This window comes from Ptychodera flava, chromosome 5 (genome assembly GCF_041260155.1).
Source record: "Ptychodera flava strain L36383 chromosome 5, AS_Pfla_20210202, whole genome shotgun sequence".
Taxonomy (NCBI): Eukaryota; Metazoa; Hemichordata; class Enteropneusta; family Ptychoderidae; genus Ptychodera; species Ptychodera flava.
The window spans coordinates 32,299,045-32,430,880 of record NC_091932.1 but is presented as its reverse complement, the minus strand read 5'-3'; the positions used below and the strand labels follow the sequence as shown (position 1 = coordinate 32,430,880).

At 39.4% G+C, this 131,836-nt stretch overlaps 3 protein-coding genes across 3 annotated transcripts; 2 read left to right on the top strand and 1 right to left on the bottom strand.

The window, feature by feature from the left end:
• Nucleotides 1-20,788: 20,788 nt before the first annotated feature.
• Nucleotides 20,789-25,635, bottom strand: LOC139133524 (transcription factor Sox-17-alpha-B-like). Its single transcript, XM_070700178.1, has 2 exons — nt 25,040-25,635; nt 20,789-23,735 (listed from the first exon to the last, which is right to left on the bottom strand). Exons 1-2 carry the CDS (start codon nt 25,404-25,406, stop codon nt 22,471-22,473), a joined length of 1,632 nt encoding a protein of 543 aa, XP_070556279.1. The 5' UTR covers nt 25,407-25,635; the 3' UTR covers nt 20,789-22,470.
• A 16,953-nt stretch (nt 25,636-42,588) lies between these two features.
• LOC139133527 (large ribosomal subunit protein uL13m-like) lies at nt 42,589-58,226 on the top strand. The gene is made up of 7 exons (XM_070700180.1): nt 42,589-42,748; nt 45,416-45,539; nt 52,399-52,492; nt 55,069-55,129; nt 56,173-56,259; nt 57,079-57,200; nt 57,906-58,226. Exons 1-7 carry the CDS (start codon nt 42,728-42,730, stop codon nt 57,928-57,930), a joined length of 534 nt encoding a protein of 177 aa, XP_070556281.1. The 5' UTR covers nt 42,589-42,727; the 3' UTR covers nt 57,931-58,226.
• A 3,280-nt stretch (nt 58,227-61,506) lies between these two features.
• LOC139133525 (leucine-rich repeat and death domain-containing protein 1-like) lies at nt 61,507-75,699 on the top strand. The gene is made up of 2 exons (XM_070700179.1): nt 61,507-63,364; nt 73,487-75,699. Exon 1 carries the CDS (start codon nt 62,516-62,518, stop codon nt 63,344-63,346), a length of 831 nt encoding a protein of 276 aa, XP_070556280.1. The 5' UTR covers nt 61,507-62,515; the 3' UTR covers nt 63,347-63,364; nt 73,487-75,699.
• The last annotated feature ends 56,137 nt before the right edge of the window (nt 75,700-131,836 follow it).

The following is a 131,836-nucleotide window of genomic DNA, read 5'->3' as shown; positions in this document are numbered from 1 at the left end:
GATAACGCCATGCAGGCACCAATTGAAATCTTTATCAACGGTTTGAATGACTTAGCCGTCGTATCTGTGGTCAACACTGTGGTCTGACTTTGCGGCCAACAAATACCGTGGCAAGTAAAGTTTGGGCATAACATCATCTTCAAGATCTCAAACTTCATAAGTGTGTAGGGACCAGGAGATTAGTTGGAGATAAGGTCTACATCTCTGTCTGTCTTTGTCTGCCTGTCTGTCTGTCTGTCTGTCTGTCAGTCTCACTCACTCACCCACCCTCTCTCTCTCCCTCCCTCCCCTCTCCCTCCCTCCCCTCTCTCTCCCTCCCTCTCTCTCTCTGTCCTCTTCGCCCTCTCTCTCCTCCAATCTCTGGTACCGTGAGGTGTTTTTTTCATGGCGTTCTTCCTTAATAGCGAAGTTTAGAGCGTCAAGGTCACACCATGTATTCTTTCAATCTTCCCCTTAGCGTCCTTTCCATCAGCTATTACCTTTTGACAAAGAGCTTTGATATTTGATCTCCCTGTTTTTGCGACGCGAATAACAGGATTTTCATAGGAATGGCTTCATTTTCCATCTTCTTCAAAGAATCATCGGGCTGTCTCAAAGCCTGGTAATCCGGGGTGGCTTAAGCGGCCCTTAACCCAAACTTGAACCCACATTAACTTGTTATCTCTGCCTGGCAGCCTCTTCAAGGGAGGCCAATCCGAGGTGAAGGCCCTGAAAGGTAATACCACATGCCGAGAGCCCCCTTCGCTGTGTGATACTGAACATCTATGGCCTAAAGTTTCTGCGACTGCGCAGTGCAAACTTGATCGGTTTCAAGGGAAACAGGCAACGTCGTTGCAATGAGGTACCTTCTTTGTGGAAGAGAGTTACTCATGTTGATGGTAACAGCGACATTAGGTTTTTGTGTTTAAAGTATTTTATTTGCTGGATGATCGACTTATCAAAAAATGGCTTTAAATGGACCAGTAAACTATTTGCATGCATAATGAATGAATTCGCATGAATAATTGGCTTGGGGCAGTGGAAGGAAGGAAGAATGCGCCCTATGGACACAAAGTTGGACACTTAATTTGTTTTTAATACTTTTCTGGCCTAATACTAGTGTGTATACATTGGAAGCTTGTGGCGTACATGAAGTTTCAACCGTCTTGATTTTTTGAAATTTGAATATTAAATTTCCGCAACAGAGTTACGAACTCAAATTCAATTGTTGAACTTAAGCGTTTTGAATGTCATTTATTGTTTAATTTTAGGTTTCTCTAGTTCGAGTTGCCAAAATTTGTTCGATTACTCCCGATTTCCATTCTTGATTTTGAAAGAGAAAAATCAAGTTTCCTTAAGAAAATGTTGACAAAGAGTTTTAACTTTTCATTTCCGAGGCTCTAACTACAATTATCAAACATTTAACAAAAAAGGCCTGTCTTTATTGATATATCACAAAAGAATCCCAGGTGTCCCCCTCCGTTCGGGGAATCAGAACATCATGCTTCAGGTGTGTCAGGTTAGCATGTACTTTGGGAGAAAACTGGATACAGGGTCTTCGGATATCTGAATATTCAAATCGATTACCCGCTATAGGTTCAAAGAATGTAACAATTTACTCTTTCATTCACTCCGGTCACAGCCGGTTTGCAACAGAGCTACCTTTAGAAGACGATATTGCGAGTTGTACAGGAACGACACATGTACTAGTAGAATAGAGAAAAATAAGGAAAGACAAAAAAATAATAATAAATTGTGCTGTTCCGATAACATGGTTTTGAAAATAGGGTAGGTAGGTCTGCAAGAATTTTTTTTCCAAAATGTTTTTATTTATAAATATGCATTTTTCAGGGGTTCAGGGCGGTCAGACACTGGCCACAACATTTCCAGAAAAATGTATCATACATATAAAAGGAAAAAAAACCATAAAAGACATTCTCGTTCAAGCAAAAATCAAATGCCAAGTAACGAACGCGTGATTTTATGGTTTGTTTTTTTACTTCCGTGTTCACGTAGCTCTAAAAAGTTTAGTGTCGGCAGGTAAAAATAGGGTAGGTCAGGTTATCGGAACAGCACAATTTTTATTCGGCCTAAATACAAGCAGGAAATGGCCTGGAATCACCTCTTCAGACACTTTAAGATCGACGTTCAACGTTCACAACTGTCACAAGAATTAGTCGATATACGGTGTGTTTACAAGGTTGACCTCCGTTGATGATTGAACTCTTAGTCTTACAATGTATAATGATACCTGACTGCAATACAAACCAATTTAGAATGCCCCAAGTCGCGTTGTGTTGTAACTTTAAGATTTCTAACGTCACCAAATTTTGATGATCTGGTTGGAAATAAGCTTGGCAAGGAGAATAAAATGGAAAGGGGAGATTATTCATAGAGGTACAGGCCAAAGTACTTTTTCTCTGGATGCAATCGTAAAACGAGGTACAGTGCAGATTACAGTGTACGTTCGTTTCAAAATAAAGCATCGCGTGGCTGCACTAAATTGGCGCCTGTCGACAAAACGTTTAACAAGACCCGTCTGTTTCCCGCCTATTTCTATGTCTGTAGCTGGCGGTCAGTCCTCTTGATATGAAATCTATAGGGTATTTATGACACCATTGGTGATAATAAAGTATCGTTTACATAATTCTTTTGTAAGCGTAGTTTCCTTAAATCTTATAAAAAAATCAGACTAATTTATTATTTGCATGATAGATTTAAGTCACATGCATAATGGTAAGGCTTGTAACATCGGCTGTCGTGTAAAGAAACACATTGACGACTCATCGTCTTTTAAGGGGACAAATTTTTTCGTATCTTATCCATATTAGATGACTTGGGGAGATTTACCCCCTAGCTTGTGCCTATTTCGAATGGGAGTATAGGGCCAATATTTTAGCATCGAGCCAAAAGTCATCATCGTAAACTGACGCCCCTTTTACGGCAACAGCTCTGCGTTACCTGATTTTTGCATATAGCGGAAAATCATGCTGTGGCTCGCGAGAACGGCCAAAAGTTTGACAGATAACCACGTGGCTTGTAGGGTGCGTTTGAGCTTCCACTTGTTGAATGCTGTTCATCATATCTGGACTCTCCTCTTCAAAACGGGGTTTTAATCTTTAACGACAAACACGGGACACACACCAAATTCTGATTTCAATCACGTGAATTTAATTAAACCGCTAATTAGAGGCCGATTGAACCCGCGCGCTTTAGAAAAACCACCTGTTATTTTCGACTGAAATTGACTGATAATTTTGATTAATAACCCAGATAACAGAGTGATTCAGCCATCTTAAATGTGATCAAAAATGTTTATTTGTTTGTTTATCGGTAGATCACCTGTCATGATAGCGATTCGTCCACCTGATTGACAGGTGAGTTTATTGAATTAGTGTCTTATCTGCCGAGATGAGGTGTCATGGAGTGGGCTGCGTGTCGTTGAAGTGTCGTCATTATCGCTGAGTATGGACCGTTACCTCACGCTGTCAGTCCTTTGCTTTACGAAGACACAGCAAACACGCTTCCCAAAAGGAGAATAAATCCGCAACACGTGTGACTGTTTCAAAGTCACGTACGCTAATCTTCAGGTCAATAATGAACCAGGTCAACATGCTGTCGATAATAATTACCACTGGGGGGAGGGGGGGGGCTACTAAGCTTCATCTTGTCAACCTGCGATACTTTGCATTTGTCCACAGCGTACTCGTGCTTCTGAAAGTTATGATTTTCTCTCTTACATGGACTTGTTCTCGCTTCTACCTCCATGTTACAACTTGCATAATCCAAATTTAATCGAACTCGCATTCGGTTGCCGCTAAGACTAAGTAGGCCGCATGGAACCTTCCGTCCAATTTACAATGCTCCCGTGATGGTTGTTGAAACTTTTGACACCACAACGTGAAAATGCAGGTGAAGAACAAAGGCGTTTGCATTTTTGATCAGAGTTATTTTTTCCGTTGAAGTCGGTCAGAGGAGAACACAAGGCTGTTGCCAACGATACCGGTAATCAGAGAAACTACCGCAAGATTTCCTTTCCTCGTCAGGTTCGCACTCACGACCACGCGAGATAATTTGTATTCCGAAGCACAGGTATTGGATAATGCGTCGAACCAATAGTTCAAAACACGGCTAATTGTCATGGGCGAAGCAAGCGACAAAATGTCAACAGCGCATGTGAAAAGGAACTGACTCCCCGAACACAGCAATGCTTGCAAGGCAAACACTTGGCTTAGGGCTTTTTGTCAGGTTATGTACAAGTGGTCTGACAGGAGAGTTCGTAAACACGCCGCTGGGGATTATTGGGTCAACAGCATTGTGTACGCAACCCATGGAAAAGCAAATTAGCCCTCAGCTAAGCTTGTACGACACGAGAGTAACCACCTCCCCTTGTGAATAAGACACGTGTCAGATAATTACGCCTCGAAAAAACAACTGAGGCGTTGATTATGAAACATTCTCACGAACCTTATATCCAGTTGAGTAAACACTTTTTCATTCCCAGGGGGGAGACATTTACATAATGTTAATCGCTTGACGAATTAACTAAAACGGTTGAGCTATTTCGTCAGAGGCGCCGAGGTTAGACACGAAAGCGTCGCGCACTGCGCATCATACGGCCCAGTGATTATGACACTGAAAAGATAATTAAACGACATAACACTAACAGTCAGAATTTTTAGTCCATAACGTGTTCACTTATCCCACTCTATAATACTTCCCCTGTAGCGACCCTGAGCGCTAATTATCGGCAACATCACTTTCAAATGTTTGCGTTCCACTAAGGGACGCTTTCTGGTGAAGGCGCAACAGGAATTAGTTTGTTGGTTCAACAAACTGACTAAACACGTAAACGAGTGTTAATACACAAACAACATCGTCACCAATTTCAGTGTTGGATACAAATACGAATTCTTGATATTTTGTCTCAAAACCTTATTCACAACTTGAAATTTAAGGGAAAATAACTGCAACGTTTATATTTCAATGATTTTTTTTAGTTTATGAAGTGGATATTTTTTCTTATTTCTCGTCCGAAAGTGCCTCGAAATGCAAATTATCAGGGTTGCTTGTCAACACAATGCATTCTGTACATGTGCATTATAATTGACGTTGACAAATGAATTCTGAGCCAGACTAAAATCCAGCCGTCAACAATAACTCGAGTTGAATCATACTGGGCGTCGACATGGTTATAAGAACAAGAAATCGTATTCTATAGACACAGGGAAAATACTGATAAGACAGTTACAGATGATAGAGCCGCCATCCAAGAATGTAATCAATCTTGAACTTCAATCCCCAAAATATGGACACTTTTGAAAAATAACATAAAACTATGCGGCACTGTCGGGAAGTCGCTATACTAGATCTCGCGAGATCTGATTGCCCATTTTTTGTCGTTCCTCCAGCAATTGCAATCCACTGATACTAATCATACTGATTGGTATGTAACTGAGTCAAGTGCCAGTGTAGACTTGGTTCAAGTCGGTGATTTAAAAAAAATAAAATTATTTACAATAGTTTCTTTTGTTTCTCTCCTATTTCGTACAAACCTATTCGGACTTTGGTAGCCAAGGCCAGGTTTTCCCATTGAATGCGTTACCTTTGAGTCTGCGCACTACAGTGAGTTAGTTTCTGCCAGATTGTGATTCCGGGTGAAACTCCCCGGTATAGCGTTCACCCCAAATCATCGCGTTCGCTCCACTCACGCACACGTTTCACATGAAAGCAAAATACAAATCAATGCGTTCACTCCACTCAAACATTCACAAATCACAGACTTGAACCAAGTCTAGTGCCAGTGGAGAAACGGCCTGTTGCAGCGTGCCCTTCCTGCCTCCCTCCCACCCTGCCTCCCTGCCTCCCCCCTCTCTCTCTCTCTCTCTCTCTCTCTCTCTCTCGTATATTCTTAACGTGGTATTTTTTCTGCATAGTGTGCAAAAGATAGCAATTACGTCAACGAAGTGTATTGTATATGTGGGCCGATTTGAGTTTACCAAAATTACGTACAGGAAAACATGAACGGCGATTGCGTGGCTGTTAATTTTGGACACAAAAGCGTCTTAACCGTGATGAAACTCAAGGATTATCAAATGTTATCGGATTCATTCAAAACTCTTCAAATTATGGTGAAAGGGGCGATGACGTCAATTTTCGCATCAAAACTACCAAAACACTGTGAAACACCTGTTCACAATCTCCATTTAGCGATACTGATTCCTTCCTCTAAAACCATTTGAATGGATGTTTTGATTATATTTATTAATGTTTGAGCATGCCTCAACAAATATTTTTCTATGTGGGCTGGCTAAATTAATTTGCATTCGCTCTCCAAACAAGTTTCATGGTTGAAAAATCAATAGTTTCATTTATCACTCTATGGTATACCAGCTGCAGTGAAACTGCCTTCAGTCAAACAGAAGTTTGTCAGAAAAAAATGATATTGTAAGTTTGCATATAATACCATTTTGCAAGAAACTTTCTTGTGAAATTGCCCTATCTTCACAATATTTCATGCGATTGTAACGAGATTTCCGCTGCTATTTCTATCATACAAAGAAACAGCAAATGCGCACTGCCTTTGCGCAGAGTTCTGCAGTCGGACAGGTTGTGGGTCCGAAACTTGGATTTTCGATATTTGGATTGTCAAGAAGGTGTGGGTGAAACGAAAGTAGCGGCAGGAAAGAAAAATAAGGAAGTAGGATGGACGCGAGGAAACGACAGTTACTAAAACCCCACGGGAACTATACGGTTGTCCACAGGCGCCGTGAATCAGTACACGTCGAATTCTGTCCAGCGGAAACGGTCCATTTGCGCAGTGAAAGTACGCTATAAAATTAAAACATCCGGATGCACAATGTACCAGCATAAATTTTGCAAAGCGTGTTGACTCAATCAAACCCGTCTATAACGATGACTCATTCGAAAAATCACTAATAAAAACATGTTTGTCCGCAGGCAGTAGAGAATCCCATTGTCTCTGGTCTATTGATGCCACGGAGAAGTTTTCGCAAATCAACCTGCCAGCATACTAGGCAAAAAGTGTGGTAGATCAAGTAGCTTTGAACAAGGTAATTTTGTTTAAAAAAGTTACTTTCGACGCGCGAACGACTGTCACTTTCAGCGTCACCTGGGCGGACAGCGCGAGCTGGTCGTTCTATTCGTTCAAAACGAGGTCACACGTAGGTGTGTGTGACTCACAGACAACCTGTCCCGCAAACATTAAAGATACGTAATGTTTCTATGAATGGAGCTTGTGCCTTCTTGAATTGTCGCTTATTTCAAAATGCAAATAATTTTTTTTCATTCAGGTGCATATGCGGTAGGCCTACATAAATGACTTCACCTTTGGGCGTTCACGGTTTACGCCTCAGACACTAGACAGCCTTTGTTCAGTTACAGTAATTCAACGACTGAAAAAAGACACTTTCTAGCATTTAGTCATACTGGAATGACATGAATCATACTCTTTCTTTCGAGCTTCACTCCTTGAACGTCTCGTTGGTTCGAAGTTTCCGGTAGTAGACTTCATTTTATCCGACAGTTTGGATTTATCCAAAGGCAACTGACAGGTTCGTCATCTAATGCCCGCGAAAGGTAAATCCTGCGCATGCGCACAGAGGACTGCATGGGCCAATTGCATGGGCCACTGGGCGAAATACGGTACGGACAAGTGCATGCACGCGGAACAATATAGCCTAGGTTTTGGAAGCCTTTAGTGCAGTGGTATATATCAAACTTGTAATAAAGTTCATGGTCATAGCTTGAGGGAGTATTTTGGTTTCTTCAGTTTCCATTGACTGTTTTTATTGATTTTTAGGCCTTGGTCACATCTCGCCATACACATCTTCTTTTTTTGGTCAAGTTTCTAGTCACGCACGGATCCTGCCCGCCGGCAATGATCCTGACAGGCCACCGCCTGGCAATATTACGACACATCAGGCCGAAATGATGCAAAATCACGTGAATTTGGTTCGCTGCTCGAGTCCTCGAAATACCACATCGCTGTTGTTGTGACAGAGCGAAGTGACAGAACACGGCACACCATTCTTCTGGCGCCAACGCTTAATGTAAGGGAAAAGGTTCTCTCCGTGAGTTTTTGCCTGAGGTATACTCCGTTGTCAAACGACAGTGCAGTACATGTGCGACATTAATTGCGCCATTTTAGAGGCGTAAAATGTTTCGTGAGTTTGCATGCGACTGTAACTTTCCACTCTGATTATGATTCACCGTTACATTCGTAACATGGTTTTTCTGGAGCGGGATGCAACCCCCTGACCCACCTTACCACGTATCGACATTACAGATAACCGTACAAAAATGTACGATTTCCAAAGAGAGAGAAAAATATCACAACGATACGTATTGCGATTGCTATTTTCGTTAGAAGAAGCAAAAGTGACAATTTTTTCGTATTATCTCGTTATCTGAACACCAAGTCTAAGAGCATCGCACACACAGAGTGCTGGGCCTAAACAAATTGTACGTCTCATTAGGAAGAGAATCTGCCATTTGAAAAGAAAGCGAAATCCTCAAGCCTTCTCACAGTGGGTTTCCGCAAGTTGTCGCGTAACTGGAACCAAAAATCTTTCCAGACCAGCTTCTCAATAGAAAAGACATCTCCGGCCCACAGGCCCTTGGAGTATTTCGTGTACCATGTGTCACATTGGGCATTGAAAGCGCCTGTGCTCTGGTCCGACACTCGGCTACAAAAGAATGAAGACCATTCAATCACGTTCGACATTTTAAAAAGTTGAATTTTGAAATGATGAGAAGTAATGATGAACGGTGTTTAAAATTTCCCATAGCGTCGGAACATAATTGTAAAATAATCATCGGTCGATGGACTAAATTACCGATGTTCGTTTATACGCATAGTTTCTCAATAAAAGTCTCGTTTAGTTGAAATCATGTTTGTTCGAAAAATCTTCAATGCGCACAATGCTGAACGCACCCGCAAGCATACCGTCTGAATCGAGCCCGCCGGTACCCCACCGCTCCTTCCTGAAAGACATCCACTGAAGGGATGACAAAGGCTTGTATACGTCACCTAAGAACGACGCCCTTCCCATGTCAAATTGCTATTAAATTAAGTGATTAATATTTCGCTGTAGCGTGAATATTCCCCCAGGAAAGGTTCGGAATTGGTTAGTTCGCATGACGAGTCACGTGACCCCCTTGTCCATTAAATCTGCAGCGTTCCGTACTGAATACTGCAGGTTACACCGACACGCTGACAGACATGATTTACATATATTTACGATTCGGAAAAAAGAGAAATATTTTACAGTCAATTTCCTATATATAGTTTAGAATGCAGTGCATAATATGTATACGCAGTGTATAAACGTCATATACATACACAAGATGTACGATCAGTTTATTACATAGCATTTTCACAACATCCATAACGTTGGCGATTTGGGGAGTACCATATAGCTTTGATACTGGTCATTCGCACCGAAGATGTCTTCATCAAGGTCAAGTAGATGCGTCATAACTTTTTAACAAAGAACGGAACATCAAGGACTCTGACAATGTGTGAAGGAGGTGAATAGATCACGATATTTAAGCTTACTAACATTTTCCTCGGATACATTTTATTGGCAGACACATGTTGAACGAGAGAGAGAGAGAGAGAGAGAGAGAGAGAGAGAGAGAGAGAGAGAGAGAGAGAGAGAGAGAGAGAGAGAGAGAGAGAGAGAGAGAGAGAGAGAGAGAGAGAGAGAGAGAGAGAGGAGACTTGCTGAGCTCATGAGACACGCACAAAAGGGGAAAAAACTTTACTTGAATACTAGGAATAAATTTGTTTAGAAAGGCAACATGAAAACGTGACACTTTGACCGCGAATATTCATTTATTGTCCTTTGGAAAACAACCACAACGACCGCTGGCGAGATAGGAAGCTTAATATTGTTTTTCAATTAGGTGATAATGAAGTGCACAAACGCCAGCAATAATTTCAGGGAAATTTAGACTATTGGCCGGGGGAGGGGGCTTTAGTTGAATGAAACAAAATGAAACGTGTAATTCGCATATTCACTGTATGCAAACAATTTAAATAGCGATGTGGCTCTGTTGTTGTAAACGCTGGGCTGCACGTTTCGTCAAGCTTAAAATGTCTCATTAGTATAACCTCATCTCATTAAAATTCTCATCATCATTAATTTTTCCCCTAATTAATTGTTCGCAGGGATAATAGTAGTGGCATATCTGTATCCGGTCGTACCGTCTCATTACTTCACACTTACTGAATGATGAACAAACAGCAAAGAAATGACCCGTTTCATTAATCTAGGTAATTCGGAATCTGAAATGTCACATGTCACATTGAGGTGTGAAAAGGCCTCTTCCATCTTCTCATTTTTCCATATGATGTAGTTTTGCCGAAAAGTATGATCGAATCTCCAAGCGCCTTTGCCAAGTTTCCCACACCAAATCTATCTCATAACGGTAAAGTAGATATGCTATCGGGGTTTTAAAACCATATAGCGAAGTTCCCGGCCCTCAAGAGGAGTTTCCAACATTTGCACTAGATAAGCGACCGACCGATACTTCAAAAGCACTGCTATAGCCACTGGGCAAGCTATGTTTTTATGATAAATGATTTGGCGGTACTCACAGAAAACATCGTCAGTGGCGACGAGACTGGACTATTGGAGCCAATGACGCTAATTTTATTACTGTCGTGTAGTAGAGCAGAGCATGGTGTCTCCATGGCGGTAAAAAAAGTTCAACCGGAGGATTGAGGGCGGGGGCGGGGGGAGGGGGCGCTTAACAAATGCCGCCACCTTTCATTTCGAGAGATAGCAAGCATGAGACTTCCACGACTTCATGTTTAGTTCTAGAAAGCTGATATTCGGAACTGTTCGTAATAGATGCTATCATTGTTGGTATAAGACGACCTCCAAAGCGCCCCCCTCCCCCCGCCACGTGTGATCATTTTTTTATCCTCGAAGCCTGGTTGTTATAGCGACGGACGAAACATCGCATAATATACCCCTTTACGGCACTGTACATCAAGTCTTCGCTGTCCATGTCACCAAGACTGCACTTGGAGCTTTTGCTTGTTCCTCTCATGCTCTTTTACGATGAACACAATACAACACACTTATTGCAAATCAACTTTTTCTGACACTGTCTCTTGGGATGTAATAATATTCAAATGGTATTAATATCTACCGGATACAAATTGACAAAACGGGCCAGGAAGCAATTGAAAGTTACAGAAAAGCTATTTAAAAATGAAAAAATAAAATTAACTATAACAAATACGATTAACTGCTAATTAATTGAGCGTTCAGTGAAAGTCGTGCATGGAACCGACAATTGGCATTTTGTGAGACAGTCACGGTACGTTCGTTCGTTCACTGAGCTAAAAATGATCGCTGTGACTGCAGTGACATTTTATCTGACTCGGTGAACTAATTTCGTCGCTACAGAAGACGTCCGTCTCGCCTGCCTTTAATAAAAGGGCCGAACACTTTTCGGAGTCTCATCATAAAAAAAGTTATTGTTGTGTATAGGCGTACAGTTTAACCGCGGCCTGCTTCAAGTTTGCAAGACTGCATGATTTCTCCATTGCAAGTGCGCATGCGTGAAGCCATTATCAAAGGTTTGCAGGCGATTCAACCGAACGCCTCTGCAAATGGATCCAACGCACTACACGTATTTGATTTACGGAGCCTGGGAGATGTGATAAGCATATCAAAGTTCAACAACCTCCCCGACACTTCTGAGCTCTCGCAAACCTTACAAACAACTAATGCGAATGCCAAGGTCGGTTTTCCCCTGCTCTTTTCTAGACCTAAATAGAATTCCAACCGTTATCCCGTAGGTTTACCCAAATAACATATTCGTATGGAACTGAATATCAGGCAATCAGTCGCTCGATTTATTTGAACCAGGTGCTGACTGTTAACAAATATTAACAAATATTAGAATTTGATTAGGCTAAAAAAAAAAAAAAAAAAAAAAAAAAAAAAAAAAAAAAAAAAATGTTCAAGTCTTTCTTTAAAAAATGGTGCGGCGACGCGAATTTTTTTTTTTTCATTTTTATTTTGTTCCCTCAAGGGAGGGAGGAGAGGGTCAGTTTTATAGTTTTATCAATATAGTCACATATATACTGTTCATGCAGTCACTGATCATGCCCCCCAAAGAATTTTCTCTTTCTTTTCAGCCATTTTGGTTTGATGTCAGCCGCGGCCGCCGGCCACAAACTGAAAAAAAGGGTGACGCGCTGTTGTTCAAGTGACGCGCTCGCTGACCAGAAACATTTCTTTTCTTTTTTTTTGGCCTTATGCTTCTTGAAGCGTTTTGACTTTGGACATCAGTACATTTCCTGACTTGTACTTCTCCCCGAAGCACCATGTTGAAAATACAATGTATCAGCCTTACCAACACGATTTATTCGGTACAATATGCCAATTTATACTGTTGACGAACGAATTCTAGTCCGGACTTATTACTGCCGTTGCCAACAATAGCACTTGACATTACTGACATACGGATTGTGTTTACAAGGTGGATTTTGACACGGTTTGGGGCGACAGGCGTCAGAACAAGAAACATAATTTTGACGACAGAAAGAACCACAGAAAATACACCAAGAGTTAAACTGGGCCTCGTATCCTAAAAGCCAAGCCAGTGACTTGGCTTGACAGAGCGCTGAGCAATGTTACGAAATCGAAACCGCCCCGTCGTCGCTCAGTGACATTCTGATTGCACCAACGACATGCACGTCAAATTTTGATATCTTCAAGACATTATGTGTGTGAAATTATTTAATATAAATATAGTATGGCCAACGCTAATAATTAATCCCCATCCAAAAATAACGTTAACAGTCAGGTTTATTTGAAACCTCCATCAGCCGTAACTTTTGATGTGTATGATTATAAACATTTTTGTTTTCCGTTTGTCAAACTACGTTTTCTGGTTCTTCTCCCGACATGTCGAAATGCCCTAGCTTTCAACTTAAGGAAAAAACATGTATTGCGAGTAATCTAAAGTATTATCGTTGACAACGGAATTTTATTGGCGACAATATTAGGCGTTGTACCCAGAGCATGCTGTGTTTACAAGGCTTATACCGTGTGTTTACCCGAGGTAGAATAACAAGACAATCTACCAGCTTTCCGGAAATAAAATTTATTAGTATTATCAAACACGACAGCTATTTTACACTTTTGTATTCGAAAGCAACACAAAAAGCTCCTCGTCTGAAGCGTCAAGGATCGAATTAAGACGTTGGAGATTCGGGGGGGGGGGTTGTTTTGAATGCAATTGGAGTCACAATTCGCCCATTTTGAAAATTGAAAAGTCTGGACAGCATGCAGGGCAAAAACTCTTTGTTGTCACTGCAGAAGTGAAATTGAAATGACTGAGGGTGATAAAATTAATTTCGGTCAAACTGATGGATCCCCCGTGTACTGGAGAAGGCCAAACATCCTGCTAAAGGTTAGTGCGAGACACAGGGGCCGAAGATGATGTCAGGCCAATCGTGCGTGCCCTCGCTGACCGAAGAGCCGCAAACATGGTAAAGATATTTGCCTTCAATTATCTAGCTCCGGGTTCCGTGCTTCAAAAGATAAACGCTCGCCAAAGACACGGACGACGAAACGAATTCCCGGTAGCTGAGTCTGAAAGAAAGGCGGTTCATTTTACTTTCATCAATGTGAGGAAAGGACTTTTCATCATGGCTGCTGTACTGGAGGAGGGGGTGGTGGTGAAGAGACGCGTGTCTGATGAAGACCATACGCACCTGGAGGTAGAGTACAGGTGCATAATTTCACAGTAGTGTTCTGGCCCAATACTGAGCGTTTAGTTCTAAAACACTGTAGACAGTTTACACTTAATAACAAGATTATAAAGTTTTTTAGAAGACAGCTTCGGAAGGCTCTTGCATGACATCCTTCAGCTTCCAAGACTTTAAAACAAATCGATCACAGTAAGTGATTGATATCATCAGGAATTCAGTGCTGGCTTGAAGTATGAACACGGTGATGGTGTTTGATCGACGCTGCAGGGGACCCAGAATAATCAGAATACTATGTTGACTTTGAATTCCCGAATCAGTCAATCCTGGTAAACAACTGATAATTTATCACTATTCATGTTGTACGTCCGTTCTTCTCACAGCATGCCCTACTGTTCTTCTCTCTCTCTCTCTCTCTCTCTCTCTCTCTCTCTCTCTCTCTCTCTCTCTCTCTCTCTCTCTATGTGTGTGTGTGTGTGTTATATTTAACACACATGGACATAGACAACAAGCAGACACATACAGATATGATACTGTACTTAACACAGATACATACATATTTTACATACATAATACGTATGTAAATACACACACAATATATATATATATATATATATATATATATATATATATATATATATATATATATATATATGTGTGTGTGTGTGTGTGTATATATATATATATATATATGGGTGTGTGCAAAATTATTATATGACTGTGTTAATGTTCGTATGTGTGTGTTTGTGTAATGTTTAATTTATGCAATGAAAGATTGTAAAAAGAACACTATCCCATAAAAATTGCAAATGATTTACTCTGTTAGAGGGTTGGTTACTTGTTTACAGCTCCCCCGGTGACACGGCGTTTAGATTTATTGATTTATCGATCGATGAATGATAACTTGATTAGTTCTTGTACTTACCTTGTTGAAGCAGAATTTCCGCGAACTTATCAATCATATATAACACAGCGATCATCGAGTAAATTTTGTTGTAAATAGAATATTATTCATAACTTGATAAGAAATAAACTCAATTTGAATTGCAAGAGTGACATTACGAAGGTTAAATATGCATTGAGACGTGAAGGCAGCAAGTTACTTGACACAGTCCAAACGAGGCATGTTTTTGGTAACGCGGCTACCGACAAGCCTTCAATTTCGCAAAAAAAAACCCGACCTTGCCATAGAAAGTTAACACAATGGATTAAAAAATACACTTCTGCATTCTCCGCATGTACATTGAACACATGCCATGAGAAGAGAGTTCGCAATCCAGTTTTCACGCGATCAACATGAACTGAATCCGTGATATTTTGACCGTCGACCCGTCATCACTACTATAGCGATAACAAGCTATAAGTTTGGTTCCGGGACACTTTAGCCTCTACCGATACACCTAAGTCACGCATATCGTCGATTCTACCGATCCACCCATGTTTGAAGAAAAAAAACCCATTATTTCATATTATCACACTGGTGTCCAGCTCGTTACACCCTTGTCAGTGCCCCGCCTCTATCAGCGTTAAGTCAATAACCCTGTATTGCACAAACTGATTGATTAATACCTGCCAAGATTTTAAAGTTGAACGACACGCTTGACATTGAACCTCAACACGCACCTGCGATGGCCGGAACACCCGAGCATCCCCCGATCCGCAGAACCACGACCGCAAGTATCACCAACGTATATTCGCCGTGAAGTTAACCACTCTGTCACCCTACAGCTCCGAAAACTTCTGAAGGGGCAAAGGTTTCACCGGACTTTGATTTGAAACGGCAACCGTACTGCGTGCAGGTAAGACACAACGGACGGGATCAGGTAGTCGAGAAGGCAGTAAATTGCAGTCAACGGACCGTGTCTTCTCGCGGAAGCCGCGACAAAAACAGCGGACCCTCCACGAATATACCAGCTTCAGAGAGTACCGGCCTGAGTAGCCTAACTTCATTTCGGTGTTTATAGGCATGGAAAGTATACAAGAAACAGGTGCAGCTAATCGGTATCAATATATACCGATATAATGTAGTTGCTGATGGATGAAAAGCATGCACGCAGATGCAGACGTGTTGTGTATCGATAATGGTCGCGGGGATGCGGGCGTCGCCAAAGTTTTTAATTGAAATTGAATATTGAAAATATTCTATGGAATCGATAATATTCAGCAGTTCATACACTGTGTCACATATGCACGCCATTATTTATGGCATCAACCCCCCCCCCCCCGTCAAGATAACTGTTTGAAAGGTAGCATGTTTGTTGCGGTTTATAGAATTGCAGTGAACACCCCTACTCACTGACAGCCCTTTAAAAACTCCACGCCGCATGAGGACAAATTCAGGTCGGCGGCACGTCCGGTAAAGTGCTTTCGTTCCCGATCACTTGCGGTTATTTGTATTTTACTTTTGACGGCGCTCTGATTCAGTCTCCCGTCGATTTTGATTATCTCGCTAATGACGGACATCCAACCGCTAGCACTGGATAGCTGTCAAGATATTTGATCGACAAACACTGTTATCAGGTAAAGTGTTACTTATTGTTTACACTGGCAACCGCAATGCAAACATCTTATCGCCCGAGAAATGGGAAAAACAACTCGCCGGCCGGCGGCCAGAAGACAGCAGATGTCAAACTCAACAAACCTCTTGCGCATGTCCTGTAATATTAAACAGACGCCGAAATGCTTAGAGACTGAAAACTCCGAGAAACTTCCCAAACGATAGTATGAAGTTAAGCTTGTCATGGATGGAATGATGTTTTCAACGGCTTTGTCGTTTGCTATAACTCCTTATTAGCGCAGTTACTCCTTAATTTGAAGTGCTTATACACTTAATCGATCATAAAAATGCTCACCATAATACATCTTCGAGTAAATCTGTTTAATTTTGTGAAATCAAATTACGTTCGTACCACATTGGGAGCAACTTATTTGATTTATATAAGCAGGCGAAGGTTAGAAATAAGTTGGTTGGAAATAAAAACGACAAAGGGGTCATCACGGCGTTCGCTTTATATCTCAGTGGCCCCTTCAGTCGCGGATCAAACACTTTTCGCGTGGTTTAGAAGCTTGCAACAACTTGCACAAAATCTGAGGACGCGAAAAAAAGTTCGCAGGGCAGGGGATGCTTGTGTCATCGAGGTCAACACGCACTGCTGGGGGTGAGCATTGATAAATCGTGATCAGCAACCGCAGACAGCACATCGTGTTACGAGCCTTCTGATTGGCCAGGGGCTTCCATGCAAAGGTGGCAACCCTCAGTTACTTAGTTACGGCTGCTAAAAATAGCGCTGCCAACGAACGTATGTGATTAAGTGACTTGATTACCTTTGGCGTACGGGGCAATCCTCGGATACCCGGCACTATCCGAGTAACAAGCGCCTAGATGCTATTTTCTCTGCATTTGGTTTCGTCAAAACATGCGTGTTTCAACACGTACCGCATAAAACGGGCTTTGAAAAAGCTTTGACCCGTGTTTAAATCACTTAAGTTGTCACCAAGCAAAAAGTAAATTTACGGTTAAAACACATGGGTATATTCACTGCGCTGCTTCAAGTGGACAAAGAGTCCTACTCTATGCAACGTAGTGGATGAGCCTTATTATATTCTTTTGTAATATACAAACATACACACAAAGGCCCAACCAAACCCATATATATATATATATATATATATATATATATATATATATATAAACAAATTACTTGAAGTACAAAGTAATTATTTCTCTTACTTCAAGTTTCATATATATATATATATATATATATAATATATATATATATATATATATAATAATATATATATATAAGTATACATATGTCCTTGTGGGAAATAAGGACATTACAGTGCTCGATGCAAAGCAGAGTGTTATAAACGCTAACACAAATTGCTTAAAGTACAAAGTAATGATAAAGTGAAAGGATTCCTACCTCGATACTCTTATATATATATATATATGATTGTGATGTGCAATGCTATTTACTAATAGAATAGTACGTCCCAATCATATATATATATATATATATATATATATATATATATATATATATATATATATATATATATATATATATATAATATATATATATATATATATATAAGAGTATCGAGGTAGGAATCATTTCACTTCTGTATGAGGATTGCAGGATGCATGAAACTTAAGTAACAAATGTCATTACTTTGTACTTGAAGTAATTTTTGTTTATATATATATATATATATATATATATATATATATATATATATATATATATATATATATATATATGGTTTTGGTCATTTTGGCCCGGGGTTACTTGAGAACTATACGTGTATATATATATATATATATATATATATATATATATATATATATATATATATATATATATATATATATATACGTATAGTTCTCCACCGAAAATGGGGTTCGCGTAACGGGGGTAAGTAACCCCGGGCCAAAATGACCGAAACCATAGCAGGCTCAGTGATGTAAGAATGTGTAGAACTCTGCAAATGACTCGTACGATGAGTGTAATTTCAATCTGATGGATGGTTCAGGGTTGCTGACGTCGGCGGACTTTAATTTTGACCCGGGCTTCTGGAAGCTAGCCTAGAGTCGTACTTTTCGGAGCCAATCGAAATATGAAGTCACATGACAGAACGAAACTGCATGGAAATAATTTGATTGAAGTACACGACACAAGCTGAAAATGCTTTGTTATCACGCTGCCACACACTGGACCGTGATTGCAACAGCCCGACCAAACGATCTTTGGCAGTCATACGTATATCCACTCAGTCCGTGCGGATCTCGTATCTCATTGCGGTACAAACTGACCTGTATAGACCTGAGCAAGGAAGGAACGTCACAGGAGATTTGACCAATCCTCAGTACGCGTTACATCACTTCCCTTTATATCCAACCCGCAATGGTTTTTAGGTTAAATTTGATCAATACGTTATCGATTGATTGCATAACCTTGAGTGCAAGATAATCGCTTGCTTCGTGCAGTGCTATTACAAAAGTAAAAACCCCAAGAGATTATTTATGTACATGGCATATCTGCACGTTCGCTTTTTTAAATTTTTAATGAGTGACATACTATTTTAGGGAGCTAGCTTCCTTCAAGAGAACACAAAGTGTCTAAGATGCCGATGCGGGATTTTACTTGTCTAGGACAGCGGTTATACGCTACGCTCCCGCAGAGAATTAGCGGAGGCAGCGTAGTACACCGAAGAGAGATCCTATGATTTTACAATATCAGTTACCTTTTAATTGATTTTAATCACACTTTCTTTCTTCGTGTAAGATATTATTACTTTAATGTTTAATACTTTTGATATTTTTCGTGGTGGGAGTGCGGAATTTTTTCACATACGGCACTTTGAATTTTGGTTTAGTTTTCTTTCATCGAAAGTAGAGCCATCTGTCCGCGCGACAGGGTGTTCCATAAAGACGACGCGGCTACATAGGCGACTGTGTCTTTCAAAAACCGTGTCCATGTCCCAGCAACGTCACCTTGGTAACACTAAATGGCTGTGTTGGTTTTTTTTTTCGGGGAAAATATTGACCGACTCGTTCCTAACTCGCTTTCTGTTAATTAATTAATAACTGAATGTATTGAATACATGCGTGGAATATGCATGCACGCGTATGTGTTTGCGAATCGACTCCCCGTCCACTCAAAATGAGGGCATGGCGTCCGATTCTGCGCAAGTTCATAATTTTCACGGACAAGGGAGAGGGGCGGGTCTGGTTATCCCAAAACTTGCTAATATTTGCCTATCCACTTACATATGTAATTAAGTCCGAGCACCCAAACGTTCCATACCAGGTCCAAACATGGCGGTACAGATGTTGGCACCCCTATGGTCCTACCCACCACGACTCAAATATGAACATGGGGAAATCTGAGCAAAATCTTGTAGCGGTTGCACGTAATGGAATCTGAAAGTTAAGGTAGAATGCGCCGCGCCGACAAATATTCGGACTCTCAAACTCTTACATTTTTTTTCTGATCTACCACTTATGGAGGCTCATTTTAAAGCTCTTGGTGTAAGAAAACTTTTCACCGTCTTAGTTTTTCGAAAATCGAAATTTTTCCTCGTAGAGCTTACACTGGGATGGCGGCCATTTTAAGTTGTATTTCAAATATCGGTAAAATTTGGGTAATTTTTTTCTCCAGTAGGGTTAGTACCAAAATTTGCACGGTGACCCCCGATTTTTTATTCTTGATTTTGAAAGACAGTGGTTGAAATATTCCTCGAGTAAAGTTTGAGTAAAAAGTTTTAAGTCTTTCGCTTTCGAGGCGCATATTACCTTAATATCTCCAAGCTCTACAAGGCAACGTTTTAACAACAAACTCACGTAACTACATTTCCCCTGCGACAACCCTGCTCTTCGCGTGTACTTGTGGATGGCGCTCAAAGTAAGCACTTGTTCAAATGTATGCAGGTTACACATAACAGTTGTCTGTTTAATTGTAGATTTCGAGGGAGATCATTTGTATAGCAACGAACGCGTACGTTGTTTAGCACTCAGGCGTTAGGTTTCGACCGTCGAATTAATAATTATGTGGTTGGATAAACTAAGAGAGGCTGTAGCTCTTAAAAATCGATTTCGATGGTTTTGGGGTCAAAAGAAAAATGCTGAATAATTCATCAGCTGGAGTTCAACCAGCGTTCAACTTATTGCAATTACGACAGTTTGTCGATTCGTCTTTTGTCTTGAAAGTGTTTAGTGTTGAGATCATAAGAAAGTCGTTTGGACCAGTACAGTGGTTTCTTACTTTTCACTATGCCCTGATTTTGGGAAAGGAGGGGGTGGTGGGGGGCAACCGAACTATACCGGCAACGGATCTATTGCGGGATGTCGAACCAGGTTTTGTTCGACTTCCATCAAAATCAACACATTCAAAACACACGTTCTTTCATCTCTTACTCTCACTACTACATACCTTCACACTTTACAGAAAGATGCGTTGCACACAGCGAAATTCGTGATAGCACCCATAAGAGCTTCTCACAATCATGCAAATATTTGGCCAAGTAACAGACACGCTTCACAATGTATTCATTTTTTCAGCGAGAATTAATTTTAATATATGTTCATCTTGCATATAGCGTTCGTCGTGACCAGCACCTTTGTAGCTTGTATAAATTACATTTCCCAACTTATCTTTCCTTGTACATGTATTTTTTCGCTATCTTTCAAACTATTTCAAGTTCCACTTGTACGAAGGTAAAAATATATAAAACAATGGTAAAAATCTCAAAAAAATTGAGACGCTGTAATTACCGAATGAAGGATGGTATGAATCTATACTAAACATACTAAACATATTTTTATTGATGGAATGTGTGACAAAATTTCTTAGACTTTTAAATCAAGTTTGAGAAGCCTCACTCCTGTCACCATGGTAACATGGGATACAATTGGACTGTCTCCACAGGGAAAAAACGGCTTCGTAGCCAAGTAACGCTTTTTTCCATTCTGAAGTGGTTCTCTTCCTCGTTTTCGTTCCCCACAAAAATATACATCACGGAAAGACCATAAACTTTCTTTCCGCGAAAAATATTCTATATTAGGTTGACCTTTAACCCTGCTTGTTTGAGGCACTGACGTCATATGACGCTCACAAGGCAGTTTAAGTTGAATTCTTACAACAGTATGGAAAAGTTTTCGGATGAGACAAGTTCCTCATCTGATCTCCAAGTTAAGATTTTTTCATGGCACTCGGTGAAAATGGATTTGAGTAAGTGACGACAAAGAAAATATTGTCCTAAAACTGCGAAGAAAATGTAGAAATTTAAACTTACGTCTGCTCAAACAAGGAAGGGGTAGAACTCGTCGATAAATATGATTCTTGCGATAGATTCTAAAGGGTTTTAAAAGTACTCCACATCATACGAATCAAAACACTTGAAATTGCAAGTTGCGGTTTCAAGAGAAAAGACTTGACACTGCAAGCTGCGGTTTCAAGACATTCTGAAAAGAAAATCGACTCTTAGTCTAATATTGTACACATCTGAACTGTGCTTTTAAAAACGAGAGACAGAACTAAGTTGTTCACAAAGTACTGTGGGTGAAATTATTGAAGGGATATAACTTGAAAAATACACAGGAAAAAAAACTGTCATGTGCGAAAATCTATGGAATGTAAATTCACTCAGTGTTCTGAAAAAAAAAACGTGAAATAAAAACAATTTGAACGGTAGAATTAAAACTTGATAAAAGCTACAAAATTTAACAATTTTCATCAATTTGGAAAATATGTATCACTTTCTACATAAAATATTATAGAGGTTTCTGTATTGAAATGGTGGTAAATTTCTGGTAAAAATAGTGTACACTGTCAAAAGATGATAAGTTTTTAATGGAGGAGGGATATCTAGATATTCCTCTCATTGATATAACGCTCGACATATGTTCTCGTTCTCTCTCGCGTGAAGTTTCATGAAAAGATCAATTCTTTTCGGCAGCAATTCATCGTGCCCGCAAAAAAAAATCGCGATTTGGCACTCCATGCTTTGCAAAAGAAACTGCGACTTTCAAAATTCGCATCCTCTGTTTTCAAAGTTCGCCTCGTTTCGATCTTGCTCCTGGCTCGACTAATTGCCGGACGGGCACGTCGGGTGAGAATAGGCGACGGTCGTGTGAAGTTGTTCGGAATAAACGAATTGAAATGGACGCGCACCGATTTCTTCAAATCGTAAGTAACCAGTCAGTACTCTTCACCATAAAGTCAAGTTTTTCAATTGTTCATGTAATACATAGAGGCAGTTGCATCCGCAAGAACAGATATGAGGCTGTTTTCAAGATTCTGCGGCTGGGTAGTGTTCAGGTACATATCAAACTCGTCCCTGTCCACATCGCCGAGCAACTCGGCTTCTGTGAACTGCTCGAGGGCCGAGATCACACTTTCGATCGTTGATTGTGACACATTGCCGTAATCAATGTTGTTTTGCGCCAGAATCTGATTGTCCGCCAGATACGAATCCATGTGTTGTTCGTTGAAGGAAAGCGACTGGTTTGCTGTCAGTGGCTCGCTCTTCATCGGGAAGTTCGGCTGAATTGGTGTATTGACAGGTGTCGACGGGGCCGTTGAAAGCGCACTCGATGAGCAGTATCCTTGATCCGCCTCGATTTTGATTTGCTGGCTGAGTTGATCGAGGGCACCAACCGGTGTTGGCGGAGCGCTGTCCGGTGGTGGTGATGGGAAAGGCAGGCTCTGTGACGTCACCTGATGCTGCAGCATGTTGCTGTTATTATTGCTGTTGTTGAAGAGAGAGGTTGTAAGAGGGTGGGGGCTTGTCACCAAGGCACGCAATGTACTGAGATGTTGGGTCCCGACGTTTTGGCTGCTAGCCGGGTGAGTGCTAGCAAACGTCGTCGGGGTCGAATTTTTAAGAAAGTTCGCGTTACCGAAAAGTTGCTGCGATCCTTGGGTAGCTTCTTGGACTTGCGGTTTGTGCGACGATTCCGTGAGCGAGGTGAAACCGTTGTCCTCTACAGTTGACGGAAAGGTGAAAATATTGTCCGATTCCGTCATCATGTCCAAGGGCGACATTACAGGAGTTGGCAAGTTCATAGTCGCCAAGGACTCTGTGTTAAGAGTAAGCCGTGTTTTTTCATTAATTGTTGTGAACTTGTCTGTTGTTTGAAGTCCATTGTCAGAGTTTGTGGCGACGCTGTCCTGGTCCGGAGTCGGCGAAGTGCGCGGCGATACGTCCGGAGTTTGAAGGGAGCTCACATTCGGCGTCGTAGGGGTTGATGCTACGCTGTTGGGAGTGACGGGTGTCGATGTACTGCCAGAATCGTTGCTCGTTGGGTAACCAGCGAGTGCCGGTAGAAATCTTGCGCCTTCCACACGTTTGCATACTCGTTTCGCTTGCTTATTACGGCGTCTAGGTCTGTATTTGTAGTCGGGGTGATCTTGCATGTGCTGGACTCTCAGCCGCTCAGCCTCTTCCACAAATGGTCTCTTCTGCACCAGAGAGAGACTGCGCCAAGCTTTGCCTGTGGAGATAAGAAGTGCCGAAAACTGGAACTGAGTAATTGGGTCGCGATGAGAAAAACAACTTAGCGCCTGCGCAGAAACGTCTTTGTGTGAATATAAAATGAAGGGGAATTTTGCCAGGGTGGAGCCCCATTGATAATAAGTGGCCCATAAAGGAGTTCGTTCGCAATCAACATGTAGAAAGCTAAGCTCTAAAATTAGCGAAATTTGCATTGCCGTGGGCGAAAGCGAGGCGAGAGGTCACGGTCAACGCTGGAGAGGTCACCCCGAAGCCGAAAAACAACCTCTTTGTCAATCTCACAACGGTCCATCCATGGTGAAATAATCAATCAAGGCCCAATTTGCATGAGAAAACCCCGCTTTTGCTAATCAAATCACCAGCGGTCTATACAATACTTGTTTATGCCACTCCGAACGACTCACTAAGCCACAAAGATACACTAGTCCGAAGCCGCAAGTCGGAGTCTTTTGTTCGACCAGCTGATTTTCAGCATTACGTCAACTTTCGTGTGGGCCGTCGAAGTGACTAGTTAGACATTTATTTCGCAATAACCTATCCTGCACATGGTACCAAAGGCCCCTGAAATTTCTTTCCTATCGAATATTAATGTTGAAAACAGCCAAAAGGTCTCGGCCGAACAATTTGGGAAAAATACGGTGGTCAAATATGGTGACTGCGCGCGTGCTCTGTCGCTTTTCTCTGTCACCGCTGCGGGTGCGGGTGACCTTAACAGTACGCGATCGAAAAGACCAGGAGTTGCTAGGGAAGTGAAGCGCAGCGCGCCGCACTGTGTTGAGCTCTGTGAAGGTTTCAAGGCGAATAAAAATAGCCCTGGATCAGCTGTTTACAGAGAAAAGGGTCGGCGTCATGACAGATGCCATTTCAGCGGAGTAGAGTTCGGGTGGGAAAATGAAAATCACGTATACGATCGCTAAACGGGGTGACGAAATCCAAGTGTCAGGGTGGGGATATTTTTTTGGTCACAGGTCTAGTGGCGAATTTTTTGTCAGAGTATATATACGCTGTAGCCGGCTGTGAGACACGTTGACTGAATCAAGATTTCAGTTGACAGTGGCGATACCCACCGCCAGACCTCTGATAGCGCCAAGCAGATCAGCTGTGCGACCCGAACGGCGCCGGTCTGAGAAGCTCTCACGGCGCAGTGATTTTTGTAAGGTACGCCGGGCTAAAAAAATAAACGTACTAAAGCCAGAGATCCCGCAGAATTCAAAATTGCCTGAGTTACGTGGACAAAACGTTTTGTCTCTTCGCTGAAAATAAGTTGGAATTTCTCATACTTACCGAGCATTTTACTCAGATCAGCGTTGTGAAGATCCGGATTTTGGTCAGCCAGTCTCTTACGTTCGTCTTTGGCCCAGACCATGAAAGCGTTCATGGGCCGCCGAATTCGCTGCTCCTTCTTCTGCTTGCCGTTATTGCCCTCGCTTGCAGCCTGTTTCTTTTCCATCCATTTGAAGCCAGCTGATTGTATCAGACCGGCAGCGGTCCCGTTCGTGACAGCGGCGGCCGAGTTAATCAGCGAAGCAGCGGTGACACCAGTCATCGAGAAATTTGGCAAGCTGGTCAGAAATATACTTGGGTTCACCGTTGGAGCGGTTGTAGTTGTCGTCTCAAACGACGTCTGTGGTTCAACCTTTATCGTAGCCATTCTGGATATAAAAATGGGACGGTTTTTTTGTGATCGCTCGCTAATACAGCAGTTCCGACGCCAACTTGCTTTTTGACGCTCAGCTGACTAGCAAGTGAAGCAATCGCCTCGATCAGCTGTTTTTTCCAAAGGCGAACACCGGAAAACGTCACTCACGTAGAGTCGACGAACAGCCAATGAACGCTCGACAGTTGACAAGAGCTCCGCCTCCATGATGTAATTGCTTTTAGCTTTATTCAAATTTTCTCACGTGACACTCAACACAGCAGGCTTATTTTTCCTGCATATTTTGGCTGCCCGTTGCAACGTATGAAGTAGTCCGATGGTCGTTTCGGACCCCAGTAATAAAAAAATAAGAGCCCATCTGTAGGCGTCTTCAAGTGTAGATATTTAGGATATGAGCACATATACCGTTTTAGTGAAAAATAAATACCAGCACATTTTATGTGGGAAAAAATGACGGCATTTGAATAAAAGAGTGAGAATGGTTTTAATTCATAATTGATGGCAAGTGGAAATGAAAGCAAACAGAATCGGGCAGGAACAGTGTTTGTGACAGCCCTTGAAAAGCGAAAACACATGACCGCTTCTTTCTGGCGTGTCAATAACACCATGTTTATGAAAATGCGCATGTCTCAGAGATTTTGGCACCCAGTGCGGTACGGGAAACGTGCCTTTGAAAAGTGGCCTTGGCCAGCAAGCTGCATCGAATCATTTTTTTTTCAACCGTGTTTTTCCCCCTTCCTATTTTTTTTATTCCCCGTTCGATCGCATTCTCCTGCACAAATAAATATAGCCCACACAAAAGAAAGTACACGTCGCGACGTATCATGGCGTCGCATTTGTCATTTATAGTGTTCCGTTTGCCGCAACCGACGCACGTCGAAGATCTCTTTATCCGACTTCAATATGACATCTTTAGGGGGTATTAGGCACGCAACCGATCTTTCGAAGGGTTATCGGGCCTGTCAATCTTTTTTGACCCTTTCGTGGTAATTTACTGCAAGTTGAAGAAAACACTTGGGTGCAAACACGAAAAAGTGGGGCATTGCGTTACGTGCAGGCCTGCGACAAACTTATTACGCGAAACCCCTTTTTCGAAGAGTGTTCACACTGTTCGTTATAAATGTTGCGTGTGTCTCCGTTCTCATTATTGCTGAAATGCTGTGACTGTCAAAGTGGATTCGTTCACTCACGTACGGTGCACAGACTGTTCGATACAAAGGCCTACATATGGGTGACGCAACCCTATCTGTCGTTAATTTTCGACTCAAAAGTACCTACAAAACCAGGTAGATACCGATCGTCCTGCAGCTTTACTGCACACATGTACTGCGTACCCTACGCTTTATGCGTGTGCCAATGTGAAAATGAGCCGTACCGATATAAATTTTCGATGGCCAAAGGGGTGACGTAATGCCCCAGCTGGGAAAGATCGAAAAGTTGTAAACAACTTCCGGAAGTGGTTCTTCCGTGCTTGATCGAGTGGCGGCGCCAGGCATCAAGATATCCCGGGCAGGGCGTGGAGACAAGCGCTCGGGGCTACCCCAGCAGTCGCCAGGCAACGCGTACTGAACCCAGTAGAAGTATAATACGATGAATGTGCGCAGCATAAAGAGGAATTAGCGACCCGCGGAAAGCGATAGCGAATTGATACCCGTTTGAAACTAAAATACACATCGTAGCTAACGATTTAAAACATCAAACCAAGTTGCGCATCGATGTTGATGCATCGGCGAGGCGAGTTTTCCGCCCGTTAAAAAAGTAAGCTGGACCTCGCGTTCGTATTTCGCGCTGAAGCCTGGCACCACAACCTTATACCACTGACCGCTGTTCAGCTCACGTACCGACTAGGCCTACGGGGAACAGACACAGCGCGATGCTTATTGAAACGCCGTTGTGTCTAGTTTAAGTGAGCGAAAAACAAACAAAATCTGTAAGTGGCTCTCACGGGCAGCTAACATGGCTCTCTGAAATATTCGGCACAAAATCCACACCTGCATAGAGCCAAAGAAATGTAGGTCACATCACAGTCGCTTGTGGTTCGATACACGACGGCCGCTGTGTCGTATTGCATTAGAAACTTTTCGAATGCATACCACAAAGCGGCCGTCGTGTATCGAACCACAAGCGAGTGTGGGTCACGTATATCAATTATTGCACCAGCCATTGACGATAACAGACTTCGACATATGCGGGTAAACATATCCAACTCGAAGATAATCAACCATCTCTGCATAAGAGCGACGTAAGTCCATTGCGTCCTTTGGCCTGTCTCCTCTAAGGTACCTAGACCATGAACCTACTATGTGTAGTTCATGCGTGGACCATAGGTCAAGTTTATCTCAATATTTGAATTGTCATAAATTTTATTTCCAGGGAGAGAAATATCAAGCCTTCATTATCTCTTACTTTTGTTCTTTTTTGGTGCTCAACTTTTCAACTCAACCGGGATTGTGTACAATCACAGTCCCTCCACCATGTGGAGGGACCGTGGTACAATGATCAGTTGGATGAAGTGTTTGCATTACGCCTTGCGTTAGATTTGCGAGATCGATACCTGGTATTCAAACTTCGAGGGGGGGGGGGAGGGAGTGTAAATGAACTTGTTTTCCAGAACGATCATACAGACAACAGAAGTGATAGCTGTCTGTCAAAGTAAATATATATCGCACGCATGTTGAAATCTCGCGAGATTCTCGCTTCATTACCATTGCTGCACCGAGGCAAATACCAGTCAGGGGCACCTCAGCTATCAGCGGTAACTTTTTTCTCTTTAATGTGCGCACCTTTCTGCGCAGTAGCAACAGATATGTGAAGCTGAGTAGTGTTGCAAGTTAGCTGTACATATATTTTTTATTCCAATATCGGACCAAATTATTTTTAGAATAGCGAAATTTCGACAATCAGTAATGTTTTTTGATTGAACCGCGCCTACTGAAACCTCGGTGTGTGCAGACAATGGAGGTTTAACCTCCAAAAAGGAAAGTAATCGGTTCAAAATTAATAAAAAAATTAAAATTTGGACCATATTCTCCATTTATAATTCTCAATTTATTGTACAATCTTTGGATCCATCTTTCAACGTCATGCGTGATATGCAGGAACATATATAGCAAGTAAATATTGAAATATAAGCAGATGAGTTTATATTATGTAAACCTAAATTATTGTACTTAAACATTTACATGTAAATGGATTTTAATGTTTTCTTTCGTTTTGTACATTCACCAATTTTGCTGAGTTGATGCTATCGGCTGATACTGTTCACTGTATTGTACACTTACGTCATATATGTTCTCAATGGACTTTCAGTTATAAAATGAGCAAGTTTCGAACTAAATTAATTTTACCGCAGTCGAAGGGATTCACGGCGGGAGAATTCTCCTCCCAGTGCAGAAAGTGGCGCGTCGCACTTCCCATAAACACACACGTCGCGTCCTGCTGTCCTTTTATACCAACATCTGACAGTCAATAAAATCAAAATTCCTTTTCAGCACGTTGCTCCATATTTAGGTCAAACTTTGTCATTCGGAATAATGAAATATTTACTTACGCGTACAGAGCGAGCCGACAAATAATGCCCATGCACTGAATAAAAAAGTATGCCCGACAGTGTCAAAAGGATCGACGCGGTCAAATCAGAGTTCCAAATGTACACAAGGGCAGGGCCATGTATTGGTGACAATGGTGGGAGCTACAGGAAAAAATAGACGGCGGCTAGCTTGTGATCACAAACTCTGAAAATAAAAATTGGGAAAATTTTTATTAGCAGGCAGAGAGAGAGAGAGAGAGAGAGAGAGAGAGAGAGAGAGAGAGAGAGAGAGAGAGAGATTCTATGGTTATACAATACCGGGTCCCAAAGAATAGATTTTAGCGGGCATGAAATGACCATCCTCAATTTATGAAATATTACTCTCCTAACACTCTCTTGACGCGTGATCCTACAAAAATATATTTGTTGATTTGAAATAATAGTAAGCGGTAGTTTATTTCAGGAGCGTATTCCATTACAATCTAACGCCTTCAATTGGCCAGCGAATCGTTTCACAAAAAAGGTCGGCGAACTTCTTCGCCCATGGTTGTCAGTTGCATCCCTGGAATCAACCCGTACAAATCGATTTTCACCGGAAATTAATCTTATCTGGCTTCGGCTACCTTTCCGCTTTTTGGAAAGTGCATGAGGTCGACTGGAGGTCGCGCGTGAGGGACAATGAATGTAGGGAAGGTGCTGATCTTGAAATGTACTCTGAGACCTGGGCTGAATTAAGAAAAATTATCCTTCTCGTATTGTTCATACCCTATCGTAAGTGACGTGAACAAAATGGCTAGATAGAGTGCGAGATTAACATGACACCACGATCTCTCGATTATTACATAAAAAACTGCCATCTCTCTCTCTCTCTCTCTCTCTCTCTCTCTCTCTCTCTCTCATAAACAAACAAACATACAGCATGATGTCGGGCGAACCTTGGCCACTGACGATGACCATAGCGATGACAACCACTAATTACTACGATCATGTTTTCATATTTTCTCCTTCCCCTAGTCAATATGCCATCATAGTTTGCGACCGGGTCAATGTCAATGGCGTAAGTGCACCCGTCGTGCTCAAAGCTAACTTCAAGGCCTTCCTTTTTGTTAGCAGGAAGAAATCAATAAATATACAAAGAAAGGATTTTTTGAATTATATTTATTCTCAATGATGACGATGATGATGGTCAGAAAATACAAAAAACGAACAATAACTTGAAGGCCGTATAGTGCGTCGTTGCTATTGAAAACTCCACATGGTGCTAAGTCGGTCAACGAATACTTCAGCATAGCAGAAAGTGCGTTTCCATTTCATTCATCTCGCTTCGGTTTAATGGAGAGCGTACGTGCACTTAATCGCCAACGTTATTACGTTAGTAAGAAGCTGATATCAATGTTGGTGGTTCAAGCAAAGCGGAGCAGCATATATGTGACCCGTTTGATTATCGTTCCGTTTTCCGATTTTAAGGGCTGATTTTCTTTGTAGCAGAAATAAGATAAGGGTCAGATTGTCTTGATAAAGGTAGCTCAAATTAAATATCTTCCTGTTGTTCATGAACCTCAACACCACGGATTTGACCTTCACTGTGCTTTCCTATGTGTCTCCTTTGATTGGTCAAAAACGAAACAAAAACACTTCACCTTATTTCCATCCATAACCTTATTACATACACCTTATTTTTACCGCGATTGTTAAAGGTCAAACATGCCTCATGGCCTTGACCACTTGCACTTGCAGGTGTAATTCACCATTGGTCACGTGGTTTTGACCACACGCTGCTCGAAGCCGGTAACCATGGCTATAGAGGCAATGCTTCGAAGGTAGACTGGACTTTGATGTTTCAGTTTCGTGGCAGAAAATTCACTTATTATTTGCATTACGGTGTCATAAAAAGCGTCATTTGTTCACGCGACTCCACTTCTTTTAACTATGCTGCGAAGAACGGTTTTATTCACCGCGACTGCGGTGTGTCAAAACTGACTGTGTAAAATTTACATGTATACAGCATCAAATTATTTACTTACGTAACACCAATTTATACCAATATTCAATAACAGCATCATATCATATGATAACACACCACACCACACCACATCAAATCAAATCATATCATATCATATTAAATCATATCATATTATATCATATGATGTAACATCAAATCACATCACACCACGCCACACTACATCACATCACATCACACCATATCATATCATATAATATCATATATCGTATATTATCCATCATATCATATTATATCATATGATGTAACATCACATCTCGTCTCACCATGCCACACCACACCACACCACATGACATAACACCATATCATATCATATCATATCATATTATATCACACCACATCATATCATATCACACGATATCATATCATATATCATATCATGTCATGTCATATCATATCCTGTCATATCATATCTAAGATTCGTATTGTTGAAATCGCATCGTACCATACACTTGCACAGCATTATTCGAATCACAACACATCACATCACATCCATATCATACCGACACAAATGGCTTCATCATGGTCACAGCATATATCGGTGCGACCTGTTGAAGATTGCCCCAATTTCCCTTTGACACAAAGTACATTTCAATTACAAATATTAAAAGCTATCCATCAATGGGTTAATCACTTCATTTTGTCCTTGAAAGTGAAATGAAAAGCTGCACAATAATAAAGGCAGTTTGTCATTCATAAAATGCTGGTCAGAATTTTATATGGCGCTGGGTAATTGATTAATTCGGAATGAAACTGGGTCGACATAATCGAGCGCTTTTCTATTTTCCGATATTTAAATGATGTTTTTGGTTGACATATACAGGTATAATTTCCACTGTTATTGTAATCCGATGGCCCTGTCACCATTTCTTGGTTATTTGAACCTGTAAAGGGCCGCACGCTGCGTCGTACGCCAACCCTGCAGCCCGTTGGTCACTTCCGGAGTCACGTCGTATTCGACTTGAGTGAAGCTATGGCATTCAGGGTCACACTGCATACTGTCAATTTCAATATGTTAAAAGCACACACTTTTGCGGTCAGTGTTTTATTTGGTTGATGAATAAACAGTCACTTGAAGACAAGAAGACGGGAGGAAATACCTGAAAAAAAAATCAACTTTAAAACTGCACAATAGAGATGTTTACCAAAGTCATGTCGATAAACGCAAAAGAAGCCATAATATTTGCTACGCAAATATTAAAATCACGGAAAACGTATATGTTTCAGGTTCCAGTAACTTCAACACAGTTACGGTTGTGTGACACATGCATTAAATGCTCATTAATTCCTGGCACCGATACGAAGCATGTCGAAAATAAAAAGAACAGTCTACATACTGCTTAAAGACAAATATGATTCAAACTCTATGGTAAAATCAATATTTTTCGGTGAAGCGTGCGGTAAAGGCATAATTAGTCCGCTGTACTGGAGCATGATGCTACATAAACTGACAATTACAAGAAACTAAACCAGCTCGTATACAGCCATATACATGTGATTGAGGAAAAATTTGCCGACGAGTAGAGCCGCAAATTATTCGTTATTCATTATTAATTAGTTTTGCCTGTGTTCCAGAAAATTACAATGTAATTTGACTTGCAAACTAGGACGTGTCTCCCATTTGACACCTGGTTCAACAAAAAACAGTTACACCTCACAAAGGGATTAATTTCGGTTTTCCGAAAAAAAAAATCAGACACGCTGAAGACATTTTCTTTCTTACACCAGATTCCTGCGTTACTCAAGGCTATGCATTTCCTAGATTGGATTGCATTGATATTGCCCATGTTCCAACTAATAAGCAATTACAAGAGACGTTTACGTCATTTACTTGGTGTGACGTCACAGAGCGGCCATTCAGTTTTGTGTGTGTTTTGAGATGTAGATCATTGCATTTGCGATTGCTGGCATGTTGTCATGGAAACAGGTTCCTGGAGTAACACGAAAAAAAGCTCTGCACTGATGGCTTTTTCCATAAAAAAAAATTCTAGAAAAAATTGCTTAGTGACATTGGTAGTGTCGCGATGTACCTAATTTGTTTGAGAATGCGTAGTGAAAACAGGCAAGTTGCTGATGATTTAGATGTCTTGATTGCATCGTTTAACGTTGCTTTGATACATATGGATATCCTGTTCTTTCAGATATTGCTCCACGGGGCTCAAACGATCACATAAGGCTGGCGAACTCATGATTTCCCATGATGCAAACGGGTGCCCTGATATCCTGTTACTGAACGGTTACGTGAAATATTTCCCGCGTTTGAGCACGAGGATGATCGTGACCATTTCATTGTGTGCGTAATTCGATTGCTTGTAGCCTGCATAACTAGTATTTAACCCTTTGAGCGCCAAAGTCAACTTTAGTCACCTTCATAAAATATAACAATAATTTTTTCCCCAGATTTTTGCCAAAATTTTAGTAAAAATCCGTAGCCAATAGCATATGATATCCATTTGGTCCAAAACTATCAAGAAAAACACAGAAAAATTCATAAAAATGAGTAAATTTTGCACTAAAATTTTGGTGGGAAAAATTACAGCATTCAAAGGGTTAACCGTGAGCGCATTCATGTTGCTCGTGGGTCTCGGTCGCATTAAATGTTATTTCTCTCCGGGTTCATATGGTGCTTTAATTGATGTTTTCCTCCCCGGTCTCCTCCGCTAATGATTACGGCGAGTTGCCCAGCAACGCTTCCAGCAAAGCCACGTGAGACTAATGCCACCCTCCCCTGTCAAGCCGCGGGGGTATAAACCCTCCCCGCTGAGGCACGTGAGAACGGATGCTGCCTATCTTAATTAACGGAGACACTGAATCACTGATCAACGGAGGCGAGAACGACTACTCTCTCCCTGTGACCACCACCGAGCTGCTTCCACTCCTCGTCCCCTTCGCAAAGCAGCCTCGGAGACAGATATTCGGACTCTCAAATATTTACAAAATTAATACTCTTTTGATCTGCGACTTATTGGGGCTCATTTTGAAGCTCATGCACCGAATAAATAAAGTTTTCTCCTAGCCTATTTGTGTTGAAAATGGATCTTTCCCCAATTGCGTTAACACGGGGATAGCGGCCATTTTGAATTTCAAGTATCGGTAAATACTGGGTAACTTCAAGTTGTCTTTCTGTAACATAATTGTGCACGCGTTGATCCCTAGTTTGCATTGTTGATTTCGGAGGAGAATAGTTTAAAGTTTCCTTACTGAAAGTTTGAGCGAAAGTTTAAGGCTTCAATTTCGACAAGCGTACTACCTTAAGAGGCAATATGAATTTTTGATGGTTACGTGACGCGAAATCAGAACATAAAGATATCAATTTTTCGTAATAAATTCTTACAAGTAACAAATTAATAATTCCTAAAGGCCATGCCCAACAAAACAATCACTTGAATAAGCAGGGACTGCGCTAAAATTTGGATCACATGGAACATGACCCCTCCATGACCTCCATCGCAAGAATAGTCACGGAGCATTCACTAGCTGCGACACTAAGTCTGTGTGCATATTACAAATTTTAAAACAACAGATTAAATTGTAGGACATGAACTTCAACAGATTGTCGCGTATATGATGAGGTGATCGCGAAATTGAAGTAATATACATGTACTTTGGCAGATTGTCGCGTAGCTCGCGGGGTGAACGCGGTGATAGCCAACCAGTAACTTTACTGCGACCGAGAAAGCCAAGCGACTACAGGGGATAGTCTAAGCATTCACCTGTCAGCTCTCCGAAACAAAGCCAACAACAAAACATAATCCAGCACGAAATATACAAAGACCCTTCATTGGGATGCAGATTATGTAAGAATTGTTGAAGAGGGGGCTATGTGAATACCACAGCTAATTACACAGAAATAATTAACAGCTATTTACACGTGGCAAAGTGGGTACCATTCGGTGTTTATTTCAGGTATCATTTATTTCATAATCAGAAATTGATAGAAATGTAATCACGCCGAGGTCATGAGAGCACGGTCAGGTCAAAATGAACACTGCCCTTCGCTTAGAGTACTCAATTGCATCAGTAATTGCGTCACTGTATCATTAACACGTTTTTTAAAAACGTGACAGTAACAGCGCTGTCGTGATGGGCAATCCGTCAACAGGTTTTAAATGGAGGGGACAAAATGAAATTAATGTTAATTAAAATAGTACGGGCCTCGAAACTTATAGGACTTGCTCGAACTTGCCCCAAGCAAACTTTCCAACATTTTCCTTCTAAATCAAGAAAGAAAAACTGAGGTCACCAGTTTAATTTTGGTGCTAGGAAAACAAATTACATAACAATTGCGGACACTTGAAATTCAAAGTGGTAGCCATCCCTGTGTTAACTCCATGGAGGAACAGTTAGATTTTTTAAGTAAAAAAATTAAATGAGCCCCCAAAAGTGGTAGATCAGAAATTAATTGTAAAAGTTTGAGAGTCCGAATATCTGTTCCCAGGGCGCATTCTATTGTAACCTCACCAGTGTAGTTAAAAACGAAAGTATAATTGACAGACCTCGGTTTCTGGGACAGTCAATTTTTCTCCTTATCTGTGCCAACACAGTCTGCGGTGCTCATCTCTGGCCATGACCGTGCATTAGTGTTAAAATGATGATAAAGATATTCAAGTTCATTGATCAAGGCAAGCTTTATTCGGTAGCAGTATAGGCAGCAGATCCTAACGTATATAACACAAATTTCTTAAAGATTACAATCACTCGAAGGTTTCATCCAAACTGTTAAAATATTAGTGTCATTAATTTGTATCGACTGTTCAGACGTCGATGCCATTCTATGAAAATAATAAGATATACCTTCGCATGGCTTTGCGTGGCTTATCTGTCTGAAGCAACAAATGTTCAATCATTCACTGGTACTAATATAGTCGTAAAATTTTGGGACAAATCTATCCTTGAAACGTCGATAATCTGAACACATAAAATTACCAGAAAAAAATCGATATTGGGAACGCAGGTTTGTGTGATATTTTGAAGCCAAACGTTTAAAACACTGCATTCATTTCAGTCCCCATAAGTTGTATGTTTGGATGTGTTTCCCAGTGTCTCCGTCCTGTCTTCTAAACACAGAGCATTGATTGTTCTATTCGTAAAATTGTTTAAAGGGCCAGTAATGCTAACTTTTGATGATTTTTTCATTATTTTTATTTTGTATGTCAATCGCAATTTCTTACTCTACTCCCAAACGAATATGGAAACACGCACTATGTAGCTTGTCAACATAGCCTCTACATGTGTAAAATGCGCTGTTATTGTTTTTGAATTCTAGTCCGGACCAGAATTCACTTGTCAACAATAACAATGCAGTCTTCACTTGTACATGCTGAATTGACAAGCTGAATACTGTGTATGTCAACATGCTTTGGCGAGTAGAACAAGAAATTATGGTTGACATTAAAAACAAAAATAGTGAAAAAAATCATCAAAAGTTAGCATTTCTGGCCCTTTAAAAGTGACCTGCTGTAAAAATGACTGCACAGCCTTTATGTATGTAGCTCCCGACACCATTGATGATAAACGAATTCTAGTCCGGACCGGAACTCATTTATCATTCTGTTGGCAAGGCTCAGACTTTTTATTATATTACAAGACACTCTACACGGAAAAGGGAATATATTTGTTTTCAAGAATAAAAATAATCACGGCAGGCTGAGAAGTGGTAAAAATTTTAGAATTTGAACATGCCCAGCGTTGGCCCCACATCGTACCATCTGCTGTTCGTACCTTGATCGAACTCATAAACGTTGCCACGGAATGTATGTCATGGAAATGATAAATTTAGCTATCCCGCACATTTTACCGATGATGTAAGCGACGCAACTCGTCGCCACGCTCTCACCAACGTGATATTGCGCCATCGCTTATGTTTGACTATCGCCTTTATTTCTCAGTTTTGTGTCGGAATTGTAATGAAAGCTGCAACATCTGTATCTTTTGATAGTATTTTCATTGCTTTGATCCGGAAAACAAATACATGGATAATGGCATTCTCATGATTGTTTGTTCAAGAAAATCAACAAATTTCGCCGCCTCATTCTACTACATGCATTAGGAATATGATACAGTAGAGATACATGCAAACTATCATTCTCGCCATCACAAGGCATTCAGTACAAATACGCAATGTCGTTATTGACGACTGAACTCGTGTCAGGACTGAAATTCAGATACCAAATACATGTAGGGGCCTACACCCAGTGTTTACAGGTTGACAACAATGCATTTCGATATGACATTTTCAGTGCAGCAGAAAAGGAAACCATATATCGTATGAGACAGAACAAAAGTACTGCGAAATATTTAAATCAAAAAGTGTTGTGTGTGTGTGCGTGCGCGCGCGCGTGTGTGTTAAGAGACACGCTCATCATGTCCATTACTTGTACATTAGTCTCGACAAGATATTCCGCGGTTTTGCGGTTAACCCTTTTTGACAGATTCTTTTCTCACTCCCGCCCTGTCAGGGACAGGTACTGTAGAGGGCGCTCCTGAGTGGCCAATAGCGCCATATCAATACTGCCGTGCCGATGAGAACATCTCAAATTCTGCATGGTACTGACTGTCAATACGGGTGGTAAAAATAAAAGAACGTGCTCTACGCTGCACTTTTTTCTGAAATAAGTAGTTTAGTTGTTTACATAAGTTTTTGCGACAAAAGAACGACCTAGATAGAGTATATGTGTTCTTGAAACTTACAAGCGAGACCTATCTTATATAAATAATATTTTGAACATTAAATCGATTAGATACACGGTTTCCCCTTCGACAAGTTGGAACACGCTAATCGAAGGATGTTTGTGCTTTTCGCGTATCGGATCTGACCTTCGGGTCAACACAATATATTTTTGTCTAATCACCAATCGCGGCGAATCATAAACCAGATTGGGATCATGCTTCGGTCAGGACTCATGCTTTGTAGTGATTGATTCATATGCCAAGCGGACTGGGGTTGACTGACCCTACGCTGGTAGTGGTAGGACCTCCCGAGCCTTATCATTTCATCTGCCCGATCAACACGTTCATTGGTTACAGTGCGTGCTGTGTATCCGCTTCGTGAGTGTACATAGTTCATATGTGGAAAAAATTAAAGGACACGGCTTGTGTATACTTCTCATGACATTACGCAGGCTACCATCTGAGGAGAGAACATAAACATTTTGCAGTGTTTTAATCTCTTGAAAGTCACCATTGAGTTGTATTATAGTACTAACTGGTGTAAGGACCGCATTTATCGCCTTGGTGGTGATCGGAGTGACATCTCTGTTGTCAGGAACCTCTCCGTATACGTTGTTTTGGTAAATTTAAACTTAAGTTTTTAGGGTACCATACCAACGCTACGGATCCTAGACAAACATCTTCGTCATGCAAGGGGCAATGGGATTCAGTGTAGCAATTTGGAACGAATTCAAGAGAGAGAGAGAGAGAGAGAGAGAGAGAGAGAGAGAGAGAGAGAGAGAGAGAGAGAGAGAGAGAGAGAGAGATGGGAGGGGAGCTAGGGAGGGATAGACAGATTGGAGAAACTGGAGGCAAGCAGTGTGTTTTGCGCAGGTGTGCAGGTCTGTAAGTGTTTTGCGCAGGTCTGCTCGTAGCCGTGGGAACTTCGGTGCTAACTTCATCACCGAATGATGACTTAAGAACCAGACAGTCCCTTGATCATGGCCGAGGGGAACCCCGTTAGATTAAATGAGCATTCCATTAGCATTTGCATGAGTACCGACTTGGACAAACAGTATTCATGACAGGTCTGTCGGGGTACAATCGACGCAACGCAACACTTACTATAACATATACAGACAAACAACACGGACACACGTATAAACCGACGCCCAGTCGTACCCAGTCGTTTATTAACAGCCACTGGGACAGCAATTACCGGTTTAGACCCGTAGAACACCCGCAGAAAAGGGAGGGAGGGACAATTATACAGGTAGAAAGATACGTGTGACATATCGTGGATAATTAATTAGATCCGAAGTGATTGATTTATGTCAATATATATGTAGTCACGAAATTAGGGCTGCAGCGTACGTGTATCTGATAACGAATTGACACGTCTCCATGGTTTCCACTCGAGCCAAGTGGACGGCGGTCGTTGATCGATTGTGGCCAAAAACGCTCATCTCCGTCAAAGTCAAGCGTTTTGAATGTCAAACCGTGTGTCTCGAGTGTGGGGCGGACACTTGTTATTTTCAACGAGTCGCCTTGAAGTCATTTGGACGTCAAACCATGCGGTGGTTAAAATTGCATCAGAAACCTGCAAGTAATGTTATCTGAATATTTTCTGGTCATTTTGCGTGAATATTACACCACGTCAGTCAATTAGCAAGTGCTTTGCGAACACGCACAGCGCGTTTCTAGAATGTTCAGGTTACAAACTTTCGATGAAATGATTTATTGGATACACTTCAAGGCTCTAGATCTCGAATCAGAATGTCAACGACATCAAGTATTTTTCAAACAGCATTATTTATTAGTCCCTGAAATGTTAATGTGTGTGATTTTAACTGGTTTTTCTTCTGCAAATCGTAAAAGTAAACTGTGAGTGCGTTGTATAAAGGTAATTAAATGGCAGGGCTGGGTGTTGATAACGACGCAAATATTCGTGCGTTGCTGTCCGATACTTCTCTGGCTTTGAATGGGAAAATAACCATTTCAGCCCCCTTTTGAACTCAAACTTGCCAGCCAATATGCTAACTTGAAATAATTTTGTTATCTATTCACAGTTTAAATTCATAATGCTGCAAAACCGTACCTCCCGACAACACAGTGTCGAGCGTTCCCACAATCCATTGCGGAGCGGGCTGAGGGAAGGCCCGGATGTCAAGCTAATCATCATGGCTTTGACATTTTGTTGATTTTAAAATGCTCTTCCCTTTTTTTAGCGTGGGATCATCGAACCTCAAACAAAAATAATATTTCTACATTCCGCAAGGCTTAATCTTGGTGGCTTTACAGTATTGACCTTTCAAAATAAACTACCGATCTCTTTGAAACAATGTCACATACACATAGGCAGCTAATCAAACTAGTTGGTAGGTGGAGAGAATTTGAGATGGAAATTTAATATTCCTGAAAAAAAAAGGAAACGGCAAAATACAATTCATACCACTGAGAAACTCCAAGATTATGAAATATCTGCAATGAAGTGAACGGCACTCCATGCTTTCCGTTGGAAATGATAGAATAAGATTTGTAAATGCAAGGCGAAACTCTGCCTATTAGTTAATGTGGCCGTCAGTGCCAGCTGCCACCCCCCTAAATCGGACCAACGTAACGCCTCGGGATTCGTACATCAGCCTTCATGTCAACTTTGCCAAATGCCCTATCCCCTTGGGCAAGACAATCAAGAAAATCCCCCAAAACAAGCAAATCCTTTACATTTCCAAAAAGTCATGGACCCGTGATAGGCAAGGTACCTAAATGGGGTAAATGGCCTACCTCCTCCTGGGGATCAGTATCACGGTAACCAAACCCCTCTACTATCCCCCACATTTATCCAGTATTGCTGCCCTCCTCGGGGTTTACATTGACTGCCGAAAAAGAGTTACGGAGTTCTGCCAAAGAGCAAAGAGCATCAGCAAAACGTTTTAACAACTCATCATAAGGACTGAAATATGGGGGATCACGCATTGTGTATTGCTAACCCTGGGCTTTGGTGATATTGACATTCTAGAATATTACCGACCTTCCAGTGTTTTAGTAGGTCAATAATGAATCACGTTAACTGTTTTCTGCGAGATAACACTGAAGATAGTGCCTGGCAAACATCACCACTACAGACCAGCGACCCTCGCGACGCATGATATAGTCCGGGTCAGATGGGCCTCGGAATAAATCTTGTAACGGACAGGCAAGGTCGACATGGCTTGTATCTTGAAGGATCAGTTTAAAATGTCACGATATTCTCACACAAACATCTTGCGACTGGAGACACACAAACTCCTGGATCCGAAGACTACCTTATCAGAAAATCTCGGTATTCTATTTCATATCTGGTGTTTATTAAATACAAGGCATACAATTTGATTTGACGGTGCGGTTCTGGAAACAGATAAGAAAAACTGCCTAATTTCGATTTCTGCCTTGTACAGTTATTTACCATGTTTGCTCAGTCCCAGGGAACTAAAAATGTGATGAAAGTGAAATACAACTCGCTTTGTGGCATTTTGTCTCATAGGTTCATGCATTCCTTCCGAGGTCAAGCGTCAAATAAATTCCGAATTACCTGTCCGTGACGAGGGCAGTAAAACGTTACATGTTAAATACACTTACTGGACCATGAAATGCCAAGGGGACAGGATGGAGTGAAGAATGACTCAATGAGTATGATAATGTTATTATTGTAAAATAACAGACCCAGTAGCATCGGCGGCACAGGCGTGCCGTGAGCTAGGTTGTCTACGTATATGATAACGTCGGGACGTAGCATAAACTCACAGCATAAATTCGACACTATTACATGTAAAATCACCCAGTGCACGCCTGTGATCGGCGGGACAGGTTTCGTGATCTTGATCTTTGAGTAGGTTCAAAGAATAATTTGTCGATCACCATCAAGTTTTTTCGATGCTACTGCAAAAAAGAAGGTAAAATGATAGCCTACGTTGAAAGTAATTATAAAAACATTAATTTTAGTTGTTTTATGAAGTGGGACTGTCCTCTGCTAAATTTTCATCCCAATCTTTTGCATTTTTAGTATGTCTGCGTTGTCACCGAGTTTTCACAAAATTATCTATTGTTGCTGTAATATCTAATAGGTTCCGTAGTACTGACATTACTCATATGAGAAGTTTGCGAATACATCGAATATAGACCGTATGCAGCTTCAAACTTAGATTGATTCATAGCGACTGCAATAGTTAAGGACGTGTCACGTGGCAGACACGTGTTCGTTTATTACATAAATTTTGGCCATCTTGTGGGGCTCCGCCTCGAACTGACACAAAATAAAAGTTTATATTTCAATTTTCCTGTGGAACACGAGAAAATGTGTATACACATTTTTGAAACTCCAGAAGCGGCTTACGTGTTCAAACCATATCTTACTCTGTTTGAGATAAAAAAATTAATTGAGTAGTAACATTTTTGTCGATTATCTCCGCACTGTTATCGAGGTAAATGTCACCCCTGTATTTGATGAATCGCGTGCATTGGAAAAACATTGAGATTTGTCACAATGATATAGGGCCTACATTTTAAGGTTACTGAGTTAAATGTGTTTGTCTACATTGCATTACCATCTGTCGGCGCACAGTGCAGCTTAATGAATTGGACAGCGGGATTATGTTGCTGGCTGAAGGCTAAAAATTATCTCCAAAGGCTTCATAAAGCAACGCCATCTACGGTTGACGCAAGGTAATTGGAAAGGTACTAGTACTCGGCGCATTTCGTGCAAGCTAAACCTCCGTTGCGTTGTATAGGCCCTTTATAGCGCATTTGATAAATTCACTGCAGAGCTGCCCTGAAACGAAAGAAGTTTTGTACAATTTTGTAACATGCTTTACACCAAATTCAAATGACACTGTTTAATATTGTGATGAAATCAGTGTAATACTTCGACTTTAACACAGTCCGACTTTTTTTTGTTTCTGACCACGGGCGCTCCCAGCTCTCAAAAGGGAGAGACCACGCGACGTAGGATCTAGGAACAAGGTACCAACAATAACAGCGCCGCCACCGATTATATAGGGAAATGGACACAAACATGGCGGCGCACGTGTGACAACGTTGTCGGCACGGCAGTGGAAAATATTAATATTATTTCAGATAGATATGGCTAGTAGAGCTGCACAGGTATGTAATCTGCTCCTGCAGGAAAGGCTTTTAATGCATGTCACACGTGTTTTTTCAAATGACACAGGCGACGCGTAACTATTCAACCTATATATTTACCAATACCATAGACGTGTACTGGACATGCATTCCGCAGCATTGTGTGTTCGGGCCGCATGGCTTCAGGTTGCTGCGGTTCCGTAACCCTACCACTCCCAGGCTGGTTGTTGTGGGGAGTGGTAGGGCAACGGAACCGTAGCAAGACTTAGCCCTGCCGTGTTCGATGCTGTGTGTTCGCGGCGTTGTACGGCCTCCCACCACGGACCGTGCAACGCCGGGAACACATAGCATCGTATACAGGACTATGCCTGTCCATGAGAGCATGGAGGTAGTAGAGAAGGAGTCACAACTAGGCGGAGATCAAAGGGACCATGTGTTTTGCCGCTGTTTGCCTTACAAACTACTCCATTAGCACCAACGGGACTTGCGAACGCGTTTTCTCGGATTTAGCACAGTCCCTCGTGGGCTATTCAGCTCTGGGACTATTCGCCCCCTGGGATTCGCCCCATAGACGAGTGTACACAAGCGAGAAACAACCCAAGTCAGGAAATGAAATGGCTATTTCGTATAGGGATTGTGCCACCATGTCATCTTCGACGTTCGATGTTACCGTGAAAAGTAGCAAGTTCATCTATCATGTAACTGTCGACTGTTCCCTAGCATTCTTAAAATTCATACCTGGTACTTAATTTGCTTCAAAAACACTCGTTTCGTGTGATTTTCGGCCGAATTCGACGGACACGTCGCTAAAACATAATCGTGAGCAACATTCCGGTCACCTCACAGTGGACGTTGGGCACCTCCACTTTACTGACGTTAGCGCCGCGTACCCATGAGGGGTGACTGGAAGGTTGTTCATGCCTTATGTTTTGGCGACGTGTCTTCCGAACTCGGCCGAAAATCACACGAAAATTCATACCTGATACTTCATCTGCTTACAAAATGCTCATTTCCTGTGATTTTCGGCCGAGTTTGAGAGACACCTCGCCAAAACATAAGCGTGAGCAACATTCCAGTCATCCCTTATGGGTAGGCGGCGCCAACGTCAGTAAAGTGGAGGTACCCAAGAGGTGACTGGAATGTTGCTCACGCTTATGTTTTGACGATGTGTCCGTCAAATTCGGCCGAAAATCACACAAAATGAGCGTTTTTGAAGCAAATTAAGTACCACGTATGAATTTTGAGAATGATAGGTAACGATCGATGGTTACATGATAGATGAACTTGCTAATTTTCACAGTGAAATTGGACACGGAATGTGACATGGCGTGGTTTTATAGCCATTTTGTTTCCTGACTTGGGTTGTTTCTCGCTTATGTACACTTGTCTATGGGGCGAATAGTCCCAGAGCTGAATAGCCCATGAGGGACTGTGGATTTAGGAAACAAGATTAAGTTCGTTCGGGGTCGTTCGGGTGTTTCGGCCGTCCCTCGGCAGTTGACAGATCTTCAAACATGGCGTCACGTGTCCAAGCGTCGCGTCGGGAAGTTCGAGTCGTTCCACTGATTTTGATGTACACGATGTTAAAGAGGTCGAGGAACAGGTAATTGAGGAAGGGAGCTTTTGTATCTGCAAAGGCGTGGAGACTGAGTTGATGATAGCTTGCGATTACAAAAAAAATTCCACACATCGTAGAGCAGCATTGTTAACACGCCACCTTTTTCCACATCCAGTTCTTGGTTCTTGCCGTGTTTTATCATGTTTCACTGGCATTAATGATAAGGTTAAATAAGAAAGCATAGCTTTTAACTGCTACGTCCATGACTTTAATGAATGGTTGCAATATAAAAACAACACGTACGATGCATTGAAACAAAGCGTCGCAGCGTCGCCTATGGCGTCGCTGGCGTCGCGTCATAAACACCCGGGAAACGCTACAAGTTTAACCCACGCTCACGGCAGTGCTGCAGTCCGCTGCACCATACTCAGTACATGATTGAAAAGTTCGTGATCAGAACTGTCATTCTAACAAGGAAAGGTTCCTGCGATCGAATGTAAAGTATATAAAAAAACCACGTTAAAATTATCAAGATTTTGAGAATGAAAAACTTAAATTCCTTGTAACTTCACTTTTCGTGGACGGAACGTGTCGGTTCTTACACTATCATGACGCACCTGACCCAAGCTACGCAAATACAGTCTTTGCGCATGCGTTATGACACTGTGGAGAAACTGAGTCGCATGAGCAAACCCAGGTTAATTTAACTCGGTTCGGTTGCGAAGGTACCGTCGGCAACGCAGATGGTGGGAAAGGGGTGTTAAACAATGGACATAAAGGGATTAAACCAATGGTGCACAATAGTAATAAACGTAATTATCTCAGTTGTGACTCCTTCTCTACTACCTCCATGATGAGAGCATGGGGTCTCCGCTAGTACCCCTGTGCACGTGCATAAAGCTAGAACGGGATCGTGTATGGCACTGTCAGATGCAGTTTCCGAATCCTTTACCATCACGTATTAGTTTGTGATTAACAAGGCACTTCTAGACAAAATTTGTGTGGGTCCAAAATACTGATTCAATACAAATTCTGAGTAGGGGAAAGTCTTGACAGTGTCACAAATACCAGGCTTCATAAATACATTCAACACTGACCCTGGTACTGTTTCACCCTCTTTGTTCTACCAGCAATGGGGCACATTTGCCCGTATCTGGTATCTCCTAGATGCCACAAAACAGCCGCCTGGTAGGATAGCTTCGATGGTCTCGCCTATTTTGCAGGGAAAACACAAACCGATATATCACCCATTAAGTAAGTATTGTCATCTTCATATTTATTGCTGTATTGCTGTATTGCAATCATTTCATGATAAGTATTAAGATATTTTAGGAGGAGTTTTAAAACTTCAGCAACTGTATGATAAGTTAATGTCTTTTGTGCCAGATACAGTTTCTTGATCTACTCCTTACAGCGTGTTGAGATGTTGAGTATTCAGCTTGTCAACACAACCTGAGCCGTATATGATTAATATTCTTTATTTAACAAAAAATTAAATATGTGACTGGATAGAAATTCAGTTGTCAACAATAACAAAGTTCATGCTATGTTGAAAACCATTATTGAATACTTCAACATGCTCATGGTAGTACTGTACAAGAAATCGAAGATGACAAATTGCTCAAAAATTGTGAAAAACTTGTCCAGTTACTCCGATCAGGGTTTTTAAAGGATGAGAATTCATTGTCTTTGGACAGCTTTAGTATTTTCAGGGATGGGTGATATCAACGACCATATTCAAACACAGCATGAGTATCGGGATGGTTACCCCTGTGGATGTTTGTCACAGTGACATCTACCCATCAGTTAAGGCTAGGTTTAGGACAAGTGTCTGCTGTGTAAATGTCCAGGGGGTGTCTGTCCTAGAACCACTGCAAAAAAGTGGTTGACAACACATTTCATCAGCCTCACCCCCCCCTCCACACACACCCCTTTCCAGGATGTTTAAATTTAGAATGTTAAAATGCAAAGCTTTGACTGAAATTATGATTGAGTAAAGTTTAAGCCGTTTAAGCCTTCCAAGTTCATATGTCACCACCATCAGGTAAAGTTGGTGAACGCCATTGAGGCATAACAGGTCCCATGTGTCACATTGTAACAAAGACTTGAATATTTGAAGGTCCCTGAAAGCTGTAAATATAATTTGTACTGACTAAACCTGCCATAACATACCAAGTCAAGAATGTGACAATAATTTTAGGTTCGGCTCTATACCACTTTTTACTGACTTGGCAGGTCATGATGGGAAATTGATTATGTCTGGCAGGATTAGGGTTAGGGACTGACTGAGATTGTTGCATACGTTCAAAAAGTGAAATTTGTTCGTTTACAACGGGAGGGGATTTGACCTCAATTCAATTAGTGATTGAACTTCACTTTCACACTTTTATTTTGTGATTACAAGGTCTCTGTACATTGTGTACAAAAATAAACAAAAACTGCACACCAACAAATTTTTACAGTAACTGTTTCTGGCTCGTTTGTGTTGAGCTATTTATGTGTTTACTCCAAAACAAAATTTACTGACAGTAACATTGTATTGTTAACTTTTCATTCATCAAATCATAAAGATAATTTAAGCACACATGCATCTGTTTGTTGTCAAAACAGCACTGGATACTGCAGTCTTCACGAGACGCATAATTCTCAGCGAAAAAACACCCCATATATCAGCCATCAACATTTCACACTTTTGAACTTTGTTCAGGGGAGGTTGGGTGCCTTGATCCACATGAAGGAATTTTGTTAGTTGAACTTGTGCGACAATCTGAGACGGTCCCATCAACTATACTGCTGACTGGTTTTTGTACAACAAAGTTTTCATAACAAAATTAGAACAATGATTTAGCAACACGCATATAAACTACAAGCACAGACAGAAGCATCTACGTGTATGCATTCCAGCTTACCGTCTCACAAATCAGTCAATGCATTAAGCAGCTTTGCCAGCAATAGCCTTTTAAACCTGAGGTTCACCACCATGGTTCCACCCAAACCCATTGTTATCAATGGTGATCTTGGACCTGTATACAGGGAACTGGGGGTGAAAGGGTTAAACTCTAAGGTTCATCTGACTCTAAAAAGAGGCAGAAATTGCATGGCTTGAACGATCATTCATAGGCAAAGAGGCCATCGATGAAAATTCACTGATACTGTACATTGTGTATATTTGTTGTACGCCCGAAAGTTTCTATGATGCTATATTTGACAAGTTTATTTTTTTGGTCGTTCTTCCACAATCTGTGCTTTAATGAACTTGACCTGATTAAACCTGGCAGGAAGCACACGGCTCGACATAAGCGCTAGCCCACTAGCCCGAGGCTAGTAAATTTCAAGAGGACTAGTAAAAATGCCTTCGGAGGTAGTCCTGCGGACTAGTGCAATTTTCAAGTTCCGTAGCTGTCCAGGAAAGTTTATCGCTACAAAACTAATGGGACGCCGGGCCACTCATTCGATAAGAATGAACCAAGCCTCGATCATTTTATATAAAAATAAACTAACTTTTACCCAAACAAATTGGACAGTGAAGCAAACTTTATTGATCACCAAAATGAAACAGTTTACCTGCTACGGAGAATCAAATTGTACTGTACATGCCAGTAACATGGCCCCGGGAAACATGGCTCAATGCAACGCTGAGCATCAAACGGAATTGTCTGCACGTCGTGTATTTTGGTTTGCTTGAAGCTCATCACTTCGCCTAAAAACATGAGCAACCCCACAATTTCGTTCAAACACTGTATCCTTGCCTTTCAAAGAAGATTTTTCTCAAGATTTCTTCAGGGGCATTCCCAAACAACACCTCCGATAGTTCGTAGCCAGCTTGACCCTGCTTTAGAATGCCTCCACATGCTGACCTCCATATATACATGTAGTCAAGACCCCTAGCTTAATTGAAGCTGATCTTAAAAAGAGCCATCTAGCTTGCCAAAACAGTGCTATGGCAAGTTGCTACTGCTTGTACAGGTGAGGGAATTCCTCACAGATAATAACTTGGTGCTAGCAACTTATTGTTTTGCCATTTTAGTGGAAAAGTGTAAATTATTGGGGCAATAATAGTCAAGTGACCCTTAAAACAGTAGTGAATAAACAACGTATGAAATGGGTGTATCAAACTGTTGTATCCAATCACTTCTGGGAGTCATTGGTTATTTTTGTGCTAATCACATTTTGTAACCAGTAACTGCAAAAACTCATAAAAGACACAAGCACATGAATGGTAAAATGCAACATTTTTACTATTAAAAACAAAATTTTTCACAAACCATTATTACAAATGAGAGGTCCTCCCCACAAGCTGGTCAATTTTAAAATGTGATATATGTCAAAAATATGAAGGCACTCCACAGGAACATTTGTGAATGGCTGTATGAATTTCAGTTCTGGAGAAACAAATCTGTCCCCAGCATGAACAATCATGTTCTTTGCAAATTAATGGCGCACTACCTGAGCTATGAAGGATTTTCCAACAAATTCATCCCTACCTCTGATTTTATTCTTGATGGCAATAGGCTATTTTCATGACCTCTCCTCCTACACAGGACATTTCATTCAGGTTATTTTTGTGGTTTATATATGATTCAAAGTTAAACATTTTGAAATAGCAAATGTGCTAGTCTTGCATGAAAGTTAGTTATTGGGTTTAAAAACCTTTGCGACAAAAAATATGAGAATGGTCATATATACACCTCTTTACAACATGAGAGCAACATTTGGCTTTGCTTGAGCAGGACTAGTAGATTTCATTTAGGACTACTAAAAATGAACTGCTACTAGTCCTTCGGGCTAGTGGATGATTTGACCTTACGTCGAGCCCTGGCAAGAAGCAAGCTATTTGTGCAAAGACTAGTTGAACTTCAATGTCATTGTCTTCAGTAATTACCCCCACGTAGCCACCATTTTATCATGCAAATATCTGGGCTCATCTTCAGCTTGTCCTCGAAGGATGTATTGATCGCAGCTTTTAGTTTCTCACGGTCATTAGAAAGTCATGGATGAGAAACTGCGAAAGTTCTCCTTCTTGGTGAGCTCTTAGAACAAAGACACACTAACGAGCAATTCACGGTGGAGGTGTAATCTCTCCAAGGAGACACAATTATCATAAAACTGTCAAAGAAGTTGACTGAGAAGGTTGTGATTTTCAATCTTGATCAACTTAATCAGCAAAGTCATTAGGGCGACACTGTCTTTTCTGTTTTTCTGTAACAATAATGTATTGTTTTTAACTTGGTCTCCATTTTAATATTTGTAGAATTTATCAGGGGATTTTTATGGCTAACATGAGAGTTAAAGTGAACAGTGGAAGTGTAAAATTTGAAATATGCTGCCTGTTGCATGGGCAAGCTATCAAATTTATTCATATTCATATTCATTCATATTGTGAAACCTGTGTATTATGGACTCCCTTGGTAGTGGCAAGTGTCCGTAGTAGAGAGGTATCTTTAATTTGTGCATCCCAGGATTCGAATGGACCACAGTACAAAAAGCCAGACGCAGAGATGTAGATAGAATTTATGTGTGTTCCTACATGTATGCAAGCAGTTAGTATTTGCTTGTATTGCTATAACATGAAATCTTGAAAGTACGTTTTCCATAGAAGAGTTCGGAAGTTGGAGTGCAACATTTGATGCCGGAGTAGGCCCATTAAGAAGCAATGTTCTGTTAGATTGGTAACCTTTGGCTTGGAAAACGTTAACACAATAGTGAAGTGTTCTGATTATAAAGTGTAACTGTGTTTGTATGGACAGGCTTCGCTGGGCTTGCTGAAAAAATAAAATTTGGATGCTTAAGACTCCTTTAAAGGGCCAGTAATGCTAACTTTTGATAATTTTTTCATCTTTTCTGTTTTGAATGTCAACCATAATTCCTTGTTCTACTCCCCAAGGAATGTTGATATACACAGTGTTCAGCTTGCCAACTCAGCCTGTACATGTGTAAACTGCATTGTTATTGCTGAAAAGTGACTTCTGGTCCGGACTAGAAGTCAAATGTAAACAATAACAGCGCACTATATACATGTAGATGCCAAGTTGACAAGCTAAATAGTTGGTGTTTCAACATTCTTTTGGGAGTAGAATAGGAAGTTGCAATTGATATACAAAATAAAAATGATGGAAAAATCATCCAAAGTTAGCATTACTGGCCCTTTTAAGCTGTAATTATTCTTTTATTTTCCATCAATTTGTTCTGTTTTTTAAATTGAATACTGTTCCTTGGCCTATTTCTATGAAATTAATCTTGATGTTTGATTGACAAATGCTATATTTATTTCTACTGATGAGCATTGGATAGATGTTATTGATAGATCAAATCAGTTGAAATTGTTGTTGGTGGTTTGCAGTAGCAAGTTCATGCGGTATTTGACTTATTTTCAACAAAGTTCATGAAAGTAATTATTGACAGGAAGCCTTGAGATGAGTAGCGTTAAATTGAACCATCAGCCACATGCCAACAATAAAGAAAACAATGTTGGTTTTGTGGATGTCACAACCCACTGCAATTTTGCAATTTCGCCATCACGGGAAGTCTGGAAGTGGACGACTGTTCATGTTTAAGGTGTCTCATGCCAGCAGAAACAAAGCATGGCGTAAACTAATGAATATGTGCAATTTGAGGTCGCACCGGATTACAGCGCTAATTAACAACAAATAATAATTGTGATATTTGCTGGCATCAGGGATTAAGCAAACACCATCAGGATGAAATAGGGAAACCATGCAAAAACTTTTGCAGACATGATGTCATGTGTTAATTTGGTGTAAGGACAGAATCAACGTCAGAGTTTGATTTACTGGCACTATTTGATTTGCTGTTTGTTTTGGTGTCTGCCAGTAGAAGGCCAAAATGGCTCCATAAGTCTTGCTTTGAGTCCATTCAACATTGATGGGATTGCAAATACCAGGGGTACATGTATTTCTGTCTGTTGGTTTCAAACAGGGAAATGAAGATTTTAGAGGTTAAATTTAAGGGAAGGGTACCACAGCAGGGTTGTATACAAGAATGACACACAACATATTGACACTCTTTGTATCAAGTTGAGTTCGTTTGGCTACTCGATAAATAAAATGAAAGTTTTTGAGATGATGTGATTATCAAAAATTTAGCATTCCCCTCCCTAGTTTTTTTTTAGTTTGATAATTATGAAGATACTGCTTTGGAGATCAAAAGGATTAAATTCTGCTACAGATCTGCTGTTTCTATGCCAAAAACTCTCCCAGGATTTCAGGTTACTCTCTTTCACTACCATTCAAGTAATGAGAAAAGCGAAATTGTCTCAACTCTACAACCAGGCTCAAGTTCAGAAAATATCCAAATACAGACATTCAGCTGTTCCAGACTTGCTAGGATTTGTTCCAGTATTCATTTGTGAACAATTCCACTGATCAGAGGTCAAAGGTAGCACATTTTTTCTTGCTCTGAAGAGCAGTTTATACCATGGTCCCTCCGCAAAACATATTTATACACTAATGTACCTTTATGATAAAATATTCTGAATGGATGCAGGAATAGCAAGCTTTACTGCAGGACTGTGTGACTGAAGTCATTTTCTCACAACTGGTATGGCTTTTCAATGCCCTGTCCCTGCTCTGCTGTCTAAAGTCGCTCTAATTCTGATCTTGTCAAGTCAAACTATATAAGCTCTTGATTTCTTTTATGTCATGCATGATGACTCAATCTCTGAGAACTCAACATTGAATGCAGTGAGATCTGTCCTTGCGGACACCTCTTTAATCAGAACACCTCACTACTAGGGACAAATTTTCAGACAAGTTGCAAGGTGAATAGAATTTCACCTGTCTATTACAGACACCTCTGGTTATTACAACCACTTCTGTTATAAGGACACCTCCAAATTAAGGAAAGATTCTTCATGCTTTAAGTTTTAAGAATCTCACCTGTCTTTTACGGATTATGGATGCCTCTCTATTGTGGAAAGATGTAAAGACAAGTTACAAGTTGAAAGAACTTTACCTGTCTGTAACAGCCATCATTGAGTCTATCATAGGACACTTTTGTTTCCACCAAGGTTTTACTGTATCGATGACAGTATTGACATGTGGATATGATTTGCCTGTTTTAATTCTTGTTCCTTGGTTTGTTCTTGAATCCACAGGTGATTTAGGAGACCATGTTGTCATCATCAACACAAGACACATTGCCTTCTCTGGAGACAAATGGAACACTAAACTCTATCATCATCACACTGGGTATGGTAAAATTCATTATCGTTGCTCCCCTCGCACATCCCCCCTCTCTTGACTCTGTCTGTGGTATAACCCAGTTGTTTGGTTTGGTTAGAATTTCCATATTTTCATTTAAATAGGGATAAAAATGTGGTTAGTTAGAAAATAACTGAAGAGACCAACCTGCTAACCTTCAAATTTTGGTACAACTTTATTGTCGTCTATAACAAAGTTTAGACTTCTGTACTGCAATATGGGGATGGCAGGGCTAGTAAACAGATTTGTTCAGAAAACGAAATATAATTTGGTTTACCCAACTGACAAAATGCGCGATCAGGGCTCTCTATGTCAACACAAGAATTTCTAGAAATGTCAATTCCTCTGCTCTGTTGAATATGTGTGATATCAGTGTTTTTTGCTAAACTTTGGGAAGATGGATAAAATTGTGTGGGAACTCCGGAAATAGGATTGCCTTGATAAAACACTGGGAAAATTTACTGGGGCACTTGCCTTAACAAAACATGGAATATGAACAAAGACTTGAAAAACTGGCTCAGAGTACACTGTGCTCCGGTACATTGAAGATTTTTATTCAGTTTTAACCCATCAAGCCAAGTTGATCCACTGGTTACTCAATTGGACAGAGGAAAATTTTACAGGTCATATACTTTAGTGTAGGACTGCTTCAAAGAAAGTTCCAGAAATTCTTAAATTGACTCAAAAGATTTTAAAATTGCAAAACTTTGGGGACACTGTTCAGTACATATCCCTGAATTTATCATTATAGCAAAAGCAATACTTGCATAAGCAGCTACTCTTGTTTCGATCAATGCATACCAATTCTCAGATCAAATCCGGTTTTGTTTCGCTTTAACCAATTTTGTCAGAGTTAAGAATTTGAATGCTTAGTCTTGTAAGGTTATAGAGGCTTAGATGATAGCAAAGATTATCAATATCAGAGATTTCAATGTAACATGTCAGGGCATGCCAGCTCTTCAGATATTTCAGACAGCTATCGATGCAGTAATTGTTTTAATGCAATCCCCATGGAATGGTTTTTCCTGCATTTCAAGATGAGAATTAGAACTGTAAACTGTTTATCCATATCTATGTTTTTTAACCACACACTTGGGGGTGCAGCTAGCCTCGAAATGATTGTGCCCATACTTAAGAATTTACAAATTAACATATCCTTAAGGGGTCTAATTCAAAAAACTACAAGAGGCCCTCTAAGAAACCCTTTCTTTTCGTGATGAAAATTTCATTGGATGTTGTTCATGTGTATCAGGGACTGCAGTCAAAATATAAGTGTAGGAATGAAACTTCACATTATAAATCTTGAGTTTAACCTTTGACTCAGAAAGATCTAGCGAAAATAATTTTCTGCTGAAGTGAAGTCAATATTCCTGGAAAGTAAGGCCTAATCAATATTTACAGATTAAAGTTTTGAAGGATAATTAAGGGTTAAAGGAGTAATGAGATTTGAGGAAGTGCTTTGTTTTCTGCCTCCAAAATTGAATTTGTGAAACTGTCAACTATTCTCTGCAAAGAATGTAGCCTGCTATTCTTCATCAGCGACACTGCTGTGTTTAAAACAAATACAGCGAAATTGCAAATTTGGATGAATTCCTGGCATCCATGCAGTTCGTTGATGGTGTGGTTGGAGATACCATCAACCTCTCTTCACCCAAGGTATTTCCAGTTCACTTCCCGTTTACATCATGTGGAAGTGTCAGAAAAAATCATGGAAACTCAATCATGTCCGGATCATGTCCGGAGTACTTTTCAATACGGGGATCCGGATTTGATATCAAACATAACTTTTATCCATGGTAACCTTTCCACTGGTTTCTGTTTGATTGACAGTTATTAGTTGTTTTTTACAATTGACTGGTGTACAGCATCTCTAGGGTTCAAAGGTCGGCTGATCCTCGGCACACCTGTGTTTGTAGTACACCTGGCTGTTCTATGCAAAGACGTGATTTATATTTAGGAAATCAGTGAGAACGTGATCTTTGTGAAAAGTGGATGGCAAAATATTCTAAATGCGAAATTTGTTTTTCAAAACAGTTTTTTCAAAAGACATCTATCACTTTTTTCGTAGGATTGCTAATATGACACTCTGGGTTCAGATTTTGTTGAATGGTAAAATTGTACGTGCATGTAAGAATCAAGTTATCAACTTGTAGTTTGGGCAATTAGACATCCAAATGAACCTCCTTAAAGTCGTTGAACATTCAGGGTCATTTTTCTGAAGTGCTTGAAAACTTGACATTATTACATATCGTTGATGATTAATCTTTGTGTAGACTGCTGTTTTCACTGGAGAATTTTCTTGCCAATACTCACAAAATGCTTCCAAGATAAAAAGTTCTTGACGACAGGAAAAAATGTGATGGTGTATGGAAATGAAACCGGAGGCTAGATGTACATGTAGGTACATGTATGCATCCGTGGGAGACAGACATAGATAACCAAAATACACAGATACTTGGAAATGTTAATACAGATACAAAGTACAGAAATTCATTGATTTTTAATAGGTTCATAAAAATATTCATAAATGGTTAACATTTATATGTGTCCTTTTGAATCACCAGATATCCGAAGGGATTCAGTTCAACAAAAGCCAGGGTTGTCCATGAACGGGACCCTACAAAGGTAAGGCTCTACTAAAGTGTTTGGGTAAAATGATCATCAACTGAGACAAATTATTGAATTTGCAAAAAAATTGAGGTATACACCTCTAGTAGATGTACTCATGGTAACTGTAGAGGTCACATGACCTTCAGAGAACACACTGTACAGTCACGGTGTTTTGCTCATTAGAGCGCCCTCTACATTCTCAACCAACATAGCGTCCATGATCAATGACCGTGCATAATAACATCATGCTAGTGAAGTAGGTTTGATTTAGAACTCTCAAGTTCAAGTTTACATGGTGAAACTTTCTTGGTTACACAAAGTTGTATTTTGTGTGGTTAATTACTTCCATAATGTGACCTGTAGCTCAGTGAATTCTGGCCACCCATATAACAAAGACCCTCTGTCCAAAAAGGACATCTTTTTGAATTCAATATTAGAATTGAGTAAAATTTAAACTGTATGTTCTTGACACTTTCAAAATAAGGACACCCTTGAAGCCAGCAAGATGTTATTAGGTGTTAGAATCTGCTGCTGTTTATGCTTTGGCCAATATTAAAAAAATGTATTTATTTTGTGCATAGACAATGAGGAGGGCACTGTTGATGTTTTGTGTAACATGGCTTGTTGAAATACATGTACTGTAGGTATTTAGGTATGTTGGGCATCTATTTTTACTCATTGTACTTTAGAAATCTATTGATTGCCATAGATTTCTAAAGGACAATAATGAGTTAAAAAAACAATTTCCCAAACTACCACCTAACCTACATGTATTTTAAAAAGCCATGTTACACAAAACAGAGACCGTGCCCTCCACTGTCTATGCAGATTTAGAGTGGAGCATTTCTAGTAACAAAGAAATGCTTATCCATTTTCTGTGCCAAGTGTTGAGGATAGCAGAAATATGTAAGAGAAATCTGTGCGTTTTCAATATTCTGAAGAAGGTAATTTTCTCACCTTTTTCACTTCAAACCTGCCGTCATGATGGTTGGAAACATTGCTAAAACCAAGCAAACGGTTTCTGACATTGATCTCTCTATCGTTTTTTTTTTGGACAGATTATACACAAAGCAGTCTACGGAATGTTACCGAAAAATCTCCTCAGACGCACCATGATGCAAAGGTTGCATCTCTTCCCAGATGCTGTGAGTATAAACTATTTTACATCACGCAGATGGTTGGATGCAGACATTTCTCTGGTATTCTTTAAATTGTACGTTAAAGGTAGTCTAGGCCTCGAAAATGAAAGACTTATACTTTCGCTCAATTTCTTTTAAGTTCAATAATAAATCAGGGGTCATGTTGCAAATTTTTGTGCTACAGAAACAAATTACCCTATATTTACAGATATTTGAAATTAAAGATGGCTGCCATCCTTGTGTTACAGGAGAAAACGGAATTCCTGATTTTTACAAAACTAAGCCAGTGAAAACTTTTGCATAGCTGAATGGGTGTTTAGAAATGATTTGGCAATGAAAATGAATATCAACCAACTAATTGGCATGAAGCTTCCGAGACGCTGCACACTGGCCCCAATACAGCTTTCTTCCTCTTCTTAATGAGAAATATACAGTATAAGCTTTACTAACGTAACACACTGTGTACAGTGTGTTATATTATTGTTGACAAATGAATTTCAGTGTGGACTGAAAATCAGTTTGTCAACAATAACACTGAACATTAGACACACACATGCTAGATGTCAGTAAGTTGAACACTGGCATTTCAACATGGTCATCGGAGTAGAAGAAAAAGAGTATTGTATTGTACTAACAGAAGGAAATACAAGAAAATTCTTCAAAAGTCACTGCTATTGGAATTTCACTATAACAGAAGACATCTTGATTTGAGAAATCTTGCATTGAATATATTTAAGACCATGTTGTGAGTACCTTTATTTTGTTAATGTGTGTAGCATTGAATATTTGCAAGGACTGATTTTATCATGATTGATTTTATGACAGCAAATTCCACGAGACATACAGGAGAACATTGTTGAACAGCTGACCCCTCCTAGGGTTGTCCCTCGGCGATTGGACCAGTACACCCAGGAAGAGATTGACAATTTTCCGAAACTTTGGTTTCCGTAAGTACATCAAATGTTTGAGGTCACACTATGAATTCTGTCAGAATCCACAGCCTGTAAAATAGTCGTAAATCTTCCATTAATCAGAGGCAGCCATTGACTGTGGACTTCAAGATTTTGTAAGCAGAAGTGTTCTAGAAGTGAATTTTCTATTTTAAGGTATTTATGAGCAAAATGAAAATTTATAGGGGAGTGTAAAAGATTTTTGCAACAGCCCTTCCGTATTGATTTGGAAATTTCCCCCTCTGTCCTCTGTTTTATCCCTTCCCAACTCCTTGCCTGGAAAAATTCAAACCTCTCCTGACCCACTAGAGTTATGTCCATAAAGCAAAAGTACCATATGTGGAACCCTATCACCCCTATTTCCACATGCATGGGTTCAACCACATGAATAAACACAATAGAGTTATACAAATGCTTTTAAGTGAAAGGGTAGAGTTGTGTTTAACTCGGAAATTCAGCAAAAGACTTCTCAAGACATCTAGATTACAAGATGTTGATTTACATAAAATATTTTAGTGTTGCAATATCACTCTGTTTGTTTGTATCAAAGCTCATCCATATGCTAATATTATTCATCAAAAGGTCAAAGTTCAAAAACAAAATCTCACCTCGTTCATTTTAAGTATCTGTCATCTTTTTGTTTAATTTTTTCAGAATGTACAACAATTCCACTCTCTAACAAAAACTTGTTTTCTATTTCAGAGAGGACGACCCTGACTTGAGGTAGAAGACAAAATGTATTTTTATCAATTTTTTGGAAACTCCTCATGCCTAGTCAAAAAGCCTAAAAACTAGAAGGAAAAAGAATAGACTATGTGGGGTTCTGTAGACATGTGTTGAATCTGTACATTTTTGGTAGGGCAACAAAACATTGTAGCTGTGTTAGTGTCACAGATTTGATGTTTGGTGTGCTTGGAACAGTAGCGGCAACATTTTATTGGGCGTTACATCTATCATACTATTAAGTTATGTAATAGTTTCTCTTGTAAAAATAAAAGTAAAAACAATACTTGTATAAATAAATATCAAAACGTTAGATTATTATTGAAATTAGTGCACTTTTCAGATGGGACTGTTTTAATGAAATAGGTCTATTACCTATAGTATTTCACATTTTCTATTACACCTTTCATGTCGAATGACCATCGCTAAAAATATGCTGCTTGCAAATTTGACGTTTGTTCTACGGAAAACAAAACCCTATGTTAACGAGGTAGTGGAGTGCTCAATTAGGAACTTCTGGCGAACACGTCAATCAGTCTTCCGCCCCCAACGAGACACCTGTATCGAAAGAAATTAAATCTCCAACTTAGAGGGCGCTCTTATGATGCGAAAATGTCGGGGAGAGACCACCACGCAATAACTATGGATGTCATGAGTAACCCTTAGGCCAAAGGCTGTATGACAGACCACAGAAGGTGATCGATGAAAACTGTGAACAATATAAGTCATTTTCACTGTTTTGATAATGTGCTCAATGAAAACAGTTAAATTGTGTCTGATATGGTGTCTGGAAAGTTGTCGAGTGTGACCTGTTATTACAGGAATTGTCATTTTCTTAAAGTTCAACCATTACTAGAAATTAATTTTGCCCGTCTATGTCATAGGGAATGTACGGAATTTGCGAAGTGGTTAATCCCAAAGTCACTTGGCATAACATGGTACAATCAAAATGAGTCTCAGAGGACCGTGGGCGCTTTGCATCCATGGTTACGAAATCGAGGCGAGATGATTAACCAGTTCCCTAGAGACGATGTGCACATGATTAAAACTGGATGATAAACACAGTTTTAAGAAACGATGCTTTTAGAAAAAATACCAACCCATCCACATTAATTGAAAGCAAAAATACGTGGACATGTGATAAAAAAAACCGCGTATACTCATCCCAATATAAATATGTCAAACTTCTTTAAAGGCCAAAAATATGCAGACATTCGTTTTCAGTACCCGAGAAAATGTCTTGCAGCTCCATTGGCCGTAAATTTTAATGTACTTCCAAGTAATTTCGTCGCATTTGACTGCTGAGTTTTCCCAAGACTTCAGTTGAAATGCCCGGCGTTCACCTGGTTGACACAACCTCTGTGGGTTTAACGATTTGTTGAAACCCGATTTTAGCCATTCAAGAATTCGTTTTTTCCAACAAGGCTATGTCTCAGGGCTAATACTCTGTATTTCAACGTAGCTTCAGGGAGTAGAAGAAAACAATGAAAATATTATCAAAAGTTACAGCTCTAGTCCTTTTAACTGATGCCCCGAAAGCCCAGTAGATGAAGGTCGTTTTTCCTTCTTGCAATAGTATACAAAGAGATCTGTATGAATATTCCACATTGATAAAGAACATTAGCATAAAATTTTAATACCAAAACGATGCCACTCATTTCTATGTTAGAAGAAGGGCCATATATGAGGTAACTATACAATGCAAGATGCCAGTTACATAAATATTTCACAGTAATAATGAATCATTAGCATAAAATTTTAATAACAAAACAATACATATCAATATAATTTGCATAAATGAATACTAATCACACTAGCATCTTGCACGGAGAGGCTTGACAGCAAATATGTGTCTTGCCCTCGGAGACCTGTTTTTGATCTTACACAAAAGTAGTTCGCTCTCAATTTTGGTGACATGAAGCGTCATGGCAGGTTTAGATAACGACCGTCCTCAAAAATAACCCGTAGTGTGGTGATATAAACCAACTGTATTTTGTCAAGACAAAGCAGTTTTGTGTGCGAGATTTCCTGCCAGATTTTTGAAGGAAATGACATACCAGAAAGTGTCACGGAATCCCTGAATTTCGGGAATGGTTACTAGTAAAGTACCATTCCTGGAACACCGTCGCAATAAGGCCGGAGTATGCTGAGAAATGCATTGAGCGAAGCCCATATCACCTGGTGCGCAGTACTAGTGTCGGCCTGCCCACGTTCAACAGAACCGTAGCGTGATAATATTCCCAGTGCGGCACATCTTGGCTAGTCAATATTGAAATACAATCCCACTTTACTTAATGTGACGCGCCTTTTACCTGGCGCAATTTAAACTGCAATTTCAGGCAATTTGCCTCAAAAACGTCATGAATCACTGGGGAAACCAATTTCATTAAAGACTTTGAAATAACAGTATGTATTTCATGATATCGCATTTAGGCGGGTCAACAAATCATTAGCATGTCGTGAAGTTCACACGGAGCCGACATTGGAGGTGGAAATTCAAATTTGACCGTGATGCAGAACGGAAGTCGATATTGAAGCAAAGTTTGCTCGGCTCGCAGGGTGGTAATCGGCGACAGTTTTCATTTGTTTTTCCCAAGGGTCCTCTGTCCAAGAACACAACACCAGTTTTTAATAATCAGTCAAAAAGACCCCCCCCCCCCCCGAAAAAGATAGAAATTTGTTTGTATTGATCATTGAATAATCACCCGTTGCGTGCATTAAACCGATGGGAATGAAACAAGACGCTTTCAATTGCCAGTCTGAATAAACGTTCTGCAGCATAAATGACACTGTATTGTTCGAGAAATTCATATGTTCGCAGAATAAGGTTTGTAATCAGCAGAATATTCATCGAATTTTCCCACCGTAATCCATGAAATTTTCAAACCGATATGAAAGACCTTATTATAGTCATAATTCTAAATGTCGCGGCAGCACGCAAAGTCATTAATAAAATACGGGATTCTTGTCGTTTTTCAATTTTCATTTTTGAATGGTGCTAGAGTTTGTGAGGCTTTCCTTTCATACAACTGTCCGAACGAAATATTTCTTCGACTGCCTTCATTTTACAGACGTATTCGCTTTTGTACATTTCATACGAAATTTTGTGAGAAGGGTGGGTGACGTCATGCGGGCGCTCAATTGAAAATTGATTGGCGCCATTATAAGATACGCAGGTTGTCCTGGCTAAATTTCCTAAATATATCAGTTTGTAAAGGTTGTTTTCGCGTCTCTTTACAGGAAATCTGAATACTTTCTAGACAAAAATGATGCCAGGCAAATAAATCTGAACTGACTTTGTTAAAACAAGGTTTCCGCCTTCAAAACGGACTTCCGTGCAAGCACGCACGCACAAACTGAAAATGTGCAAATATTGGAAAAGAGATTCGCAAATAAAGGTCCTTTGTGCGAAATTACATTCACTTGATAAATTTCTTTTAAATGTCATTATTAGCCGAGTTTGTGAAGGACATCGATCTGTGGTTGGTTGCCAAGGTAACGACGGTCGCCAACACAACCGTACCGTGAACCTATGGCCGCCATAATTATTTTTTCTGTTCAGATTCTTATGTGATATAACGGTTAACGGTTAGACTCTATTCAGGACGGACAACCGCAAAGTCGCTGTAAAGAATATCTTCTTTTCGTACTCAAGCGACTGTCCAAACAAGCTAACGAAGCACTTAACGGCAAGCTAAATATTTGAAGTGCTAATTTTGGCACATGTATCTCTGCAAGTATGAGCCAGTTTGTCCTGTTAGACACAGTCTCCTGATACCCTTGTGGACTCTTATTCTCTTGTCTTGCAGTGGACTTAACCATAGACAGTCGAGAAACTTTCTCGACTGTCTATGACTTAACAAACCGATGAAACCAACCGTCAGTGACAGGTCAACTGCGATATAGTAAACTAATTTACACATGTGCTTGAGCGGTCTTCCTGGGGTTATTGTGCGGATTATTCCATTCTGAAACCGGAGGGAGGAAAGACCTCCAAATCACAAGCCGTTTTTAACGCCAACTTTTTTTATATACCTGTAGGCACAATCGATTATTTGTAATGATTGTGTCGATCAACCCGTGAGTACATATGCGTAAAACTAATGATCTATGATTCTCTGTCCTTATATAAGAATTGCGTCCATTAGCTATATAGCTCGAATCTTTATGCGAATCGACCGCTTTCTGAGTTCAATTCGTTTGCTTTAGAGCGTACAAAGGCGTTTGGGAAATATTTCTTTGTTTTCATTAGAGACCTTGGTGGGGAGTGGACAGTTTGCTAACGGTACGGCGATTCTTGGCTGAATAGCAACAGCCTTGTCTACCTGTTGCCCCTGCCGACGATGTCAAAAGCAAATAATACTCGAGTTTAACCCATTACACTGTTTGACGTATCGCGCATTATCATAAAACCGCATCGCTTGGACACCGCGTCGACCGGCCGCTCCTCACGCGTGACAGACAACTCACCCAAAATAACTGGCATGTTTACATTGTACTGAGTCCGGTTTTTAGCTGTCGTCTCTCGTACGACGTCGATTTTTTAAAAATACCATCATTTACCGCGCTTGACACATTCGCCTGAAAACATGGCTTCCAAGCGGTCGAAAATGAAGCTTCGGGTGGATTACGATCAGCAGTATCGCGGCAAGAGGCTGAAACTGCGCGGCAAGGAGCTGTCAGAACTCCCGCTGGAGATATTCAGCCTCGTTGAACTGGAGATATTAGACTTAAGCCCGGAGCGCCAGGCGTGCTTGAATTTCCGTCTGCATGAAGTACCCAGCCAGATAAGTAGGTTAGTGAATCTGCGCGTTTTGTGTCTTGACACCAACGAACTGACCGAGATTATCCCAGAGGTCTGTTCTCTCAGAAACCTTGAAAGACTCGCCATCAGCAACAACCTCCTTACGTCTTTACCGCAAGAATTTACACAGCTTCAAAATCTCCGAAGTTTACACATGGCGAACAACTACTTTGAGTCACTCCCACTCGAAGTGTGTAACCTAGAAAATCTGGAGTTTCTGGACGTCAGTGACAACAAAATCGCCTCCATACCGGAGGAGATCGGGTTCCTGACGCAGCTGATAACGTTAAATTTGCTCTACAACAGCCTGGAGAGGCTCCCGGACGGAATCTGCAAGTGCACGACTTTGAGGAGCCTCTGGCTGGGCAAAAACAAACTGCGGAGTCTGCCGAGGGACTTCGGCAACCTCGCCCTTCTGGACTGGGGGGAGTACTTCAACTCTTCGAACATGGAGGGAAACCCGCTGGTGCGACCTCCGATCGAGATCGTACGGCGGGGACCGGATCACATCGCGAATTATTTCCAGGTGAACGACGAGACGGACTCGTGGGATGAGGAGGAAGACGAGGACAACGGTTCATCAGAATCTCTGTCTCTTTCAAACGGAACATTTTAAAAGACAGAAATATGTCAGGTACGTATAGTTTACGTTATTTTTACCACGCGGTCATTCATTTTACGCCTGAGAACGAAGGAATATTCTGTACGCAAAATGATTATTCATAGATGCTCTCTTGACTGAACGAGAACACAAGTAATTTACCAGTTCTTGTTAGCAAAGATTGCCCGTCACTTCTGGAGAATTTTAGCGACACACTCCTCTCCCGCCTCTTATTCAGGTTCAAATGCCTGTCAACAAGTCTGTGTTCTCTTCATATTACCAAGTGATCGTGAACAAGTCTCTCTCTCTCTCTCTCTCTCTCTCTCTCTCTCTCTCTCTCTCTCTCTCGCTCAAAGTGTCAATTACCCTGACGTTTTGTGATTCTCGCCAAAGTTACCACATATCCATACTTAATTTTCATAGCACTTGCTTTATTCTCAGGGAATCGCTCTTTCATCTTCAAGAACGATGAATTCGCACCTCCCATGGAACATCACTTCATGGTTTACTGTCCCGTCCTCTCCGTCTAATTCACTCCATACCTGTCAGCTATATCTGTCATCACTTGCATGTCTTTTAATTATACCACTCACGGTTATGCGCGTTCAGCTGTAGTTAAGATTACACAGATATGCGGCAGTTCTACAAAGCGAATTGCGAGACTAGATAACATAGCGTGACATTGCAAATATTTTTGTCTTTTTTGGCGACAGCTTACCCATCATCATTAAACCAGACGATTGAACAGGCAATTACTATCCCTTGCATAGAATCGTTCCCTTCAAGAATGGTATTCTGCGCTCAATGGATGGCAATTTCCAATACCTAAGCTATTTGAAAGCGGAAATATACTCCATGAAGTTTTTTGTCGTCAAGTTCAAATTGCCATGTGGAAAAAAATAGCTAAAAAGAGTGTTTATTAACAGAGTGCCACGGACCGGACAGTATTCACAAATGATAGATCGATGCGCAATTTTTACTGAGGTGTTGGAGTACCTAATTATTCAGTCTCGATTGCAGAGAAAACAGCACACACTCCACATATTTCGCCCACCTGGCCGGATCTATGTCAACCGAGCTTACCGGTCGTACTGGACGTCCATGACTCGATTGGGTGATAAGAAGACAGCAACGGCCAACGCGAGGTCACGAATTGGATTGATCTGAGTGTTGGGTCATTCTGGTCAAACCTCGACGAGTGGTCTAAAGCTTATTGTCCTTCACGTAGCCTTGCCAACGTCGGTATGACGGCCTCGGAATTTCCAACGCGGACTGCGAGACCCGGTCACTGAGGTGTACACTTCACTGCGGGGAAAAATTATAACGCTCAGAGAAAGTAATTAAAGTTTTACAGATAATGGCTATTGTTGTCCACCCGAGCGGGATTTATGAGCTATTGTGTCCCTGTTGTGCCATGTATCTGAACCATTCGCAAGTTTTGATAGCATGTGGAGATGTCGAGTGGACAATGACACACTCTCTCTCGTGTTTGCACACGCAGTCACAATTTAGATCTTTTAAAAGAGCTGTAGGCTTCCATGGTGTACCTACAGAGCGACAAAGCTTCCCGCTCTCCTTGACAGACCTCCTGCCTAAACCCAATCCATGTCATTTCCTGTAGACTGAGATGTGTTGCTGTAACTACAGTCGTTTTACATTGCCATGCAGTAACATCGCATAGTCGTCCCAGAAATCCCTGCGAAATGTTTTCTGGCCCTTAAAATTTATTTGAATACTGGTATATTGCCCGTCAGATACCACTGTAAAGTAATGCCAGCCGTATACTGACCGTCAGATATACTGTATGCGTTCGTCGTAGACAGTCTCATACTAAACCGCCAAAATAAATGAATACCGCCAACTTTGTCTACCATTTTTAGCTACTATAGACTATATGTATATATGGCAATGGAAGCTATTCTTATAGGCTAGGGAAATGTCTGTATGTATGTCTGTATGTCTGTATGTCTGTATGTCTGTCCGTCAACATCAAAAACTCCAAAACCGCTGCACATTTCATCTTGATATTTGGTGTGTACATGGATGATGGGCTGTAGATGAGATTTTGTTCAAATGAAATTGTCATTGCCAAAAATATGCAAATTAGTGCCAAAAAAGGCGTTTTCGGTAAAAAATCTCCTTCTTCATAACCGCTGGTCAGACAGCTTTGATATTTGGTATACAGGTCCCTAGCGATAACCCAACTTGGATTTGTTCAAATTGTGATGAAATATGCAAATCTGTATTTTTAAGGAATTTTTTTGTCATTTTTGGTCAAAAATTTATTTCATCAAAACCGCTTGTCTGACAGCTTTGATATTTGGTATACAGGTCCCTAGGGATAGCCCAACTTTGATTTGTTCAAATTGTGATGAAATAAGCCAATCTGTATTTTTAAGGAATTTTTTTGTCATTTTTGGTCAAAAATTTATTTCATCAAAACCGCTCGTCTGACAGCTTTGATATTTGGTATACAGGTCCCTAGGGATAGCCCAACTTGGATTTGTTCAAAATGTAATGAAATAAGCCAATCTGTATTTTTAAGGAATTTTTTTGTCATTTTTGGTCAAAAATTTATTTCATCAAAACCGCTCGTCTGACAGCTTTGATATTTGGTATACAGGTCCCTAGGGATAGCCCAACTTGGATTTGTTCAAATTATGATGAAATAAGCAAATCTGTATTTTTAAGGAATTTTTTTGTCATTTTTGGTCAAAAATTTATTTCATCAAAACCGCTCGTCTGACAGCTTTGATATTTGGTATACAGGTTCCTACAGATAAACTAAATATGATTTACAGAATATATGATGAAATCTGCAATTTTGTATTTTTGGTGCAATTTTTGCCATTTTTGGTCAAAAAATGTGTTTCTCAAAAACTACTTGTCTGATGCCTTTGATATTTGGTATACAGGTTCCTGGGGGTTCTCTTAGTGTATATAGGAAATGTGAATTGATGAAATCTTCAATTTTTGTATTTTTGGGTCAGTTTTTGCCGTTTTTGGTCAAAATATTTGTTTCTCAAAAGTTACTCATGTGATAGCTTTGATATTTGGTATACATTTTTATACATAATTATGGTGAATCATCAATTTTGTATTTTTGCAGCTAATTTTGCCATTTTAGGTCAGGCCATCCCGAAATGAGCTATCAAAGATCTCAACCTTCTTCATCAATACATATGTCACAAACGTTGCTCTCTTTATAACACAGCAGAGCTCTGTCGACCATTGGGTCGTTTGTTGGCTCCCATAGCCATATGTATATATGTTTACAAGTTTACATTTTATTGAAAATCTCAATAGCCACTGAGCAGATTAGATGAAAAATTAGCATGTAAGTACTTTGGGCTGACCTGAAATGATTGTGCACATCTTGGGTCAGTATCTTGGACTTGCTATTTTTCATGAATTTTTTTGTAATTTTCTCCCATTTTTGGTCAAAAATCTTCTTCTCTGAAACCACAAGTCTGATTGATTTGAAACTTGGTATGGAAGTGCATAGGAGTGACCTTTCTCAAATCTGGGCAAATCGTTGTGAAATTTGCATATTTGCATTTTTTGGCTATTTTTTTTCATTTTTGATCAAAAATTTTTTTTAACTCTGAAACCACACGTCCGATTGAGTTGAAACTTAGTGTAGAGGTTTTTACGGGTGACGTCAGTAAGATTTGATCAAATTCTGGTGAAATTTGTATAATTTTATTTTATTGGGGGAATTGTTTCTATTTGTGATAAAAAAATCTTTTAGCTTGATTTTAGCTTGTTTTGATAACTATATGGGAGCGACCAGTGACATTGTCACTATTTTTGTACTTATATCTCCATTCCCTTACATCTTGATATGACGTTATCTTGTCACCAGCGACTGACCATAACGATCATGATTGTGGCATCGATATGGCAGCATGGCATTGTATTTTCGTTCGTCTGCCATCGTCTATGTTGATATCTTTCCTCAATCTTTAAGACGCGTCTTGTGTTTTCTTAATTCTTCTGTTTCTTAGTTCATGTTATTTCGAATCCCCCATCTAATACGTTTTACCAACACTACCATATGCCTTCATGACGTCATCTTTCTCACGATCGATACATCATCATTTCGCACTAGTCTTCAACTTATCGCGTTCAGTTGCGCTAACCGAAACAACCGAAACGCGATGAATCCTTTTCTGAGAAATCCCGCGCGGGAATCATTTACCCCAGTTTATTGTCGCAAATCCTTGATACTGAACAGTAAAGGAGACTGATTCAAATGCTTTGCATCGATCAGTTAAAATAAAATACATATTGACAGAAAAATCGTCAATATTTTTTGCAGTTAATGGCGCGAAACACTGTCGTCTGAATCAATATGTCAAATTTCAATATGTCTGCCTTCATGGTCGTCAGTTCCTGTATCGCTCTATTTCTAACGCGTTCTACTGTGCAAAATTGAAGTCTCGAAAAATAAGCGATTCTGCGATATATGTCTAACCTCCCGCGAAATGTTATACTCACCAAAACCACACCTAGATTGCAAGCTTTCGAACAAAGCAAGTTATAGACCGAGTACCCGAGGTTCTAACATCCCAGGCAAGGTACATACAGCGACTCCGAAATACACTTTGTTGATCTATTTTGGTATGATTATATAGTTAGAATTTAATTGAAAGTACACGAACGTAAACGAAGCCAGGGAAATGTTTCATCAATCTTGTAAGGTTACGTGTATCAACAGATTATATTGTTTACATTGCATCTTATAATGTGCACGCACTTTGACTTTGGTAAAATTTTCATTACTCCGACATAGACATTACATGCACTTCGTGGTCTTGCAGTGTGCACCCGCTGAGATAAATTTATTGTGATATTCCAATGTTTTGTGTTACACTTTTAAGTTTCATGTCGACCGCTGTGATAAGAAACACACACACACACACACACACACACACACACACACACACAAACAAAAAACAAACAACAGAAAGACAAAACACACAGCACAACTCCTTGTGTCTTTAGCTTTGACCGATATTGTTGTAATGTAGCCCCAATACGTCTTGATTACGCAAACAGAAGTAGAGCCAGTTTGGAATTTGATCTCCGCAACATGATTTAATCATCTATCCAATCATTCATGTCTATTAATATCAGGAAGAAAATATCTCCAACTGGTACGAATTATATTTAAACAGCGTAACGCGATATCGTAGTCTTTTATTGCTGTTGAACCAAATCGAAATGTACAGGACAGGTACCACGACACGGATCTGACACGGTTTTATTTTGAGCGGATGAAAAGAAGTGCTTGAAGCGACAAACATGAAGATTAGATCAAAGGAGTTTCCGTTCATTGAATTCTTCGAACAACTGAAACATGAGTCGTGTTCAGAAACAACAAACCCATGCCACAGTTTTACTTTTCCTTCACAATTGATCATGTTACATGTAATTTGTAATCGACTGAGTGTCGATAAGCACGATTAAATGAACGATGTAAGACAGAAATATATAAATATATGTACACACATATACGTGTGTTAGGCTATATAAACACACGCATATGTATATAACTATGCACACACACCTACACACACACACACACACACACACGCACACACACATAGATCTATACACACACACACACACACACACACACATACATACATACAAGCAAAAATATAAGTCAAAACCGTGTACAGTGATCAACAAGGGACCAAGCAAAATGACCTCTGTATGCATGAATGGCCTTTTGTACAGAGGGTGGGTGTGGCAACAATAAAATTCAATATCAAAAATATCTTGAAAATGATGATACATGCATTTCCGAAATAATTGTGATGCAGCCATAAAAGTAATTACTTATTTCTTCCTTTCATTTAATTTGAGAATTTTCTGACAGAGGTTATTCAGAGTCAGATATGCTGACCATAACACACAGGTTTTCACCAAATGAGAGTGATTACATGTGACCACAGACCACATAAGAAAGGTGGCTGTTCTTTAGGCGGTCTTTAACACATAATATGTTACTGGACGTCCACAAGGTGACCACTATATGGATGTGACCGCTCTGTAATGGTGACCACTATTACAGGTTTTACTGTACACATACATATAGACGTCGTTACATTCTTCACAACAACGTTCACAGAAGCTCCCCCCTAAAAAATAAAATCCCGCGTTTTAGATGAAAATTGGCAGTTTCATAAGCATACGTGAATCCCATAAGTTGTTTAAAACCACGATTAATTTCTGTAAAATATTTCAGGGTAGGAACGTTACTGTTCGTGCACAAGAATGTCAACATGACTGATAAATTGTGTCGCCCGAGTTTGAAATTCATCACGCGTCTGAAAACTGCACGTATGACTAGTTTTGTATTGGAATAAAAGTGTTTTCCCCATGAAACGCCCACGTAAAGTGAACTCACATTTCAGGGTTAAATTCCAATATCATATTTTTTAAACAAATACATTTCTAACCACCCTACATTCAGAATTATTTTTTACTAAACCTTTGGGTCTATTTTGCAGCTGATCTGAACGTGCTACTCAAGATATAAAATACTGAAATACGGACACTCATGCTTTGCAACGGCTAAATGACCGGAATATTGTAGGACACGTATTTCACTATTCGTGACAAGTGTATATTACCTGATGGCACTGTAATTCCAATTGGAAATCTAATTAGGTACAAATAGAAATTCTATTCAAATATAACCTGTACATAAACTATTATTACCTCGTCAATAGAATAAAGCCCATAATGGGTAACGAATTTACGTTAGCAATTAAATAAGAATCGAAATTTAATCGTCTTTTGGTAATTGCGTTTCTTCCATACAACATCTTGATTAAGATTTTATTATCGTTCGTTTATAGTCAAATGATTACAATGAGACTCCGTGAAAAACGGCAGACAAAGACACACAACAATGAGAGAGAGAGAGAGAGAGAGAGAGAGAGAGAGAGAGAGAGAGAGAGAGAGAGAGAGAGAGAGAGAGAGAGACAGACAGACAGACAGACAGACAGAGACAGACAGAGACATAGAGCTGGGAGAAGGTAAACGACACGTAGGATCGCACAAACTGGAACGGAAACCCTTTCAACTAAAACCCAGCTATATTATCAAAATTGTAATTACTACAAAATCCGATTGAAGCGTAATTCAAGCAGACTTGAATCATCTTTGTCTGTTATCGTGGCCTTGAGTTATTGTAAGACGGATCTGGGATAATTAAATACCAACACAGTAATAATGATAACAATAGCATGCGGAATCCATTCGATAAAACCGTACAATTAATGCATAGAATAACATAAACAGGTCTGGTAACGTTAATGATGTTGATGTCACAGAATTTGCCAAAGTTAGTCGTAAACATCCTGTAAACACAATAGCGAGTTTCTTTAACACAAGTATTTCATATAATGCAAAAAGCCTTTTGAAGAGATTCTTGGAAAACACGACGAAAACGAACCCAATTATATTAGTGTTTTTCTGAACAGGGACATCACAACGGACGTGCTTCCTTTACCGCAGCCATATTTCAACAAAGCGGAATGTGAACACTACTGTTGTAACAAGTGGGTTTTTTTGGCTTGCAACGACAATGTTCGCTCTCCGCAACTCGCTGTCGCTGACACAAAATGGACTTGGTGGCTTTTTTCTTTTCCAGCAGTTTGTTAATGGTGTACCTGCACTTGTTTGCTCAAATGTAATTTGATAATCTGAATTTTTCCCCATTCTATAGCCAGTCAGTTTGAAACTCTCTTCCTCTCAAAACTTTCAACATCTTTAGACAAGTAGGAGAATAGCAACGTTCTATGCTGTCGCATTGAGTTTTCATATTCCATTATACAAACAGCATCGTTTTTTCGACGTTTAGCCAGTCTACTCAAAGAATGTTTACACCCGATTTCACATGTTGTTGGTACTTTTGTGTGTCCGCGTTAGAACGCGTCGCTGAATTCATGTTTCGGTGAATTTAATAGGTTTAGCGAAGAAGTGTCATTGACCCCTTGTGTATTTGAATACATTGCTGTTCGCAAAAATAGACGTTTACAAATTTTTCTGATGGTTGTAGGCTCTTTAAAAGCGACACATTTAAAGAAGCTTTATCTCGTTTAGAACTTTAAAAAGTGGAGAACTTGCGACCTACGCTGTTCGAAAGTGAAAATTCAGGCTTTTGTAGACGACGAAAGAGGTGAGTGACGCGACGTTACATTTACTGCGCTGCATAAAATTTTGGCGGGAAGTTATTCCTACGAGTCACAATGACGTATCATATTTGATTTATTGCAGTACTTATTGGTTATGCTTACACAGTTTCAGAGCTGTTTGAATTGAAAAAGGCTGTGTTGATAAAAATGCCTTCCATAGTGCGTCGCCAACCGATTAATTTGTTGGTACACCAACAATAGTTTATGGCCGCATTGTTGACCGAGTTGCTCTGCCTTTGTTCTCCCACAATGCATTGTAGTGATCCTAACAGTCGTCGGCTATACTGGGACACAATAGCACCGTGTTTTTCAAAAAGGCCAGCGTCTCTTGTGCTTGTATGCGTCCGTTTGTTGAGCCGTAGCCAACAAAAGAACGTCCTCGCTATCGTGAAATGTTATTTGCGATTTGAAGACAAGCAGGCGAAGTTTTATTGAAGATCTTAAAAAACCCGTTGTTTTTCTACAATTGTTCGGGCCAATGCACACGTCGAACATTTATTAACGATGTGCGTTCCTTCATGCGAGCAGAATAACAAGGCAGGAAGAATGCCGTGCATCGCTGAGTAAAAACACACCCACGGAAATAAAACATACATCGGCTTGGCTGATCAGAGAAACGTGCATCGAAGGGGACCGGAATGTCCTGACACAACACCGCGTCTACGTATACCATGTCATGGCATTCATTGGCGGCAGGACGAAGCCATTCCAATATGAAACCTAGAAACGCCCTCAATGTATAACCCTGATAGGTTAAATCTTCTGTTTCGACGAATCTCACCCGTCCCCCCCTCCGACATCAGACATAAAGACCGTTGGTGAGGTATAGGGGGCTCACTTTTAATCACTTCAAGTACAAAGTGAACGAAATATGTAACTTAAGCTGCATCGTGGCGCATCTCCAAAAGCATTATAATTCTCCTAAATTTTATACTCCCGAAATATTTCCAATTGTGTTAATTTATTATATTGTAGATTTGTCAATAACAGTGAATTTTGTGACGTCATGCTCTCAGATAATTACTGATAATGTATCTGATTATCAAGCATTGTGGGCCTAGATATTTTCTGCATCCACAAATTCACTGAATTCGCCAAACCTGTAAAACTATTTACCCCTCCAGGCCCATAGTGGACTCAAGCAAACTTTGCATTCCGTTATGAAATCGGCTTCGCCTCGTACATTATGTCGTGCAAAGTTTGATTTCGTCAATTATTGGCCGGAAGGGGGTACATTATTGCTTAAACACACACACACACACATACATACACACACACACACACACACACACACACACACACACACACACATATATATATATATATATATATATATATAATATAATATACACCCATACATACATGCATACATGTGTGTGTGTCTGTGTGTCTGTGTGTGTGCATGTTGGTTGTGTGTATACTTCATGTATTTCAAACTAAATAGAGCGACAGAATAATTAGTCATTAAAAACGTTTCATGGTATATGGGAACAAACGGTAGAAATGAAAACACAGGTAAATAAGACACTCTAAATCTAAAATGTATCAAAAGTGACAATCCACGCAGTTAAAAGCATGTCGACGTAATTCACAAGGTTTGTCCTGGATAGTGACTTCAGAGGCTTCCTCAGGTCAGCGCTGCGAAGTTGGTATCGCAGAGTACCTGATCATGAACAGCGCCATCTTCTGAATATATTAAATCATGGGCAGGGCTCTCCTTTACATTTACAATATTATTATTCATACTTCAAAATACGTCTCCCTGCCACCATATCTCTCTCTCTCTCTCTCTCTCTCTCTCTCTCTCTCTCTTCTCTCTTCTCTCTCTCTCTCTCTCTCTCTCTCTCTCTCTCTCATATCACCATGGATTTGCGCGATATTAAATGATGGAAAAGATCCATTCACAACTTAATATTGAAGATCTTATTTGAATTTCTTTTAGGATTGGTATGGTTTTATAGCCTGACTGAAATGAGATGAGCATCGACGCAGTCAATTTTATGAATTGGTTAGGGGAACTTAAACAATATAATGGAACATTCTTGTAGCGTTGAAAAGGTCCAACGTGGATAAACCTTACCTGTGTTATTGATGGGAGTTTTCAGTCTGGAAACAATACGATGGAGATCGAGAGGAAGTTTAACTGAGTATCCTGATGTAGAGGGCGCTACAACACGTACCGTGACAGAGCCCTGTTCCGTCAGCAGAAACATTCATTGCTACAGGAAACCCTTGCGCTGCTTATTCACCGGTTAAGTCCAGACTTGGTAATAGCGCATGCCCAGTTAATGAAGAAGTCTTGCTAAAATATATAAATTCTTTCTATTCAACGCAAGATAGTTTTTCCCCTACATGCCAAGAACGTATCATTTTGTAGACATTGTACAGGGTAAATGTATCTGTTTTGTGAACAGTTTTACATCGTTTACAAGAAGTCACTGGCAACATGGGAGCTAAAACTAAGAAAAAAAAAATGGCCCCCTACTTGATTTGTCTAACCTTGCTTGCACGATGATCACCTTGGAGATGACATATGTTGCTGGAAACCTGTTTACAGTTCGACCTTCACAATTTCCGATGGAAAACTGCAGACATATACTCTTGCAAACAGAATTCACATACTGCGGTGATTCTAACGTGCAAATATCTCATGTGGTGGGAAAGAGTACAAAGACAACACGTTACTCAAAATGTTACTATAGGTTTCACAGAAAGTGAGCGACCTTTCATGAATCAGTTTTGTAGTGTTTTGATGAGACAATGTTTAGAAATGTTGACAATGTCAGAATATGATCACGAAGAATAATATTTCAGAGATGTGTTAACTAGTTTGAGTTCCATCAATTTTAATGTTTTTTATGTATTTAAAATTATAGTAAGTTTTCATATTGTTCATTCAACTACAAAAAGTACTACACAAGCCGCCAGAGGGCGTATAACGATAACAATCGGGAATGACCAACATTGCAACATTGGAAGGATATTTAAATCAGTTCTGTTTTACCGTCGATTTCGTGTGGATATCAACTTGCATGGTTGCAAACAGTACTAATAATTACAATGTAGTCAGTTCAGACAATCCAAAAAATAAAATCGTTAGGACATAGTCCTTAACATTTCTTTATCCTATTCACCCCCAATTCCCTGTAAGCAGGTCCATTGATAACAATGGGTTTGGGCCAAACCATGGTAGTGAAAGGGTTAAACAAATCAGATCAAATCAGCTGACATACACAACACAATCAGGACAAAACATACCGCTAAACTGACTTGGGATAATATATATTCAAAGCATTTTTATCATTGCAAGTATTTTCGAGTATGTTTTGGTTTATTCTTTCCAAATTTTGTTTCGGGAGGATTATTATTGATCTAAAGATATGATTACGGCAAATTGTGTGCTCAGCATACGCCAAATCTCAATCAGGCGTTGATGTTAAATTCCCACTGAGAAAGATTGAACGTACTGCTAGTTTTGGAATAGCAGATGCACAATTTTTGTTTTCAAAACATTTCGACCAGGAAAGTTAAACTAAATCAATTTGAAGTAATTATCAAACGAAAAAAAAAGATGTGTGATTTAAAAATATAATATACAGTTACAGGTTCTCGTTAAATTTCAAAACAGCCTGTACGTCGAATCTAGGCATAAGTAATCAAACTTTGACATAGGCATTTGATTATTTTCGATGAGATTTTGTCAAATGGCCAGTCACTAATTTGCGTTTAGTGGTCATTTTCCAACAGACTTGTAAATATTGCAGTTGGTTTTTTTTCTCTGTAATTTAATAACTTGTAAATAAAGTATTAATGTGAAAATCCAAATGGTATTGTCGCTAGGGGAGAGATATGTTACCAATAAAAAAGCAAAAGCCTGACAGACGAACAGACTGACAAACAGGCAGAGAGAAACAGGTAGGCTGACAGCAGGTAGGCAGAAAAAGAGGAGTAAAAACAGTATAAATACAGCGTCAGGATTGGCTGATGTTGACTGACGTCACGATGTATGCATGTAGCATGTGACAACTATTTATGCACACAAAATAGATTAGTTCCCTCCTGCTCTGACTACTTATTTTTTCCCGGTATCAGTCTATCATTATAAAAGTGTTTTTTTTTTACATTCTGTTATTTTTAATGTTTGTCAGGTTTAAAGAATTCTTAGGGTTTGCGGTTTACATTTTGTTCATTTTATATATTTAATTTTTCTGGTTAGATAGGATATTTAGTACTGTATTGATCAAAAGAATACAAATTGTTCCAATGAAAAATTTAGTATCCTTTCTTAGTCTTCTAACACACGATCCTGTAGTCTCCTTTGCTTCTTCAACAATGACTTCTTCAACAACTGCGGTGTTTGAACTCTCATGGGCCTCAGGGTACTTCTGTGGCAAAAAATTATTTATTTTTTATCTTCGGATCTACCTTCCTCGCTTTTGTAGATTTCTCTAAAAATTTGAAGGAAGAAAGAGCAAAACTATGAAAGATGATATGTGAGTCGGGGTGAAACTGTTAGGAGCCCTTTTTGAATGCAAAATACAATGTATGTGATCGTACATTTGTTTCTTTTTCTTTTTTTTTTGTGTACATTTGTTTCTCAAGGAAGTCAGAGAGTAGCGCCCTCAATCGGCGCGCAGGGATATTTTAAACTGTTCCTCGTACCACCCTACTTACATGTAAGTGTCCCTCCGGTTTTCAATGTTCTTGCCAGAATGTATGCCATGGGAATTGGTGTAAGGGTTTATGGTTTAAAGTAATTCGATGTTCTTGCCAGAATGTATGCCATGGGAATTGGTGTAAGGGTTTATGGTTTAAAGTATTTCAATGTTCTTGCCAGAATGTATGCCATGGGAATTGGTGTAAGGGTTTATGGTTTAAAGTAATTCAATGTTCTTGCCAGAATGTATGCCATGGGAATTGGTGTAAGGGTTTATGGTTTTAAAGTAATTCAATGTTCTTGCCAGAATGTATGCCATGGGAATTGGTGTAAGGGTTTATGGTTTAAAGTAATTCAATGTTCTTGCCAGAATGTATGCCATGGGAATTGGTGTAAGGGTTTATGGTTTAAAGTAATTCAATGTTCTTGCCAGAATGTATGCCATGGGAATTGGTGTAAGGGTTTATGGTTTAAAGTAATTCAATGTTCTTGCCAGAATGTATGCCATGGGAATGGGTGTAAGGGTTTATGGTTTAAAGTAATTCAATGTTCTTGCCAGAATGTATGCCATGGGAATTGGTGTAAGGGTTTATGGTTTAAAGTAATTCAATGTTCTTGCCAGAATGTATGCCATGGGAATTGGTGTAAGGGTTTATGGTTTAAAGTAATTCGTTACTTTTTCAAGAACTTGTACTTATATGAGCACCTATATTCCAACGCGAGTTGAATATATATTATACACTCATGTTTCAATGGGAACAAAAGACAGACTGAAGAAAGCATCACATCGAAAGATTTTGTTAAAGATAATTATTCATCAATAAAAATAATCTGTATTTAATTTTCCCCTTTGTTTAACGCTCTTTCTTCTCTCTTGATAGCATGACAAAGGACTAAACTGATTTTCAATTATACTAATGATGTTATGATTCATTTAGACTGTCGACAGTCTGTTCTTGCGTTGTCTGAACTGCCGACGTATAGCTACGCTAGAGTCAGCGCCTTACTATAGATTCATGCCTTTTACCTAAAGATTACAGCAGAAGGCTTGAGTGCAAGTGCCGAAAGCACGAGCCTATCACTCTCCAAAAACGTTGCGCCAGTGCGAAACGAAATCAAACTTTTAAACGCATTTTCTGACCTAGCTAGTGTGCGCTTATTGTAAAGCTCTCGAAGGTAATAAGTTTTCCCTTTCAATTTTGTGAAGGCCCCCTCCTTCACATAGTTAACAGGAATGACGGTTACTCTTAATTTCAAGTGAAGGCAACAATTTTAGGTAATTTGTTTGTCTGGTATCAAACTTTGCATGCGCTCTTCACCTCGAGTTTTAAATTCCTGATTTTGAAAGAGAATAGTTGAAAATTTCCTTGTTGAAAGTTTGAGCGAAAGTTTAAGTCTTTTAGTTTTGAGGCGTATACGATCTTAAAAGCTAAAACAGCACAGGCGGCTGTAGACACTCAATGATTCATCTCACACATTCGATTTTCTGTAGTTCTCACATACCAAAGGGTTAGAAAGAATATTATGCTCACATCTGATGAACAGTCCCCTGACAGTTCCAAGCACTCTGCCAAACCAACCATAGCTGCTGTCAGCGTCGGCCACTTTACAAGAATTCTCATCGTCAACCGTGACGTTTTGCTCAAAATCGGTTTGATGGTCAAATTCCATGGAAACATTTTCAAATTCCGTCTCTGCGTCATCGTCAGCGCACAATATCTGTGCTTCACAAACTTCTCCTCCCGCACCATCACACAGTACGTCATCAAATAATGCGTGCCTGTACGCGTCACCACGTCTTTTCGTTACGTCACCGAATTCTACCTCGTCAGATATTGCCTTCGCACCATCCCTGTCGGCGTAGTAATCTTCACCTGCGATGGATAGAAGTAGATGAGAAATATTTAACCCTTTCACCACCATGATTTAGCCAAATTGTTGTCAATGGTGATTTTGGATCTATTTACAAGGAATTAGGGGTGAACAGGGTCACCTTCTGACAAGCAAATATTAGTATAGTCCAATTCTTTTTCTACAGAATCTCGGACCTGTGTACATGACAGTGAGAGAACGTGTAAAATTTTGACAATAACCGCAAGTTTCTAGTTTTCTATACCTCAGTAGTCAAAATAACATATTCCAGGGTACAAAACGCAAAATCAGTGAATTGCTGTAGACTTCAGCAAATTGTAATTCTGAAAAGTCAGTGAAGTTCACTTACCAAGAGAATTGTCGTGTTTATCTTCTTCGAATTCAGCTTTCTGCTCCCCGTCATCCTTAGAAACTAACGAATTATCTTAAGAAAAAAAATGACACGAGTCAATTCAATCATTCCAGCACTTAATCTGTTCACCCCAAATTCTCTTTTAACCTTTCACCACCATGGTTTGTCCCAAATCCATTGTTTTCTATGGTAAAGTTGGACCTGTATACAGGGAACTGGGGGTGAAAGGGTTAAAGGTATACTGTTACCTGTTCCAATTTTGCCACACTTACCATGGGAGAGAAAATCTAACCAGTCACAGATTTTAAGCGGGAGGCCGCTTTTTAAAAACAGCGCCCTCACATGGGCATTTTTAATACCAAGGAACGCCCCTTTGATCATATATGGACATATTTAGATTAAAGGTGACTGTATACCTTTAACAGCTCCACGGTAACCGCTAATAACAGTGGGTTTTGGTGAAAGGTTTCAATGTATGCTTTGCCAGGCTATGTATGAAAATAATAGTGACGTTGTATTCACATTTGGCAGGAGATAGCGATATTAAGCGATGGTTAGTGTACACGTTTTGCAAGCTGCATCCTGATGCTTCGAGACCAAGTGATCGTCATTGGTCGGTCGTATTTCAATTCAGCCGTTTAAAAAGTTTGGAAGACGTGGCCAAAGTATAAACATATACTGTAAAAGAAAACAAACTGTAAGAAAGGGAAGAACGAGAACTATCAGTAATTTACATAATAAGGTTGTATCATCTGGTATATTTGCCCATATCAGGGATATATTCCCTTGGCTCATCTAATGAGTAAAATTATCGGAAGGAATTGGATCATCCGAAGAGGAGAAAGAAAGTGCGGCATAACTTTCACCTGTAAGTTTAGTAAGACGTTATTGTTTTCACTTAGGGTAAGTTGTTCAAACCAACATGTTGTATCACCAGCTGCCCTACCCTATCCTAGAAAATATACCCTGGAAAAATTTACGACTATATGGTTATACTTAGGGAGCGTTCAGTTATAATGGCCGGGGGTGGGCTGGCAAAATCCAAGGGGGGGGGGTCACCTTAAATTTGAAAACTGCAAAGGGGGATCATGTATTTTTCAAACAGCTCAAAGGGGGTCACTTAATTTTCATAAGTATCCATCCCATCAAAAAGCAGTTTCAGTGTTCAGAAATATTCTGAGAGATAAAAATGATTCGCTGCATGATTTCATTTTCTGAAGTCATTTAACTGTAAATCTGAACAAAAGTATAATTATCTGTCACATGAACATCTTGACTTGGCAATTCTGAGGCTTGTCTTATTGTAAATCGAGCTCACAGAGGGCAATGAACAATTCCTATTACTTGTGTATCAGAGATATAGCAAGTTTTGTCAGAGAAATTGTTTAACGGTTACCTGTAGACTACTAATACCATGAAAAGTGAAATTGTACTTTAAGGTGAAATTCCAATATCATAATTGTTGTCAACATCTGAACTTTCAAATACCCAATTTAATCAAGTACATTTGTATCAATAATCAAGCACCTATAAAAGCACAAATTAATTTAGTCTAGCATTGTAAAAAACATTATTCATATTCTTCTCATAGACTCCAATGTATAGTGAATCAACATTTTGGTGAAATTCAAATATCCAATTTCTTGCACACATATCAACCTTTAACCATCCTAGTCTAACTAAGCACTTTAAAATGAATTATCAAACGTCCATAAATACACAGATTTAGATAGTTTTGAAAACAAATTACTCTTAGTTTTTTGGAAAAAAAAATATTCATAGTTTCCTCATGGACTCCCATGTATAGTGGATGGACATTTTCAGTGAAGTTCCAAAATCAGATTTCTTGTACACATAATGTGCACCTTTAACCATCATATTCTAATCAAGTACAATTATGTTAATTATTCAACGTCTGTATATGCACAAGTATAGCAAGTTTTTTATTGGAAAAAAATTATTTACAATTTTATCATAGACTCCCATGTATAGTGGATAACATTTTTCGTGAAATTCTAAAGTCAATTTTTTGTCCACATACCAGTTGTAACAACCCTATTCCAATTAAGTACTTTTATGTCAATTATCAAATATCTATAAATGCATAGATATATTTTTGTAATGAAAAAAGTATTACATAGTTTTCTCATAGACGTACCATGTACAGTAAATCAACATTATCAACAGCTGATTATCAATTAAATCCAAATATCAAAATTTTGTACACACACGCTTGCGCAAAATTATTGCGATTCACCTGTAATTTCTGTCCAATCCCTTTATGGGGTAATTTCAAAATTATAGCAAGTCAGAAGGGGAAATTTGATCATTAACACCTTGTGAGTTTGTAGAGAGTGTCATTTGAAAAAAGCTGAGAATCATTTTTTTGGGGATTCTATCGCCCCCACCCCCCCTTTCAGAGGTGTAACTTATGTGTGTACAGCTTTACTCAGCAAAGGGGGGGGGTGTCACGAAAATTTTGTCATCTTAAAAGGGGGGTCATCAATTTTTTTGTGCAATGGGTAGGGAGGTTCACTTATTTTGACTGATGCTAAGGAAGAATTTGCCGGCCCACCCCGGCCATAATAACTGCACGCTCCCTTACTATTCTCAGGGGCAGGGCCCTTGTATGTAAGTGAATTTCTCATTTCTCCATGAATTTGAGCAACTGAGATGGAAAAAGAGGGTGCTTGACCCCTTCCATTGTTTGTTTTCATGCCCGTGAATATGAATAATATCGTAAACACAGTAACTTTACGGCTAAAATGAAAATTGCGATTTGTAAAAAGATCATAATCAATCACAAAATAAAATGGAGCATTGTGGGCCAAGTTTAGGCACTTTTTTCATAAAATCTCCGGATTTGCAAAATTTCTTGCAGCGCGCACGACTCACTGACAGGTTTTGGGGCCCTGTTATCGTTCGCACTGGAAATTTTCGTAAATGTTGACGGTTTTGGGGGTTCGTTGATAATATAATTGAAATAACAGACTCCGCACTGACCATTAACGTTTATTCATGGGGCGCGGGCGAGAGGAAAGCCAAATTGACGGGCTCGGCAAGCCTCGCCCGTTATTTTGGCTTTCCTCTCTCCCTTGCCCATAAATAAACGTTAATGGTCAGCGCGGAGTCCGTTATTTCAATAATATATTTGCTTTTTTTAAAGTATATGAAGATCGTTTGCACAGTCATATTCCCCCGGTGTGACTGTGGTATAATGAACCTGTGGGTTTTAGAAGTGTGACAGAACGACTCTCACCTTCAAGACGATCTTGTTCAATTCCTTCTTCAGGTGTAGTTTTCTGAGGGGGTATGGCGACATCTGGAATAAAAACGAAAGAAATATTTTACGCATTCTGCCTCGAACAAAGTGTTTGTTTTTGCTAATTTGTTTGTCGGGATATTTTGTTTACTGTAACTTTTCTTGAAAGTTGATTATAAACCATTGGTCGGAAGGATGATGATGGTTTTACCTCTTATCATTTCATACCCAAAGTGTGACATATTAATATGCATTATTAAATGCAAAGTTTATTAATCAGTATTTTTAAGTGTCCATAATTGGAGATAATAAATCACTATCTATCAAAAATACCCATATACAGTCGGATTTGCATCATGTACCTCTCATGACGCTAAATGTAAAATTGAACTAGTATCAATGGGATAATCTTCTTATATTTAAATTTTCATCACTCTGTGCACCCTACTCCCTTCAAGCAGGTCCGCAATCCCTATTGATAACAATTGATTTGGGCTAAACCATGTTGGTGAAAGGGTTACATATAAACATCAGACGTATTATCAAACTGACAAACCTCCGGCGGCAACTACGTCTGCACTGAGGCGCCGTTGAAGATCTGAGGGCGCTACATCAACGGGTCCCTCGGACGCAGTTTTGGCAATGATGCCGGTATCTTGTGTGTGGCCCCTGAGTTCTGGTAATGAAGCGAAATTCTTGCCCTCTGCTAGCTCAGGTCTGTCATAACCTGCATCAAGATTTGATCCGGAAGCAGTTGCCTGTTTGACTATCAGCAACGAGGGTGGCCGTCCACAGTGCAACAAAGTGTACAATACTACAGAGTATAGCAGATAGCTCTCTGAGAAAAAAAAGAAAAAGGACAAAATTGGTGTTGTGATCCAAGGCAGTTATGAAATACGAGCAATTCTTAGATTAATTCAATGTTCGATCTATTGACAATCCTCATCGCAAGTTTATGAACACATTATTATAAATGTGAAAACATTTTTTCGATAAAAAGTCATCTATCCCGCCACAAACATCGTATCTCATGAACCACTTGATTCATTCAGAAAGACTTTCCGGACGAAACTTCTCTCAAAACTTTTTTCTCCCTTGAATGTGAAGACGGGGTTGTTTATAAATCGTGTATGTGCGTTTGGAAATTGCAAATGTCGATTTAATTACCGACAGTTGCGTGGACGTCAGGGTATAGAATACAGTCGTGGGCATCAGAGCTCTCTTGAACGTTTTTAGCGACTTCTTGGTCGTGAAGTGGCGCCTGGCTTGACGCTTCCATCTTCTGTGGTTCTTGTTGAGCAGAGAATGACACCTGGCTCGGAATACACGACTTTTCTTCCACCACCATCGGCACGGACAGCGCCACCTGGCTAGATGTAGACAACTGTCCTACTGTGTTCAAAGCACAGGACGATTCGTGGCTTGACGTCGGCAACTTCTCGGGGACTTTCGGAGCAGCGGAGAGCGACGCCTGGCTTAATGGTGCTGGTACATCACGGTTATCGCCACATTCCAAATTCGGGGTTGCCGACTCATCCACGACTTCGGCTTGCTTTGCGTCATCATCACTTTCATGGTCGTCAAACGTCGACCCCCAGGAAGACAGGGATATTTCATAATTAGATCCCTCAGAGGTAACTGAGCAATAAATAGATCCCTCACGGTTATTGTTATGGCTGTTATTTTTGGTCAGATTTTCGAGAGCTCTTTGATTTTGTACCCGCTGGAACGTTCCCATATCCAACATGGCTGGCAGAGCGTATTTCATTTTAATATACTGGTCTTGGCTTGTACACTGGAATTTAATGTGCTGTAAAATGGATCAAGATCATGAAGTTAGTTTCAGTAAACGTCTGTTATTTCTTTGCTTGTGTGTGCCTATCATCAATCGTATAAATGTTGTCACTTCTGTGTGTTATCTTTTTGTTACATTCATTGCCACACATACTGTAGGTTAGGATTTTATATATTTTTGCGATATTTTAGCATAGACCCTAAAAAGTGGTCGATGATTTCAGTAATAACGACTTTGTAAACTATAGGTTGATACAGAGACTAAACGTTTGCTATGGAAAATCAAAATGACAATATTGTACCTCCCTGTGAAGCAAAATTTGAAATACTGAATATTAATTTACAGGGGTTAAAGATCAGACTAAGGTCAAAGGTTGTTTGTCCTACCATATCTGGGTACACCGAAACCAAAGTGATTTTAAGATATTTCTTTTTGATGTGTTCTTTTCTTGGCAGTGATTTCACTTTGATTTCTCTGTAATTTACCAGACTGTACCTCTTCGGATTCACCATCGATTTCTAAGAATATGAACAGAGTTTTAAATTTAGTGACTCGCCAGAAAACAAATATTGAATATCGCTGCGTCGTCTGCTCTCATTCTATGAAGACCACAGAGACGAGGAGTCATCATTGTAGATTGGCCAATGCACAATCATGAAATAGAGAAATACGTTTTATATCGTGTGGAAGGAAACTTTATCGAGTTTTCTCTGATGCTGTGTGTTGGAATAAAAATATATACTCTCAATTATAAAAATATTATTTGTGTCTGTTCAAGTTCCAAAATGATAGAACTAAGTTCCATAATAGATATGCCACACCAACTGATTTTTTAAAATCTAAACTTTCCTACGGTTGAGGGCGTACGTTTCAGTCTGATACAATGTTGTGTGTTTACAGTTTGTGCTCCGCATCTGTAATTTTAGCAACGAAAAATGATGTTTTTTGTAAAGCCGTTGTAAGGAACGAGAGTTTTGGGTATCCCGACAAAAGCAAACAAAAATTAAAGCTGCAAGCAGCGTTGGCGGGGCCCAAGCGGATAACATGGTTGAAAGATCTTGCACTAATGATATTATGTGCAAAATTCGATCTTGGAAAAGTATGATTTTGAGCATCATCTCATAGTTACTGTACGTGTCAGTGGGAATTGCATATTCTACGTAAAATCCAATATGGCGGCGAAATATGAAGGATGTAGCACTTGTGGTTACTGAGTTATGGACATATACTCATATTTAAGGGCAAAGGTCATCGAGGTCACGTGACATTTTGTCGAAAAAATTGTAAAGCTTAGTTATCCCTATATACCAAAAATCAGACCTCTAGCTCTATTGGCTAGCTCAGAATTTGATATGCGCATAATTAATGAGGTACAGGATGTGGTGTCATAAGGTCTCCCATCATACCAAATATGAAGGGTGTAGCACTTGTGGTTACTGAGTTATGGACATATACGTATTTTCAAGGTCAAAGGTCATCGAGGTCATGTGACATTTTGTCAAAAAAATTGTATTGCTAAGTTATCCCTATATACCAAAAATCAGACCTTTAGCTCTATTGGCTGGCTCAGAATTACATATGCGCATAATTAATGAGGTACAGGATGTGGTGTCATAAGGTCTCCCATCATACCAAATATGAAGGGTGTAGCACTTGTGGTTACTGAGTTATGGACATATACGTATTTTCAAGGTCAAAGGTCATCGAGGTCATGTGACATTTTGTCAAAAAAATTGTAATGCTAAGTCATGCCTATATACCAAAAATCAGACCTCTAGCTCTATTGGCTGGCTCAAAATTAGATATGCACATAATTAATGAGGTACAGGATGTGGTGTCATAAGGTCTCCCATCATACCAAATATGAAGGCTGTAGCACTTGTGGTTACTGAGTTATTGATTTATACGTATATTCAAGGTCAAAGGTTATCGAGGTCATGTGACATTATGTAAAAAAAAATTGTCTTGCTAAGTTATCCCTATATACCAAAAATCAGACCTCTAGCTCTATTGGCTGGCTCAGAATTAGATATGCGCATAATTAATGAGGTACAGGATGTGGTGTCATAAGGTCTCCCATCATACCAAATATGAAGGGTGTAGCACTTGTGGTTACTGAGTTATGGACATATACGTATTTTCAAGGTCAAAGGTCATCGAGGTCATGTGACATTTTGTCAAAAAAATTGTATTCCTAAGTTATCCCTATATACCAAAAATCAGACCTTTAGCTCTATTGGCTGGCTCAGAATTACATATGCGCATAATTAATGAGGTACAGGATATGGTGTCATAAGGTCTCCCATCATACCAAATATGAAGGGTGTAGCACTTGTGGTTACTGAGTTATGGACATATACGTATTTTCAAGGTCAAAGGTTATCGAGGTCACGTGACATTTTGTCAAAAAAATTGTAATGCTAAGTTATGCCTATATACCAAAAATCAGACCTCTCGCTCTATTGGCTGGCTCAGAATTAGATATGCGCATAATTAATGAGGTACAGGATGTGGTGTCATAAGGTCTCCCATCATACCAAATATGAAGGTGTAGCACTTGTGGTTACTGAGTTATGGACATATACGTATATTCAAGGTCAAAGGTCATCGAGGTCACGTGACATTTTGTCAAAAAAATTGTATTGCTAAGTTATCCCTATATACCAAAAATCAGACCTTTAGCTCTATTGGCTGGCTCAGAATTAGATATGCGCATAAAATCCAAGATGGCGGCCAAATCATGTGACCAATCCAAATGTCTTTCGCAAACTTAAAAGAGATCACTCTGAGGATGAGATGAGTAAAATTTCAGTTAAATCGGTGTGTTTGTTCTTGAGAAGAAGATTTTCAATGATTAAATTGTGATTTTCATAAAATCCAAGATGGCGGCCAAATCACATGACCGATCCAAATGTCTTTCGCAAACTTGAAAGAGATCAATCTAAGGATGACATGAGTAAAATTTCAGTTAAATCTGTATGTTGGTTCTGGAGAAGAAGATTTTTAAACTTAAGTCGGTATTTTTCGCAAATCCAATATGGCCGCCAGGTCGCGCGACTATTCGAAATTTCTATACCCAGGTGCACGAGATCTCATAGGTACCTATTAGCCCTGCAAGTTTCAGAAGTTTGCGGTAAGCGGTGATTGAGTTCTAGGTCGACAAAAAAAGAGCGGAAGAAGAAGAAGAAGAAGAAGAAGAAGAAGATTAAAGCTGCAAGCAGCGTTGGCGGGGCCCAAGCGGTTAACATGGTTGAAAAATCTTGCACTAATGATATTATGTGCAAACTTCGAGCTTGAAAAAGTAGGATTTTGAACATCATCTAATAGTTACTGTACGTATCACTTGGAATTTAATATTTTACGGAAAATCCAATATGGCGGCAAAACCACGTGACCAATCAAAACACATTTTGCAAACTTGAAAAACATGACACTTAAGATGGTATATGGAAAATTTCAGTCAAATCGGTGTTTGTTCGGGAGAAGAAGATTTTTAAAGATTAAATCACGATTTTCGAAAAATCCAATATGGCGGCCAAACCACGTGACCGATCAAAGCGCCTTTTGCAAACTTGAAAAAGATCACACTTAAGATGTTACATGTCAAATTTCAGCTCAATCAGAGTGTTCGTTGTGGAGAAGAAAATTTTTAAAGATTAAATCATGATTTTTTCAAAAATCCAATATGGCGGCAAAACCACGTGACCGATCAAAACGCCTTTCAGAAACTTGAAAGAGATCACACTTAAGATGTTACATGTCAAATTTAAGTTGAAGCGGTGTGTTTGTTTTTGAGAAGAAGATTTTTAAAGATCAAATCATGATTTTCGCAAAAATCCAATATGGCGGCCAGACCACGTGACCGATCAAAACGCCTTTCGCAAACTTGAAAGAGATCACACTTAAGATATTACATGTCAAATTTCAGTCGAATCGGTGTGTTTGTTCTGGAGAAGAAGATTTTTGAAGATTAAATCACGATTTTCGCAAAATCCAATATGGCGGCCAAAGCACGTGACTGATCAAAACGCCTTTCGCAAACTTGAAAGAGATCACACTTAAGATGTTACATATGAAATTTCAGTCGAATCGGTGTTTTCGTTCTGGAGAAGAAGATTTTTAAAGATTAAATTGGTATTTTTCAAAAATCCAATATGGCGGCCAAGGTCACGTGACCGCACGCGATTTTATTTGCAAATTCTTAAGACCTTAGGCCATGCTTGCTATACAAAAAATTTCAAATCGACTAGACCCCTGGGTATTCTGGAGAAGCCATTTTTAGGTTTTTGGAAAATCCAATATGGCCGCCAGGTCACGTGACCAATCGAAATTTGTATACCCAGGTGCACGAGATCTCATAGGTACCTATTAGCCCTGCAAGTTTTAGAAGTTTGCGGTGAGCGGTGTTTGAGTTCTAGGTCGACAAAAAAAGAGCGGAAGAAGAAGAAGAAGTAGAAGAAAGTTGAATTCCTATAAAACCAATAGGGGCCCAGCCGGTAGGCTTGGGCCCCTAAATATTGAACTCCTATAAAACCAATAGGGGCCCAGCCGGTAGGCTTGGGCCCCTAAAGCAAACAAAAAATATACAAAAAGACTCTAAAATATTTGATCTTTGTTACTTACGTTTTTTGCTATGCATACATTACTGGGAAATCGAAGAGCGACGAATCTTATTTGCCAACGTCGAAAAATCCCATTATTTGCCTTGACCTTGACCTTACCCTTGTAGATTAGATTCCCAGGCTAGCAACACAGAAAAATATATTGTATGAAGTGTATTAAACTGTGGACCAAATTTCAGGCTTTGCCTAAAAATTTCAAACTGCATAAGCCTGTCAATATGTTTCATTGTTTAGCGTGATTTTGAAATCAGTTTGTCACGGTTTTGAAATCAGTTTGTCACGGTGTTGAAATCAGTTTGTCACGGTGTTGAAATCAGTTTGTCACGGTGTTGAAATCAGTTTGTCACGGTGCTGAAATCTAAAAACACTCCGTAGCGTAAACCGCTACGCTAGTCGCTATGTTGCTAGTTGCTAAATTGTATGAATATCTTCGTTATTCCACGGTATTGATGTTGAATTGCATAATATTTCTTTTGTGTTGAGTTGATACATGATATTTTGTGTCTGAAAACTACTGAACTTATAATTTTAGACATAAATTACAAATAACCTGAAACTTTTACAATCTTTTACGGCAAATCGTTGTGGTACATTATTGTTTGCATTAAGTGGACGTCAGATGAAAGCTGCTTTATCTCATGATCTTATGAACGTCTGGATGAGATCACGTGATGGTGGTAAAGACAAACCCACATGCGTACAAACGCGTATGGAAATATACGTACTTCTATGCACGTTTTCGCACGTGGGTTGTTTGTACCGTGATCATCGATTCGAATTCCGGGTTTGACCTATTACCGTCCAAACATCCCGAATGTAACAGACCTAACAGGGGGATTGGAAGTGTCCTTACCGAATATAAATTCGCGAAGATCTCGATGTCAAGAGAATTGTCTTCAGATGTAATAACCTCAATTAACTGATCTCCGTTACTTGCCATTCATTTAGGCAGAAAGGTTGACTGATGCTTTGGGATGATTAGGAAGATCACCACTTGGATTGAGAAATTTTTAAAGAAAGTAATTTTCTTGGAATAATAGAACACTTGGAAGACGCGCGCTTGTCACGCACGGAACGCGTGCAAAATGAAGAGTACAAGGCCACTCTCGGAACCAGAGTTCGCTGATCACTGCGTCTCACGTGACTTGAGGCGGGGACCAGCCAAGGAACCAGAGTTCTTATCGCGCGTGCGCTAATTTATCGCCGAATCGAACACATCAGGAATTGTGGGTAATACGCGATAAGATAACTCTGCCTGGAGATTGGTACAAGGCTTGAGTACAAGGAGTCGGAAACAACGAACATTGCTCTTTTGTTGTTGCTATGCCAAATTTAACGCGTGTGTTCGAGGGTGCAGCTGATTGGTGGAAAGTTACTCGTGATTCTTTGCCCTGTTCTGCAATGGTTACCCTGTTTAAATTACTTCACAAACAAAGTCGGAAGGAAAAGAGATGTTGTGTATAATTCTGAGGTATAAGGTTCATAAGAATTCCACCAATATTTTTTTATTTCAGAGAAATTATTGGTCACAGCAATATCGTTGTTTTATACTTTGTATTTAATAAGTCACAGAATCTATGTTTTCGTATTTGCCAATTTAAAGAAATCCCACCAACGTTGTGGTCATATCATTCTACCTGATTAAAGGGACAAAGTCGGCCATTGTTGATGATTTTTCTTTGATACAAGATACTACTTATATTGTTTGACTTGTTGAAAGATACTGAATGAATGGGTTACCATGCATATATTCGACGCCGATTTTAGACACGATACATGAAACCGTCGCGAAAATTAATGAATTAATGGTCATGACCATGAATTCATTTTCGCGATGGTTTCATTTAATTTGTCCAAAATCATGGTTTTAGATTGAATGAAATGGTCATGACCATTTATTCTTTCTCGCGTTGGCTTCATGTATCGTGTCTAAAATCGGGGTCAAATAAATGTATGGTCATCCATTCATTCAGTAACTTTCAACGTGTCAAACAGTATCTCGTATCAAACACAATTTATGAAAAAATGGCCGACTTTGTTCCTTTAATTACTGGTCTGCAAATCGATTTCAACCATGGAAACATTTTATTTTTGCTCACAGAAAACTTGACAAAATGTCAGCAATGTTTTTACTTCTCAAGTTATATGCAAGTAAATCAATTGTAGAGCAAATTTCAGCCTTTCGATATTATGTGCATAAATTTTAGATCATTATATTTTCTTCGTCGACCACAATAATTCAATTTTGGTATACCCAGGGAGAATTTTCTTGTCTTCGAACAGAATTAAAAATGGTAATTCTCTCTAACTCGTGTCAGAACTTTTCTTTGCGTTAATCTTGCGTGCAAGGACAAGCTATTCATTACAAACGCACGCGTCAGACTGTCAGTGTGAACATCGGTAATAATTTGCGCAATTTGCAAATTTCAAGAAATTGACATGATGAGTCTGTGCATGTAAGAGGTTTCACAAACCAATGAAACGAGAGTAAGGGCATTTATATCAATTTCAGAGTTTGAACTGAGGTGAAAATCGTTGAAATGATCACATGATCATCAACACCAAACTGAAGTTGTACGGACAGATAGATTTTCCTGTTGATGTAGTCATCATATTGGCCTGGTGAGGTTGTGATTCTGATTGTAAGCAATGTCCATAGTCTAGTACCTCTCCTTAGTCTCGTTGTACAGTACTATACACTAGGAGTGCGGACAGCTTCTAGTCTATGGCGTCAATTATTCCGACCATTTTCGCGATTCTCCACCGCTGTAGTAATTGTCGCAATACCCCGTGTCTTCCCTCTGAATGTTCTTATTCTATCATTATATCACACAACAGAAATCAACACTATGCAAAATAATACAGCCTAAAACAATAGTCCTGATATTGTTGACTTTCGATTGCACTTGGCTATTCAACACACATGTTAGCATAAAATGGGAAGTTGATGTAAATTTTAAGATGTAATTAATTGCATTTCACATTCAAACTTCAAACGTTTTGGCAGTTATTGCCGCATTCAGGTATTCGGCCATAGTGAAACGGACAACTGTTCTTCGTAAATAAAGTTATCTCAAATCTATATGAATATTATCTCAAAACGCAATACTGTTAAAATGATGTATAAACAAATGAAATACAAGCTGTTCTAGTTGTGTCGTAATCTTTGAATGGTAAAACTTATTTGCATTCGTTTACTTTACTTTTAATTATAATATGCTTAGCTGGAATCCGGCAATCTGATTGGCTGGAGCCGGGGTTTATATCCTCAACAAGAAGACCCGCGCGTCGCGTAACATTTTTGAGCTCGCGCAAATTTCGAACGCCAGTTTGAGAGTTCAACGCGTCAACGCGCCATAATATCGAACAAGTCTACGGCTTGAGATTGATTTTGATTGTTAAATTTTAGTCTAGTGCAGCTCTATGAGACACAAATGAAGAATTTCTGTAAGCAGCGACGGCTATGTGACAACAACATAATTTTTTAAAGTTTTTTGAGCGTTTTTTTCAAGTAAATTTCTTCAAATTCGTTGTCGCAATATCGATGCGTTACCTTACCGTATTTTATTGAATCAACTGTGCACGCGCGCGTTCTGAAACGTTCTTTTCAGAGTTTGTGTGAGGCTGGGCGCTCGTGAACTCTCGGTCCAACTTCGGCCTAAAAGAACGACAAAAGTCCACTTGTTTTTAACTTTAGCATATTATAATGAGGTTATAAACGGTGCGCTCGGGTATTTGGTTGCGGATATAAGACCTCTGGGCTGAAAATTAGCATATTTGGGTGAAATAATCACCTCGCTTCGCTTGGTGATTATTTCCCGCCAAATATGCTAATTTTCAGCCCAGAGGTCTTATATCCGCAACCAAATACCCTCGCTTGCCGTTTATAACCTCTAAATATGCTTTCTGCTACATATGTAAATTTATGAATTTCAGGACATGTCAAACATTCTTATTCATTATTATTGTGAATATTTTTCATTGATTTTCCATAATTTTAACTGTATAAATGACTAAAATTAGTGTACTTATATTGTCTGTTCTATAGCATGATGGAGAAGGAGACTAATGTCTTTCCTTTACAGATAATAAACCATCCATAACTTTCTCATCCTGTACATATATTTGGACACACCAAAACAATCTGTAATATTTCTCATGCAAGATCTATTGTTTAGGTACCATATAAAAATCGGAAAAAAATTAATGACCCTATTAAACAATTTTTGGTTTTCACAAATAAATGACCCACTCAGCAGGAGGCAGTCATCCCAATTCATATCCGAAGTAGTGATATATTCTGTAATATTCAATTTTTTTCTATAAATAAAAATTGAAATGGTGCTCATCAAAACAGATTTGAGATATTATACAAACGAAGGCCCTGTCCCATTGTCGTTATCAGGGTAGGCGCGGAAAACTTAATAATGTATATAATTAAAGGTCGGGTAATCTTCGGAAAAGCGAAAAAAGTCGAGTGGTCAAATTTTTACGATGGACTCTATTAGTAGATGGACTCCATGCATGTCGAATGCTTTTCAAAGATGGAGACCTAAGTCCAATCGTATCAGGGCTGACTTTAGACGTCTGCCTGTTTGTAAGAAGAATACTCTCGTTACACTGCATAATTTTATTCCATTTTATTTTATTTTATTTACATACCATCGCTATGATATACCTTTAAATGTTATTATCTCACATAGCACTGACAAATCTCCTTGAATAGAATCGAATGATCGTAATCTAAACATTGTATTCTTTTATTGCCAATAGTTTTGTGGTTTTATTGAATTCTACTGTATATATAATGTATTTTGTCGGTCCATTTTTACACAGTGAAGATTTACACCTTGCAGTACTGATATCAAAAGATTGCTTTTGCGATAGCTTTGTAGATTTTATGGACGGCACTGCCATACGAATTGCTACATGAAGATATACTCAGTCACAGTCTTTTTAATAAAATGTAGCAAATCATAAAAATAGTAAAGTGTAACAAATCTAAAGATAACAATTGCAACAATAATCAAATAATGCTAGGAAGATGATTGGCAATTGGTTATATTTACAGACCAACAATAAAAATGGATATTGGTCGAGTTGTGAAGTACACGAACAAGTAAGAATTGCAAAAACATGATCGAAACAAAAAGTAACATTGGTAAAGTTGCTAAGAAATTATCAAATAAACATGTGGTTGCTAAGAAATTATCAAATAAACACGTGCATGGTATTTTTGAGAGAATGAAGAATAAGACCAAAATATCACACACAGAGCAGAGAAAAATGTTTCCTTTCTCACTTGGAGACATGATTATCACCTCTTTCCCTTATTTTAGTTCATTCACCAGATTTCCTAGGATTTTTCAAAACAGGCTTCTAACACGGAACGTACATGATCCGTATTACTGCATATCAAAAAGTCCATAATCTGCCATAGACACTACCGTTTAGTTACTTTCACTTCATAGAATACTGACAAAGGTAGAGAAAGAGTTATTTTCTACATGAGAGCAAAAAACATTTTGTGTAATATAAAAGGATGCAAATAGAAATTCGCACCACAGAACCGCTCTTAAAACTTGCAATGTCAAATACAATGTCAAATGTAGTTTTTTCTTTGCTATCTGTATCAAGATTCCTGCGCTTGCCTACTCACATGGACAATTTACACGAACATTATTGGCCCCTTTACACCGCCATGGTTTAGCCCAAACCCATCGCTATCAACGGTGGTTGATGTTAATGAGTTCGAAATTTTCCTTCCAATTTAAAATGTTTATCTCTGATGCTGAGATGTCTTCTCATTCTCTCATTCGCTTATTCACACATCATCAATGGTCAAAGTCAAGTAGCTTGGTTACCCAGTTCAATCCTCTCCAAGCAAGATCAAACGTCTTCATGACATACTTCCTCGTTGCCTGCATATTCTCCGTCTTCGACCTGTGGTTCAGTTTGGTCACGAGATACCGTCGACGACATGTTTGGACCTTACTCGCACCCTTTTCTCAACCTCAAACCTTCCTTGTTGTTGTTTTTGTTTTTGTTGTTGTTGTTGTTGTTGTTGTTGTTGATTTCTGTCAAACAATAATAACGTGGAAGGAAAAGATGAGATTTAATTCAGTTTGAGTGCACCCTCTTAGCTTTTGACCTTTGACCTGTCTTCCCTGAAGGAACTCTTGTGGCACTGATTATCCCAACCAGTATCTATCGAATGACACACACACCTGTTTGTCGTTTGTCAGGAGGCAGCACGATAACTCTGCCAAGGGGCGTTACAACTGTATATAAACAAGCAACACGGCAAAGGTTCACAACATGGCCCTAATACTGATGCACGTATCTTAAAACGGTGTCGCCTTTTCTAACTATAAATGGTTGTCTTTTTTTGAAGAATATTTAAAGTAACGATATAAGCCAAATATTGACCAAATAGAAACAGAATCATATTGATCGATATGAAGACTCAAACCGACGTTCGGCATTTATCATTCGATTAATTTATTGTGCATTGTTTCTGATGTCTTGTCGAAGTAATTTAAATGACAACCTCATTTTCACTAATTTGATAACAGGGATTGAGCTAATTATACAGATACACTTATCACCAGAATGTGCCTGAGTAGTCACCGAGACAGCAAGAAGTCATGCACCCCCTAGCTCCTCTGAATATTCCCCTGAGAGCGTTGACCGTTCTGCCGAACAATCCGTCGATGGAGCACGTGCACGTTACGTCACGAGATACGGTGTCCTCTTCTCGATAGAGGCAGTTCCCGAGATAAGGAGACAGGCCGTTTTCATTGTCGCAAAGATAACGACCAGGTCTAAAGCGTTGCAGGGCGCATGCGCAGATTATTGCCATGCTGCCTTACGTTTTGAGAGGACGTATATGTAGTAGGCGACGCTCCCTGCGTTTGATTGATTCTTCAGGAATCCTGTCGAATAACGTTATGTTACAATTTTTCAGTGTACGAAATGTTACCCAAGCAGCTGCACGTCATGAAATCGAAAAACTGTATACGATCTTTAACACTGTACCGCAAGTGTAATGTAACTTTTAAGCTAGCAAAACCCACAGGTAAGTGGAGTTGCCGTGTACGCTTAGATACACGCTTACGGTCCCCACATTTGTGGAGGGACCGTGATAGAGAAACTACTACACGGCAACTCCACGTACCTGAGGTATAACCAGGGTCCCTCCTCAAATGCCATGAGACCTTGCTATAACGTTGTGCTACATCGATTCTCAGAGTGTTGTTCTGCGCGGTAGGGGGAGAGAAGCGGTAACATTTTGATAATTTTTAACATAATGACCTTAGGTCATCAAGTTATTGTGATGGGGTTGAGTGGATGTCGGAGAGTGAAAATTGTCCGTAAACGACAAGAAGTCAAACACTGCTGAACAGACTGTGTTGATATTTGGTACAGATGTTAGGACCATGTTCAAGGTTCCGATTCCTCAAACTGGTGCCAAACGAATCAGCGGTTAGATAGATATAATTGTTGACCCTCTTTTTCTACTAATTTATTTTAGGGGCCTTCCATATGTGTATTTTGGAAGGTACACCAATACTGCACTTTGGATTGTTTTATGAATTATGGAATAGAAATGAGTGTTAGATGAATGCTAGAAACATGCAGGATGCACTGAATGGAAGTATCAGAGATTTCCATGCTCTTTTAGGCATCAAAAGCGATAAAAAATAACATATTTCATATTTTAGAATCTCACATTTGAGACGACCCTAGGCATTTGTCATATTATCTCATATCTGCTCACTTCAATCTTCAGTAAACATCCTTGAGTCAATATACAGACTTTGACATTCACATTCTAGAGATTAGGCTGTTCACCCACAGTTCCCTGGAAACAGGTCCAAGATCACCATTCTGATAAAATTAGAGGAATGTTGACAAAGGTTAACTTCAGAGACTGATTTTATTGTTTTTGAGAGAATGGGTGATTCTGTTTGGATTTTCTTCAATATATTCTTACTTCGAACACTCTATTGAACTTGTCTATACGATACAAATGAATGTTGACAAAAGTGGGCTTCGGAGACAGATTTTATTGTTTTTGAGAGAATGGGCCACTAAAGTTGCAAGAGCCATACCCCTGTCTCTTTTCAAATTAAAGTGTTGTTTTTGGAATTTCTTCAATATATTCATACTTCAAACACTCTAATGAACTTACGTTGGTAACAAATGACAGGAGTGTTGACAAAGGTTTGCACTGGAACCAGATTTTATTGTTTTGAGAGAATGGGCTATTATAGTTGCAAAAGCCATGGCCCTGTCTCTTTTCAAATTAGAGTGTTGGTTTTGGATTTTATTCAATATATTCTTACTTCAAACACTTTATTGAACTTATCTAGGATACAAATGACAGGAATGTTGACAAAGGTTGGCTTCGTAGACTGATTTTATTGTTTTTGAGAGAATGGGGCATTATAGTTGCAAAAGCCATGGTCCTGTCTCTTTTCAAATTAGAGTGTTATTTTTGGAGTTTCTTCAATAAATTCATACTTCAAACACTCTATTGAACTTATCTAGAATATATATGACAGGGATGTTGACAAAGGTTGGCTTCGGAGGCAGATTTTATTGTTTTTGAGAGAATGGGGCATTATAGTTGCAAAAGCCATGCCCCTGTCTCTTTTCAAATTAGAGTGTTGGTTTTGGATTTTATTCAATGTATTCTTACTTCAAACACTTTATTGAACTTATCTAGGATACAAATGACAGGAATGTTAACAAAGGTTGGCTTTGGAGACTGATTTTATTGTTTTTGAGAGAATGGGGCATTATAGTTGCAAAAGCCATGCCCTTGTCTCATTTTAAATTAGAGTGTTGTTTTTGGAGTTTCTTCAATATATTCATACTTCAAACACTCTATTGAACTTATCTAGAATATATATGACAGGAATGTTGACAAAGGTTGGCTTCGGAGGCAGATTTTATTGTTTTTGAGAGAATGGGGCATTATAGTTGCAAAAGCCATGCCCCTGTCTCTTTTCAAATTAGAGTGTTGGTTTTGGATTTTATTCAATGTATTCTTACTTCAAACACTTTATTGAACTTATCTAGGATACAAATGACAGGAATGTTAACAAAGGTTGGCTTTGGAGACTGATTTTATTGTTTTTGAGAGAATGGGGCATTATAGTTGCAAAAGCCATGCCCTTGTCTCATTTTAAATTAGAGTGCTGTTTTTGGAGTATCTTCATTATATTCATACTTCAAACACTCTATTGAACTTATCTAGAATATATATGACAGGGAAGTTGACAAAGGTTGGCTTCGGAGACAGATTTTATTGTTTATGAGAGAATGGGCCATTATAGTTGCAAAAGTCATGCCCCTGTATCTTTTCAAATTTAAGTGTTGTTTTTGGAGTTTCTTCAATATATTCATACTTCAAACACTCTATTGAACTACCTGACGCCCTCACGTGTGCCTTATATGTGTTGTCTCCGATAATTACTCATTCTAAGTGGCGATATAGAATCTAATCCCGGGCCATAGTCAACTAAGCATTACAGAGACAATGTCTACCAGGGTGCAAGAACTGTGCAGTCGCTCGATATCACTTGAAGAATTGAACACTGACAGCGGCAAAACCGGAGAAAATGATGATACGATAAAATATATAATGGATGAACTTGGTACTATGAAATTGTCTATCTCCGGTCAAATAAATCCCTTTCTGATGAAATAAATAACAAAATAGGACAAATTGAAGCTGAAATGAGAGAGGTCAGATCAGAGCTACAGCGGAAAATGAACATGTTAAATTACTCAGGTATGAAACTGAACAACTACGAACACGATGTTTAAACTCGAATCTGAAGCCGACTGTACTACATCGCAATCAAAACGCAATGATTTCATTGTTTATGGAGTTCCTGAGCCTGCAAACGGAGAAAGCTGGGATGATAGTGAGGAGAAAGTGGAAGCCCTATGAAAGACGAACATAACATTGACGGTGTGGACTTTGAACGTCCTCATCGGCTTAATACCCCTTCCCTTCCGCGACCAATCATTGCCAAGTGTACAAGTTTTAAACAGAAGGAACAGGTGTTAACAGCTGCACGTAAATGCGAATACTCTGAAATACAATACCCTGTTGCTGAAGATTTCTATATCCGTGTTCGTAACATTAGAAAGAACTTATCGAAATTTGTTAGACAAGCCCGGCAAAACAACCAACGATGTAGGCTTTCTTTATATGATAGAATTATTATCGAAGGTAAAGTGTTTGTGTATGATACAATGTTAACGATGATATCAAACCAAAAGGTAGATCAAAATAGGGTCTAGGCCAAGGTCTAAAGTGTAATAAAATAAAAAATACCGCAATTATACGGTGTCGCTCAAATTTGATCAGAATTGGTATATACCAGTATGGGTTACCAATGATCAACAATAAATGTTGTTTCTATCTGTTCAGTGGAGGAAAATTCTATGTTGATGTTATGACAATGATTTCTGCACAGTACAACCAGAAAAACAACAAGAAATATTTAAACCAGAAAAACAGGAATGACAAAAGTAATTAAGGTCTGAAACTTTAGGTACTGGAGGTCAACTTTAGCAACATGCATAGCAGAAACAAGCCCCTCTTAGTTTGAGTATAGACGGTCTTTGCCCCCTCTACTGTCTATGGTTTCATCAGGTCTGTTAATATGTAAAAGTTCATAAACAATGACAGGAAATGATTCAAGATCAGTGGAGTTGGCCTGTTTCTTACTGGCCTGCACATTTGCAGGATTTCACTTTTTCTTACCTCATTTGCACATTTTTGACACTGATGTGTTCATTTGAACAAATTCACATCTCAACCCCTACATCTACCTGTACACCAAATACTGAGACGGTAGCTTTGGCGGTATGGGAGCCTTTGTGTGTGACGGACATACATCCGCACATACCACAAATCTACAGACATGCAAATCAGATGCAAATGAACTGATTCAGCTTATACGATAACCTCACATTGGTATACCAAATGTGAGCTAAAAATGATAAAGATGTCTTCTATAAAACTTGTATCTGTGAAAACCATTCTAATACTGCTGTTGATATTTCGACTAATGTTTTGAAGACACTGACACTTAAAATACGAGGGCTAAGGTTTTCGCAGATGAGTTTCAATCAACAATTGCAAATCACAATATCCTTGGATTTGTAGAGACCTGGCTTAGTGGATCTGATGAAATGCTATGTATTCCTGGTTACGTTGGTTTTAATATGCCAAAGGTAAAACGATGTAAACGAGGGCGCAGGGCAGGGAGTTGCTGTCTATGTTAGTAATAATATTGAAGACGGTGTCACTCAATTGAAATGCAGTTTGCAAGATGTAATTATACTACTGTTTTCACAATGATTTCTTTCATTCTAAATCATCTACAGATATTGTTTACTTTGTGTTTACACTGCACTAGAATACTCGACTATATACCATAGTTTACTTGACGTAAACGGAATAGTGCTCCTCGAAGAGTGAATGTCAGATATATTGTCTGATTATCCTGATGTAAATGAAATTTTAACAGGAGATTTAATGCAAGAACCTCTTCTGAAGATTGCAATATTTTAGATGATTCTATTGATTATTTACCATTGGAATCATATTCCTGTGATACATTTACCTTTCCACGCAAATCAAAAGACAAATTAAGTCATCAATAACTTTGGTAAGTCGTTTTATCACTTTGTAAAATATTTGATATTCATATCGTACATAGAAGTTTCGAACCAGACATTCCTGGAGAGTATACATGTATCTCAAATAATGGGTGAAGCGCTGTTGATTATTTAATCATCTCTACTGATTTATTTAGAGCTGTAACATATTTTTCAGTTATTGATATTGATCTGTCTGATCATTTTACCGATTGTATCAAACATTGAAGTGAATATGTGTATTCCATAGAGTCTTCAAAAGCCCTCTGTAAATGAATATGAGGGTACACGAAAGGCTGTCAAATCTAAATGAAAATTATCTGAAAGATATTTTTATTGAGCGCATGAGTGCCTCAGAAATGTGGGATAATGTACGTTTTGCGTTTGATATTTCTGATATTTCTAGCCGTATAAGTATATGTGTGATATTTTTGAATCTGCTGCTGAAGAAATGAAATACGAACAACGAAATTCATCAATATTCATCAGTACACATGCCCATGGCTGGTTTGACCTGTGGTGTCAACAGCTGAAGTCTGTGAAAAACAAAAATCTTCGTAACTTTCGTTTACGAAATACAGAGTCTGATCTTTCTAATTACATAGAAAGTAAATGTAAATTCAAAGCTTTCTGAATGCAAAAGAAACAAGAGTATCACGATAACATTAACTTGTCATTACTGAAGTAAGGTAGATATAGCAAAACATGTAGGATACACTATAGGAAAACATTGCGAGACTGGAGCGAGAAAATGACGCTTTCTCGCAATTGGTGAGAGTCTCTTGTTATTCTCACCGCAGTCAGTGAGAACTTGAGCTGCGAGAAATACACTCCTTAGTGAGAATAAAGTATGATAACAGATTCTCACCGGTGAGACTGGAAATTCTCACCAAGCATGGTGAGAATGTATCATACTTATCATTCACCAGTGAGATGCAACCAGACTCACCATCCCTCGGTGAGAATCAACCAGACTCACCATTCACTGGTGAGAATCAAGAAGACTGAGTCTCGCTGTTCACTGGTGAGAATCAGCCAGACTCGCTGTTCACTTTACCAGTTAACAGCGAGTCTGCTTGATTCTCACCAGTAAATGATGAGTATTATACATTCTCATCGTGAAAATTACCATCTCACCGTACTTGGTTAGAATTTACAGTTTCACTGGTAAGAATCTGTTGTCATACTTTATTCTCACCAAAGAGTGCATTCTCGCTGCTCACCGGTCAAGCGTCACTTTCTCGCAATTTTTTCCTATAGTGATAAGTTTAAATCATTGAGTACAAAGTGTTTAAGCTCTGAAATCTCGGTAAATCAGTGGTTTGAGTATTTAAAAAAGTATTTCAATCTTTGTCGGATGACACTATAGCTCCTGATTTATCTATGGACGACACCTATAGTGAATATAACTCAATATTAGATAGTGTTATTACAGCAGACAAAATTCACAAAGCTATTCAGTAACTTAAAGCCAGGAAAACACCGGGTTTTGATGGAATGCCGGCTGAATTTTTCAAAGCTACTGAGGATGTCCTCCTATCATACCTTGTTAGACTTTTTGATTTAATCTTTAATTCCGGTAGTTTTCCAGAGGAGTGGACTACGTGTGTTATCGATCCACTTTATAATTCAGGAGACACTTAAATGTAAATAATTATACAGGTATCACGCTTTTAAAGGCCTTTGTTGGCACCAGATTGTCTCATCAGAAAATTTACCCAAAAGATTACAATTTCAAAAGAAAATAGAAGGCCATCAAACCTCCGTAATCCTCTTACAGACTAGAACAAAGACGATCCCAGGGATCGCGAACAGTGCCTTTAAGCAACTTTAGCAAATTATTTACCATTATTTTGAATGAAATATTAACGAATGGGCCAAGGCAGAAGGAAAACTGTCAGAGTGCCAAACAGGTTTCAAAAAAGGATATTCATCCTTATATAATATTTTTACTTTATATTCCATAGTCAAGAAATATCTTTGCAGGAACGGGGGAAGATTTTATTGTGTTTTGTTGACTTTGTTAAAGCATTTGATACCGTAAAAAATACGCTGTTATTTACGTTACTCCTACAAATGATGTACAAGGTAAAATGCTTTTAATAGTATATATAATGATGTTAGTAGAACAGGTCAGCATATCACAGAAAACTTTGATTGTCTAATGGGAGTAAGACAGAGATGTATCCTTAGCCCCTTTTTTGTTCGCTGCTTTCATAAATGAACTACAAAGTATTGTTGAAACGCGGGTCACATGGACGTTCAGATAACACAAGAATTGTAAGATATTTTTCTTCTGCTATATGGATATGCGGATGATATAACTCTGTTTGCTGATACAGTAGTAGGCCTACAAAGACTTCTAATTTTACCCAATTTGTTTGCTGATAAATGGAAAATCAAAGTAAATCTTGCACAAACAAAAATCTTCAGAAATGGTGGGATATTGAAAAAGACAGAACAATGGTTTTATAAAGGGGAAAGGTTGATGTTGTATCGTATTATAAATATCTTGGCATTGTATTTTCTGGACGTAATGATTCGTTTAAGGCCACCAAAACTCTAGCAGACCAAACAAAAGAAATCCGTATTCATAATCGCTTTACAAAAAGTTCGGAGAGAAATGGGACATAATTTGACATAATGATACTTCCGATTTTGCTGTATGATGCTGAGTTATGGGGATATCAAATGTATACATGTATTGAGACCGTACACTAATTGTTGTAAACGTTTCCTTGGTGTAAAACGTAACATTCCCACTGTTGCCGTACTTGGAGAATTAGGAACCCCTCTATTATTTTTACCTATGTTAGATGCATCGAATGGAGGGTGAAACTTCTGTCTATGCCGAATAGTAGAATTGCTAAGCATTCTTACTCGCTTTTAGTCGTTGGAGATCAAAAAGGGAAAACTAACTTGGTGACATATTTACGAAATATACTCTTAAGGTATGGCTTCGGTCATGCGTGGGTCAGCCAAGGTGTTGGTAATAAACAAAAAATTTTTATCACCTTTATGAACAGAGTCAAAACAACTGGCAACATGAATGGTGGGAGGATGTCTCGAATACGTCGTTTACACTTATTTCGTCAAATCAAACACAAGCCATCTTTTAAGAATTATTTTCTTTATATTTAAATCAATAGATATCGAAAGGCACTGTCACAGTCCCAGTTACGTTGTTCCAGTCACAAACTATTGATTGAAACTTGTTCAAGTTGTAGTAAATACTTAGCGCGATCAGAACGTTCGTGTGAAATCTGTGATAGGCCTACTCTTTCTATTGATGGTGAATTTCATTTTCTGTTCGAATGTAATCTTTACCACTGACAATCTACGGATTCAGTTTCTACCGAATTTGGCAATTAGAAACCCAGGTCTACGAAATGTAACGAAACTCTTCATGAGTAAAATTATATGTAATTTAGCAAAGTTTACCTATCAAGCTTTGAATTAGGGAAAGAAGCCTTGGTATTATTTACGTAGTGGTGTAATCTGTTTATGTTTATGTAATTCTTTTATCTTTTTGATGTTATGGGCTGAAGGCCTGAAGACAATAAAGTTGTTGTTGTTAAAAGATGTAACATTTCTGGTGCAACGAATTTCTGAAGGCAGTGCATTCCACAGAAAAGGAGTACGTACCAAAAAAGCTCTGAGACCATAAGACTTATTAAAATAGCCGTGAGGAGGAGTTACACTCAATTTCTTAGAAAATCGTAGATCTCTTGTCGTTACATACAGGTCAATTAGGCCTAAATATTTCAAATAAAGCGGTGCATCGCCACAAAAGTAGTTATTAACTAATACGCGCTTTCACAGGTAACCAGTGTAAATCAATAAAAACAGGAGTGATGTGGTCATATTTATGTGTATCTGTGACTAGACGGGCTGCTGCATTATGAACAGACTGCAAACGATTTAGTTGGTCATTTGAAATACCATAGAACAAACTGTTACAATAGAGTCTGGAGGTAACGAATGCATGGATGAGTTTTTCAGTAGTGGGCTTGTCCAGTAATTTCAATACGAATTTTACCTAAAAGATAAACTATAACGTTTGATTAACATTCGGAGTGATATAAAACGTTGAGTATATGGCCTTCAATTTACATTTTACCAGTGATTATACTATTTGTAATGAAGCCATGGCAAAAATAATTTAATGGTCACGACGACCATTAATTCATTGTCATCATGGTTTCATGTATCGTGTCTAAAACCGGGGTCAAATATATGCATGGTCACCCATTCATTATCTTTCAACATGTCAAACAATATAAGTAGTATGTTGCATTAAACAAACTTCATGGAGAAATGGCCGACTTTGTCCCTTTAACATTATATGGATACGTTCATATTCAGGTTTATGTAGCAAGAGACTGACAAGAGCAGAAGTGAAACGGAAGTGAGAGCGCCGCCACTGTTTAAAGTGTGGCAACGATGTCGGCCGGGCCGACATCGTTACAGCAATGAAAACGCCCTGTCTCTTCATCTCGCGAACTGGTGTTCTGCTCTTCTCCGTCTTCAGACCAGTTTCGTCATCATTTGAATTCTCGAAAGGAACGCCCTCATCGGTAGTTTCTCTGCATGCCGCGATGTTCTCAAGTGTCCGCTCATTTGTTTGGTGTTAAAAGTCATTGATATCGAGTAATAGTGACAGGATGTTTTTCAATGTGAGATATTGGTCCAGACTGGTGCATTGGAGTTTGATGTCCTCCTAGCAAAAGTAAAAGATATTGAGTTTTGTCATGCTCAGAGTATCAGTGAACGTCCATGTACATACGTCTATGTAGCCATGATATGACTGAGAGAGAGAGAGAGAGAGAGAGAGAGAGAGAGAGAGAGAGAGATTTCTGGACATGGCAGGTTAGAACATTTCGTGACAGTAATCTCTAAAGAGATACGTTTGAAATCATAGAAAACGAAAGTTCGCGAGTTTTCTGCATGACTCGTGCTGACTTTATACAAAGATAGCTACTTCTTTATTTCTTGACAATGAAGACAGATTGCCATCTCTTCAGTTCCTTCCTAATATCCTGTGTTTACACTAGTTTTAATTCTTTCTGACATGACTCATCTCTGACCAATCAAAGTCAAAGACACTTCTCACTTTCCCGCAAAAACCGCCTATAGCACAGCCTGAATTAGCGACTTTACGTTTAATTTTGATATATGTACAGTATAGTGTATGTGTATGCGTATACTCACAGCTCAACGCTCACCACTGGATCTGGTCGTCACTTATCCACCCACTGATACATTATGTTATTGTAGCTGTAGTAATAAAGTTTGAAGAAATAAGGCGCCGCCTCTGTCTCCGTCACTTGAACTCAAAAAATCCTGCTTCATAAACAATCCCACACAATTATGAGCATGACTGACATTCCTAAAAACAACCTGAAAGAAAGAAAGAAATCGGTGTTTCAATTTGTATGGAGAGGTTCTGATAAGATCGTAAAAGGGAAGGTATACAATAATGACAGAAATATAATTTTTTATCAAGAATATTTAGTAATCATTAAGTTAGTGTCCTTAATACAAATGCGAAAATTTGGCACGGAAATACAAATGCGAGAATTTGGCACGGAAACTGATCATCATTCAATATTCGTGTGCAGTAGGGTACTTGTGTAAGTATACGATAATGACAGAAATATTTAATAGTTGCGCCAGCGGCTTACTGACTACGCACGCGCAGATTCATAATATACTATGCGAGTAACCGGAAGTGTACTCTACTTTCATGGGCGCCGCCATGTTTTTTTGAGTACTCGTTAATAAACAAATACGAAACGTGCAAATTATTATTTTATAACATGCCACTTATAAGATATATATCTTTTATTAGCCAGTAAGTGTTCTTATCGACCTTGTCACTAATACAAAATATCGTTAATATCACGCATAAAAACTGGAAAAAGGGAGAAAACTGTCGTGCATTGAACGGAGGGGGGGGGCATACGCTAAGAATGCTGGGATTGAATATTAGAAAAGCGCCCCCTGTGTCAATATCAAAAATTGCCAGTTTTTAGACGGAACGCTAAAGTTTTCAGCTTGCAAGCGGAAGGTGGGCAGTGTGGTTACCATTGCAATGATAATGATTGCATAATACGTCCCTTGTTTAACGCAATAGGCCGTTATCATGGTAAAAATTGACAATTTTTGTCCAACATTTTTACACATTACAGAAAATCTATACCTGCACTGCTGCAGGGTTTGACGTCGTGTACGGTACGTGAACTGCTTTCATCAGAGGGAAACTGGGCAAAGTATAAATATAAACGTTTATGAAGTAACAATTAATTATATTTTATCATGAATCAATACAAATAACCCCTGGCGCGACACCAAGGGCTGAGCCCTATATAATATTATTATCAAAGCATTCATACTCATAAATTTATTAACTTTTTAAAGCCTTGTTATGACTGATAATACCTAATGGCCCTGTGGTACGACCAGAAAAGAGGAGACGTTCGAATCTCGCGCTGGCTTTATTTACGAATGGGACATTTGCTGATAGCAACGCGCGTAGTAACCGGAATGCAGCTAGTTCTGACATGCACGCGCTTGCCCATATTTTGCGGCCAAAGTGTGCCAGGGTGTGATGCAGCAAATAATTACATAGACGTTAGGGCGTCTTTTCCCATAGCGTTACACAGGAATGTGGCTTGTGGTATATGATAAATCATTTTGGGAACAATTTTTGTGCTCTGATATAATATCACCATTGACTCAAAACTGAAGGAATTTCACTTTAAAATGTTATACAACATTTTGTATACGAATCCAAGACTGGGCAAATTTTACCTCCTCAGTTGAATCCCTTTGTACATTCTGAAAAAGAGAAGATGAAACATTGATTCACGTTTTGTACGAGTTTCACAAAATGGCCTTGCGAAAAAGACCTTAATTTAAAAAGCTTGGCAAGTTATTGTTGATGATACAAAGCTGTCATGCATTGTAAATTTTCTACTATTTCTTGGCAAGAGGTACATCTATACCTGCCGATGTAAAAATGAGCATATCGAGTTTATATCTTTTAGAAGATTTGTACACACAGCACAAAAAACTTAGTATCACATTGCTGTCACGAAAACAACTTTAATGCCTATACTTAAAATGGGATGTTTAGTTAAAGAGGGACTTTGGAAATTGTAACCTAATAGCCCCAGATTTATTGTGTCATTGAACTTTTCTTGTTATTAAACTCCAATAAAAACTTTAAAAACCCCAAAAAACAAACAAGTTTACATGTTTACCAAGAGCGTGCGCAGGTTCGAGATCTGGCAAACACAGTAAAGCCCACAGTACAATAAATTACCCACAATTCAGTTTGATTTGTACACACGACATTAAAATGTTTATAACTTTTTCAGTACTGCCTGAAAGCAATAATATAAAACCTCTAGATACTTGATTAATTATATATATTGAAAGTACGATTAGATATTTTAGTATAAATTTCAGAGAAACCATTCAATAACGGTAAAAGTCACATTCTGCAGGTAAGTCCTACAAATGCCATACTTTTAGGCAGCAAGTTATGACAAACTGAAGAGGTCATTCTCTGAGGATATACTTAGCATGCAAATTTCTTTTGTCTTTCTGTTTGGAAAAATCGATATCCTTTTGTTTCATAAAACAGGTGCAACTAGTCTCCCTACTTTTCATTACATTATTCTGTACGGCTGAAGACACAATCAGTGGAAAATTTTACAAATATGCTATCTCCTCTCTCAATCAAGCACACTTTTCTAAATCACTTAAAATGGGAATTGAGAAGAATGGTGTCCTCAAAAGTACGATTTCAGAATTTTAAAAATAGTCTGTGAATTTGTCTACACATTGGAGACACAGTAGATTTCACTGAGGAGTTTCCGTGTGTACAAATCATGATGAAATATGGGAAATCATTAGTACTGTGGAGCCTACAGAGAGCCGATATATAACCGAGAAGATCTGTCGTGCGAGGGCGCTGCCACACTTGCGGCCTCTTTACGGACAGACAGTACCCTCAGGGCGACAAATCTTCCAGTGGACTGTTCAAGCTGTTCAGTGAAAAGTATTCACAAGCAACTTCTTTACGGACGGGCGGGCAAGGAAAAAGATGCTGTTGTTTGCACGGTTTGCTGATTTGAAGAGTATAAATCATGGCGCGGGGACCCAGGGTAGATGCGAACAGCCTTCATTCTCACCTCAGTTAGGGAGCCTTCAGTAATTACAGGGATGTGGGCCGGGGGAATTCGGGGGAGGGTCACTTTTTAGAAAACAATTCAAGGGGGAGGGTCACTTTTTATAAACCTATCTTGGGGGGAGGGTCACTTTTGACAGAAGCTGATATTATGGCCAAAACTTTGATTGTCCGTGTCAGGGGTACCTAAGAAAGTGTAGCTTTTGAATGAAAACGATAGCTTTGACACCGTGCAGGATAGCTTGGGTAGGGAAACGATAGTTGGTGGAATGGAATCCGTAAGTTTGGTCATCTAAAACGATAGCTTTGAACATATTTTGATGTTATGGCGTAAAACAAGATGGCTGACAGGAAAAGCAGTGGAAGCGGCGGTAAGTATTTTACCCGTTTTATCAACAAAATCACAAAAGTCTGTTGTGTAAGATGCCGCATTCAGTGAGATTCAGGTCTGACTACACTTCTGTAAAGTTTCTGCGCCCATTTTACAAAACTTGCAGAGAAATCTCCGTTCCCGTTTTCGAACTGAACAGGCTATCAGGACGTCCTAAGCTTATTCTTTTACATGTACAGGGAATACAATGTATATAATAGTGTAAAGACGTATACGTAGTCGTTAGTGTTGGCAATGTCTGTTTTTCAGAGTTATATGACTTACCAAGATTTCAAAGTTAGCTTCCGATAAGACGAATAGTTATCTTCTCTACCTTCAATGTATGCACGAGCACTTTTTTATACACTATCACATACACAATCCATTTACATGTATTAGAATAGGACGTCCTAATAGCCTATTCAGTTCGAAAACGGGAACGGAGATTTTTCTGCAAGTTTTGTAAAATGGGGGCAGAAACTTTACAGAAGTGTAATCTAACCTGAACCTCACTGAACGCAGCATCTTTCTTACACAACACAACTTGCTGTTTTTTTGTCGAAAACGGGTAAAATATTTACCGCCGGTACCACTGCTTTTTATGTCAGCCATCTTGTTTTACGCCCTCAACATCAAAATATGTTCAAAGCTATAGTTTTAGATGACTAAACTTACGGATTCCATTCCAGCAACTATCGTTTCCCCACCCAAGCTATCCTGCACGGTGTCAAAGCTATCGTTTCATTCAAAAGCTACAATTTGTTACTGCGCAGTTCACCGAAGTGTTCAATGCGTGAAAAGATAAGCATCCCCGTCAGCGCGTCTGACTGCAACTTTTTATGAGCTGTCAGGCAACTTGTCACATGAAAAGTTTAATGCGCCAAACTCAAAACATTGTGGCGTGAAACCAAAAACATTCACTCGCCAAAACAATTTTTTAAAACCACGCCTCCAAATGTATCATTTTTTTCGAGAAATGTGGTCTTTGTTGTACTCAAGACTGACCATCAAATGCAAAGTTACTGCCGGTGATCTCTTATACCGCTTTTTTCCAACTGCTCTTTCGCCACGCAAAGCGTGACCATATCTGGGGTTGAGATCCCTCAATTTTATACCAGCCTCATCAAAGAACTGGATTTTGTGCGGGTCTTTTTCGTGCAGAAAGTTCACGAATTCATTGCAGTAGGCAATATTCGCATCAGTGAATTTCTCATAAGCAACTGGCGTCAATTTTTTTAACGTCCAGGGCCCACCCGATAGACGTGTTCTCACAGCTCGTCCAATCGTACTGATGGAGATATCACCATACTCCGCTATCTTTTCTTGAATAGCCCTGTACGTCGGCCGAGAGCGTTTTGATGTTTCAACCCGTTCAATGTCACCATCTTTAAGTTTCGGGTACGATCCCCTGTTTCCCTTTATTGGTTTACATGATACAAAGCGGCGCCATAATTTTCGTACCCCTTGATCACTAAAACGAAACTTTTCAGCGACCTCGGCGTGAAATGGAGAAAAGTTACCAGTATAAACTGGATCTCCGCCAAGTAGCAGTATTTCCTGTACAATACAGTTCTGCAAATCTCCGGAAGTCATTTTCGCCCTTTTCAGTCTCCATCCAGTTAAAGTTACAAAATTATATTCTGCCATGTCGCTAAATATGCCGGTCTGCTGACGTGAACGTGGCCGTCGAAACTGTTTGTCCATCCCTAAGCCCTGAAAGCGTGCACAGAATATTATCATGTTGGGCGTGTCTTTGACTTTGCGGTTTGGCGAGTGAATGTTTTTGGTTTCGCGCCACAAAGTTTTGAGTTTGGCTCATTAAACTTTGCATGTGATAAGTTGCCTGACAGCTCATAAAAAGTTGCAGTCAGACGCGCTGACGGGGATGCTTATCTTTTCACGCATTGAACACTTCGGTGAACTGTGCAGTAGGTACGCCTGCGTGTGATATTTCCTGAATAGGAAATCATCAACAAAATACGCACACACTTATAGACTGCCATGCATAGACATTTTGGTGAAATTCCAAAATCAAATTTCTTGCACAACCATGGACTTGTAACCAAAAGTTGCACATATTCTGCAAGATATACTGTAAAATGTTATAAAAAAGAATTTCTACTAAATCTCTCTGATAACGTCTTCTTTAATCGTAAAAAGACCACTTTTAGGTCGGAGACACCTCCACATACGCAATTGTTACGGAGAAGGTTTATCCAGCACAAAGGTTAATGAACCTAGCGGTCATTGATGCCAGTAAAATAATTAATTAAAACATCAAGATCTCAATTATAAGTCGATATGCATACAAACCATATTTCAGTCAAACACACAATAACGCTAATTACGTTTTACGAGGATGTTTACGGAAGTCTGGATGAAAACAAGAATATATTTGAATTATATTAAGAATCAGGAAGGTAGTCAATTTCATGTGATGGTTGTGCAACGTGTCACAGTGACGTTTGCATATTAATGGTCACCTGTCAATTTAAGATCAAGACCTGTATTGATGTTTATGATTGGATGTATCATTTTATCTTGCAATTTATATTTATTGTGTGCTAAAAGCCACTCCTTAAAGATAACGTTTAAAATCGCATTCAAAAACAATACAACGAATATACTTGCTTGACAGAAAGGAACACAGCGGACACAAGACATTTAGACTATGGGAGAAGCGTATCTTGGGCGATGGCAACTGTCAAGCTTGTCTACAGAGAAATAAATTCTATGTAGTACCAACGAACTCTGAACGTCTCGTGTAGTCAATACACTGAAGATCCCCAGGTACCTCTCAGCAGCCAAGGCGAGTCCACGAAACAAACTAGCCACAGAAAGAACGAACAGTAACACAATCAACAGTTGAATACTCTGAGAAAAACACCGTGTTTCAGATTTTTAAACCACCTCTTTGTCACGATGAGACGTAAAAGCTCAAATGTCAGCCCTTTTATAATAACTTACAGGATCTTGTCCACCTCTGTTGACAACTGTTGACATTTGAGACACGGTACCGTAAATACCTTAAGTCTGTTTCATCTGGCAAGACATAAGCAACTCTGTGGACGAAGTATAGCTATTTTTTTAAAGTTACAAGCGCCCTGTCCAAAATGAAACCAAGAACCGGACCGGTGTCCGTTTTGTCTGTCCTTTTCTGTTAGAAAAGTCGAAAATTTTATGTAGTATCTATCATTAGTTCCCTTGCCATTTTTTCCCGCCCGCCACGTCATGTGTTTCAAAACCACGCCTTTCCGGGTTCAGATACAGATACAACACTAGTTGAAAATTAACAAGTCGATTCAAATATACGCAGCAATAATGTTTTTTTGTCAGCAGCTGCTATGAAATATTGAAAGTGTAACTCAATAGAGTATATAACACGTGCACGTTTTAGAAATTTCAGTCCCAATGAAGATTGTCTTGTTCGGATATCTGAGTTCAGTGACATACTTCTGGTACATCCTCGATCTGATACGGCGGATTTGTTCTGTCTCGGTTGTCCTCGCATATCGACACTTTTGTCAGTTTCAAATAGTGCATGTCAAAAACAAGTTTGGCGGAGGCGACTGATAGAAGCGACTAGTTATTAGCATCGTGAATATCCAAGTGTATGGAATGTAAGGTTTTGTTGTTTAGAAAATGTGGCGGTCTCCGAGTCGGTACGATGAACACACGGTCATAAAACAGCAACGTAGAACCTGGTTATAGTATTACTAAGTCAAACTTTAAAGAGGACTGGACAAATTTCGGATACAAAATGACCAAAATGAACCGTGATTTAGGACATTGTCAGTGTCAAATGTTTGTCTCGCACCCCAATTTAAAGTTCGAAAATGCAAGCCTGCGACGTTGAATCGAACTCCTTGAAGGATACGCATCACGGACCACAGGCCCAAATTTGCCGGTTTAAAGGCAAAGTGGGGCAGTCAGTCTTACTAAGGGAGCGTTCAGTTTTTACGGCTGGGGGGGCCGGCAAAATCTTGTCGCCGGTGTTCAAAAAAATATAGACCCCCCCTGCATTTTTTGTGAAAAAAAGATGACCCCCCTTTGTCAGACGAAAAAAATTGATGACCCCCCCCCCCTGAAAAATAACCAAAACCCGTATGTCAAATTTACCCGCATGGTTTGGATTTGAACTCCGGTATGCGGCGCACTTTATTCGATGCCAGTGCACAAACTTCTCAGCCACATCCATTGAAACGTCTGTTAATTAGGATGACTGTAAGGCAATTTTTAACTTCATTTCCATAGACAACTCATGTCCATGGACATTGTATAAAGTAAACTTTATCGGAGTGGTTCGCCAAAGGCAGCCCTCCAGTTAAGAGGGTCATAGGCCATTACGTAAAGTCAACTTTATTCAAGTGGGCCACCAAAGGTGGCACGCCGGTAAAGAGGGTCGATCATGGCTATTGCATAAAGTAGACTTTACTGGACAGGGCCGCTGAAGGCGCGCGGCCATTACCTTATTCAGTGCGTGATCCCAGGGGTCCCTCAAAAATGTTTCTAATACAAGCCGCGGCTTCAATTGGGAATTTTACGGTAAGATTGCCGTGGGGTATTACATAAAGTCAATTTATTGTAGTGGGCCGCCGGAGGCGGCCCGCCGGTAAAGAGGGTCAATCATGGCCATTGCATGAAGTAAACCTAATTGGAGTGGGCCGCCAAAGTTGTCTGCCCTTAAGAGGGTCATGGGTAATACATAATGTATATTTGTAGTGGGCCGCCGAAGGCGGCCCGCCGGTAAAGAGGGTCGATCATGGCCATGGCATAAAGTGAACTTTATTGTTGGTATTATGTTTTGAAAATGTGGTGACCCCCCCTTTCCTACCAGTGAAAAAGCGATGACCCCCCCCTTTGCGGATTCCAAAATTATGATGACCCCCCCCTGGATTTTGCCGCCCCCCGGCTGTAAAAACTGAACGGTACCTAATTCAACAAGCCATGGAATCGGATGGTGTCTGTCTGATATAGACACGACGGACTAACCGGAGGACTTTTGAACATTTTTACTAACCTGAGAACGACTCGGAACGAATAATTTCATTTTACATTGTGGCCGTAAACCCATCGATTCATTGCATAGACCTTTATCAAGAGGAATTTCAAATATTTAAGGCGCCAAACTTTTTGCGTCTGCCAACCTGAAGTGAATTCCTTTTATGCAATGAACTTCAGGTAGTATGCGCCTCGAAAGTGAAAGACTTTAACTTTTGCTCAAAGATTCCTCAAGGAATCTTTCAACCATTCTCTTTTCAATTCAAGTATAAAAATCGGGGTGCAAATTCTGGTACTTAGAGAAACAAATAACACAAGATTTACCAATATTTGAAATTCAACATGGCCGCCATCCCTGTGTTATCTTTGGGGAGATGTACATTTCAATTTAAGAAAAACTAAGACGATGAACATTTTTCTCACACCAAAACCCTTAAAATGATCCGCCACAAGTGATAAATCAAAAAAGAATTGTAAAAGTTTTAGAGTCCGAAGATTTGTCCCTGAGGCGCATTCTACCTAAAACCAATCACTGATGGCTAATTGCATTGACCTTTGACATGAGGAACTATCATTTAAACTCCTGCAATGCTGAACACACAATCACTCTATTGTACACCATAGCCGTAAAAAACACAACCCATGTCTTCTTACAATGCGAACGCCCTTGTCACGAGTCATTTAAAATTCGACTTTAATTTTAGCAAGCGTTGACGCACAATTGTCACTAGCGATAAACATATCAACCGCAGCTTGCGTAGCTAATAATAATATGTAAATGTGGTCCAAAGGACAATCTACAAACGAAGCAATATAGCTCCACTGTAATTTGTCAGAGAGAAGAATAATGAAATTTGCCCGATTCTCTCCATTATGTATAGAATAAACGCAATATTGACCATTACAGATTACAAGTAATTTGATTTTCACAATGTAACATGAAGATAAACCGGGTGGACGCACAACACCTAAATATCAAAATGAGGTTAATGAAAGCAGCCATTTTAATGACATGACTTTTAATATGATAAAATCAGAATGAAGCCATCTGTTGGAACATGCATACATCTTTTGGGCAAACAGTTTCCAAAAATGCAAAGGCAAAGACAAGAGTGCAGCTTGACTATGGTCTCTGACTCAGCTGCTAGATAATGTGACATGGGGCGGTATAACAATGTTTAAACACAATTGCCTGTATCTAAAGTGTATCGGACAGTATACTCCTAAGTGTGTGTTTTATTATGCGTCAATATACATACAGTCCTCTGATCAATGCCACTACGATGACAAATTCAGAAACGAGCTCTCAAAGCATTTAGTAATAACATTTAGATCAATTTCATCGTTCATTCTCACCCTGATCTTCACTGTGACATATGCAACTAGAATTTCTTGATTTAATAGTCTCCTCTAACAACCTCGCATTTCCACCTACAGCAAAATCTTCAATGATGGATGTCTGGCTTTGTAATCTTGATTTTATTGCCTCCCGCGTAAGTGGTACAGTCTATTCCATCAATCATTCCATTCACATCATGTGATCTGTGAAGTAAACCCATCACATTTTGTTCATTGTGCACTGTGCTAAGCTGTTGGCAGCACCGCAAACCACAGTCCCTCAGGTGAGGCTTTTAACCATATCTACAATTGCTCTAAGTCGTTTACGCGACGGCTCTGTGGATCAACTGCAAAGTCTCGGTGGCGGAGACTTGGAATATTCTTCACAGCATAATCACAGATACCGTACACTTGAAAGTATGTTTTGGAAGGTTTGCATGTTGGCGTTAAGCCTTAACTTCAGCGCGCCATCTTTTTGCCAAGCCGTCGGTCGAGATCTCACCGAATACCGCCAGGATTCGAACGAGTTTCAGTTTGCATGTACCAGTCAACCTGATGTACCTTCCGTCACCCTCTACACGGAAGAAACTATTGCACGACTCCAAGAGAAATTCAGTAATTTGGTTGATAGAGATGGCACTGAAATGGTGATTTTCTGGCTGGATTTTCAGGAGTACGAAGGTGTAAATCCGATGCTGTACAATTTGACTCATAATTACGGATTGAGGACTTGGTTTTGGGTCCACGGCGATTACGGAAAATCGCTTCTTAGATTTTCAACAGACGCAAAGTACTTATCCCTTGGTCTTCTGCACAGGAAAGTGGGGACGCTGCACATCAAGTTTAACAACAGAACAAAGACAAGCGATATAGCTTATCTTCCGGAGTCATGCAAGACTGACCTTGGTGTCACTTTTTTAAAAACCATTCTCGATATTCGAGACAAGGAAGATAAAGACAAGAATGACTGTTTGTGTTCTCGATATGTGAATGTGATGTCGGATTCGTTTGAGTTGATCTCTCTTACATGTTGCTGCGACCTTCACTTGGAGTTGATTGGAAACGTCACACGTTGTAATTTTGAAACAACACAAGACACTTTCTTGATAGCTTTGATTAAAGAAACACTTCTAGCTGCCTTTAGTATCCTGGGAATAGCTCTGATGCCGTTCATTAATTGGTGGCTTTTGTTTCGCGACACTCCTGTGAAAGCCGAATTCTCCATCCGTAGCAATACTACTACTGAACCAGCAGGACCAGTCTCTGCCGAAAGCAAAGCAGATGAAACAGTTTGTATCGCCCAATCAGATCTCATTAATTGCGACAAGAATTCTGCACTGAACATCAAACAAATACTTGCTTTAATTTACAATAAACCAGTGAAAGTAAAACGGGAATTGACAGTCTCGTGGTTCCTCCGCGTCTTTGTTGTCAGAGTGGTTTTATTACCTCTGGGAATATGGATCTCCCTCTTATACCGCCTTACATGTCTTCAGAACAGAGATGAGGAAGAGAACGCATGGAAGCAGTTTAATCCTACCCATAGAAAACTTGCAAACCGTGATTTGTTCTTTTACTTTAACATGATGTATGCATATATTACCGTGAGTGGCGTCGTTGTCATATATTTCACGATATCTTTAATATTGCAACTAAAATTTCAGGACGTTTGCATTTATTCTCTCAGGTCTTATAATCCATGTGTTGATAATAAAATTTACAGGAACATTCTTTCACATGAATATGTTAGCGAGGACACAGACACAGACATTTATGATACGACAGCCTCATTCGGAGAAAAATATCAACTTTACATATACAAACGTAGTCTTAGCTTTCTGTATCGCTGGTGTTTGAAACTTCCCTGCTTGGTGCTCCTGTTATTTTTTCCGCTTTTACTGGTGATCATACTCTGCTTTGTGCTATTAGCTTTCTTTATTCATCCCATACATATATACAAAACCGTTGGACGTCTCACTTCGTCATTTGCATATAAATTAGCAATAGGTCTGCAAATGTGTCTTAATGTATTTTTTATATCATATACTGTCTATAACTTTTCCTTTATCGTTACCTATTTGCTTATTGGCCTCATACTAAATATCGATGTCATGGCCCAACCGATCACTTTTTTCGTCACTTTGTTCGTTTATATTTTTGCAGAAAATCAAAAAATAACAAAGGATTACCAAGATTTAAAAAGTACTACATACGAAATTTGTGAGAAATTACTAGAGAAAAAGAAAGAAAAAGACCGTGAGAAATCAATCGAAGAAAAAAACGAAAAATTTACGAAAGAAGAAAAAAAAGAACAAAAAAGCAACTTAGACATCATAGAGGCAGAATTTGTTAAAAATGTCATAGACGACAGGAAGACAAAAGAAGACGCAAAAATGCGTATTATTATTTTCAAAAATGCTCCGTTTACCGAATCAGACTGCCGACCAACCTGCATATCACGTGATTTGTTTTCTTACATTTGCTACTATACGGACCCAATACCGGTGAACCTTACATTGGTAATTTTTAAACTGCTTATTATGACGTTATTTTTGCTTTTCACATTTGCGGTGGTCAAGTCGTTTAACCAAACTACCCTTATAACAGTCACGGCAACCCTTGCAATTGGACTCCTTCCACGATTTGTTGATTTTAGAGTAAAGAAAAGGCAAGAGAAGAGGGAATTAGAGCATTGTCAGAAAATCCGTAAAATTGAGCATGCAATGGCAGAGTACTGTGAATCAGGCAAAAGAGTAGACACTCCCATAGAGTATTGGATGTTTCTGAAGTCGATACTGAGCATTGAGTGTGGGCATGCTCAAAAACAGGACTATGTCCCTTTAAAAGGTAAAAATATCAAGACAACTGTATAGTGTATAAGGAAATCAAATAGAATGCACTATTTTACTGGCCATTATGTTGACAGGAAAAACCCCAAACGTATGATGTTACCCGAATATGGCCAGTTAAGGTGGGTGACTACCAAAAATCAAAAGTATTGTTATGTACTTGTAATAACATATGATGGAGGGTAATCCATATAGACAAGAAAAATAAAGAGAAAAAGTGATGTTCCTATTCTCCTTTTTGAGATATTTGGCACCGAATCACCCCTTACCCCATGATTCTATAGCTGAAATTGCACGCTTTGCTTATTGTTTTGAATCACCGGGTTGTATTATCAACAAAATATATCTTATTTGGTATCACAACTAACACACTAAATATAAACATAGCAAAACATTCTCTAGCACAATATATTAAATCATTGTATTGCTAGCAGAGTAAGTGAGTATATCCAAAATGACCATTTGTTCATGGACACACTCTAAAAAGGACAGGTGCAGACCTGTAACTGTTGCTGTAACGTGTCCTATTGACTATTTGATATTTCACTCGTCTTTTCATAATCTTATTTGGAATATAATTGTCCATAATGTATTAGCTATACATATATATGTTATCATTATTGTACATGTATACGTTAACTTTCTTTATCCAATGCTCATACTCTGTAAATTATACCTCTTAACCCTTTGAGTGATGTAATTTTTTCCCACCAAAATTTTAATGTCACATTTTACCAATTTATATGAATATTTCTGTATTTTTTTATAATTTTGGTCCAAATGGACATCATATTTCATTGGCTAGTTTTTTATCAAAATTTGGCAGAAATCTGGAAACAATTGACTAGGATATATATTATAGAGGCGACAAAAAATGACTTTGGCGCTCAGAGGGTTAGAAAAATCTTGTATTCAACTGTTTGGTAGATGAATAACACAACAACACATTTCTGACAAGTGATAACTTATTTGTGAAGAGACTCACACTGTCATATTACATAAGAAAATGATTTCCACAAAGTATGAAAGTATACTAAGTACATGTCCTGATGCCATACTCTATTTTATTTCAATAAACACTACTATTCATATTTTTGCAACACAGACATTGAATGTCCCGAGATTATGTTTGTTGTTTATATAAACAAAGAACCACATAAATCCAGACAGTAAATTTGCCCTCCCCACTTTTCAGTTTGAAAATACAATATGCACATATTATAAAACACATCCCCTCTTTAGAAAATAAACAAAACATTTCTGCAACATTGAAACACAAGCCACGTCCTGTGTTATGACCTTTAATAGTACTTCACAACACATGTAAATATTTAGGGGTTATTACACGAAGTTTGGGCGATACCGCGTCGTATTCGAGTGATGTGTCCGTATTTTGACGAGTTGCGCAGCAACGAGTCAAAATGCGGACACATCACGAGAATACGACGCGGTATCGCCCTAACTTCGTGTAATAACCCCTTTATCATACATGCATGCTTTGGTTACGACTGTTTTCCCACGGACGTTCCGAAATTAGCGACGAAATCAACTGAAATCGACCTTGCTTTCTACTCGCTGTACTCACAAAAAATTGGTTGCTAACGAGTTATGACAACTGTATCACTTCTTGATATTATTCCGCTGTTGGGCCATTCCACTTCAAGGGAGGGCTTATGGCACACTTTTAAAGCCAACAATTTAAATTAAGATGTCGACACAGGCTTTCAAAATTTGAAGAAGATTTATTTCGAGCCTAAAATGGCGGTGGACGTAAAACATAGACTGGAGTGTGTAAAATGAGTGTGTTTTCGTGTTTTGAAACATCACCTCATCCCTTCGCGAAAGTTATTAGGCCCGCCAAAATCGGACCAGAGTCGCGCCGCGCCAACGTTCGATTTCAAAACTCGATCGAGTATGAACAGATGACGGAGTTAGAGCAAGCAGCTCTGCGACATCTATGAATGCTCAGTGGATTTAATAATAATAGCCGTACCAGTCAGTTTATCTCCAGGAATTATACATGTCCTCAGACGTCAAATATGCCGAATTTACCATCTTAGAAAGGAATTTGTGAGCGGTTTAGGGAAAACATGAAGTGAGTACATTGTAAGCTGTAGCGTCGATCGTGATTTTGTTGCTGTACGAATAAAACATTTCAAAGGTATTTACATCGTCTGCTCGCATATTTCCGTTACTGGCTTGCCTAGATAGAACTAAACTTCTTTGAAGAACCTAAACGAAAGTTTGACTTTCCCTAGTATCTTACATTGTATCCGAAACCCGCACCGGACACGATCAAGCCCTGGGAATCTCATTGACAGGTACAAATTATTAATATGTGCACCTTGTCTGTCGCGAGTATTTTAAGTGCGGTTGGATTTTTGTGGCTCGTTTATGGTTGTAAACGATGCAATTCACCATCTAGATACTTAAACTCGTCGACAAGAAACTTGTTGTATAGCGGTTCTATCATGATGCACTGTCAAACGGGCGCGGGGACCGAAGTCTTATTCGCTCAGCTGTTTTACATATGAACGAACGTACCTACGAAGGTCACGCATACCAGCGAAGGTCACGCGTACGCGTTGCTGTAAGTAGTTCGGTTACAGTGAAAATATAATTCGTATTTTCACTAGTTAAAATACGGGTTCATATCAGTACCGTCTAAACAATAGGAGAATCACGATACAGGCATAGCGTGTATGATAAATGCCTATAGAAACAGCACCTACTGCAATGTATATATGGCATATGTAGGTAAACCTCATCAACAGTTAGCTATATTTGATTAATCTGTAAAGGGCACATTTCTTTGCATTTGTAACTTTCAGGGGATTGACCTAGAGTCAGAGTTTTACAAGAAATTGCAAAGAAACTTTTTTTGAGCAGTGCCTTTATGACATGTGCTAAAATGGTTCATGCTTGAGACAGGGATACTAATTTTTTGACATTTTCAACTGTCATTTATGCAAGTCATACAGACTATATAAAATAGCCTCAAGGTTGTACTTTTCTATCCATGAGAAAACAGAATATTGAATGTAACTGACATAACAATTTATGTCAGGTAGATGACAGTTGTGACAACGTCAGACTATCAGTATGATTTTCATTTGAAATCTGAAACACTTATTATACTCATAAACACATTTGTATTGCAATAAAGCTAATCTTGTCTCTTATCTGCCAACTTGTCTGTGTACAGAATATAATTTTTTTAAATAGTCAAAGTTACGCCACTTACTACAATTTTATTACACAAACATTTACTAACAATACCATGCCTTTCAAGAGTATGCAAAGTTTTCAAGTTGTTTGAATTTTTAGCCCAAATATGTCATATCACCCAGGTTGCATCTGCTGGACTATAATATTTTCCATTTGTCAATTGTGCATGATTAACAGAGTTAATAAAATATCCCCATGTAAATATACCGGTAAACTCATAAAAGGGTAGTTGCACTTTTGAGTGATTTATAAATAGTTTTTACATCGACATGTGCACAGTGTGCATCATATTCTGCATCTACAAACTTGTAAACAAGGGCTACATGTGATAGAATTGCTATTTTAAATCTACACGTAAACAATATGCATCAGATTCTTCAACAACGAACTTACAAGCAAGGACACAACATCAGGACATTTGATTGGCAATCTGTGGAAAACACTTTTACATCTGCGCATGTACATTGTGCATCATGTTCTCCACTAATAAACTTGTAAACAGGGGCAGCATGTGTAAAATGCTATTTTACATCTATATGTGCACAATGTGCATCATATTCTTCACTAATGAACTTGGAAATGAGGTCAACTTGTGAAAAACAGTCATAGAGGGGTTATAGGATAATGAATCAAAGTATGTGTGATGACAAGAGACAAGCACTTTTTGCACTTTGTACGTAGGTCGAAGCCAAGCCACTTGCTGCCATCGTATTGCACATAGATTTACTTATAATCCCGTTGCGCACAAGATCATGCAAAGTTTTATACTTCTTACTTGTCACAGACATATTCCCATGTGAATGTAAAGTGATCAAGACGTGTCTGTACTCTTTCAATCGGTTTTCTACGAGCTGTTACATCTGCACATGCGTCATGGACATCATATTGTTCACCAAAAAACTTCGAAACAAGGGCAAATTGGAGTAATGTTCACAGTGGGGATTATTTCTGCTTATAAAAACTAAAAAAATGTTGGCTTTTTTACTTCTCAAGTTACAGGCCAGTAAATCAAGGCATAATTCAGCCATTTCATGTGAATAAACCCTAAACTATTATAATCTCTTCGTCGACCACAATTATCAATTGTGGTATCCGGTAGGGTCAAGTTTGTTGACTTCGAACAGAAGTAGATATGTTCGATTCCGTCGAATTCGTGTCAGAAATTTCTTCGCATTGATAGTTCGTGCATGGACAAGCTATTCATTGCACACACACGACACGGTGACCACCTTTGTGCGGACGAGTCGGACTGTCAATATGAACATCAGTAATAATTTGCGCAATTTGCAAATTTCAAGAAATTGACGTGTTGAGTGTGTATGTAAGGTTTTTCACAAACCAATGAAACGAGAGTAATAGCATTTATATACCTTTCAGAACTGAGGTGACAATTGCTGAATAGATAACATCACGATTGGAACTAAGTTGGGCAAATTGGATGAGAGTTATTGTTGGGAAAGTGAAACGAAATCGAAATTATTGCAGCTGAAATTATGCAAAATAATAGAATAGTGTAAAATTTGAAATATTTTTTTCATCGAACAAAACAACTAAAACTAAACGATTATTGCACACCTCTTTCATCGGATTTATTTTTATGAAAAAAGGTTTATTTTTGTGTTAATGTTATATACAAATTGTATAAAATTTATCGAATTGACGACTTTTGAGTCAGGGCACTTTTGAAATGTCCCTGACTTTTCGTGAATGTAGGCTTCATAATCACTAAATGGAGCCAGGGCACATTTTAAATGACCCTGACTGACTTAACTGTAAGTCAATCGAAAAACTTCATTTTTAGATCGAGGTAAAGTGACAAACTGATATTTGTAGTATTAGTATTTATGTAATGAAGACAATACTTCAGATATGAATATTGATCATATGTTTTAAACAATATTGAATTAGATACTATCATACACTAATTCTTATTCATAACATTTCAACAGCATCGTAAATATTGAGAAAAATAAAGATGGTAAGCAAATATGGTGTAATATTAGACAAACTTGTAAAATTCTTGAAAAAGTTTGCCAATCCAATAATCCCAATTTAGTTCCCATCATGTTTCACATGATCATCAACAGCAAACTGAAGTTGTACGGACACATAGCTTTTTCTGTTGATGTAGTCATCATCTTGGCCTGGTGACGATGCAGTTCTGATATGAGCGATGTCCATAGTCTGGAACTTCTCCTTAGTATCGTAACGGTACTGTAAATTGAATTTAATTTGTTGTATTCACCAGAATCCTCAGAAATCTTCAGAACAGACCTCTAAGACACAACGTACATGATCCGTAATAATAAATCAGAAAAAAGTCATTGCCTGCAATAGACACTGCGGTGAAGTTTGCCTTCCCTTCATAACCATACAATGCTTGCAAAGGTAGAGAAAAAAGTAATTTTCTGCGTCAGTGAAAAACGTTTGTGGTAAATAAAACGATGTAAACAGAAAGTCGCATCACAGAGTCGCTTTTAGCCTGTTCACCCCTAATTCCCTGTAAACAGGTTCACAGTCACCGTGATAACAATGGGTTTGGGCCAAACCATGGTGGTGAAAGGGTTAAAAACCTGTCAAAAACCAGAAACTATGTCAAATGTACTTTTTTATCGGCCTTTCGTATCAAGATTCCTCACCTGGCGTACTCGCATGAACGCTTTACAAGACCACTATTTATCTTTCGTCACTGCCATGGTTTGGCCTAAACCCACTATAATCGAGGGCGATTGTATGTGGAACTGTTTACATGGAATTGGGTAAGACTGAGCAGCTTAATATATGCTTTGAGTGCATTCGAAAATTCCCTTCTACTTTAAATTATTCTGAATTGTTAATCTGTGATGACGAGGTGTCTTCTTATTCTCGTCCGGTCGCCTATTCCAAACATCAATTGCAAGCAAAATCAAACATCTTCATGGCAATTTAAACGATTGACAGAATTCCTCGTTGCGGACATACATGTATTCTCCCTCTGCGACCTGTGGTTCGGTTCGTTCACAAACATACCGCAGACTGTTTGGACCGTAGTCGTGTCCCCTTTCTCGCCCCTAACCTTTAACCTCTCTTATTATTGTGGTTGAGATTTCTTGCCAACAAGAATAACATGAAAGGAAAATCAGAGATCTCAGTCATTTTGAGCGCCGCCTCTCAGGTTTTGACGGCACCTTTGACCTGGCTCTACTGAAGGAAAATGGAGGTACTGATTATCCAGACCAGTATCTGCCGAATGAGAGACACCTGCTCATCGGTTGTCAGGAGGCAGCGCCATAACGCTGCCGTAACGCGTTAACGTATATAGACAATGAACACGACAACTGTTCACCGCGAGGCCCTCAAACGTGGTGCGTGTGTCTTAAAATAGTGTCGGTTTTACTTACGGTTTTACTTACGGTTTTCTTTTTCGAAGAATATTTATAGTAAAGATTAAAAGCCAAATATTGACCAACTAGAAACAGAATCACACTGATCGCTGGGAAGACTCAAATTGACGTTCTTCGATTACTTTATTGTGCAGCAGAGTAATTTAAATGAGAGCCTGATTTTTACAAATTTAATGACAAGGATTGCCCTAATTATACAGATGCACTTTTCACCAGTATGTACCTATGTAGTCAGCGAGACAGCAAGAAATTATACTTACACCCTCTAGCTCCCCTGAATATTCCCCTAACAGCATTCAACATTCTGCCGAACCATCCGTTGATGGCGCTCGTACACGTAACGTCACGAGATACGGTGTCGTCATCTACGTCTTCCACATTACTTTCTTCTTGGGCTTAATTGAAAGAAATGTCTTTGAAGTCAAATTCTGTCTGCACAGCTTCGTCTGCAATGGATAGAAGTTGGTGATGTGTGCCTAAATGTGTGATTCTCAAAGAGTCAGCCCGAAATTACCCAATATGAGGCTATTTTAAAAATGTTTTAATCAACAATTCTAATTTTCTGCATTAATGATATAACTTTAATATCGCAACTTTCTGCTTTGGGGCACATAGCACTTTTGATAAATTTCAATAATTAAAAAGTCATATTCTCCTAAATTAGTTGTTTAAACTCCATTATCTGTGGTAATGTTTGCTGCAATAATTGTAGCCCTTGGTTGGTGGGGATTGGGCTTCTGTCGTGCGGCTCGCGCCTTGCCCCAACCAGGGCTACAATTTCTCCCTATACCTGCTAGTGTAAAAGCTGCAGTGCGGATCTACACTGCATGGTCAAGGCACACACGGGGCCGCATTATTAGAGAATCTCGCCTTACCGTGTGCAAATTTCACTATAATCCTGCTCCCGGATAATGTTAGAGCCCTTGTAACTCCTATCGATGGTCAACTTTACTCCTTGCGGCTGAAAAATGACAGTTTAATGACTCAGGCGCGAAGTCAATTCGAACTGGACCGCCGTCGTTGAACTCTGTACCCAGCCGACTTGTACCATTACATTTTAGGGGTGGCGACAGGTGTGAGGGAGCTGAATGAGCATGCTTACGGGTAGCCCTTCACTGCCTCCGGAGCCAAAGCCGGACACTCTTGCCATACTCGTAGGACTAGTTTATGGGATTGAAAGGGGTGGGTAATTTTCATGACAATATATAACTCTTGGTGAATAAAGAGAGATACTTTTGCCGAAGTTCAACTACGCATTTTAATTAGTTCAATAAATCCTGTGCTCTATCTTCCAACTTTCTCAAATAAGTTACGTACTAGTTCAATAAATCCTACACGGGAACGGGTCATTTGAAGCAGTTAGAACTTTGTGTCCATGTACATTGTTCAGAGGCGTGTGCCTAAGTTAAACTCCATATAACTAGTTCAACTTTCACAACTATTAAAGTTCAACCATCCACCTCCATGGTACAACTACATTTACAAGATGCCGCTGTTGTTCAATGTGGAAAGAGTGGTTCCAAGCAAATCTGTTCGACTAAAAAGGTCACAATGTGTGAAGTGGGGTGCCAAAACGGCATTCTTGTCCATGACGGCGTGACTTTGAACATTTTTTTTAAAATCGGATATTTTCCATCTAGTATCAAAGTTTGACATATCGACGATTCGGGATTACTGTGAAATCGCCGATCGACACTGGACTCAGCACTCTGCGTCTGTGAAATCGCCTATACTTACAGAATATTTATCGGCAATTTCCGGACTCTAGACGATACTACAATGACTAGCCTTGTGCCACGGCACGCCGGGTCTGTGAAATCGCCGATATTTATTTATAGTTACTTATAGTGCAGCTTTGCCAAATACTTTGCTATTTGTATACAACACGTAGGTATTTTACTGTTTTTGTATGGTCGTAGCATTTCTTAACTCATTACACAAACGCGGATTACATTCCAGGTTAATTTTCTCACAGGACATTTATGTAGTCTCGCTTCGAACCGTAGTAAACTTTACAGTGTGCATGATGAACTCAGTATGGAAATAGCCTAATATAGGAACGACTTCCTCCAATCTGATTAAAATCAGAAGTAGAGTACGGCGACGTCTTCTTATGCGTACGCGGTATTCTCTCGCTGTCGCGTAGTGAGAGGCGACAGCGACTCGGAGAGAATACCGCGTACGCATAAGAAGACGTCGCCGTACTCTACACCTGATTTTAATCAGATGGACTTCCTCCATCCGTTTGCTCATGACTACTTCAATAATGCAGTGTTTATCAATTTAAAATTTCGGCATTTTCTTGTCTGTCAACATACATCTTAATGATGAAGTAGGCCGGGTTGTATGAGGATTTCTTTACATCATTTTCACATCTGTGCTTTTTCATGGATACATCTTTCCTTTGTAACAAATTCCTTGTAATCAGCATGTTTTACATACATGCTTTGATATTGACCTCAGCAGTTTTTGAATAAATCTGATAAAATTTGAAGCACCGTAGTAGTAGTAGTAGTCACAGTAGTAGTAGTATCTATTTAAAGCTTCCCATTTTTACACAAAGTTGAGAATGTTCCAGACTAATTAAACTCATGTCATGATGAGTGTGGGGGGAAAATGACATACATAACATGATCCGAAGTGGACCAAAAATGGACTCCTGAGATACACCGCACCAATCGACAAAACATGAGCGTGTACACCTAAATAGCTAACATTGACTTCTTCCTGTAAGGTCTGATCGAAACCACTTCAGTGACAAATCAGAAAACATGTACACAGAAAGTTCGCTCAGCAAAATGTTATGATCAACGATGAAAAAATCTTTAAGTATATCTAAAAACAATTATCTTCATCTATATTCTGTAAAAGTATAGACCCTGGTCAGTTAACTTGACTAAAGCAATGTGACAAGAGTGATGTTGTCTGATGATTGTGAGTTGTAACAAAAAAGATTAAATGCATAAAACTGTAAAACTAATATAAACATGTTTTTCTAGTATTTTAGATAGAACTGGTAGAAGGGAGATAGGCCTATAGTTGTTAACATCACTTTTAGAGCCTCCCTTATGAATCGGAACTATTTCAGCACATTTGAAACAGTCGGAAAATGTACCACTATAAGCTTCAAGATTAAAAAGAGTTGCGAATATTTGTCAGACATTTCACCACTTTACAGCTCTGGCCAAGCGCTAGTCTGGCTCGAACTTCGCTACTAGATGATACTAGAGTTTGTTAATTAGGCGGGTAAATATCCGATATATATCGAAGATTTTATAGCCTTAGAGATCTATATCGTATAGTATATTAGCCGTAAATATCGATTGGATATTTTATAATTATATCGCGGTGTCCTCTTGTTGTCAGAGCATCTGTATAAAATGGCAAAGACGAGACGACAGACTTTGCATGGCGTGAATATCTCTTTCACTTCTCAGGAAATAAAGATGGCAAGTTCTTCAATGGTCACTGGTCTCTCTTTGCTTTCAGCGATAGTGGTATTCTAGCAGTAATTGAAAAGGAGCAAACAGTCCTATGACCTTTTTCAATCCTCCGAAAAGATAGCGTTAAAATAACAACAACTATACTGCCACTAGCGCGCTACTGTACTGCTAGTGCCACCGTTTTCATTAGTCCCTCACACCTGTCGGCCACCCCTAAAATGTAATGGTACAAGTCGGCTGGGTACAGAGTTCAACGACGGCGGTCCAGTTCGAATTGACTTCGCGCCTGAGTCATTAAACTGTCATTTTTCAGCTGCAAGGAGTAAAGTTGACCATCGATAGGAGTTACAAGGGCTCTAACATTATCCGGGAGCAGGATTATAGTGAAATTTGCACACGGTAAGGCGAGATTCTCTAATAATGCGGCCCCGTGTGTGCCTTGACCATGCAGTGTAGATCCGCACTGCAGCTTTTACACTAGCAGGTATAGGGAGAAATTGTAGCCCTGGTTGGGGCAAGGCGCGAGCCGCACGACACAAGCCCAATCCCCAGCAACCAAGGGCTACAATTATTGCAGCTATGGTAATGTTTGATGTGTTTTACATTTGGTCCTATTTTAATTTTTTTCTTCTCCTAAAGTATGGCGAATTTCCAATGTCACTTTTCGCGATTAACTGTGGTTTTTGTTAGGCACACCACAAGAATTTACTTTTCGACAATAACGTTGCGTAAGGTACACAATTTGTTCTACTTGCGGGGTGAATTATTCGTATTTCAACACACTGATGGACCGGGGATGTTCTGAGAGTTTGCAACAAAACTGATGAAAATACTGTCAATGTTAAATAACTTCCTCGCCTCCTAGACTTCAAAGGTTACTTGGTGGAATATCGACGTCAGAAGTTTGAATATTTACTGGTCATTAAGGTTTTTAAAGGTGTATTTCAGTCAGTCTGCGCAGTTCACCGAAGTGTTCAATGCGTGCAAAGATAAGCATCCCCGTCAGCGCGTCTGACTGCAACTTTTTATGAGCTGTCAGGCAACTTGTCACATGAAAAGTTTAATGCGCCAAACTCAAAACATTGTGGCGCGAAACCAAAAACATTCACTCGCCAAAACAATTTTTTAAAACCACGCCTCCAAATGTATCATTTTTTTCGAGAAATGTGGTCTTTGTTGTACTCAAGACTGACCATCAAATGCAAAGTTACTGCCGGTGATCTCATATACCGCTGTTTTTCAACTGCTCTTTCGCCACGCAAAGCGTGATCATATCTGGGGTTGAGATCCCTCAATTTTATACCAGCCTCATCAAAGAACTGGATTTTGTGCGGGTCTTTTTCGTGCAGAAAGTTCACGAGTTCATTGCAGTAGGCAATATTCGCATCAGTGAATTTCTCATAAACAACTGGCGTCAATTTTTTTAACGTCCAGGGCCCACCCGATAGACGTATTCTCACAGCTCGTCCAATCGTACTGATGGAGATATCACCATACTCCGCTATCTTTTCTTGAATAGCCCTGTACGTCGGCCGAGAGCGTTTTGATGTTTCAACCCGTTCAATGTCACCATCTTTAAGCTTCGGGTACGATCCCCTGTTTCCCTTTGTTGGTTTACATGATACAAAGCGGCGCCATAATTTTCTTACCCCTTGATCACTAAAACGAAACTTTTCAGCGACCTCGGCGTGAAATGGAGAAAAGTTACCAGTAACTGGATCTCCGCCAAGTAGCAGTATTTCCTGTACAATACAGTTCTGCAAATCTCGGGAAGTCGTTTTCCCCCTTTTCAGTCTCCATCCAGTTAAAGTTACAAAATTATATTCTGCCATGTCGCTAAATATGCCGGTCTGCTGACGTGAACGTGGCCGTCGAAGCTGTTTGTAAGCCTTGAAAGCGTGCACAGAATATTATCATGGTGGGCGTGTCTTTGACTTTGCGGTTTGGCAAGTGAATGTTTTTGGTTTCGCGCCACAAAATTTTGAGTTTTGCGCATTAAACTTTTCATGTGACAAGTTGCCTGACAGCTCATAAAAAGTTGCAGTCAGACGCGCTGACGGGGATGCTTATCTTTTCACGCATTGAACACTTCGGTGAACTGTGCAGTAGGTACGCCTGCGTGTGATATTTCCTGAATAGGAAATCATCAACAAAATACGCACATACTTATAGACTGCCATGCATAGACATTTTGGTTAAATCCCAAAATCAAATTTCTTGCACAACCATGGACTTGTAACCAAAAGTTGCACATATTCTGCAAGATCTACTGTAAAATGTTATAAAAAAGAATTTCTCCTAAATCTATCTGATAACGTCTTCTTTAATCGTAAAAAGACCACTTTTAGGTCGGAGACACCTTTGAGGTCTCCACATACGCAATTGTTACGGAGATGGTTTATCCAGCACAAAGGTTAATGAACCTAGCGGTCATTGATGCCAGTAAAATAATTAATTAAAACATCAAGATATCAATTATAAGTCGATATGCATACAAACCATATTTCAGTCAAACACACAATAACGCTAATTACGTTTTACGAGGATGTTTACGGAAGTCTGGATGAAAACAAGAATATATTTGAATTATATTAAGAATCATGAAGGTAGTCAATTTCACGTGATGGTTTTGCAACGTGTCACAGTGACGTTTGCATATTACTGGTCACCTGTCAATTTAAGATCAAGACCTGTATTGATTTTTATGATTGGATGTATTATTTTATCTTGTAATTTATATTTATTGTATGCTAAAAGCCACGCCTTTAAAATCGCATTCAAAAACAATACAACGAATATACTTGCTTGAGAGAGAGGAACACAGCGCACACAGAACATTTAGACTATGGGAGAAACGTATCTTAGGCGATGGCAACTGTCAACCTTGTCTACAGAGAAATAGTCCATGTAGTATCAACGAACTGTGAACGTCTCGTGAAGTCAATATACTGAAGATCCCCAGGTACCTCTCAGCAGGCAAGGCGAGTTCACGAAACAAAGAACGAATAGTAACACAATCAATAGTTGAATACTCTGAGAAAAACACCGTGTTTCAGATTTTTAAACCACCCCTTTGTCACGATACGACGTGAAGGTTCAAATGTCAGCCCTTTCATAATAACTTACAGCATCTTATCCACCTACCTCTGTTGACATCTGTTGACATTTGAGACACGGTACCGAAAATACATTAAGTCTGTTTCACCTGTCAAAACATCAGCAACTCTGTGAACGAGTTATAGCTACTCTTTTCAAGTTACAAGCGCTCTCAGTGTCCAAAATGGAACAAGAAGCGTACCTGTGTCCGTTTTGTGTATCCTTTTCTGTTACAAAAGTTGAAATTTTATCTATTATCTATCGTTGACTCCCTTGCCATTTTTCCCGCCCGCCACCTCATGTGTGTCAAAACCACGCCGTTCCGGGTTCAGATACAGATACAACACTAGTTGAAATTAACAAGTCGATTCAAAGACACGCAGCAATACGTTTTTTTGGTCAGCTGCTATGAAATATTGAAAGTGTAACTCAATAGAGTATATAACAGGTAGGGGAAAACACGTGCAAGTTTTAGAAATTTCAGGCCCAATGAAGATTGTCTTGTTCGGATATCTGAGTTCAGTGACATACTTCTGGTACAGCCTCGATCTGATACGCTGGATTTGTTCTGTCCCGGTTGTCCTCGCATATCGACACTTTTGTAAGTTGCAAATAGTGCATGTCAAAACCAAGTTTGGCGGGAGAGACTGATAGACCCAACTAGTTATTAGCGTCGTGAATATCCAATTGTATGGAATGTAAGGTTTTGTTGTTCAGAAAATGTGGCGGTCTCGGTACGATGAACACACGGTCATAAAACAGCAACGTAGAACTGGGTTATAGTATTACTAAGTCAAACTTTTAAGAAGACTGGCCAAATTTCGGATACAAAATGACCAAAAATGAACCGTGATTTAGGACATTGTCAGTGTCGAATCATTTGTCTCGCACCCCAATTTAAAGTTCGAAAATGCAAGTCTGTCGACGTTGAATCGAACAACTACACCGTGAAGGATACGCATCACGGACCACGCGCTAAAATTTGCCGGTTTTAAGGCAAAGTGAAGCAGCCAGTCTTACTAATTCAACAAGCCATGGAATCGGATGGTATCTGTCTGACTTAGACACGACGGACGAACCGAAGGACTTTTAAACATTTTTGCTAACTTGAGAACAACTCGGATTGAATGATTTCATTTTAC

Bases quoted from the DNA above. Each gene is read 5' to 3' on its own strand.
- LOC139133524 (XM_070700178.1), bottom strand. From the start codon at position 25,406: ATGGCTACGATAAAGGTTGAACCACAGACGTCGTTTGAGACGACAACT. The intron at 23,736-25,039 runs GTAAGTATGAGA...TTATCTCCACAG, and splicing joins TGATCTGAGTAAAATGCTCG to GCAAAGCTTGGCGCAGTCTC.
- LOC139133527 (XM_070700180.1), top strand. From the start codon at position 42,728: ATGGCTAGTAGAGCTGCACAG. The intron at 55,130-56,172 runs GTAAGGCTCTAC...TTTTTTGGACAG, and splicing joins ATGAACGGGACCCTACAAAG to ATTATACACAAAGCAGTCTA. The intron at 56,260-57,078 runs GTGAGTATAAAC...ATTTTATGACAG, and splicing joins TGCATCTCTTCCCAGATGCT to CAAATTCCACGAGACATACA.
- LOC139133525 (XM_070700179.1), top strand. From the start codon at position 62,516: ATGGCTTCCAAGCGGTCGAAAATGAAGCTTCGGGTGGATTACGATCAG.